At 41.0% G+C, this 144,179-nt stretch overlaps 2 long non-coding RNA genes across 8 annotated transcripts; one reads left to right on the top strand and one right to left on the bottom strand.

Annotated features, from left to right (window-relative positions):
* Positions 1–34,301: 34,301 nt before the first annotated feature.
* Positions 34,302–89,392, top strand: LOC147378197 (uncharacterized). 4 transcript variants are annotated; one of them, XR_015151469.1, is made up of 4 exons: positions 34,302–34,447; positions 80,772–80,818; positions 83,818–83,987; positions 89,187–89,392. It is a non-coding gene; the product is annotated as an uncharacterized LOC147378197 (long non-coding RNA). The 4 variants fall into 4 exon arrangements; XR_015151468.1 differs by lacking the exon at positions 34,302–34,447 and adding an exon at positions 80,473–80,606; XR_015151470.1 differs by lacking the exon at positions 80,772–80,818.
* On the bottom strand, positions 75,861–80,385 carry LOC147378198 (uncharacterized). Of its 4 annotated transcripts, XR_015151472.1 has the most exons (4): positions 80,020–80,158; positions 79,568–79,641; positions 76,318–76,581; positions 75,861–76,171 (listed from the first exon to the last, which is right to left on the bottom strand). It is a non-coding gene; the product is annotated as an uncharacterized LOC147378198 (long non-coding RNA). The 4 variants fall into 4 exon arrangements; XR_015151474.1 differs by lacking the exon at positions 80,020–80,158 and adding an exon at positions 80,291–80,385 and having other exon boundaries at positions 75,861–76,581; XR_015151473.1 differs by having other exon boundaries at positions 75,861–76,581; positions 80,096–80,208.
* Positions 89,393–144,179: the final 54,787 nt, after the last annotated feature.

Below are 144,179 nucleotides of genomic sequence, written 5' to 3'. Positions count from 1 at the left end.
AGCAATTTTTTTCACTTCTAAATAGTTGAGTATGCACTCACACACATATATGAACATAAAGTACAGTTGTTCTGTCTCTCAGTCCTGTCTAACTCTTTGCCACCCCATGGATTGCAGCATGCCAGGGTTCCCTGTCCTTCACTACCTCCCTGAGTTTGTACAAACTCATGTCCATTGAGTCTGTGACGCCATCCAGCCATCTCATTCTCTGTCCCCTGCTTCTCCTCTTGCCCTCAATCTTTCCCAGCATCAAGGTGTTTTCCAATGAGTCAGCTCTTTGCATCAGATGGCCAAAGATTTGGAGGCTTATCTATTAGTCTTCACCTCAACTAGCCAGCATTTGTCACAACAGTAAAAGAATAAATACTCTTAGAGATATCTATGAGGAAGGAATGGAATGGAAGGGAAAAAAGGAAGGAAGGAACGAAAGAAGGAAAGGTGGGTGTCATTCATTGTTCAATAAACAATGGTTTCATAGAAACTATTGAAACACGAGGGATGGGGGCAGGACACAACTTTTGAAAGAATGATGTAGCCCAGGGACACAACATAAACTGATTAGAATCAAATGGGTCCCAGATGGCTGACAAGTCAACTTGACTCCTGAGAAATATGTATGCAGGTCAAGAAGCAACAGTTAGAACTGAACATGGAACAATGGACTGGTTCAAAACTGGGAAAGGAGTAATTCAAGACTGTATATTGTCACCCTGCTTATTTAACTTATATGCAGAGTACATCATGCAAAATGCCAGGCTGGATGAAGCATGAGCTGCAATAAAGATTGCATGGAGAAATACTAATAACCTCAGATATACAGATGATCCACCCTTATGGCAGAAAGCAAAGAGGAACTAAAGAGCCTTTTGATGAAAGTGAAAGAAGAGAGTGAAAAAGCTGGCTTATAACTCAACATTCAAAAAACTAAGATCATGGCATTCAGTTTCATCACTTCATGGCAAATAGATGGGGAAACAATGGAAACAGTGACAGACTTTATTTTCTTGGACTCCAAAATTACTGCAGATGGTGACTGCAGCCATGAAATTAAAAGATGCTTGCTCCTTGGAAGAAAAGCTATGACAAACCTAGACAGCTTATTAAAAAGCAGAGACATTACTTTGTCGACAAATGTTTGTATAGTCAAAGCTAAGGTTTTTCCAACAGTCATGTATGGATGTGAGAGTTGGACCATAAAGAATCCTGAGCGCTGAAGAATTGATGCTTTTGAACTGTGGTGTTGGAGAAGACTCTTGAGAGTCCCTTGGACTGCAAGGAGATCCAACCAGTCAATCCTAAAGGAAATCAGACCTGAATATTCATTGGAAGGACTGATGCTAAAGCTGAAGGTCCAATACTTTGGCCACCTGATGTGAAACACTGACTCATTGGAAAAGACCCAGATGCTGGGAAAGATTGAAGGCAGGAGGAAAAAGGAATGACAGAGGATAAGACTGCTGGATGGCATCACCAACTCAATGGACATGAGTTTGAGCAGGCCCCGGGAGTTGGTGATGGACAGGGAAGCCTGGTGTGCTGCAGTCCATGGGGTCACAAAGAGTTGGACATGACTGAGCAACTGAACTGAACTGAACTGTACTTGCCCTCTGCAATGGCCCACACTCTGTGGAGTGTGTTTCTCTCTGAATAAATCCACTTCTTACCTATCACTTTGTCTCTTATTGAATTCTTTCTGTGATGAGACATCAAGAACCTGAACTTCATTATTGTGGGTTCTGGCTGGGTTTGAGTCCCAGCCACGTGGGTTCAGGCCCCAATCTGAAGAAGACGGTTTCACTACTGTCACTCAGCTTTTGAATGGTTTTGCCATATAAATTGTTAAGAAGTGAAATCTTGCTGCTAGCTTCCATGTCCACAGGACAGAGTCTCTACAGAAAAGGAATGACGGAGTTGGAAGATGGCTTGCAGTGGCTGGTAGGTATTCTCTTTCACGGTTTACCAGTTGGTTTGGGGAGCTGTTGCCATTCCCTCCTCAAGTGTAGACTGTCCCAAGTGGAAACATTTGATGAAGAAAGAATACATTTTACCCCTGGACGTCCTGGGCAGATTTTGCATCCCTGCTCAGGATGTAGCAAAGGACACCTTCCACTCAGAAAGACTTTCTGTAACTAGAGCAAAAAGATCTGGAAGCTTTGACCATCAAAAATGGGGGCATTAGAAATGTAGTCATAACAGTGGGAGTGAGAACTCTTAGGAGACAGCACATATGGAAGAGATCAATCTCCCTGCTGCTGACCCAGAAGAAGGCCACACCTCCCTTTCAAATTCTAATGTGGTTGAGGGTATATTTAAAACTTAGGGTTGGAAGACAATTGCAGTGAGAAATACAATTTTGATAGGTGGTCTGGACTTCCATGGTGGCTCAGACACTAAAGAATCGGCCTACAATGTTGGAGACCTGGGTTCGATCCCTGGGTTGGGAAGATCCCCTGGAGAAGGGAACGGCTACCCACTCCAGTATTCAGGCCTGGAGAATTCATAGACTGTATAGTCCATGGGGTCGCAAAGAGTTGGACATGACTGAGTGACTTTCACTCACTTTCACTAGGCTCATCAGAGCTGTGCTAGGCTGTGTGCATGTGTGTAGACATTGGGACAAGGATTTCTAGACCCCTTTGGCATGAAGCTGTGGTGGAGAAAACACATGCATGTGTCTTCAGTCATGTCCAACTCTATGCAACCCTATGGACTGTAGCCCACCAAGCTCCACTGTCCATGGGATTCTCTAGGCAAGAATACCGCAATGGGTTGCCATTTCCTCCTCCAGGGGATCTTCCTGACCCAGGGATCGAAACTGCATCTCTGGCGTCTACTCCATTGGCAGGCGGATTCTTTACCACTGGACCACCTGGGAAGCCCATGAATGAACTATTATCTTTAAGAGTCAGGGAGATTGGGCTGAGAGCAAACACAGAAGGGGGAGATAGAATGATGCCATTCAGAGCAAGATGAACAACTGCAGAGTTCATGTTTGCATTCCATGAATAATAACTGAGTGACACTGTGGGTAAGACAATGATCTTGGCACTTGGTATATATCAGTGAATAAAGGCACACAAATATCTACTTTCATGAAGCTTACACTTTTAGAAGAGTAAAGCAAACAATAAATAAGTTAAAAATGTAGTATGGTAGTAGGTGACAAATTTTGGGTAAAAATAGTAGATCAGAGTGAGAGAGATCAATCAAGAGTGTAGGGGAGTGGGATTCAGACTTAAAAAAAATAATACTCTGGTTGTCAAACTTGAAATAAAAGTTACTTTACATAAAGCATTTTTCCTGGCTAAGGCTTCTGTTGCCATGAGAATATATAATCACTTAGCATTTCCATATATTTATTCCAAATAAGTGTGAATTTTGATGCATAGATCTTTGAGGGGTTTTTGTCACTGGTAACAAGATATTACTTTGCCAACAAAGGTCCGTCTAGTCAAGGCTATGTTTTTCCAGTGGTCATGTATGGATGTGAGAGTTAGACTGTGAAGAAAGCTGAGCGCCAAAGAATTGATGCTTTTGAACTGTGGTGCTGGAGAAGACTCTTGAGAGTCCCTTGGACTGCAAGGAGATCCAACCAGTCCATCCTAAAGGAGACCGGTCCTGGGTGTTCATTGGAAGGACTGATGCTGAGGCTGAAACTCCGATACTTTGGCCACCTCATGTGAAGAGTTGACTCATTGGAAAAGACCCTGATGCTGGGAGGGATTAGGGGCAGGAGGAGAAAGGGAAAACAGAGGATGAGATGGCTGGATGGCATCACTGACTCGATGCACGTGAGTTTGGGTGAACTCCGGGAGTTGATGATGGACAGGAAGGCCTGATGTGCTGCAGTTCATGGGGTTGCAAAGAGTCGGACATGACTGAGAGACTGAACTGAACTGAACTTCCTGGAGTTTCCATTTGAAATTAAGATACAAGGAAAAAATCTTGATTCATTATTTTACTAGTTATTCTCTTCTGCTTTCGACAATAATCAGTAGTTTTAATTGGAATAAAATATTCATAATTGATTTTTGCCTGATTATGCTTTGCTGAGGCAGTTTAGCAAGGTTTCTTTAGAGGGAAAATGGCTTAGAGAGCCCAAAAGATAGCTTTAGAGACTATGCATATTCCCTAAGGTATATGGAGGGTTCAGTTTCTTGGTGGAATTTCCCATTTCAGCTGAAGATGTCAACCTCACCCTGTGCCCTTGAACCAGACCAGTTACCCAAATATGTATATCACTGACACTCTATCAAACTGAACACAGAGGATAACCCTGAAGCTTCAGTGAGCCACCCAGGTGCACCCAGATCCCCATTTAGAATGGGAGCAGTCACTTGTCCAAGCTGCTGGTCATGTTGCATGCATGCTCAGCTGCTAAGTTGTGTTCAACTCTTTGTGACCCCATGGACTGTAGCCCACAAGGCTCCTCTGTCCATGGGATTTCCCAAGCAAGAATACTGAAGCTGATTGCTATTTCCTTCTCCAGGTGATCTTCCCAACCCAGGGATTGAACCTGGGTCTCCTGCATTGACCAGTGGAGTCTTTACCACTGAGTCACCTGGGAAGCGCTGCTGAGCATGTTGGTGATGTCCAAAGTCACAGTCCCTTCTGGGGGCAGCCCTACTCAGCAATTGGTCAGCTAGTTGGGATTGTACATGCCTAGTCCCCTTGTCTCAAGGAAGGATAGCTCTGAAGGGCCCTCTCTGCTCCAGAGCCCACCAAAGGATCAGAGGCCCCTGTTGGGACTGTCCTGCATTTCAACCCCAGGCCCTCTGTCCAGCCCTGTTCCTCTTGCTGCTCAGTAAGCCTCCTGCACGCTAACTGCCTTCTCAGAGTCTGTTTCCCAGGGAATTTGTTCTAACAAACTCTATTTTATTTCTATATGCAGAGATCAACTACAGAATCAACAATTTATAGTGGTTATGCTCTTGTTCTTATATTCAATTCAATTAAATTGCTGTCAGTTTCTGATCTTTGGCTCTCCTGTCTGCGTTTTCACTTTCTTTTTAAACTAAGTGATAGCTTAAGCCCTCTGGGTTTTAACCTCTGCTTTCATCAGTTCTAGCTTTTTCTTTGACAATCCCATCAGTTCTAGCCTCAGTTACCAGAACTTAAACCTGAGGCTTGCTGCCTTTCCCTCCCTTCCCGACCATCCCCCCCACCCCCCCAGTCCCCAACCCTGATCCTGAGCATCTGACTTCAGGGATGCCCTCCCCTTACAGATCACATAGCTCTCACTTCATCCAGCGCTGAGGCTCTTGCAGGCCTTAGGAGGAAAATGCTGTGAGATTAGGACACAATGACCATGAAATTATGGGCTATTCACAACAGGATTGGGAATCCCAGGTGGCACAGCGGTAATGAATCCACCTGCCAAGCAGAAGACATGGGTTTGATCCCTGGGTCGAGAACTTCCCCTGAAAGAGGAAGTGGCAACCCACTGTAATATTCTTGCCTGGGAAATCCCACTAGGAGTTGGAAATGACCAAGCCATACGCACACAACAGAAATGGGGGCATTTCCTAACAGACGTTGGTCAAGTTTATGCTCACAGACAGGCCATGACAACACAGTGTATTCTAAAGGAAAGTGCAACAGTTGTGGCTTTCAGTGATAACATTTCCATGACGATGGGCTTGAATTGAACTTGGCTTAGAGGGACTTCTCTGGTGGTCCAGTGGTTAAGAATCTATCTTGCAATGCAGGGGATTCAAGTTTGATCCCTGTTCCAGGAATTGAGATTCCACATGCCACAGAGCAACTAGCTGCAACCAAGAACTGACACTGCCAAATAAATAAATATAATGAACTCCTGGCATAAAGGGTCATAACTGACTTAAAAACATACTTTGATTTTTCTGTAAACAATCCTCTTCTTGCTATAATATTACCATAGGGGTTTGTAGGCATGTCTTCTTTTGTTGTGTTAGTTATTCCAAGTGAAACACCACCTCTGTAAGTGACTTTTGGTGCCCCTTAATATCTCAGGAATTTTTTTCATTGCTGTCTGTCTAAAATTATCCATGGCTCCTGCACGGGTGGGTAGAGTTAGTGCCTCCAAAGAGTTATAAATCCAGTGTCCCCACTGAGCCCATTGTTTTCAGTCCAAAAGTGTATGAATTGCAGCCCCAAGATTTTTCTTTCGTCTTTGTTATGAAATAGGTAACCAGATCTCGCTGAATGGAAATCCTCCTTCGAAGACTTTCTGGCATCCAACTCCACTTTCAACTCTTGCAAACCTTATTTTGGAAAAATGGTCATTTATAATATCAACATTTCTAGCTCATGTTTTAAAGACGGTTACAGACATTTGGAGTAACCACATGCCAAAGCTGTCTACTTCTAATCTAACAACCCCCTAGGTTGAAACCAGAGCGAAACTTAGAGACAGGAGGCCAAGAGCCGAAAGACTCTTGGGGGATATTTATAATCCCCAAATTCAACCAAAATTGTTTCCACTCAAAATTGATACTTGGAAACAGATTTTGAAGCCCAAATTTAGACTCTGCCTTCAGTTTCTTGGTTCATCATGGAGCCAGCTGTTTGAAATAAATGTATTTGAAACTGATTGAACATTAAAATGATTGTCTGCTACATCTAACAGACAGATAGCACAAACTATTTGGAGAGATGACCCTCTTTATCCAGAGCTCTCCTAGCCAAGGACTCAGGGTTGGCCGAGATCCATATTGAGAAAGGGTGGTTACCAGTGTGTGGACGTACCTCTGTTTACACATATGATTCCTCTGTAGCTCAACTAATAGTCTGTTTGGTGGATGTAGTTGCAGTTCACATTTATGAAGGGAATGTGATATGCTGGGGAGCATTTTGGCCTTGGAGTTAGAAAAATCTACACTTAAAGTATTGCTTTATCAGTTCCAAATTGTGTAATCGTGCCAAATCATTGAGTTTCTTGAGTCTCAGTTTCTCCCATTGTAAAAAGAGGGTAACTAGCTCTGCTCTGCCTCTCTCTTAGAGTTGTTAGAGGCTCAAATGAAAAAATGAATGTGAAAGTTCTTTATCACTAATTCAAATGTGCAGTGTTACTGTGTGGTTCTGGTATTTTTTTGTCTGTTTTGTTTACTTTTTGAATACCAACAGTAATTGCAATCTCAAATCAGAGTATCAAATCTTATTTAATTAGTGAAAAAAGAAGCATAAATATAAAGGAAAAAGATTTGCCAAAGAGTATTCTTTATATGGACACTAATTAGGACATTGTCCTTGACCTAGCTATCCTAGAGAGATTTTTTTTTTTTTCAGTTTGAAAGGTGTTTTCTCGCCACTCATCACAACTTATTTTAAAAGTTTGAACTTTTAATTATTCATTTGTTTCTGCATTCATGCATTTCATTCTTGTTAAATTCTTTTTTGGAAGGTAAGGAGTAAAAATTCCCAAATGACATCTGTACAGCTGGTTGTGGATAATACTTTGAGCAGCAAGATATTAAGGTACTATTCGAATAATACTGGTGAGAGATGATGGTAGCTTGGACTTTCAAAGTGATGGTGGGCATGGGGAGAAACACAAAACTTTGAGATATGATATGGAGGTAGAAGAGACAGGAGAGTTGATGAAGTATGTATGTGTGAGGGTTAAGGGAGAAAGAATAAAAGATGACTCAGATTTATGGTTTGGATAACTGGATGGGGGTTAGTACATGCATGCAGGCTAATTCGATTCAGTTGCATCTCTTTGTGACCCCCTGGATGGTAGCCTGCCAGACTCCTCTGTCCATGGGATTCTCCAAATAACAGTTGTGGGGTGGCTTGCCACGCCCTTCTCCAGAGGATCTTCTCAACCCAGGGACTGAACTCTCGTCTCATGTTTCCTACATTGGCAGGTGGGTTCTTTACCACCAGCGCCACCTGGGAAGCCCATAGGGGTTAGTATCACTTATTAAAGTGTACAAAATGGATGGTATAGGTTTTTGAGGGACAGGAGGGATGAGGAGTTCTGCTTTGGACACAGTAGAGATGAGATGCCTATGACATAGTCAATGTCTATGACTTGGTGAAGTAGTTAAGTGCATTTATGAGTCTGGAGTTCAGAGTAAATCTCTAGGCTTGAGCATAAATTCATGTCAGAAACACATAGAAAGCACTGAGAACAATGGGACTAAATGGGCTAACATAGAGAATGTAGAAAGAGAAAAGAAAATGGTCTTGAATTTAGCTAATGCAATAGAAGCATGCATGTCATACCCAGAAACACTTTAGATAAACTATATAGATTGGAGGTCAGAATCTTAAAAGTCCACCAATGCCCGGGATAGCAGGTAAATGAGAGAAGAGGGCCGGCTATAAGGCAATAGAGAATGATGAGGATGGTGGATCTCAGAGGTGAGGATGACTCACCTCAACGGGTAGCTACCATCCCACTTCTCCAATTGATGTCACACAGTAGGTCTAGATCCTCCAAGTTCTCAGAAGTCAGAAATCCAGATAGATTATGAGAAACCCTTTATGTGCTGGCAACCAAGCCAATGTTTTCAAATACTATGTTGGCCAAATAAAATACATCAGTGGGATGGACCTAGCCCATGAACTCCTAGTTTGTAGCCTCTGACATAGATCCTTGAAGGTATCAGATTTAGCTGTTTTGATGATTAGTAGAGGAGGAGAGTGGAGAAGGCAATGGCAACCCACTCTAGTCCTCTTGCCTGGAAAATCCCATGGACAAAGGAGCCTGGTAGGCTTCAGTCCATGGGCTTGCTAAGAGTCGGACACAACTGAGCGACTTCGCTTTCACTTTTCACTTTCCTGCATTGCAGAAGGAAATGGCAACCCACGCCAGTGTTCTTGCCTTGAGAATCCCAGGGACGGTGGAGCCTGGTGGGCTGCTGTCTATGGGGTCGCATAGAGTCGGACACAACTGAAGCGACTTAGCAGCAGCAGAGGAGGAGAGTAGCCTCAAAGGCCAATGAAATGGAGGAATTTATAATTACCCTGAGATATAAATCTGAATCACAGTTGCTGGTATGCAGAGCTAGGGAGTGACTGAGACCAAGTATGGAGTACCCACGTTACAACAGGGCTTTGTAGTTCTCTACTTACCTCAATGTGTAATCCTTGTAATTCAGAAAAAGCAAACACACTTATTTTGTGAGGAATGGTTGCATGTAGTTTTAGTTTAAGTTGCAAAGGGGTGAACATTTGGTGGAGACTGTGTAGGCAACATGTGGTTCTAGTTGGGAAAGCAATTTAGGAAAAATCCAACAGCCAAGATAAAATTTCCACAGTCACAAATTTGAAAGTTTGAGGCTGTCTCTAGATGTTTCTTTGGAGAATACTCAGGAAGATTTCTGAATATGAAATGGAGATAAAGTGTGGTTTAGTTGAACATTAGGACACATGAAGGAACCAAGCAAGACTATTTGCTTCCTAATGGCAGCACAGATTTCTTCTAAACTGTGTGTTCAGGTGAAGGAATGATATTCTCAGAAAGAGGAGATTTATATTTGGTGTATGCTCAGTCACTCAGTCATGTCTGACTCTTTGCGACTCCATGGCCTGTAGCCCGTCAGGCTCCTCTGTCCACAGAATTTTCCAGGCAAGAATACTGGAGTGGGTTGCCATTTCCTACTCCATGGGATCTTCCTGACTCAGGGATCAAACTCATTGTGTCTCTTGCATTGGCAGGAGGATTCTTTACTAATCCATCACCTGGGAAGCCCCTTTGCATTTAGTAATGAGTTTACATATCTGTTTGGGGACTTCCCTGGTGGCTCAGACAGTAAAGCGTCTGCCTACAATGTGGGAGACCCGGGTTCAATTCCTGGGTTGGGAAGATCTCCTGGAGAAGGAAATGGCAACCCACTCCAGTCTTCTTGCCTGGAAAATCCCACAGATGTAGGAACCTGGTAGGCTACAGTCCATGGGGTCACAAAGAGTCAGACACAACTGAGCAACTTCACTTTACATATCTGTTCACATGCTTATAAATCTTTGAACTTCTAGGTCACAGCCATCTTGGGATATAGTTAAGGGTGTGGGTAATAAACCCAAGTGGTTTCAACTTAAGGTGCCTTGAGTTGACCATTTTAAAAACATTGACCAATGTCTTAAGAGGATATCTAAGTCCTTCTTTATCCCCTTCCCAGAGTTCTCCAAACATGTCACACACCAGTACACAAACGGTTCCTCTAGTTGGCATCAGTACTTCTGTTTTTTGCTCTTCATTATTGTGGTTTCAACTTGCAATTTACTGGCCAGCGTCTTTGGCAGGCTAAGAGTGAGCTTGCCACTGGCAAGAAGAGGTCAGAGCAGATCACCATTTCTGCCTACTCCACCAAAGTAAAGCTATTCTCTCAGCCTCACTTTCCTTATCTGTAAACAGAAATAATAATACAGATTTCATAGGGACAATAATGCCCAGAGTAGTGACAAATATTCAGTAGATGCTCAATCAATTTTCTTCTTTCCATTGGTCTCTCTTCATTTTCAAATTTTAAACCAAATCTCAAAGCTTTGGAATCCAAATTGTACATCTTCAAACCCTTTCTCATTTTGTCCAGGAAGCCAAGGGTAGGGGAGATGATGACCTATGGCCTGCTCCAATATCCCAGGATTCTCTAGATGGGAATGCACATCAAGTGTTTCTTCGCCCCACCCCCACCCCCGCCCCTAACCCCCAAAGAAACCCTGACCTTTCCTACACTTAATAAATCAATTAGTAAGCATGGCCCATTTATTCTACAAACTTTTACTTACTTACCATATGCTCAGTGTAAGACATGATGCTGGCCCATGAGGGGCTAGCCATCCAATGGGGAAGATCTGACTTAGAAACAAAAAGTGCCATAAAGCATTACAAATATGTATTGGGTGGCAGATGTTGGAGGCATATCACCCTCACATCTGGAAAAAATATGCATTGCAACATTTTCTGAACAATCTGTTCCCCCCAAAACTCTGCAAAACTACTCAGCAGTCCAGATCCACAGGGGATGATGGTGTCCCTGTGCTGCCCTCAGAGCTGTTGAGGCCATCTTTCTTGCAGCTTGGTGAGTCCCTTTTTTTGCTGTACCTACCTGGCAGGAGAGCCTGTAGATCATGAGGCCCCATCTCTCTGTGTGTCACCCCTGTGAATGGTGTTACCCTGTTTGAATCTGGTCTTGGAGAAGGACCAAATCAACCAGTCAGAGGGGTCAGGGCTGAGGACCTGGTACTATGTGGTGAACTGAATGCACGACTTTCCTCTTGATGGTTCCTGAGGGAGACGCCGCTCTCCAGGCTGACAGGGCTGGGAATGAATGGCCTGCAGACTCCTGTTTTCACACAGTACATCAGGTCTAAGTGAAAGGTTTGTGCTGCTGCCAAGAGCAGAAAATGATGGCTTGGCGTCGCTTTTGGAGGAGAGGATGCTTTAAAGCAGACCTTAGCTCCCAGAGAGCTTTAGAGACTGAGACACACTCCCGAGGCCTCCCAGGACATCTGGTCTGCAAAGCCCACCCAGTGTCACTCCTTCCAGGCAACTCTCAGGGCTGGGGGATGCACTGCATGCTTCAGACATCTGGGATGCTACTCAGATCCTTGCTTTCTACCTCTTAGTGAGGAGCAAAGGGGTCTATACATGAAGATTAAATAAAAATCAAACCTGGTCATTTATCAGATCAATGTAGCAAAGGCTGCTTTTTCTTTGTAGCTTCCAGGGTCTTAATACATTGATCATTGTCCAGCATGGCCACTAAGCAGGTTACCCTGGTTTGTGCCCTGGTACAGCAGCCTATGGGGCAAATGCTCGGCATCCCTTCTGGATCACGGCCTATATGCTTCACCACATTGCTTTGCCAAGCTTGAGCTCTCCTCCACACTTGTTCTGGAGCCTAGAACCTACCCTTGGCCCTTGCTTTTTTTTCTTTACTTTCCATCTGCTCCCTCTGGTGCAGATTTTGCTTTTTTCCTCAGATGCATTTCACCCCCCGCCCACCACCCCCCTGCCAGGTCTCTTTTACTCTTTAGCTGTCTTCCTTTCCAGCCTCCACCAGTGATATTTACCTCTCCTGACAGTGCCCAAGGATTTCCTTGTTATCTGCCTGGACTAACTTGCTGAGGCTGTCCAATTCTTCTACAACTTTTTCTTCTCTTCTCCTTCAGTAATAATATAGATATGTCTTCATACTCTAGGTTTAACAGGTCCTAAATTAGGATAGCAATTAAGCAGACATGTGGGAAAGATGATGGCCAGGGAAAAGGTAAGGGTACATCAACTCCAGAAATTGTTGTCTTCTGCAATGCAGCCTTTGTGATGCCAGCTTTTCATATTTTCAAAGAAAAATCAGAAATATGAATTTTTATATAAATGTTTCATTATAATATTTTATCAAGTTAATATGTATACATGTTAAAAAAAGTTCCCTGGTGGCTCAGATGGTAAGGAATCTGCCTCAATGCAGGAGTTCGATCCCTGGGTTGGGAAGATGCCCTGGAGAAAGGAATGGCTACCATTCCAGTATTCTTGCTTGGAGAATTCCATGGACAGAGGAGCCTGGCAGGAAGGCTCCATGGGGTCACAAAGAGTCAGACACAACTGAGCGACTAACACTCTCACTTTTCAGTAGTATTAAAGATTTATATTAACAACATAGTACTATTCTGCCCCACTCTTTCCCATCACTGTTTCTTAATTTACCAATTTTCAACATTAGATCTATCAACTTTTAACTTTTTAATGGTAGTTGTATGAGCTTACTTTCCTACTTCCTCTTTCTTAATCATCTCAGTACTGTTAGGTCCTAGTTGTTGGTTAAATCAATAGTCAAAATTTATATCATTATCACTGTATAAAAAGCAGTAGGCTAAGTAGTTTACTCTGATTACACTTCCTTCTTCAAATAATTTTTATTTTTTGTCTTTCTTGAAATTAAATGTTGCTTGATGATTTAATTTCTTTGGTTTTCTATGAGTTTTGGGAGGTGATTTTTTTTGGTCATTTTTTCCCTAAAGATTTTGGCAACCCTCAGATACCTACTTATATTTTTATTTATTATCAAATATGTTGATTCCACTTTTTCTTTGAAGAACTATCCGTGTTCCTGCTCCCCATTTGTATGAACTAGTTTTTAGCCTTTCCACATAACTTTCATCCTGAGATTTCTCTTTGTGAATTTAAAGTGTCATACATCAATATGTTTTCTTGATTTATTCCACATTTTGGTTTCTTGGAGTACAGACTCCAGTACCTTTTCCACAAAATATGAATGAGAAGTAATTTTTTATCCTTGTGTGTCTAAAAAGTTCTTAATTCTATCTATACACTTGAATATTTTGGCTAGGTATAGAATTCTAGGTTGAAAATTCAAGCTAAATGTCCTCAGAATATTGAAAGCATTTTTCCATTATGTTTGAATATCCAATGTTATAGTTTTTGACTCTCAGTCTTCATTATGTGATCTGGTAGTTTGTTTTCCTATAGACCTTTAGTATCTTATCTTTGCCCAGGATATTCTGAAAATTCAGTTATGAACCTTGACTCTCTTGCTCTCACTACACTTTGTACCAGAGGAGCCCTTTCAATTTGGAAACTAGCTCTCTTCATTACCATGGCATTTTCTTAATTTTTTAAATAATTTCATTTTCTCTGGTTTATTTGTTCTCTTTTTCAAGAATTTCTATAATTTGAATATTGGACCTCTTGGACTAAATCTCAAGCTTTCTTAACTTTCCTATTTTATCTTTATTTTTTTGTTCTGTTTTCTGCACAATTTCCTTGTCTCTATGCCATTTTGTACCATATCAGCTTGGTTAATCTGATCTATATTTTTTAGAATTCTTTACCATGAGTTGTTGCATAGTGTTGATTTTCTGCTATGTGAACTTGGCTAATACGGACCTACATTTTCCCCAAATCATGCTCTGTATGGTTTGGTGTTTTAGTGGACCCAAAGAGAAGTTTGTGTAAGACTTGGGAAGTAGACAGAAAGTAGTTATTACTACTGGAGCTCATTGTGATTAGAAGTGGCGAGTGGTGAGACATAGAGAAAGGTGCCAGCAGATTCCAATTTGTCCTGTCCATTTGCATAGTCTTCTCAGCTCTGGTCCACCTCTTTTCCTTCATGTTAGCTCTGCTGCCCAGTGGTGACTCCAGGCGCCCATTAGATGCTTGGCTATAAACTCTCTGCAGCAGGAGCTATGAAGAAGCAGTTTCCATGGACTTTTACCCATCAACCCTTCACAGTCCCACTCCTGAAGCTCAATGTGCTTGAAATCACCAATCTGTCCACCTGGACCTGTGCTTCAGGAGGGCTGGTTAGGGCTGTTCCTGAATTCTCTACTTTTCCAGCTCTTTCCACAATGGGTAAACTTTAAATTCCTATAAAAATTCCTTATTCATAGTAGTTCTGCTTCTCTGCGTGAACCCTAATAGAATATTTATTTGACATTTTACTTTAACTAGTCCAATTTAACTAATTCAATTTCCAGGTATGCTATTCTCTAGTTATTTCTGTGCTCTTGTTGCTGTTTCAGTATAGTGTCTGTATTGGGTTGAATAGTGTCGTGACCCAATTCAGGTCTACCAGGAATCTCAGAATGTAAACTCATTTGTAAATATCATCTTTGCAGATGTAATTAGCTGAGTTATTCAATAAGATGAGGTCATTTTGGATTAGGATGGAACTCAAATTTAATGTATTATGTCTTTATAAGAAGGCCATCTGAAGTTGCAGAGAGAGACACATGGAAGAAGGCCATATTCCAGGAGAGGCAGAGACTGGAGTGATGCAACCACAGGCGAAAAGATACCAAGGATTGTCGGCAATCACCAGAAGCTAGGGGATGGGCATGGGCCATATTCTTCCTCACAGTCAGTGGAAGAACCAACCCAGATGACATCTTGATTTTAGACCTCTAGCTGCTGAAAGATGAGGTAATAAATATCCATGTTTAAATCAAGCAATCTGTGGGTAATTTTTTTGTAGTAGCCTTACATAATCTCTTTTCTTATTTTGGATTGATTGTATTTTTAAAGTTTACTTCTGATTCCTTTCTTCTGTGTGTGAGTTGGTTTTTATTTTTTTGGTCTCTGACTTTTCTGTCAGCATTTCCTCAAATTACTGGTGATCCTTATCTGGCTTTCACATTTTGGAGCAGAGTAATGAAAGTTGGAAGATTCATGCATTGGATGAGACTTGTTAACTAGTGGGCTTCTCTATACTATTTGAGATGGAAATGGCAACCCACTCCACTATTCTTGCCTGGAGAATTCCATGGACAGAAGAGCCTAGTGGGCTACAGTCCATGGGATCACAAGGAGTTGGACATGACTGAGTGACTAACACATACTTCTCTGTACTATAGGGCAGTTAAGCAGTTAGTCATCACTTTCCCTGAGGGGGAATCTTAATCTCAGACTATTACCATGGCATTTCCATGAAACTATTCAGTTTAGTTCAAGAATTATCCTCAAGATTTATTTATTTCCATGAAACTATTTATTTCAAAATTACCTCCTACTTGGTAAGAGGAGTCTGCTGGGCTACAGTTCATGGGGTTGCAAAGAGTTGGATATGACTGAGCAGCAGGCATGGCATGGTAAGTATAAATGAAGCTACTGAGATTTTAAAAACAGGACAGGGTAATATATTGAAAGCACCTTCATCAGTCCTATGTCACAGTATCTCCCACACCAAATTTGGCTTGTGCACCAAAGTCTGGAGGTTCTCAGATTCAGTTTCCCCAAAGAGAAAGCCATAGTCTCCTGCCAAGGCCAAAGTACTTGGAAAGGTCGGGGTGCTGGTTGCCAGGCTGGTTAGATGCTTGCAAGGCATGAATTCCAGTTCATCAGCTGTAACCTGCCAGGCTCCTCTGTCCATGGGATTTCCCAGGCAAGAATACTGGAGTGGAGTGCCATTCCCTTCTCCATGGGATCTTCCCCACCCAGGGATTGAACCCAGGTCTCCTGCATTGCAGGCAGATTCTCTACCATCTGAGCTACCAGGGAAGCCCCTCCATATATAACTATGCAACCACTTATCCTGTTTTCAGCCTTATACCTCATGTCTTCTTATGATGTTTCACGTTCAGAAACTCTGAGCTTTCCAAGAGTGTTCAGGGCAAATTTGGGTGCACTTTTAATAACAATAATCCTCTATACATTCCCATGTTGAGGTTCCTTCTCTCAAAGTCCACTGTCACACTTCCAACTGCCTCTAAAGAGATTTCTGTTGAAATCTCTAGTCTGCTGTTGTCTAATCTCCACGTTTTTTGGTCTTCATAGCTTAAATATTTTACAATATTTCTTTTGCTGTTATTTTTAATTTGTGGGAGACAGACTAAATACATATGTTAACTGAACATACCCTTCCAATTGTCAAAGAATAGCTCATATCTTAAAGTAAAACAAAACACAAGTAAAACAAAACAAGATGCAAGTCAAACAAAGAAGAGTTAGGGACCTATTTGGCCTGTGGATGTTTGATCTCTGCCAAGGGCTTACTGTGGAGGCCAAAACAGAGACGGGGCCTAAAGCTGCCATGGCAATGACAACTGGACCTGCCAATATCGGGAAAATCCTGGAAGGAGGGGCAAACCTGCTGGTCTGAAGGATAAGAGGAATGGTGGGTGCTTCCCTGTCCAGGACCTGACACCAGCAGACCTAGGGCTTCCCTGCCAAGGAAGTGAGGGAGTCCTGAGTGCTGGACAGGCCTCTTGGTGAGAGGTTTTATGAGGTTGTAGCAGTCATCTATTTTTGCATTACAAACTATCCTAGAATTTAGTGACTTAAAACAACAAACACGAATCATCTCACAGTCTAAGGGTCAGGAATTCAAAAGCCATTTAGCTGAGTGGCTCTGACTCAGACCAGAGGTCAGCCAAGGACTGCAGTCATCAGAAGGCTTTCCCAGGGCTGGAGAATCCACTTCCACACTCCCATGGCTGTTTGCATGAGACACCAGTTCCTCTCTGACTGTTGGCTGGAGGCCTTACTTTCACCTCTATGAGCCTGAATCCATGACATAATAACTGGTTTCTGCTGAATGAGTGATCCAGTAGAGAAAGCAGGAAGCCATGGTAGCTTTTATGACCATGTCTCCAAAGTCAAACATCATTACTTCTGATTTATTTTTTGTTGTAATTGTTCAGTCACTAAGTCATAACTGACTCAGTGACCCCATGAACTGAAGCACACCAGGCTTCCCTGTCCTTCACTATCTCCCTAAGTTTGCTCAAACTCATGTCCATTGAGTCAATGATGCCATCCAACCATCTCATCCTCTGTTGCCCTTTCTCCTCCTGCCCTCAATCCTTCCCAGAATCAGGGTCTTTTCCAGTGAGCCAGCTCTTCGCATCAGGTGGCCAAAATATGAGAGCTTCAGCTTCAGCATCAGTCCTTCCAATGACTATTCAGGGTTGATTTCCTTTAGGATGGACTGGTTTGATCTCCTTGCTGTCCATGGGACTCTCAGGCATCTTCTTCAGCATCACAGCTCGAAAGCATCAATTCTTCAGTGCTCAGCCTTCTTTACGGTCCAACTCTTAGATCCATACATGACTAGTGGAAAATTTTATTTTATTTGTTAGAAATGATTTATTATATTTGTTAGAAATGAGTCATTAGGTTCAGGTTATTCATAGGAGGAGAATTTGGCTCCACTTTTGAAGTAAGGAATATAAAGGAATTTGTGGACATTTTAAAATAATCACATAGGCCTTTTTGAATACCTTTTTTTTTTAACCTCTTCTCTTTCTCCCACTCACCTTATATCTCTGGGATTTGTGGAATCTTTTTTTTTGTTTGTTTGTTTTGGTTTTTTTTTTTTTTGCTTATAAATCACCATTAATTTTAAGAGATGGAAACAAACTAACATAAAGCTGATTTTCTTAGCTAATCCTTAAGCAGCTATCCCTTCAAAACTCCCCAAGGTAGGCAGCATCCTCAGTAACAAAGTTTAGCTATTCACTCAGCAAGTAGTTTTTTGAGTGCACGCGATATTTCAAGCTCTCGGCTGGGTGCCAGGGTACAGAGCTAAACAAGATCTGGTTTTGAGCTCATCTAACTTATGTTTTAATGGGGCTTCCATTCTTCAGGAGAGCACCTGGGGGAGGTTAAGATGTGGTCCAAGGAGACACAGCTGATAAGAGACCACTACTGCCCTTTTCAAAGGAGGAGTAATGGGGACAGGGACTGAGAGAAAGGAGGGAAGGGGTTTCTTCTTGGTTGCCCAGCACTGCTCACAGCCAAGGACAGGAGGGAGGGATGAGAGGGGAATCTTCAGCCAGGAAGGAGGTGGGACATTTATCTGAGCATCCATAGGGGTGAGGCTCCGCAGAGAGGAGGGACAAGAACCCTGACACCACTGCCTTCAGTCCAAGGGCAGACATTTGTCCCCTCTGCCTCTCATTGGACTTGGTCTGGCCTTTTCCTGGCAGATTCATTTAAGGACTAAGTACTCTGTGACCTGGGGCCTTAGACACTGACCTAAGGTCAGTCCAGATGCTAACACTCACAGACATTCAGAGAGAAGCTCATGACATGTTTGGAAAAAGAACTTGCATCATATCAGGGGTTCGGAGCAGGGACTCAAGCAGAAGGGAGCAATTTTGAAAGCCAGGGGTGAAAGAGAGGAAGGAACACTTGGATTTCCAGATGGGGTGGGCTGATTCTGGGGCTGCTGGAGTCTGGGTGGCTGTTGGGAGCTTTTCTGCTCTGTTGCGGTTGTAATTACAGCATCTGAAAGCTTGCGTGACATTGCTAATTTTAGAGAAAATGGGACACTGATATCTGTACGAACACTCTGGCTCAGGTTGCTGATTAGTGCTACCACGTATCTCGGAATCAAACCCAGAAATAGTGTAGGCATTAGGAAATATTATTATTAGAAGAATGTTCCTAACGATGGAAATGAAAAATGTAAATGCCAACTCTTTAGAGAGGTTTAAAGAGATTAATTGGAATAATAAAACAACTGGAAGTCAAATTGGTTATGGAACTGTGCTCTGAAATGATGAATTCCATTTGAAGTCTGTTTTCCTTTGGTACATTCTTTTTTGGTTAAAATGTAAAAATAAATTAGTAAAACATAGTTGTGTAAGTGAGCTTCTCAAATCCATGAAGGACTATATAATATGGGATATGCTGACCAAGTAGTTCCCATTTGGCATAGGAAAACAGATTTTAAAAAGTGAAAGAAAGCTGCAAGTGGAGACTGTAGGCTAAATATATAGGCAAATTTGTGGGCAGAAAGTGAGACACAGGAATCCGCCATCAAAGATCAAGATACCTTCATCTGAAAACAGAAACAATGGGACGGTTTTAAGACCACATTTAAAAATACTATAAACAAGAATACGGTTAAGAGAGAAAAAAATGAAGTGAACAATATTTAGGCCTGGAATGAATAATGCAAAAGGTTATTTGCTTATTTTGACTAAGATAGAGAATAGTCCATATGCAAAGAGCTGAAATTAATCATTGTTCTTAAGCATGGTAGCCTGAAACTAATTTGACAAAAAATACGTTACATTACAAAGATGTAGGCTAAAATCTTATCAAGTTCTCTAACATTGTATTGTTAATAGTGCAGTTTTCTAGGTTATAAGTTTAGTTTCCAAGAGGGCTGGAAAGAACATGAACTTTGGAGCCAAGTGGAGCTGGGTTTGGTCTGTGTGATCCTACACACTTTATTTCCCTGTACCCCTGTCCCTCTGAGTAAAGGGAATAATAGTGTCAACCTTTCAGGGTTGCTGTGATTAATGAGGCCATGTGTGTACAGCATCTTGGCACATATTCCACCCTTGTGAGTGCCTCTTCTTTTCCTTTACTTGAAGGGAAACTACTTAAAGAAGGGAACCTATAATGGTGCCATGCTGCCATCACCTTAAATGCCTAGGCCATGAGTCTCAATTCTAACCTCTAAGGTTTATGCCTTGAACATGGCTCTGAAAGATCTGAACTTGTTTTCTTGAACTGTTCGTGGACTCAGGCAAACTGAACATGAATCCTGCAAAGTGTTTCAGACTTCATGCTGAAGATATTGGAGAGAAATTATTGGTGTATTAGGCTAAAACAGACGTATGTGTAATAGCTGTGATTCTTAGAAAGAAAGTGAAGTTGCTCAGTCATGTCCGACTCTTTGAGACCCTATGGACTGTAGCCTACCAGGGTCATCTGGCCATGGGATTTTCCAGGCAAGAATATTGGAGTGGGTTGCCTTCTCCAGGGGATTTTCCTGACCCAGGGATCAAACCCGGGTCTTCTACATTGTGGGCAGATGCTTTACCATCTGAGCTACCAGGGAAACATTATTCTTAGTGATTCTTGAACCATACATCAAAGTCACTGATTAAGTCATTAATCATATTTTGTAAGGTATTTGCAGACAGCCTGGCTCTAGCCCTTGCTAGCAGTGTGATCTTGGTAAAAATCACTTAATTTCTCTCACACTCTGTTTTCTCAGCTCTAAAATGGGAATAATAATAGTACCCACCATTATATGATGTATATAAGCGTGCTTAACGGAGTGTTTGGCACAGGTTGGGCACTCACCAGATCTAGTTAAACAATTCAGCAAGTAAAAAAATAAAATCCTCATCCCGGCTAAAAAGTAAAGGATAAGGAGGCTTTGTGCCTGAAATCAGTCCTAGCACTTTGGTGACTGCTGGCTCTCAGCCCTGCCGTATAATTAATCACAGTAGAGTGAGCTCTCGATTATCTGCACTAGTGAAGGGCAGAGGCGTGGATAATACAAAACAAGGGGTAATCTAAAAGTCATTTATATCTTTGGCTTTGGAATCAAATCAGAGAAAGACACATATGGTGTGGGCACATGCACACACATGCATGTGTGTGCATGCACGCACACACACACACACACACATCATTCTCTTTCCTGGCAAAGGCTTCCCAAGTGGAATCCTTTATAGCTCTTTTTCTTGGGGAAAGGAAGGAAGGTACACTTGGCACTTACTTAAGGAGATAAACGATATGTAAAGTATTTTTAAATTTCTAAAGATACGCATCATATACAAATGTAGTTGTCATTACTGTTATTGATAAGAGTTGACTTGCAGATTTTTGACAGTTGACTAAAGGCATAAATCAGAGTCCAGGAGGCAGGTTGTTCTCACTCACAGCTCCCTGTGACAAACCATGTGCTAGCTGCCACACATCACCCAAGTGAAGTAGAACTGTGAGCTACAGAATATGGTTCAATCTTAGACTCCTCTGAAGTATTTAACTATGAATAACAGGACTGTCATATACTAAGAGGTCAAAAAACATTCAGGTGGGAATTGGGGTCTTTTAGGGAGATTTCTGTCAAGGTGATGTGGCCTGTAGACTTGAGATGGATCCTCCAGAGAACTCTCAGAAAGCACAAACAGCCCCGTTCACCTGAGATGGTTTCAGCTTTTATCTTTCTAAGGCTCACAACACCTTCTGGAGAGATTATTTAGTTCTTTTGCTGAAATACTGGACAGGGACAGTGAAGATGGAGAGGACTAGAGACCAAAAAGCGGAGAAAGATGTGGTGAGATTAAAGACTTTGAAGAATCTCCCAGGCTAATTCCCCACATCTCATCGAGACGTCACTCTCGGAACCAACATTTGTTTAGCATCTCTTGGAGGTCACATCTTGAGCTCAACACCAAGAGAACAGACAGGCACACACTGTATTTGAACACTTTCAAGCCTGTTTCACCTCCTGCACTCAGCTTTTCTGGGGCTAGAACCATGACGTGTTCATCTCTGTGTCCCCAGCAGTCGGTACTGTATTTAGTACTGCCCTACACACAGATCTCCACACAGGAAACTTTATCTAGTGGTTAAGAGTGATGGAGTCTATTGGTCTACTCGAGATACTTTACCCAGAAACAACAGATGTCTATGACCAGAAAAACATACCAAGAACTTAATGGTACTTGATGGGTGTAAGAATGGAGAAATGAATGACTGAGGGAGATGGAGATACAGTGTCATTTTCTTAAGGACCCTGTCACTTTTTAGAGGCAGTGACATGTCAATAAATGTCTGTAGAGCAGTTCATACAGTGCCGTTATCAGGGGCTGCTCAGAAGAAGTCTTCCTTGGTTTGTGTGGGCTGGGCAAGGCTCAGTGAAGAGGAAATGCATGGCCAGGGTCTTGCAAAAGGCTAGGGTTTAGCTAGGCAAAGAAAGACTGAGGAAGGCTCCCCCAAAAGGAGGCATAGCCCATGCAGATGCAAGGTGTGCTGAAGTAGATCTGTGTGGAGGACGAATGGGAACAGAGGGTGAGAGGCTTAGCAGAAACCAGAGAGATATTTGGTCCCTCATTCTCATCTATGCATCACTGTGGGTTCCTTATTAATGACTGGCTACTTGAATATTTTCCTGCATCTCTCTGAGGACAGTCTTTTATGCTTTTCTTTTCTTTTTTTTTTTTCTGTAAAAAAATAGGTCAGGACACAGAGCACGCAAGTCAAATCCATTTGGCTGGAATCCTGGTTCTCCCCAGGGGTGGGTTATCTGTACGTCATACTGTGCTTTTTAGCTACCAGTTTTATAGGGTCTTGACAAAGACTGTGCCCTTTGTCTCTTTCTATCACTCACTCACCCATCCATCCGTCCATCCATCTATCCATGATTAAGAAGAGCAGTCACACAGACTACCTATTTTTTTTTAAAAAGTCTGCTTCTAAGTCAGTTCAGAAGACAGCAGAGTCAGGTCTCCTATGACACAGCTTGCACTGGTGGGTGCCTGAGGTTTAACTGCTTGATTTCCTTTCTTTTCCTTGATTCCACCCTCCCTCCTTCCCACCTTTGAATAAATAAAGATGCTGACGGCCTTCTATCAAGATCTCACTTGCCAATGCTCTCGATAGACAGCTCAACTTCTCATCCAGAGATGTCATCTTCACTGGCAACAACCCAGGATTGGGGAGAGGAAGAGGGTGTGAAAGAAGTTGAACCCTTCTGTTTATCTGAGACCTGCCTGAAATCAGATGCGTCTCCTCTCTCTCAGCTGGGTCATGAGGCTTTCTTAATATCCGTCCCCAACACTAAATATTTAGCACGGGCAACAAGAAGCTCAAGAGGGAGGGAGTGGAGAGGCCCCAGGTTCTGTGTTGGAGTGTTTGCCTCCCACAATGGGAGGGATTGGAATAGAAAAGATCCAGGCACTACATAAATATTTCCTATTATGGAGAAACTAAAGTCACAATGGAATCTGTCATGCTTGTGATATGAGAGATGGACAATATTTCGAAGCTGCTGCCATGCTGGCACCTGAATGGAGTTTATATTTTGTTTATGGAGCTGAATCCGAAGCCTTTTATTTTTTTGGCCCAGCCTGTGTAATTCTTCTTCATGGGAGCTCGAAATGGCTGCGGAGCAGCTCAATATTCCATTTATTTTATTTATAAAAGAAATTCAAAGGCTGAAAAGATGAAGTAATTGACTTACTGGGATGACAGTTAAACCCACTAAATTTAATCTTATCCTCTCAAGTACAACATATCGCGCTTACAAATTATCGCCAGACTCCAGGCAGCCCCGCGCTCCTCACCTAATGCAAATGGCAGGAGGCCTCTGTTATTGTATTATCTGACTTTACTATCAGCATTAATCCGGCTTAGCTCACTTAATGATGCCACTTGTGGCACTCTGAAGGCAGCGGAGAAGTCTATAAACTACTTCCATTAAAATGCAAATCGGGCCCGCCGAGAAAATAAGTGACACAAAAAAGTGGGAGAATTGGGCCCTGCGCAGCCTGGCTGCTGCCGCCCGCGTGATCCAGGGATAATGACTGATGCTGTGATTACCCAGGCCCGCAGCGGCCTGGAGAAAGGGAGCCGGCCTTGCACAGAGCGCCACAAAAGTGCTCCAACAAGCCGGGGCATTTAATTTCTGAAGAGATTTATATTTTTTTGTTGTCAGGAAATGAACAAATACTTATCAATGTAAAAACTGCTATCTCCCATCTCACTGCCAGGTTTTTTATACTGATATTATTTCACCCCATAACACAGGAAATGAAAATCTTCCCTGCCTTTCACGTTGCCACTGTATCTTCAAATCCTTTGCTAACAGACTTGCTTTCCCCTCTCCATCTCCCTCACCAGTAAACAGAAAACTTTTGTGGGCTCAGGGTTGAGAAATTCCAAGGCTTCGGATTTTCCAGCCCTGATTTGGATTTCAGGGTCCGGGAGGGCTCCCTCTGTCCCGTGCTGGGAGAGAGCTTGGGCTGGGGGAGGGCTATGAATCGCCCAGCTCAAGGGGTAACATCTGTTTTACTTAAGTGGCCTGATTCAGTTTTAGGATGACGAAGTATTCCCTTTCAGCATGAAGAGTCATGGGCCCTGGGTCTTGTATTGATTCAGAACAAGGCCTAATAAAACACGAGCAGGTGATTTAGTTTCATATTTTGATTCCTGTGTTTAAACAGTTTCTCTCAAGTTCTCCTGTGTCAGCTCAGGGATCAAGGCATCTCTGCTTTGATGTGGGAGCAAGGCAAGGGCCGGCCCCACTTGGCTTCCTCCACTCTCGGGGACAAAGGTGGAGTCCAAGGCCATTGTGTTTCTGGTGGCCTCCCAGCAGACAGCCCATCTTCTGTGGTCAGTCTCTCAGATCTGCTAGGATTTACGGTCCTCTCAAAAGGATCGATACTACATTTTAAATATTACAATGGTTTTTATCAAGACAATATTACAACAAAAGCATTTTATCCTGTCATGGGACCCAATTAAAATTGATTTCAGCCCTGTCATTGGTGGGCTTCCTGGCGTCTCTGTGTTTGCCATGTCTGAGAACATGGGCATGCTCACTCTGTCCAGCCCAGGAGGCCTGGGGACTGAAGAGTCGGGTGGAGAAAGGCTGAGATTTACCCTGAAGCCCTCGGACATGTCTGTGAGCATCCTTTTGCTTGCTCCTCCATCTTCTCTACACGTCTGGTACTCATTTAAATGTTGCCTTATAACTCCTTGAGCCTGTCTCCACTTTCCTTCCTCCAGGAACAAGGTTCTCCCTGAGGGCAGGAGCTGCTTCAGTTTGTGTTCCCAGGCTCCTCTACATGGAATGTGCCCAGAAAGGGTTTGTTGAATAATAAAAGGAATGAAGGAAAGATCAGCATTATAATCTTAACCCACATCGCTGCATACATTCAAGAAATGCCTATAAACAAATACAGCACATCCATGAATTGCCTTGACACAGAAAGAGAATCCCTCCGATCTTCTTGGTCCACTTGAACTTACTAGCCCCACGTGACACAAGTGTGGAGTCATATCTGAGTCTGTGCCCTGGCTTCTTCACTGCATAGCTGTGGATCTTGAGAGAGTTTCTGAATCCTTCTAAGCCTCTGCTTCCTCATTCCTTAATTGGGAATGGGAAAACCTGTCACACGGAGCTATTGAGGGTCTGTTGAGATGATGTTCAAGCTGGTTTTAGAAAAGGCAGAGGAACCAGAGATCAAACTGCCAACATCTGCTGGATCATTGAAAAAGCAAGAGAGTTCCAGAAAAACATCTATTTCTGCTTTATTGATTATGCCAAAGACTTTGACTGTGTGGATCACAATAAACTGTGGAAAATTCTTCAAGAGATGGAAATACCAGACCACCTGATCTGTCTCTTGAGAAATTTGTATGCAGGTCAGGAAGCAACAGTTAGAACTGGACATGGAACAACAGACTGGTTCCAAATAGGAAAAGGAGTTCGTCAAGGCTGTATATTGTCACCCTTGTTTATTTAACTTCTATGCAGAGTACATCATGAGAAACGCTGGACTGAAAGAAGCACAAGCTGGAATCAAGATTGCCGGGAGAAATATCAATAACCTCAGATATGCAGATGACACCACCCTTATGGCAGAAGGTGAAGAGGAACTCAAAAGCCTCTTGATGAAAGTGAAAGTGGAGAGTGAAAAAGTTGACTTAAAGCTCAACATTCAGAAAACGAAGATCATGGTATCCGGTCCCACCACTTCATGGGAAATAGATGGGGAAACAGTGGAAACAGTGTCAGACTTTATTTTTCTGGGCTCCAAAATCACTACAGATGGTGACTGCAGCCATGAAATTAAAAGACGCTTACTCCTTGGAAGGAAAGTTATGACCAACCTAGATAGCATATTCAAAAGCAGAGACATTACTTTGCCAACAAAGGTTCGTCTAGTCAAGGCTATGGTATTTCCTGTGGTCATGTATGGATGTGAGAGTTGGACTGTGAAGAAGGCTGAGCGCTGAAGAATTGATGCTTTTGAACTGTGGTGTTGGAGAAGACTCTTGAGAGTCCCTTGGACTGCAAGGAGATCCAACCAGTCCATTCTGAAGGAGATCAGCCCTGGGATTTCTTTGGAAGGAATGATGCTAAAGCTGAAACTCCAGTACTTTGGCCACCTCATGCGAAGAGTTGACTCATTGGAAAAGACTCTGATGCTGGGAGGGATTGGGGGCAGGAGGAGAAGGGGATGACAGAGGATGAGATGGCTGGATGGCATCACTGACTTGATGGACGTGAGTCTGAGTGAACTCCGGGAGTTGGTGAGGGACAGGGAGGCCTGGCGTGCTGCGGTTCATGGGGTCACAAAGAGTCGGACACGACTGAGCGACTGATCTGATCCGATCTGATCTGAGATGCTGTGTTGATGGTTCAGAAGAAGCATCTAAGATGACTCTTTTCCTGTGATTTTGATGAGGTATGTGTAGTAATGATGGGTCATGGCTGCCTGTTAACAATTTGTAAGAGATAAAAAAAAAAAATAATGCATAAATAAAAAGATAAAATATTTAGAATTACCTATTAAAATTCAAAATATAAATTATAAGAATGCATATAAATAAAAAAGTAAATAAATAAAAGATGATGTTGTTAAAAAAATAATAATGCAAATCATTTGAATTTAAAAATGCTAAACTACATAGATTTTTTTTCTTTTCTTTAACTTTGCACACATCTTTTGTAAGTGGGTCCAGTGTAGTGGAATTGAGTGTACCCAAATTTCATGATGCTGCTCTGCTCATGACTTTTCACAGGTATATTTAAAGTGCTCACCACACGCCAGGTGCTGGGCTAGGTGATGGTATACAGAAACAAGATCAGAATACTCAGGCAGCTTCTGTTCCAGTGGAAGAGGCAAAGAAATAAAGTGAATGAGCAAATAAAGACTGTAATTGCAAATTGTGATAAATGTTATGGGAAAAAAAATGGAGAGGGTGATGTGATAGGGAATGTCCTATGATTTCTGAATAATTGACCTTCTGCACAAATGGAAAGGGGAATACCTGGCTACAATTCTAGTTAGCTATTACTGAGAGACAAAACACCTGAAAACTTAATGGTTTAAAACATCAAAAACTTTCACTTTGCTCAGAGATCAGCACTTTGGGCAGGGTTCAGTGAGGGGATCAGAGGCTGGCGTTGGGCTATCTGGAGGTTCCCCCTCTTTGCCTGTGGGAGGTTAATGCTGGCTGATTCTTGGCTGGGACCTCCGCTGGGGCTGGGGCTGCTAGGCTTCCTCATGGCCTGGGGACTGTTTCCAAGGGCAAGCATCCTCAGAGAAAGAGAACAAGATAGAAGCTCTAGTGCCTTAACCCAGCCTTTGAAGTCCCACACCATCAGTTTGCTGCATTCTGCTGATTAGAGATAAGTCACAGAGACAGACCCACATTCAAGAGAGCAGAAATAAAGCCTGTCTTTCCATAGGAGGTGTGCCAAAGAATTGGTGGACACTTTTCTAAATCACACACCTCTGGAGTCGATAAGATATGAAGTGTCCATTTGGAAGATGCTCCCAAGAGCACTGCAGCTCCACACACCATCTCCCCTTCCAACTGGTTCTCCTCCCTCTGGTCTTTCTAGTCTTGCCCTCTTACCGTGGCCAGACAGGGCCTAAATCTTCCTTTGATTGCTTGTTTCTCATTTTGTCACTTTCTCCCTCAGTGACCTTCAGTTGTCTGTCAGAAAAAGCCAAGGCTCCTTATCAAGGCAATTAAAATCCTCATGTACTTGACCTCAGCCTCCTTCTTCATTGTAGTTCAGTTGCTAAGCTGTGTCCGACTCTTTGTGACCCCATGGGCTATAGCAAGCCACGCTTCCCTGTCCTTCACCATCTCCCAGGGTTTGTTCCAACTCATGTGCATTAAGTTGGTGATATCATCCAACCCTCTCATCCTCTGTTGTCCCCTTCTCCTCCTGCCTTCAATTTTTCCCAGCATCAGGGTCTTTTCCAATGAGTCACCTCTTCACATCAGGTGACCAAAGTATTGGAGCTTCAGCTTTAGCATCTGTCCTTCCAATGAGTATTCAGGGTTGATTTCCTTTAGTATTGACTTGTTTGATCTCCTTGCTGTCCAAGGGACTCTCAAGAGTCTTCTCCAGCACCACAGTTTGAAAGCATCAGTCTTTGGTGCTCAGCCTTCTTTAGGGTCCAACTCTCACATCCGTAAATGACTATTGGAAAAACCATAGCTTTGACTATATGGACCTATGTGGGCAAAGTGATGTCTCTGCTTTTTAATACGGTGTCTAGGTTTGTCATAGCTTTCCTTCCAAGGAGCAGGTGTCTTTTAATTTCATGGCTGCAATCACCATCTGGAGTGATTTTGCAGCCCAAGAAAGTCCTTTCCTACTTTATTTCCTAAACCAATGATGTGCTCAAGTGCTAAGTCGCTTCAGTTGTGTCCGACTTTTTGCAACCCTATGGACTGTAGCCTACCAGGCTCCTCTGTCCATGGGATTCTCCAGACAAGAACACTGGAGTGGGTTGCCATTGCCTTCTCTGGGGAATCTTCCACCCTAGGGATCTAATCAGTGTCTCTTAAGTCTCCTGCATTGGCAGGCAGGTTCTTTACCACTAGCGCCACCTGGGAAGCCTAATGAAAGGAAGCTGAATTTAAGGATAAGACCCTCACCTAGATTGGGATGCTTATTATCACCTAAATGAGTCATATGTGTTTTTTCTGATACTTTCTCTGTCAGGCTTCCCTGATAGCTCAGTTGGTAAAGAGTCTGCCTGCAACGCGGGAGATAGCGGTTTGATTCCTGGGTCGGGAAGATCTGCTGGAGAAGGGATAGGCTACCCTGGCCAGTATTCTTGGGTTTCCCTTTGGCTCAGCTGGTAAAGAATCTGCCTACAATGTGGGAGACCTGGGTTTGATCCCTGGGTTAGGAAGATCCACTAGAGAAGGGAAAGGCTACCCACTCCAGTATTCTGGCCTAGAGAATTCCGAGGAGCTAGTATGAGGTACATTTGGATGCAATTGTCTGTTTACCCTAAGTTCAAGATCTTTCTACTCTGATGTCTATAAAAATCAATGCCATCTCTACAAGGTAGAACCTGGTAAGTAGATAAGCCATAAAGAAAAAGTACAGGTGGCTCAAAGGTGAGTGATCTTGCTCCCTCTGTGGAAATTGAGTTAATCAGGAACTTCCTTGTCAATGTATGGTTTCACTATAGCAATAAACAGATCTATTCAAAATTGAACATTTTTATTTGTCTTTAGCTGCATGAGATTCATGGCCAGCCATGCTTTTCAGAGTTATTATCATGATTTCCTTCAACCTCCCAGTTACCTATAGGAAAGTAATGCCTTAAAACCCAAGAGTGTTGAAAGGGAGAGAGAAAAATGGGTTAGGATTTAGGCAGCTTGGTTGTTTGTTCCACCTCAGCAGTTTTGAAATAAAGTTTTGGTGGCCTGGATAAAAAAATATGGCCATGAATTCTCCCCTTTCCTGCATACAAGCCCCTTGAAAATGTGCCTTTGATGCTTGAATGTGGTCTGGCTTGTGACTTGCCTTGACCAATAGGAAGTATTGACATGATGCAAGTTTCTGAGACTCAGACATAAGGGGTCCTGCCACATCTGTTTCATCTTCTCATGACACTTCTTTAGTCTGCCATGCCAAGAAGAAGCTGGAGTGAAGAACCACTTGGAGAGTGAGGTTCTACCATCTCTGCTCTCTCAAATTCCCTAGCTGAATCCAGACTCCATCCAACCACGGCTGGGGGAGTGAGAACTGACCAACCAACCCAAAGAACCTCAGGTAAAGGTAAATTGTTAAAGTCACTAGGTTCCGATGTGACTGCACAGTGATAGATTCTGCTACACGTGGCTGAGAATTCACCATGGAAAGGGAATTTCCTTTAGAATGCAGGTATAGAAAGGGGCTTTGGGTGTAGGAATTTGAAGGGAATGAGATGAGAGAGAAAGTTTATTATCTCCTGAAAGTTTATAAAGTTGGAAGAAAACAGGAACATGAAGGATGTTCGTATCAAGAGTTAGTATTCAGTTAGTACAGAAGAAACTAACATATCACTGTAAATCAACTATACTCCAAAAAAATAATAAAAAGAAAAAAAAAAGTTAAATCACTTCTAAGTTCAGGCTTTACCCAGCAGATACTAAGCCAATATCGACCACATGTAAGATAACACCCTGGATGCAGAGGTTTTGCATGGACAGGAGACATGGTCCCCATCCTCCAGGAGTTTCCATTAATTTAAGGGGTGGATAATATGTGTTCAATGCAGTTTGCATGATAAGCTCATGCAGCTCAATACCAGAAAAACAAACAACCCAAGCAAAAAGTGGGAAAAAGACCTAAACAGACATTTCTCCAAAGAAGACATACAAATGACTAACAAACACATGAAAAGATGCTCAACATCACTCATTATTAGACAAATGCAAATCAAAACTACAACGATATATTGCCTCACACCAGTCAGAATGGCCATCAACAAAACTCTATAAACAGTTTGCATGATAAAACAATTTTAATGCTGTGCCAGATAGAAACAAAATTACTTAATTTGCTATGTAGTAAAATCCTTAGCTTTATTAAAAATGTGAAATTCATTGCTAAAAAAAAGTTAGTATTCAAATACTGACTAAAATAAGAATCAGAGTATCAGAAAATTCCAGGGCTTAGAGGACCTTCCAAAACCATGTGGTCCAGGGATGACAAATGGATTCCATCATTCACCAATTCCAGTTGATTGGTGGTGGCTGCCTGGAATGCTTTGTTGAGAATTCTGAGGCATTGTCTGTTTTCAACAGAAAGGAGTGTTGTGATAGATTAGTAATGTCTGCCATGAGCACAGATCTTACTTCAATTACTCTATTGTGCAAAGCTCTTTCCTGTCTCAGCACTTTTACCCTGGCAGCTGCACAGTCTATCTGGAATGCTCCCCTACCCAACCACAGTTTTTCTAGTTGGCTCATCCTTCATGTCCCTTCCTTGGAGAGTCCTTTCCTGCTAAAGTAGACTCATTCCTGTTAATGCCTCTTCATCGCTCTTGTCATAATTTGTCATTCTGTATTTGTCATTCTGTAATTGGTTATTAATTAACCTTCCTTGACTCCCTTCTCACAATACGAATGTAACAGCAAGCTTCCTGAGGGCAAGGGCATGTCTGTTTTCCCCAGCTGTTTATCCAGCACCTGGCACAGTGCTGGGGCACAGTAAGTTCTCAGTAGTATTTGTTGACATGGTGATAGAGAGATTGATACAGATACCAAGTTTGGGTATCCCAAACCAATCTCATTTCTTCCTCCACCATGGAGTTGTCAGGTCACATTACTTGCTCACATTACTCCTAGTCCAGTGCATCTTCCAACACACCAGATGCATAAGGCTGAGATCATAAGAGACAGTAAGCTCCAGGAGGAAAGGGGCCGAGACTGTGCAGAGAGACTGTGCAATCAGCCAATTCAGACACATAATTAAGCTACTGATGGGGAAAAATAGTGATCAGTTTACATAAAAATAATGATCTTGAAATTTTTCGCTTTAAGCTGACATTTGGTTAGGCTGTGATAGGAGCCTTTGGGTGGTGCCAAGTTGGGGATGTGCAAGGGCTGTTCTGTCTAGGGCTTTGTCTCTGCCCTCATCAACATGACACATCCCATATGTTCTGGAGTTAAATTAATGTGTGTTTATAGTACCCTGTATCCCAGGGCAGAGCATATTAAATGTAGTAAAAAATTTTCATTTTCCAAAAATCTTTCGAACATTAATAATTTGAAAAGAAGATGAATTGAAAATGAAAACTAAAGATACTTTGTCTCACTCCTAAAATTAGAAACAATAAAAATAAGTTAACTGACATATGCCCAAAGCAATCACTTTATTTGATGTAGGAAATCTTCTTTGTTCCCCAGGATCTTCCACATACAGCAGACAATTTCACTCTTTGCAAACCTTGTCTTATTAGGAGTGACCAGTGTTTCCCTGTGGTGAGTCACCTGCTCGTTGGGCTACAGAACTGACTAAAGAAAGCATTCACTCCCCACCCCACACCCCCACAATGTACAGTGAGCAAGAAACAGTTTTGGCAAAATTTATGACCGCTATATTGATAATGACCATTTGTGGGCTTTAAGTAGTGGTAGGAAACATTAACGGAGAAGGCAATGGCACCCCACTCCAGTACTTTTGCCTGGAAATTCCCATGGACAGAGGAGCCTGGTAGGCTGCAGTCCATGTCTCGAAGAGTCAGACACGACTGAGCGACTTCACTTTCACTTTTCACTTTCATGTATTGGAGAAGGAAGTGGCAACCCACTCCAGTGTTCTTGCCTGGAGAATCCCAGGGACGGGGAAGCCTGGTGGGCTGCCGTCGATGGGGTCGCACAGAGTCGGACACGACTGAAGCGACTTAGCAGCAGCAGCAGGAAACATTAAAATGATTTTAGTATGTTCTCAGTTAAAAATCTTTATTCTCTCTTTAGGATAAATCTCTCTCCAGCTCTATCCTCTAGGGCAGGGGTTAGCAAAATTTTCTGTAAATATTTTAAGCTTTGCTGGCTACAAGATGGCTCTTACAGCTCTGCCATGAAAGTGTGAGAGCCAGCAAAGACAACATGCTGAGGAATGGGTGAGGTTGTGTTCCAATGAATCTTTATTTACAAAAACGGGCGAACTGGATTTCATCTGCAGGCTGTAGTTTGCCAATACCTGCCTTATAAGAATGGAGTCAGGGCTCTGAAAAATGAAAACTTCAGCTGGTGATTTCCAAAAACTGCTCTTCACCTCCTAATATATAATTAATATAAGCAGTAAAGTATGGCCGACTTTTTATGATTTTAAAGTTATTAAAACAAAAGACTATGTTCATTGTGCCTCTAAAAAGAAGGAACAGTGTCTAATCTAAGAAACTGTTCAAAAATTAAAACGATGAATAATTTCCAAATTCTATGCAGCAGCCGTCCTGCATTTGAAATTTTCAAGTAGAATAGCTATTATTTCCCAGTGATGAACCACAAATGGGCTGAAGATATTTGCATACCTTTTTACACATGATATACACCAGTACTCTAACCTCTGATTCTTCTTACCAAATTCCATTTAATTTGTCATTAATTAGTAAATTGTTATGTGAAATGCTGCAAAGCATCTTGGGTGAAACAGCCAGCATGATGATTATTCTTCTGGAAGCTATCTGAAATTGTTACTACTGAGCAATTTCCATGAAAATAGAAGGGTCTTTGGAGCTGTTCTTTTAAAATAAGAATAAAATGGACCAAATGGGGGAGAACAAATAAAGGCAATAATAAATCAAGGACAAAAGACAGGAAACTAGCCCCCCTCCCTGCCAAAGTACCCAGGAATAAACTATATTAGTGTATTTTTGCAAAGAGTAGAAGCTTCTTAACTTTCCTTTGAAGTGCAATTAACAAAACAACAACAACTAAAAGCAAGGCCAATAGTAAGCCCTCAAAAGTCCTATTTGTTATCTGTCTTAAGAATCTTCTTATCTCTGAAAGACTTTATCTATGGTGGGGGTGGGTAGGGGAATCTTGGCAGAGTATAGGCAAGTTCAAGTTCTTTCCTTCTTTCTGTTACACCCACCATATTTGCATTTGTGCTTATTTTGCCAATTTCAGAATAATTTCTTGGAGTGATTATCATTGTTACCTTTCTTTCTCTTCTTCCTTCCTCCCTTTCTTTTGTTCTCTCTCTTGCCTTGCTTGCTTGCTTTCCTCTATTTCCTTCTTCTCTCCTTTCCTTTTCTCTCACTTAAAGCCCAGCTGAACACATCCTCCGGATAGACGGGATTTTGCCTTCAAGTTGTTGGCAGTGTTTAATTCCTCCTATGGCCACCTCCATAACCAAGTCCAAATGAAAAGGAGCCTCTTTGACCCTCTGCCCTCCCTTTCCTGCCTTCTCTTCTCCTGGGTTTCAATGCTTGATTGAACGGTGTGTTAGGTTCACTGAACTTGGTCTTGGTTTCAGTTCCACTCAGAGACAAAGTCCGCTTCCAGGTCAATTTCCATATGAAAGCAGCTGAGATCTCTTTCCCCATTTTGGAATTCCAGGCAGCACCCTGGGCTCTGATTTCTCAGACTCGAAGTTTTTGCCCAACTTTCCCCCACCCCCACCTCCCAACCCACCCCTAATCTGCTCCTATTCCCTTTTCTCTGGCCACCGGATTTCCAGTTCTTCCAGCGCACTACTCAAGCCCCGAGAAAGCATCTGTGAACTCAACTCCAGAACAACTGGCTTCATGTTTCTCTGAGTCTGATGGTGTAAGAGAGAGATTTGTTTCTTAGGGTTTGAGATGAGCAGCGGGAGGTGGGGGATGCCATGTAGGATGGGGAGGGGTGAAAGAGTCAACGCTTCTTCAGGCTGACTCTAGGAAAATAGTTAATTCTCACTGCCACCTATTTACAAGCAGACAGAGCCCCATTAAAGAATGTATCTGGTTGTAAATCTGGTTTGGGGTTTTAGGCTAACTGCCTCCAAAATTTCTGCTTTACTTCAAGATGTGGTTTTGCCAAGCTGAAATATGACAGTGAAAAAGATATTGCTCTTTTCCAGTGGATTTTTTGTGTAATCAAATGCCCTGTTTGGACCCTAGAAATGCCATTAGCAAGAATAATATCCCCAAGCCTGTCTCTATTTGAAAGCCACAGAGATGTGTATGGTCCTCACCCTCAGATCCTCATTCATCTCAAATTAGAATGTATTCAGAAGTTGCTGATGGCCGAGTCAGCTGGCTTGTGCTAATATCAGTATCTTAATGTTTCTACTTGAAGGTCTGTGCAATGTTAATACCTGGTCACATTTTGGTTATGTTCTGAATGATGCTTTGTTTCTTGCTTTTGCTGAATGTAAGGCACAGTGATTTATAGACTTCTTGTGGTGGAGCAAATACTGTAATTGTTTTCACTATGTCTCCTAATATATATCACTTTTATAATGGGGTGCAATTGTCTGGAAGGTTATATGGCTATAACTTGAACACCACAAGATTGTTACAGAATTCCTGCCATGACTATGAGGACCTGCATGTCCATATGCATAAAGAGAGTGTGAGTGTACATGTATGTGTGTATACGCATATGTATATCTGTGGGTTATGAGTGTGCTTGAATATATGATCAATGCATATGTGTGCATGTGTGTGTATTTTCAACTGAATGCACAAGGGTACTTGTGTATATATGCATAAGGGTGTGAGATGCATATGCACATGGGATATGCATGTTGATGGACATTTGAATGCATGGACCTAAATTTGCGTTAAGTGGGTACATGTGTCAGAGAGCCCTTAAATGTGCAAATCGGGATGTGGAGCACATCCAGGAAGAATCCTAGTATTGTCTCAGCAGCCAAAGGCTTTCAGAGCTCTTTGTTAATAGTCACATTCCCAGTGGGCTCCAGACCTCAGCCTCTGCCTTGAGGTGCAGTATACTTCCCTAAAGGGAGAAATTTTTGAAATGCAGAATGTCTGCTGTTGCAAACCCAAACTCACTAAGTTGTGTTGGCCAGGTCCCAGAGAAACAGCCTGGACATCACTGGACATGCAGGCCCTAAGCAAAAACATATGTGCTTGTCTCTGCCTTGGAATCCAATGGCCTTTAAGGAAATGGATCTACCTCTGTGGAAGAGGAAAGGGGGAAGAACTGCAAGGGCCCCATGGTTTGCAGGGAAGGTGCCTGGCATCATTTATTATTCTGACCAGGTAACTTCTCTATAGATTATAATAAAATAATGTGTCCCTGTTTTATCTGCAGACCCATTATTGTCCTCCACCTGGCCTTGGTAATGAATTCATATGTACACGAGTGACAACAAGGGAGAAGAGTTTAAGTATTATGATAGTGTTAGTATTGATCACAGAATAGATTAAGAGACAGCTAGGAGGAATTTCTTCGTGGAATCAAATTCTCCCCTTTCCCCACCCCCTGAGACAGCCAGCAGCAGTAAACACCAGCATTTGTCAATGCAACAATTTCAACTCTTGAGCAAAAAGTCTCCCATTCCAGAAATTTTGCATCCAACAAATCACTGTATTTTGTCCTTAAATTTACCCAGTGGCAATATTTTGGCAGGGTTGTTAGACTGTGGGCTAAGAAGATGAAGAATTTTCAAGAAAGGATTTCCCACCCCCAGCTGCTGAGCACTGAATAGCATTGTCCAGGGAGAGGTGGTGATGATTAATCATGTCCAGTTCCCTAGAACCCCCTCTCCCCTTCTCCCTCTCTCCTGTCCCTCCCCTCCTTCTATGTAGGTTTCTGTGACAAGGAGAATGATTTACTGACTAGTTGAGAATAACAGATATCAGGTCTTAGGTCTAATATAGTTTAATGTCTCTTAAATAAACAGGCCTTGCCGTGGGCCCTAACATCATTGCTTTCTCATGGTCTTTCTCCTGGACAGTGTGTCTCAGCTCCCAGTTCTCATTGCTTGGTCTCTGACCCCTTGACTTACTCTATAGCCAAACCCAGAGGCTCGGACTCTGCTGACACTCAGTTTGTGGGCTCACATTCCCAGTGCCGACTTCTGGCTTCCCTTTGGACTGCAATTCTTACCAGCTTTTCTGGTGATTCTGTTTTGGGGCTCTCTGTGGAAGCACTTTCTGAGATCCTTACCTAGAATCCCTTCTGGGGTCTTGTTAGTTCCAGAGTTGGCACCCCAACTTCCAGCCAACTCCAGCTGTGTTCTGAGATTTGTTGCAAGAATGAGATTTAATAGGAAACTAAAGAAGAAAAGGACTATGGCTTATGCAGCATGTCTACCATGCCAGGTACTATGCAAGGGAATTTTATATATGTTACCTAACATAAGATAGATAGTGGTATGGGTCCCATTTAAACTTTTCAGAACATGAATTGAAGACAGCAACCTTGCCCAAGGTTACTCAGCAGAGCTAGTGAGTGGAAGAACCAGGATTTACCCTCATCAGGAAGCAACAGTTAGAACTGGACATGGAACAACAGACTAGTTCCAAATAGGAAAAGGAGTACGTCAAGGCTGTATATTGTCACCCTGCTTATTTAACTTATATGCAGAGTCCATCATGAGAAACGCTGGGCTGGAAGAAGCACAAGCTAGAATCAAGATTGCCAGGAGAAATAACAATAATCTCAGATATGCAGATGACACCACCCTTATGGCAGAAAGTGAAGAGGAACTCAAAAGCCTCTTGATGAAAGTGAAAGAGGAGAGTGAAAAAGTTGGCTTAAAGCTCAACATTCAGAAAACGAAGATCATGGCATCCGGTCCCATCACTTCATGGCAAATAGATGGGAAAACAGTGGAAACAACTCAGACTTTATTTTTTTGGGCTCCAAAATCACTGCAGATGGTGACTGCAGCCATGAAATTAAAAGACACTTACTCCTTGGAAGGAAAGTTATGACCACCCTAGATAGCATATTCAAAAGCAGAGACATTACTTTGCCAACAAAGGTCCATCTAGTCAAGGCTATGGTTTTTCCAGTAGTCGTGTATGGATGCGAGAGTTGGACTGTGAAGAAGGCTGAGCGCTGAAGAATTGATGCTTTTGAACTGTGGTGTTGGAGAAGAGTCTTGAGAGTCCCTTGGACTGCAAGGAAATCCAACCAGTCCATTCTGAAGGAGATCAGCCCTGGGATTTCTTTGGAAGGAATGATGCTGAAGCTGAAACTCCAGTACTTTGGCCACCTCATGCGAAGAGTTGACTCATTGGAAAAGACTCTGATGCTGGGAGGGATTGGGGGCAGGAGGAGAAGGGGACGACAGAGGATGAGAGGGCTGGATGGCATTACCAACTCGACGGACGTGAGTTTGGGTGAACTCCGGGAGTTGGTGATGGACAGGGAGGCCTGGCGTGCTGCGATTCATGGGGTTGCAAAGAGTCAGACACGACTGAGTGACTGAACTGAACTGAACTGAACTGAATTGTTTTCCTGCTATCTTACACTTTTCAATAATCCATATCCCAGTCAGAGCACTACATATATACATATACTTTGCTAAGTAAATGTATCTGCCAGGCTGTCTGACAAATAGGTTGTCTATATGCTTTTTTACACTTAAAAAATTGAGATATGATTTACAGGCTGTAAAATTCATGCTTTTTCTTTTAAAGTATACAATTCGGTGTTTATAAGTGTATTTTCAAGGTTGTTTGGCTATCGCTACTTTCTAATTCCACAGTATTTTTTTCTTCTCTAAGAGAAGTCCTGTACCCCTTAGCAGTTACTGTTCATTCCTCCCTCTCTCTAACCTCTGACAACGACTAATCTCCTTTTTTGTCTCTGTGGAGTTGCTAATTTTGAACATTTCATATAAATGGAATCAGGCAATATGTGGCATGTTTTTTGCATCTTTGCATCTGGCTTCTTTCACTCAGCATAATGTTTGCAAGGTCCAGTTGTAGCATGTATCAGTACGTCATTCCTTAGGATGACCAAATAATACTCCACTGCTTGAATGTATCACTTTTTTTCTTGTTACTTTTCTTTCTTTCCTTTTTTTTTTTTTTTACCATGGCTCTCATTACTACCCTGTGAGGTATCTGCAGGTCCATCTTCATAAATAAACATAGGTAAAGCTGTTGTTGCTGTTCATTTACGAAGTCCTGCCGCACTCTGGGACCCCATGGACTGCAGTACACCAGGCTTCCCTGTCCTCCACTATCTCCTAGATTTTGCTCAAATTCATGTCCATTGATCAGTGGTGCTATTTAACCATCTCATCTTCTGCCACTCCCTTCTCCTTTTACTGACAATCGTTTCCAGGATCAGGGTGTTTTCCAATGAGATAAAACCATAGAGAGATTCAATAATTTGCTTTAGTTCATATTCTAGGAAAAGTCTGTGAAATATAGTTATTTTGCATCAGTATTTTCAGTTTAAATTGCTTACTGTCTGTCCCTAGCAGAAGATGGATGAGGCTTGGAGCATCCACGTAACATGGATATAGGATGAATGCTCATTACGCAAAGGCTTCGCATAGGTTATCCTCACTCAGAGGCTTCCCTCTTTTTCACCTCAGGATTCCACTTCACACTCTGCCTTTCAGGAGAAGTCCTGGACCCACCCCATTCCCTGAGCTCTGCAGTTCTGCAGTGCAACCTGGGACCATAGTCTAGATTGGAGGGTAAATTAAGAGAAGCAACATTCCTCTGATGGGACATTTGATTCCGTTCCTCAGAGGGCAGTGTGTCCATTTATAGCCTACGCCTCAGACAGAGCTGAGGGTGTTGGAGTTTTTCTTTTCCTGACAAGGATTCCAGGGACCACGTTGTTCAAAGAGAATAAAATGGTAAAAACCGAAAGAACAGATTGTATATTACAACAGTAAGTAAACAACTCTTTTGTCAATACAATCAGATTTCATGTCAACTTCTAACTGTTCCAGTCTGGCTTTAAGATATTAAAATACTAAATAATCTCCCATTGAAGATCCTATATAATGAAGGCACAGTTTATCCCCAGCAGGGACTTCCACTCAGAGTAGGGAGCTAGGATGTGTGTGAAAAAAGCTAATTGACATAGCAGACTCTGCATGCTGGACCACATACTGGCATTGGAAGTAGATGTGCTAGGGAAAGGAAGGTCACATGAGCTGGAGCGGGTCAGGAAGGCTCCCTGTATTAGAGGAGGAGAAGGTGGACTAGAGGCAAGAGAGGCCTTTCAAGGAGGACTGGAATTTAGTCAAACATCCAGAAGAGGATAGCAGTAGAGAAAACTTCCCAGGGAAAGACACAGAGTTGTATCAGTTGGATGTGGTTGGACAATGATGAATAACCTGTCTGGCTGGAGTTGAAAGGATGTTGGGATGGGGCTGCTGAGGGAAGTGGGTATTAGACTGTGGTGGGACAAAGAATGTGGATTTTATTTGCTAAGCAAACAAAAACCAGGGTGGAGGAACAGGCAGAGTCAACCTGAATGTGGTGCAGTCAGCTGGTAAGACAGGAAGACCCAGGTAGCAGGGGAAAGTTTTCCTAACTTTATTGTTCTTGAGAAATAATGGCAGAGATCTGGAGCTTGGACTCATCATGGAGGGTGTGCTTAGAGTGGTGTGTTTTCAGGGCCCTGGAGGCTGGTAAGAGTACAAAGCAGATAACAAGCTATGGGAGCTTGTGCGATGATGGAAGCCAAAGTGAGTGCTCTGAATGTGTTAGGGCATCAGATAGCACTTTTTTGAGTTGCCCGATTTGGTAGCCAAGTCAAGGAGGTGGGCTCAGGGGCAGAGAATGAAAAACTGAGCCAGCATCTGGGATGGGTTGTCCTTGCACCTGAATTTGAGAAATGCATTTCTAATTCAGCTCAAGATCTGGATGATTTTGAAGGTCCAGTTTTAAAAGATAAATGAGAAATTTTCATTCTCATGAGAGTTTGGGGTATGTTATAGAGTACAATGAAACATTTCAAGAGAGGTTGAATTACTTGGCAAGATAAAGTGAAAAGAAAGTGAAAGTGAGTGTCACTCAGTCGTATCCGACTCTTTGCAATTCTATGGACTATACAGTTCATGGAATTCTCCAAGCCAGAATACTGGAGTGGGTAGCCTATCCCTTCTCCAGGGGATCTTTCAACCCAGGGATCGAACCCAGGTCTTCTGCATTGCAGGTGGATTCTTTACCAGCTGAGCCACCAAGGAAGCAAATAGCAAGGTTAGGGTTCAGCCCTTGTGCAGTGGCACTTAAAGCCCATGTTTGTCCACTTACTTCGGTTATATCCATGTAGATTTTCATCTCAGTCATCCTGACTTTTGACTTAATCCGCACATGAGGAATATGACACAGCATAGTTATGTTTCTCTGCTTTTACCTAAAATGTAGATGCTGAACACAAAGCCAGCCAGGTCCAAAACCTTGGGAGGTGGGTGTCTCCAGGCTTTAAAAGGAAATTCAATAAATATTCTCTGTTCATATCCATGGATTTTTATGCCACAATCACATGGCTGAATTTTCATGCCATAATCACATGGCTGAATTTTCCTGCAATAGCTCAACTATTGCTAGTATTTCTCTCTATATTTGAGTTACTTTTTCTGCAGGAAGATTTCATCATTCAGAAATAGACATTGTTATTTCACAGCTTTGTGTACGTCTTGGCCTGTTCATGATGTTTGCTGGGGGAGCATAGGCTTGTGTTTGTAACGTGTATGTGTCCATGTAAACACCTTCTGCTTTCATTATTGGATGAGAACTAATTAGGGAATGGGCAGTAGTCTGTTGCAGGAATGTCTCTCAGGGGTCCGATAAGGTCCAGCTGCAGGGTCTATGCTATAGGGGAAGGGTACAAGGGTAAGGGAGGACCCCTCCCCTGACCTTTCCACCCAGGATTCTGGCACCAACATTGACATTCCAAGCATCCTCTCTGAGGGCACTGCCTGGGGTTTGAGACTGCTTGTGGCAAGCCAGGAAATTTCATCCATATGTTTCTGATTCATTTACACCCATAAAAATGCGATTTTTAAGAGCAATGTGACATGCAATAAGCTTTCTAGGCCCTCTCTCCTTCTCTGCATCTCTGCTTAGAGGAGAAGACAGATCCGTTTTGCCAACAGAAAACGGATTCAGACTGCAGGATCCTCAACCCTAGAGGCAGGAACGTAAGCGAGGCTAACACAGATGGTTTTCCACCAGTGTAAGGCAACTCATGACAATGTATACTGTCAGGCTGAAACTGTGCCCAAGATCTAGCTTTTGCCCTTCCCCAGGGAGCACTGGTTCAACAACCCCATGATAATGATGGCTTTTTCCTTGCTATTTTTATTTTCTCTATTTCTGATCCTTCTGTTTGCTCTCATTACCCAAGGAGCATTGATTCCCCGGCTCTGCTCATTGCTCAAAATATATGCAGCTTCTATTGCACCTTTGTTCTCTTCAGATGAGCTCATCGTGAGCCAATCCATTGACTCTTTTTGGTTTTTGTTTTTATTAACTGAGATGTTGCAAACTGTCTGAAAATAGTGGAACTCTGTTTCATTCTCAAACCCATACTGCCTTTTAGGCCCTTTGGCTCAAGAACGGTGTCTCTTGGCCTCTAATGAGTTGACTGAGTTTTGCCACCACGCTATTCCTAGCCTGTTCATGTCTTTTGTTTTGCTGGCCAGCCCTGTCTGGTTTTTCTCTTTGCTGCTCCTGGAGGTGTTGGGTGAGGTCTGCTTCTGTTCCCAGTGATGGGGAACAGCTAAATGCTGCTGCTCCCAATTAGGGGAAAGAGAGGAATTTGGAAACCCACAAACTGGTAAATTATTCCTGACCCTACCACTTCTTAGTTATCTGGCCTTGGATCTCTTTAGGTGTTTCCTCTTCAATATAGTGAAGATGGTAAAATTTATGTGACAAAGCAGCTCTAAGAATTTAAGAAGGCCATGCCATGTTTTCCCTGAATCCACATGGCCCAGTTCTGGACCTGGTACATAAGAGGGGCCCTTTCATGTTGGATAGAGTCAATGTCCTTCAACCAAAGGCCACCAGGGACAAGACTGTGGTTGAGAAAGTTGAGTTTATTACTCATTACAGTGAGGGAGTGCATAGATTCTGGGAACTGTGGAATGTCTCACTAAGAGGGTGGACCTACAATAGGATTTGGGCTTTAGTTGAGTGATTTGGGAGCAAGTCAAAGAAAGTGGAAGTTTGATTCAGTCAGAAAATGGGGGTAATTCTATAATTGAGTATCTCAATAAATCTGATCTCTAAGCAGGGGAGACAAGAGTAAGAATAAAGCTGTAACTGATGAAGAAGTAGCAGTCACTCCTCCTGTCCAGAGATGGAGGTGCTGGGTGTGTCGTGCATGGCACAGTGACCTTGCTGTTGTCTTTTCTTAAATGCAATTATGATGTGAGCTTGCTTGGTCTCATGTTATCGTGACCTTGGAATTACCTTGCTGTGGTTGGTGTTCTGTGAGTTTACATCTGAGAGGAGACTAACACAATGATTAGCTATGCCAGGTCAACGTCTCAATGTGAGGGCCTGCTCTTTTTTTCTTGCTTGCTAGCTTTCTCCATTTCTCTCTCTCAGAGGGACAGCAGATTGGGCAGTGTTCTTTGTACAAAAGTAGAATTAGGGATGAGTAGCCTATATGTCCTATTATTATATCAAATGGCTCTCATGGAACCCAGGTCTGTGAGAATGTGAATCTGGTTGGCGAGCAGTTCAGGGGAGAAAAAGGAAAGGACTGGGGAGGAGGTTGAATATTATTTGAATTCTATCTGGATAACTGGAGGACTAGAGGTTGCAGGAGCTGGGGCTGCACACACAGAGGATCTGAAATCCCCAGAGGCTGCAGAGCATGGATCAGTCAGGTGGCTGGGGGCAAAGTCATACACAGGGTGCACACAATGGATCCAAGCTAAACGAGGCCAACCACAAATGTGAAAGCGAGTACAGGAAACCAGAGAAACACTGAAAGTGGTGAGATGAAGAAAGAGGCTCAAGTATTAGTACTTAGAAAAACTTTATAAAACCCCAGAGTAGGGAGGCAAGGAGTTTATGAGGTGTCTTGGTCCTCACCTGCTCAGTAGACCTGGGTATGGCATAAGCCCTCTTGGAGGAGGTCACCATTAATCTATCATAGAGCCTCCAGAACTTACACAGGACAGGGGAAACAGACTCTGGGAGGGCACAAACAGAACCTTGTGAGCACTAGATCCAGGAGAAAGAAGCAGTGACCCCACAAGAGACCGACTCAGACTTGCCTGTGAGTGTCTAGGAGTCTCTGGCAGAGGCATGGGTTGGCGGTGGCCTGCTGCAGGGTTGGGGGCACTGAGTGTAGCAGTGTGTGCATGGGACCTTTTGAAGGAGGTTGCCATTATCTGCATTACCTCCACCATAGTTTGACCTCAGGTCAAATAACAGGGAGGGAATATAGCCCCACTCTTCAACAGAAAAAGACCCAGTTTCCCCCTCAGTCAGTCTCTCCCATCAGGAAGCTTCCATAAGTCTCTTATCCTTCTCCATCAGAGGGCAAATAGACTGAAAACCACAATCACAGAAAACTAACCAATCTGATCACATAGACCACAGCCTTGCCTAACTCAGTGAAACTATAGGCCATGCCGTGCAGGGCCACTGAAGACAGATGGGTCATGATGGAGAGTTCTGACAAAACGTGGTCCACTAGAGAAGGGAATGGCAAATCACTTCAGTATTCTTGCCTTGAGAACCCCATGAACAGTATGAAAAGGCAAAAAGATAGGACACTGAAAGATGAACTCCCCCAGTGGATAGGTGCCCAATATGCCTACTGGAGATCAGTGGAGAAATAACTCCAGGAAGAATGAAGAGACGGAGCCAAAGCAAAATCAACACCCAGTTGTAAATGTGACTGGTGATGGAAGTAAAGTTCAATGTTGAAAAGAGCAATATTGCATAGGAACCTGGAATGTCAGGTCCATGAATCAAGGCAAATTGAAAGTGGTCAAACAGGAGATGGCAAGAGTAAACATCAACATTTTAGGAATCAGTGAACTAAAGTGGACTGGAATGGGTGAATTTAACTCAGCTGACCATTATACCTACTACTATGGACAAGAATCCCTTAGAAAAAATGGAGCAGCCATCATAGTCAACAAAAGAGTCTGAAATGTAGTACTTGGATGCAACCTCAAAAATGACAGAATGATCTGTTCATTTCCAAGGCAAACCATTCAATATCCCAGTAATCCAAGTCTATGCCCTGACCAGAAATGCTGAAGAAGCTGAAGTTGAACGGTTCTATGAAGACCTACAAGACCTTCTAGAAATAACACCCAAAAAAGATGTCCTTTTCATTATAGAGGACTGGAATGCAAAAGTAGGATATCAAGAAATACTTGGAGTAACAGGAAAATTTGGCCTTGGATTATGGAATGAAGCAAGACAAAGGCTAACAGAGTTTTACCAAGAGAATGCACTGGTCATAGCAAACACTCTCTTCCAACAACACAAGGGAAAACTCTACACATGGACATCACCAGATGGTCAAAACCAAAATCAGATTAATTATATTCTTTGCAGCCAAAGGTGGAGAAGCTCTATACAGTCAACAAACACAAGAGCTGACTGTGGCTCAGATCATAAACTCTGTATTGCCAAATTCAGACTTAAATTGAATAAAGTAAGGAAAACCACTAGACCATTCAGGTATGATCTAAATCAAATCCCTCACAACTATACAGTGGAAGTAACAAATAGATTCAAGGGATTAGATCTGATAGAGTGCCTGCAGAACTATGGACTGAGGTTCATGACACTGTACAGGAGGCAGTGATCAGGATCATCCCCAAGAAAAAGAAATGCAAAAAAGCAAAATGATTGTCTGAGCAGGCCTTAAAAACAGCTATGGAAAGAAGAGAAGTGAAAGGCAAAGGAGAAAAGGAAAGATATACCGATCTGAATGCAGAGTTCCAAAGAATAGCAAGGAGAGATAAGAAAGCCTTCCTCGGTGATCAATGAAAAGTAATAGAGGAAAACAATAGAAGGGGGAAGACTAGAGATCTCTTCAAGAAAATTAGAGATACCAAGGGAACATTTCATGCAAAGATGGGCACAATAAAGGACAGAAATGGTATGAACCTGACAGAAGCAGAAGATATTAAGAAATGGTGCAAGAATACATAGAAGAACTATAAAAAAAAAAAGATCTTCATGACCCAGATAACCACAATGGTGTGATCACTCACCCAGAGCCAGACATTCTGGAATGTGAAGTCAAGTGGACCTTAGGAAGCATCACTACAAACAAAGCCAGTGCAAGTGATGGAATGCCAGTTGAGGTATTTCAAATCTAAAAGATGATGCTGTGAAAGTGCTGCGCTCAATATGTCAGCAAATTTGGAAACTCAGCAGTGGCCACAGGACTGGAAAAGGTCAGTTTTCATTCCAATCCCCCAAAAAGGCAATGCCAAAGAATGCTCAAGCTACCACACAACTGCACTCATTTCACAGGTTAGCAAAGTAATGCTCAAAATTCTCCAAGTGAAGCTTCAATAGTACATGAACCAAGAACTTGCAGATGTTTGAACTGGATTTAGAAAAGGCAGAGGAACCAGAGATCAAATTGCCAACATCCATTGGATCACTGAAAAAGCAAGAGAGTTCCAGAAAAACATCTACTTCTGTTTCATTGACTAAAGCCTCTGACTGTGGGAACCACAACAAACTGTGGAAAATTCTTAAAGACATGGGAATACCAAACCACCTCACCTGCCTCTTGAGAAATCTGTATGCATGTCAAGAAGTAACAGAACTGGATGTGAAACAACAGACTGCTTCCAAATTGGGAAAGGAGTACATCAAGGCTGTATACTGTCACCCTGCTTATTTAACTTATATGCAGAGTACATCATGAGAAACGCTGGGCTGGAAGAAGCACAAGCTGGAATCAAGATTGCTGGGAGAAATATCAACAACCTCAGGTATGCAGATAACACTACCCTTACGGCAGAAAGTGAAGAGGAACTAAAGAGCCTCTTGATGAAAGTGAAAGAGGAGAGTGAAAAAGTTGGCTTAAATCTCAACATTCAGAAAACTAAGATCATGGCATCCGGTCCCATCACTTCATGGCAAATAGATGGGGAAACAGTGGAAACAGTGACAGACTTTATATTTTTGGGCTCCAAAATCCCTCCAGATGGTGACTGCAGCCATGAAATTAAAAGACCCTTGCTCCTTGGAAGAAAAATTGTAACCAGCCTAGACAGCATATTAAAAAAGCAGACATGACTTTGCCAACAAAGGTCTGTCTAGTCAAAACTATGTTTTTTTCAGTAGTCATGTATGGATGAGAGAGTTGGACTATAAAGAAAGCTGAGCATGAAGAACTGATGCTTTTGAACTGTGGTGTTGGAGAAGACTCTTGAGAGTCTCTTGGACAGTAAAGAGATCAATCCAGTCCATCCTAAAGGAAATCAGTCCTGAATATTCATTGGAAGGACTAATGCTGAAGCTGAAATTCCAATACTTTGCCATTTGATGCAAAGAGCTGACTCATTTCAAACAACCCTGATGCTGAGAAACATTGAAGGTGAGAGGAAAAGGGGATGAGAGAGGATGAGATGGTTGGATGGCATCACCGACTCAATGGACATGAGTTTGAATAAGCTCTGGGAGTTGGTGATGGACAGGGAAGCCTAGTGTGCTCCAGTTCATGGGTCGCAAAGAGTTGAACACAACTGAGCGACTGAACTCTGTGCTAGAGTGTGCTAGCTATAGACTAAATGTTTCAGTTAAGTTCATTCGCTCAGTCATGTCCGACTCTTTGTGACCCCATGAATCGCAGCACTCCAGGCCTCCCTGTCCATCACCATCTCCCAGAGTTCACTCAGACTCATGTCCATCGAGTCAGTGATGCCATCCAGCCATCTCATCCTCTGTCGTCCCCTTCTCCTCCTGCCCCCAATCCCTCCCAGCATCAGAGTCTTTTCCAATGAGTCAACTCTTTGCATGAGGTGGCCAAAGTACTGGAGTTTCAGCTTTAGCATCATTCCTTCCAAAGAACTAAATGTTTATGTCCCCCAAATTCATATGTGAAAACCTAATCCCCAATGTGATGGTATATGTGGTGGAGCCTTTACAAGGTGATTAGGTCATGAGGGTAGAGACCTCATGAATAGGATTAGTGCCCTTATAGAAGAGACCCAGAGAGTTTCCTTGTCTCTTCTGTTGTGTAAGGACATAGGGACCATGCCATTTAAGAACAAGGAAGTGGGCTCTCATCAGACAGTTAATCTGCTAGCAACTTGATCTTGGACTTCCCAGCCCCCAGACTTGAGAGAAATAAATAATCTGTAATTTAATAAATACCCAGCCTATGGTATTTAGTTATAGTAATGTGAACACACTCAGAAACAACTCTGCAAAGAGACAACACTTTCTTCTCCACATGTCTTATAAGTGACTGCCTGGCAGGGAGGCCTGCATTTGGGATGCTTTCCTCAACAAAGTCAGTGTCAGAAATTGTCCTTTCCTTGGCTCAACTCTAGCCACTGCTCTAGGCAGAGGACAGTAAGTGGAAAACTTGGACTCTGATCGTCTGTGGCCCAGTCTGTGGTCCCTGTTATTGCTCTACCAGTTTTTTAGACTCTTTCCTAGATTCTTTGTCTAGTTTCAGACAAATTAGCCTCTTTGATTTTCTGAATTCTCACTACCAGACTACCTGGAATTCTATGTGCTTGATTCTTCAAGTCTTTTTTTTTTTTTTTGCATATTGGATTTCTTACTTACCATGAGAAATTGGCGTTTGGCCCTAAATTCTTGGGTCACATTGACTACCAGCTTCTAGGTCCAGCCTCAGGTCAGCTCAGTTCCAAGTCTTTCCTAGGTCAGGCCCTGGTTCCCTCCCTTGACTTCTTTTCTTTTCTTTCTTTCTTTTTTTTTTTTAAGATTTTTTGATGTGGATCATTTTTAAAGTCTTTATTGAATTTATTCAGTTCAGTTCAGGTCAGTTCAGTTCAGTCCAGTTCAGTTCAGTCGCTCAGTCATGTCCGACTCTTTGCGACCCCATGAATCGAAGCACGCCAGGCCTCCCTGTCCATCACCAACTCCCGGAGTTCACCCAGACTCACATCCATCGAGTCAGTGATGCCATCCAGCCATCTCATCCTCTGTCGTCCCCTTCTCCTCCTGCCCCCAATCCCTCCCAGTATCAGTCTTTTCCAATGAGTCAACTCTTTGCATGAGGTGGCCAAAGTACTGGAGTTTCAGCTTTAGCATCATTCCTTCCAAAGAAATCCCAGGGCTGATCTCCTTCAGAATGGACTGGTTGGATCTCCTTGCAGTCCAAGGGACTCTCAAGAGTCTTCTCCAACACCACAGTTCAAAAGCATCAATTCTTCGGCGCTCAGCTTTCTTCACAGTCCAGCTCTCACATCCGTACATGACCACAGGAAAAACCATAGCCTTGACGAGACAGGGATCAAGACCATCCCATGGAAAAGAAAAGCAAAATGGGGAGGCCTTACGAAATTGAATTTGTTACAATAAAATAAAAAATTGTTTCTGTTTTGTTTTTTTTGGCCAAGAGGCACATGGGATCTCAGCACCTTAACCAGGGATTGAACCCAGACCCCTGCACTGGAAGGTGAAGTCTTAACTATTGGCCACCAATGAAGTCCCTCCTCCCTTCATTTTTAACACCCATCAGCACCCTCTTTTTTCTTATGAGGCCTGCCATTCAAAATGATGAAAGTGAAAATAATATATTCAGTTCAGTTCAGTCACTCATTCATGTCTGACTCTTTGCAACTCCATGGACTACAGCACACCAGGCTTCCCTGTCCATCACCAACTCCTGGAGCACATTCATACTCATGTTCATCAAGTCGGTGATATCATCCAACCATCTCATCCTCTGTCATCCCCTTCTCCTCCTGTCTTCAATCTTTCCCAGCATCAGGATCTTTTCTAATTAGTCAGTTCTTCACATTAAGTGGCCAAAGTATTGGAGCTTCAGCTTTAGCATCAGTCCTTCTGATGAATAGTCAGGACTGATTTCCTTTAGGATGGACTGGTTGGATCTCCTTGCAGTCCAAGGGACTCTCAATAGTCTTCTCCAACACCACAGTTCAAAGCATCAATTCTTCATTGCTCAGCTTTCTTTACAGTCCAGCTCTAACATCCATACATGACTACTGGAAAAACCATAGTTTTGACTAGATGGACCTTTGTTGGTAAAGTAATGTCTCTGATTTTTAATATGTTGTCTAACTTTGTAATAGCTTTTCTTCTAAGGAGCAAGCGTTTTTAAATTTCATGGCTGCAGTCACCATCTGCAGTGATTTTGAAGCACAAGAAAATAAAGTCTGTCCCTGTTTCCATTGTTTCTCCATCTATTTCCCATGAAGGGATGGGACTGAATGCCATGATCTTTTAGTTTTTTGAATGTTGAGTTTTAAACCATCTTTTCCACTCTCCTCTTCACTTTCATCAAGAGGCTCTTTAGTTCCTCCTCCCTTTCTGCCATAAGGGTGGTGTTATCTGCATATCTGAGGTTATTGATATTTGTTCTGGCAGTTTTGATTCCAGCTTGTGCTTCATCCAGCCTAGCATTTCTCATGATGTACTCTGTACAGACGTTAAATAAGCAGGGTGATAATACACCCTTGATGCACTCCTTTCTCAATTTGAAACCAGTCTGTTGTTCCATGTCCTTTTCTAACTGTTGCTTCTTGACCTGCATACAGATTTCTCAGAAAGAAGGTAAGGCGGTCTGGTATTCTCATCTCTTTAAGAATTTTCCACAGTTTGTTGTCGTTCCCACAGTCAGAGGCTTTAGTCAATGAAACAGAAGTAGATGTTTTTCTGGAACTCTCTTGCTTTTTCAGTGATCTAATGGATGTTGGCAATTTGATCTCTGGTTCCTTTGCCTTTTCTAAATCCAGCTTGAACATCTGCAAGTTTTTGGTTCACGTACTATTGAAGCCTCGCTTGGAGAATTTTGAGCATTATTTTGCTAGCCTGTGAAATGAGTGCAATTGTGTGGTAGTCTGAGCATTCTTTGGCATTGCCTTTTCTGGGGACTGGAATGAAAACTGACTTTTTCCGGTCCTGTGGCCACTGTTGAGTTTTCCAAATTTGCTGGCATATTAAGTGCTGCACTTTCACAGCATCATCTTTTAGGATTTGAAATAGCTCAGCTGGAATTTCATCACCTCCCCTAGCTTTGTTTGTAGTGATGCTTCCTATCTGACTTTGAACTCCAGTGTGTCCAGCTTCAGGTGAGTGATCACACCATGGTGGCTATCTGGGTCATTAAGATCTTTTTTTTATAGTACTTCTGTGTATTCTTGCCACCTCTTCTTGATATCTTCTGCTTCTGTTAGGTCCATACCATTTCTATCTTTTATTGTGCCCATCTTTGCATGAAATATTCCTTGACATCTTTAATTTTCTTGAAGAGATCTCTATTGCTTTCCCTTATTTCTTTGCACTGACCACTTAAGAAGGCTTTCTTATCTCTCCTTGCTATTCTTTGGAACTCTGCATCCAAATGCATCTTTCTTTTTCTCCTTTGCCTTCACTTCTCTTCTTTTCTCAGCTATTTGTAAGGTCTTTTCAGACAAGAATTTTGCTTTTTTGCATTTCTTTTTCTTGGGAATGGATGAAACCCATACTGCCTGCATTGGAGGGCAAAGTCTTAACTATTGGATCACCAGTGAAGTCCCTCCTCCTTTGATTTCTAACACCCATCAGCACCTTCTTTTTGTCTATGAGCACGGCCATTCAAAATGAGGTAAGTGAAAATAATATATTCAGTAGAAGATAGTTTGGACTGTAGAATCCACTGAATAAATATTGAGGAAGATATATTGGTAGAGAGATCAACCTTATTGGAAGTTTGTCTGGTTTTATGAAGAAAAACCTGTTGTGATTCTTAAATAGATTGTATTGATGTTAGGGTGCCCAAGGAGGTCTGCACTGCTGTCCCAGGGCTCCAGGGAATATATTTCCTGCTTGGTTCCTAAACCTGAGTTACATAACTCTATTGCCTCATGATTTGCAGAGCTAGGGAGTAATTTTCACCTCTTTGAACTCTACGCATTACCTGTTCTGCAAACTTTTCATCTTGGCCCAATTCTACATTCTATTTCAATTATTCCAAATGAATAGTCCCCAGCTGTGCCATGAACTTCATTCATTATATTCTCTTTTCACTACTCCCCACTCCCATCTCCTCCAGGTTCCTAATTTTTCTAATCCTCTTTACTCTAAGCAAAAGATACCAGATTCTATCTCACAAGGAAAACAGAGGAGCCAATGGGTGGCATGTCTCTCTCCTTGTGCTTCCCCACCACAAAAATGTTCTTGCTTTGTGCTCACCCTTCTCTTTTTCTCCAATGAAAATGCAAGAGGTGGCCCTCTTCCTGTTTAAGGTTACTTTTCCTCTGCCTCCTAAATGACTATTTTTCATGTTGTTTCCCCCAAATTATCCAATTTTCTTTACACCATTTATTAAATTTGTCCATTTTTCCCCCCTGAGGACTTAAGATATCAACTTTTATCATATACTAAACTCCATATATTTACAAACTTTAGACTATTTTGTTTGATTATCAGAGACAAACAAAGCTGGAGGCGAGTGCTAAAGATAGATTTTAATCAGTAATATACTATTGCAATAGAGAAAACAGTCCAGGATGAACTGAACTCAGTTTTGATTTGTACAGAGGAGACTCGGTGTTTTTAAGGGAGAATGATCAATTAGGAATCCATGTAAGTAGGGACTCAGTAGAGTCAGGGAAGTGAAACACTATTGATACAAACTGCAGGACAATGGTCTTGTTCTTGTGAAACCCTCTGGGTTTGCTGCTGCTGCTGCTGCTGCTAAGTCGCTTCAGTCGTGTCTGACTCTGTGCGACCCCATAGACGGCAGCCCACCAGGCTTCCCCGTCCCTGGGATTCTCCAGGCAAGAACACTGGAGTGGGTTACCATTTCCTTTTCCAATGCATGAAAGTGAAAAGTGAAAGTGAAGTTGCTCAGTCGTGTCCGACTCTTCGAGACCTCATGGACTGCAGCCCACCAGGCTCTTCCATCCATGGGATTTTCCAGGCAAGAGTTCTGGGTTTGCTGCTACTGCTGCTAAGTCACTTCAGTCGTGTCCAACTCTGTGCGACCCCAGAGATGGCAGCCCATCAGGCTCCCCTGTCCCTGGGATTCTCCAGGCAGGAACACTGGAGTGGGTTGCCATTTCCTTCTCTAATGCATGAAAGTGAAAAGTGAAAGGAAGTCGCTCAGTCGTGTCCGACCCTCAGCGACCCCATGGACTGCAGCCTTCCAGGCTCCTCCATCCATGGGATTTTCCAGGCAAGAGTACTGGAGTGGGGTGCCATTGTGGCCCTTATTGAAGGGCCATAGAGGCCCTTATTGAAGGCCCATAGAGGCTGGGAGACTGGGACTCCATCTTCAGGTGTTGGTTGGAACAAACAGTAGATTCTTTTGGGCAGCCTTCAGTTTTCCCAAGCATGCACTTGAAGGAGGGCCAAGGTCATCCCAGGGATGTGGCCTTGAGCAGTTAGAAAGTATCTTATGTTTTGCTCAAGTCATTATTGGCTAAGGTTGAGGTCTAGTCAAGAAAAGGGCTCAGAGAAGCCTGGCTAGATTTTGGGCAAGAGGAGTCTTTCTCACTATGCATCTTTTGTCTATTCTTGTATCACTGCCATAGGGTTTCGAACATTATAGCTTTATGTTACAATTTATACTTAACAGAGGCTATTGTTGTCTGTGCTTATTTCTTGTCTCCTTCAGTTCATTTCAGTTCAGTTGCTCAGTCATGTCCGACTCCTTGCGACCCCATGAACCACAGCACGCCAGGCCTCCCTGTCCATCACCAACTCCCAGAGTCCACCCAAACCTTTGTCCATTGAGTTGGTGATGCCATCCAATGATCTCATCCTCTGCCATCTCCTTCTCCTCCTGCCCTCAATATTTCCCAGCATCAGGGTCTTTTCCAATGAGTCAGCTCTTCTCATCAGGTGGCCAAATATTGGAGTTTCAGCTTCAACATCAGTCCTTCCAATGAACACCTCCTTTGAGGTGTTCATGAACCGATGAACTGATCTCCTTTAGGATGGACTGGTTGGATCTCCTTGACTAGACAGACCTTTGTTGACAAAGTAATGTCTCTGCTTTTTAACATGCTGTCTAGGTTGGTCATAACTTTCCTTCCAAGGAGTAAGCGTCTTTTAATTTCATGGCTGCAATCATCATCTGCAGTGATTTTGGAGGCCAGAAAAATAAAGTCAGCCACTGTTTCCACTCTTTCCCCATCTACTTGCCATGAAGTGATGGGACTGGATGCCATAATCTTCGTTTTCTGAATGTTGAGCTTTAAGTCAACTTTTTTACTCTTTTCTTTCACTTTCATTAAGAGGCTCTTTAGTTCTTCTTCACTTTCTGCTATAAGGGTGGTGTCATCTGTATATCTGAGGTTATTGATATATCTCCCGGCAATCTTGATTCCAGCTTGTGCTCCATCCAGCCCAGTGTTTCTCATGATGCACTCGGCATATAAGTTAAATAAGCAGGGTGACAATATATAGCTTTGACTTACTGCTTTTCCTATTTGGAACCAGTCTGTTGTTCCATGTCCAGTTCTAACTGTTGCTTCCTGACCTGCATACAGGTTTCTCAAGAGGTAGGTCAGGTGGTCTGGTATTCCCATCTCTTGAAGAATTTTCCACAGTTTATTGTGATCCACACAGTCAAAGGCTTTGGCATAGTCAATAAAGCAGAAATAGATGTTTTTCTGGAACTCTCTTGCTTTTTTGATGATCCAGCGGATGTTGGCAGTTTGATCTCTGGTTCCTCTGCCTTTTCTACAACCACCTTGGACATCTGGAAGTTCACGGTTCACATGTTGCTGAAGCCTGGCTTGGAGAATTTTCAGCATCATTTTAATAGCGTGTGAGATGAGTGCAATTGTGCGGTAGTTTGAGCATTCTTTGGCATTACCTTTCTTTGGGATTGGAATGAAAACTGACCTTTTCCAGTCCTGTGGCCACTGCTGAGTTTCCCAAATTTGCTGGCATATTGAGTGCAGCACTTTCACAGCATCATCTCTCAGAATTTGAAATAGCTCTACTAGAGTTCCATCACCTCCACTAGCTTTGTTGGTAGTGATGCTTCCTAAGGCCCACTTGACTTCACATTCCAGGATGTCTGGCTCTAGGTGAGTGATCACACCATCATGATTATCTGGGTCATGAAGATCATTTTTGTACAGTTCTTCTGTGTATTCTTGCCACCTCTTCTTTATATCTTTGGCCTCTGTTAGGTCCCTACTATTTCTGTCCTTTATTAACCCCATCTTTGCATGAAATGTTCCCTTGGTATCTCTAATTTTCTTGAAGTGATCTCTATTCTTTCCCATTCTATTGCTTTCCTCTGTTTCTTTGCACCGATCGCTGAGGAATAGTTTCTTATCTCTCCTTGCTATTCTTTGGAACTCTGCATTCAAATGGGTATATCTTTCCTTTTCTCCTTTGCTTTTTGCTTCCCTTCTTTTCACAGCTATTTGTAAGGCTTCCTCAGACAGCCATTTTGCTTTTTTGCATTTCTTTTTCTTGGGGATGGTCTTGATTCCTGTATCCTGTACAATTTCACAAACCTACATCCATAGTTCATCAGGCACTCTGTCTATCAGATCTAGTCCCTTAAATCTATTTCTCACTTCCACTGTATAGTCATAAGGAATTTGATTTAGGTCATACCTGAATGGTCTAGTGGTTTTCTCCACTTTCTTCAATTTCAGTCTGAATTTGCCAATAAGGAGTTTATGATCTGAGCCACAGTCAGCTCCTGGTCTTGTTTTTGCTGACTGTATAGAGCTTCTCCATCTTTGGTTGCAAAGAATATAATCAGTCTGATATTGGTGTTGACCATCTGGTGATGTCCATGTGTAGAGTCTTCTCTTGTGTTGTTAGAAGGGAGTGTTTGCTATGACCAGTGCGTTCTCTTGGCAGAACTCTATTAGTCTTTGCCCTGCTTCATTCTGTACTCCAAGGCCAAATTTGCCTGTTACTCCAGGTGTTTCTTGACTTCCTACTTTTGCATTCCCGTCCCCTATAATCAAAAGGACATCTTTTTTGGGTGTTATTTCTAGAAGGTCTTGTAGGTCTTCATAGAACTGTTCAACTTCAGCTTCTTGAGCATTACTGGTCAGGGCATAGACTTGGATTACTGTGATATTGAATGGTTTGCCTTGGAAACGAACAGAGATCATATTTTCCACAAAGTGAGGATGTTGTCATTTTTGCTTGCTGTTGGGTTGCCAGCTCAGTGATGGAGGTTCAATAGCTTTTTGTTCACAGAGTGAATTTCCTGTGCTTTTAGTCTCTCCTTCTCATTTGCTTCCTTATCAACATTTAAACAAATTCTTTCATTAAAAAAATAAGACAACTCTCCCTGTACCTCATTCTCCCCTCAGCTACTGCTCTTTTTCTATTTCTTCAGTCATACTTTTTTTTTTCCAGAATGTTGTCTTCCCTTTATCCTCAGTCCATTCACTCCCCACTTCCTGTAGTCTGACTTCTGCCTCCATCACTCCATGGAAATTCTCCTGTTATAGGTACCTGGAATCTCCGTTTCTAGAATAATCCATGCCCCTAAGTCCCAACCTAAGCAAGATGCCTTCTGTTAGTTTAAAAGCTGTGTACAAACTATTTTCATCAAATGATCCACAATGGAGCTTACAATCCTCCCTTTCCTTTCCTAACCAGCTCTTTGCCCAGTATTCCTCATCTCAGATAATGACGTTGCTGTGGAACCAGTTGTTCAGATGATAAACCCAAGACATCTTCAGTAGTTTGTGCTTCTTCACCTTCCAATTTCCAACATCCAATAGTTACTGAGTACTCCCTAAATCTGCAGTTAGTTGATTCTCTTTTGATAGTTCAGGTCACCATCATGATTTGCCTGGATTATCATGGCAGCTTCCAGCCTTCATACTTTCCATCTTCCTTCCCCAAGACTCAGTCTGCATTCCACAGCCAGAGAAAGCTTTTGAAATGAATCTCCACTTCCGTACTTCCACTTTAATTCCATTACTGGCCCGAATTGACTATGGAACGAAGCTCAAACTCTGAAGCATGAGTTCATATTTCTGATCTTCTCTTTAATAGCTACGTAAATATACACAAGATATTCTGAGACTTAGTTTCTTCACCTTTAAAGTGAGAATGATAATACATGCCCTTTCTATTTTGTAATGAGGGGGGAAATATCATCAGATATATATAAAGTAAGGTGCTTTATGAAGTAAGGAATAATAATAATCCACTGCTCGATACCTATCTTTTGAGAGGATAAATGAATTGCTTCTGTCACTCTGTTCCCCCATTCAAACCCACTGGATGGGAGGGGAGGCAGAGCAGTAGGGGAGACCATTTCTAGCCCCTTAAATTTGAGGGGGCTGCTGCTTCACAATCTGGGACCAGCATGTTTAGTGTTGACTTTCCTTCTCCTCAAGTATCTTTATTGTATCCATTCGTAAATCCAGCTGTGGAGGAACCACTTCAAATAAACCTTTCTCAGCATGTATCACCACCCTCTAAGGAGGGTATGTTCTGTGAAGTTAAGTGCAGAAATACAGATTTTTCTAGAAGAGGAGAAAAAGGAAGAACTTTCACTTTTATTCAAAATTATCACTTCAGCAGCTGTCTACATAACTTGGAAAATTCCCCTCGTATCTCTCAATGGAGTCTCCATTGTCAAAGTCCCCGTTCTCACTGGCTGACAGAGACTAGTTTTTAGTGCCAAGAATATTTGATGTTGAAATGCAGAAGGAGGTGACATCAGTATCTCTTTCTCCACATTAATCTCTTCATTATTTCTGACATAGATATTATAACGTTGTCACAGATTTAATAGAGGATAATGGTATTACAATTCTAATGCATTAGGTGTGATCTGGGGTGACTATAGTCTAAACTTTTAATATAAAACAGATATTCTCTATGTGAAGGTAAATGAGCTTGAACACAGACTCACACAATGGCTATCACAAAGGCACTGCCTTCACAATAGGGAGTGAGAAATGAACTTTTCATTACTGGATATGATTGACATCTTTTTGTGTCCATTCATGGTTGCAAAAATCTCGAGTGTCAGAGCAGAGAAAATGAAGAATTTCTCCACAGCTGTGATGGAGGCTTTCAGGCACAAAGTTATGGAGGTTTGAAGTCAATTGTTTCCAAAAATGCTGAGCAAAATGAATCAATTTTGCACCTTGCTGTTAGTCACGATGTTTCCTTCTAAGGCATTTTTTTTTTCTTTTTTAATGCAGTGGTATCTAAATGATATATATCTTTTCAATAGCCACAGGTGGTAGATGTCTGTTCCAAGGATTTCCCTTTAAATGTTTCCAGCAGGCCCCCATGGAGCTAAAGAAACAGGAGAAAATCACTGCCTAGTTTTTCAGCTCCAGGCCATTCTAGTTTTTTAGAGCTAACTTATCTTTCCTCATTTTTCCTTTCTGTTTCTTGTTGTCTTTTATGTGGATTTTGCATCTGGACTTCCCCTCTTTTCCCCATGTCCCCAGTGATTAGGAACTCAGTTCTAACTGTTAATCTCTAACTTGATATTTACTCCCGTGAGTTGATTTGTTTTTCAAAATCAGCCTCTCTGATCACAGTTAAAAGAGACACAGCACCCTCTTTCCACTGCTGGGTCTCTAGGGGCTCTTCTCAGAAAGCCCTAGAACATTGCCCAGCTCTGCTTATCCTGCAAAAGAGATCAAGTAATAGGTCATGAGGATAGTGTCATGCGGCTCATTCTATGGGTGGGAAATTTTGCTTGGAAAGGTCATGGAGTGAATCACCTTAACTCCCCAAGTCAGTGCTCTGATTCATAGGAGATTAGGAAGAAGAATTGGAATGGAGATAGTTTCCTGTATGTATCATAAGCAAAATATTTTAGGACACATTAGAATAGATTCACACAGGTGGTGGGAGTTTCCTTTAAGTTTGGCTGCAAAAATTTCTTTCTTTGGACATGTGTTTCTCAAGAGTTTCTCAGACTCTAACAAAGGTAAGCTATTGAGACTTAACAGGAAAAGTTCTTGCCATAATAGAAAAAAGAAAGAAAGAAAAGATAAAACAAAATTTAGCAAAAATCTCTTAGAATGTCACATAATTATGAAATATAATACTATGTCTTGCAAATGAAATATAAAACTATGTCTTGCAAAACCATGATCTCTCTAGCAGATTTATAATGAGTAAATTTGTAAACCTAGATATACACACAAAAACGTAAAGAGCATTCTAGTTTATAAATCAGTATTTCCTAGTGTGTCATTGTACTTGGTTTGTCTTTTTCTAGAGGTATTAGATTCAAATAGGAAGTCATGAAAAGAATCAAAGTAATTTCATAGAGCTCAACTGGTAAATCCACCTTGTGAAGTTAGAAATTACCCTATCACACTGGTCACTTGAAGCATGTTGTTAATAAAATATTAAGAAGGAGAAGAAGTAAAAACATTTAGATTCTAAGGAGCAGAAGTACGAGGAGTAAAGACTGGGTAGAAAGGATAAAAAAGTAGCTGGTCAGACAACATAGTTAATATTGCAATGATTACCATATATTGAGCTCTTACTAGTGTCAGGTGATTTATATGCATTATCTTTGGTTTTTCACAATAACAGTACAATGTTGCTATTATTATTCCCATATTGCTGGCAAAGAAAGAGAGCTAGAGCACTTCAGCTGAATTTCAATGGTTCTACCGTGGACAGCCTCTGTCTTACTTGCTGGTGTTCAGCCCCTTGTGCAAGCCCATTCACCTGATTCCGGGCTGGACCACCGATGTTCTTCTAAGGAACATAGTGTGGTCAAAGTGATAGGCTATCACTTCCAGATTAGGTTACAAAAGTCTGTGATTTCTGCTTTTTCTCTCTCGGGTACTTCTCTTCCCTTTATGTTTGCTCACTCTGATGAAGTAACTTCCATGCTGCGAAATACTATGTAGAAAAGCCCATGCGACAAGGAACTGAGGGAAGCCTCCAGCTAACAGCTCAGGAGAAACTGAGACCTCAGTCCCACAACCACAAGAAACTGAACTCCTCCCAAAACCACAGGCATGAACTTGAAAGTAGCTTCCCCAGGTGAACATTCAGAAGAGAACACCACCTTGACTGTGGCCTGTGAGAGACCCAATGAGGCTGTGTCAGATTCTTGACCCACAAACACTGTGGAATAATAAACACATGTCATTTTAATGTGCTATGTTTGGGGTCAATTTGTTATACAGCAATAGATAACTAACACATTACAAAGTGGCTAAGTTAGAATTTAAACTGAGAACTAAGCTGACCCTCAAAACTGTTTCCTTTCCACATTACTGTAAAGTCATCCTCAACATTACTGAACATTGCCAATGTGCTGGCCATCATGTTAGACACTGGGGTGCACAGGCACAGTTCCTCAGAAGAAAGGAGTTAGGATTTGAACTTGGCCTTGCCTCAAATGAAGGAAGGTCACATGCCAAGCATGTGGAGAAGTGTGAGTATGGATACAGAGACTAGGACCAGCTTAAATAGACCCACTGAGTCAGAGTGGAAGATTTTCATCTGTGGCTTAAGAAAACATGGCTCCAATGAAAAACCTATGTGTTCTCAGGATACAACTATAAAGGACCTTAGACTATTTTGTTATATATATATATAGTAGCATTAAAAAAAAAATAACCTTGCTTTAGGAAAGACTCTAGGATGTAATCTCTCAAGATCTCTTCGAATTGATATCAACCGATTTCCATGGCATATTGTTAAGAGAATAAAGCAAAGTGACTGGTAGAAGTAGTCTAGCTATTTAATAAGAAACTCTGAAAGGATAAATCAGAAAGTAATAAAAAAAATGCTTATTTTGGGGACAGGGTAGAGGAGAAAAGTGGAGGGTAGTAGATGGGAACTATACTATTCTGCATGTGTCCTTCTGTACAGTTTTACTTTTGAAATTTGTGAATGTCTTAAATTAAGAAAAAGTAGACATTAAAGTCAAAAATAAATAAAATAATATAATTGCACCTAAAATTAAAGAATAATCCCAAGGGACATTTGAACACTGGCTTCTGACTGAGCCAGCATAGAGGATATATTCTTAGAACAAACAGAAATGAATTCATTTAGTATTTTCATGTTAGAAGTAATACTGATATAATTTTAAAGACTATTTAATGGAGATCACAGGGTAAAGCAAATAAGTTATACCACTGTTGTCAGGAGACAAGATTTTCCATATAAGAGAAAAGAAATGTAGCTCCCAGGTGGTGCTAATGGTAAAGAATCTGCCTGCTGATGCAGGAAACATAAGAGACACAGGTTTGATCCCTGAGTGGAAAAGATCCCCTGGAGGAAGATATGGCAACCCACTCCAGTATTCTTGCCTGGAGAATCCCATGGACAAAAGAGCCTGGCAGGATGCAGTCCTTGGGGTCACAAAGAGTCGGACACAGTTGAAGCCAACTTAGCACACTCAAGCACGACAAGACGGGCCTAGTTCACTTCTTACATCTACTGCCCTAAACCTAGAATCAGGCATTTCTCCAACAACTTCTGGTTGCTCAGAGTGCAAAAGTGAAAGTAGAAGTTGCTCAGTCCGGTCCTACTTATTTGTGACCCCATGGACTGTAGCCAGTCAGGCTCCTCTGTCCATGAAATTTTCCAGGCAAGAATACTGGAGTGGGTAGCCATTTCCTTTTCCAGGGGACCTTCTTGACCTAGGGATGGAACCCAGAGCTCCTGCATTGCAGGCAAATTCTTTACTGTCTGAGCCACCAAGGAAGTGGTATCTTAAAAAAATAATCTAGATACTAGAGAATATTTAAAAAAAAAAATCTCACTTGAGTCCTTTTATTGCCCCTGGATCTGGATGTTGTTTTGGTTTATTTTTACCTCCAGCTCAATGGGAGTAGCAGGAGAAGAGTTTGGAGGGGGTGAGTGCTGGCAGATGGTAAAGGGCACTAAATGCATCTTATATAAATCTAGACACGTTCAGTGGAGGGGAACAGTTGTTTGTTACTGGGACTGAGGTACCTGCTGCTGATGGCAACAAATAATAATGCTAGGTCTGGTACATGTTTTATACCTAAGTTATGTCTCCAGATCTAACATCAGGGTTCATAATTTCTTGTTTGCTAGCATTCCATAACCCAATTATAGAATGAATGCAAAGCCTCTTATACAACTTTGCAGATTCTGGTATTATTGCTTATTATACCATTAGACCTACTTCAGCTCCTGGGCTTATGCCAGTGGGATTTTAGTTTTATCTTCTTATAGAGTCATTATGACAATTTTAGTTAAACATAATAAACTTTAAACATGTAGATAAGAGCTATGCAAGGCAGTCCAACACTTGTACTAATCCAGAATGTCTCCACATTCACTTCTTAAGAAATGCATTTACTTTGTTGTTACACCCTAGTTTGTAAATTATAGAAATAATTTGCTATTGTTGTTCAGTTCCTGTTGTGTCCCACTCTTTGTGACCCCATGGACTGCAGCTTGCCAGGCTCCTCTGTCCTCCACTATCTCCCGGAGTTTGTTCAAATTCATATCTATTGAGTCAGTGATGTTATCTAACCATCTCATCCTCTGCTACCCACTTCTCTGTTTGCCTTCAATCTTTCTAAGCATCAGGGTCTTTTCCAATGAGTCAGCTCTTCACATCAGGTGACCAAAGTATTGGAGATTCAGCTTCAGCATCAGTCCTTCCAATGGATATTCAGGGTTTATTTCCTTTAGGATTGACTGGTTTGATCTCCTTGCAGTCCAAGGGACTCTCAAGAGTCTTCTCCAGCACCACAGTTTGAAAGCATCAATTCTTTGGCACTCAGCTTTCTATGTGGTCCAACTCTCACATCCACACATGTCTACTGGAAAAACACACCTTTGACTATATGGACCTTTATCAGCAAAGTGATGTCTCTACTTTTTAATACACTGTTTATGTTTGTCATAGCTTTCCTTCCAAGGAGCAAGTGTCCCTTAATTTCATGGCTGAAGTCACTAGCTGCAGTGATTTTGGAGCCCAAGAAAATAAGATCTGTCACTGCTTCCACTTTTCCCCCTTCCATTTGCCATGAAACAATGGGACCAGATTCCATGATCTTCGTTTTTTGAATGTTGAGTTTCAAGCCTACTTTTTCAATGTCTTTCACCCTCATCAAGTGGCTTTTTAATTCTTCTTTCACTTTCTGCCATTAGAGTGGTATCATCTGCATATCTGAGGTTGCTGATATTTCTCCTGACAATCTTGATTCCAGTTTGTGATTCATCCAGCCCAGCATTCTCAGGATGTACTTGGCATATAAGTTAAATAAGCATGTAGAAATAATAAACTTAGAAGAAAATAATTGATATAATACAGAATAGTAATAATTGAGAAAATAAAAGTCATCCTACCCCCACTTTCATTTCCTAGAAGATTTTTTTAAATTTTTGTCCATTGGGTCCATGATAATTCCAAATGATAAACCAGTTTTTGATTTATGGACTCCCTCATTTTGAAGATGAACAATTTAATAACTCACTTATACATACTATCTTTGTTTCTATGTGTCTTCTGAATTTGTTGGTTAAGTTGTTATTTTCAGTTGTACTGATGATCTTTAAAATGTTTCTTAATGTAATGGAACCTCTACTTTTGGTTTTATCTGTTTTAGACACACACTCTCTTGATTCAACATTATTCAGAAATAAACTACCTTTGTGTTACATTCCATTTTTTTTCCCCTGGCCCACTTCCCATTCTCCATCAGTTTTATTATTTTTTTTTTTTTAACACTATCAAGGTTTTGGCATGGATATTCTTTTCAGTAATTATTACATGCTAAGTGCTTCGTCCATGGGTTTACTACAAATATTAAAAATCCATAAATAAAATTTGTAATATCATTATCTGTAACTATTGTTTACTACAGAACTAAGTAGTGTGATTAGATCCCTGGAGAAGATAAAAGTAATTTCATATCAACAAAAATGTGCTGTTTATAAAATAATATTCCAAGTGTCAAGGCCAATGAAATTCTTTTTTTTAATATGCCATAAAGTACTTAAATTAATGCCATAATTTAGCATGCTTTCCTTATAATTCATTATTTTCCTAGGCATTTTCATTTTTACTAGGCTTATATTTCAGAGAAGGCAATGGCATCCCACTCCAGTACTCTTGCCTGGAAAATCCCATGGGCAGAGGAGCCTGGTAGGCTGCAGTCCATGGGGTAGCTAAGAGTCGGGCATGACTTCACTTTCACTTTTCACTTTCATGCATTGGAGAAGGCAATGGTGGCCCACTCCACTGTTCTTTTTTTTTTTTTTAATCATTTATTTATTTTAATTTGGCTGCACTGTGTCTTAGTTGCTGCATGTGGGATCTAGCTCCTTGTCCAGGGATCGAACCCAGGCCCCCTGCATTGGGAGCGCAGAGTCTTAGCCACTGGACCACTGGGGAAGTCCCTCCACTGTTCTTGCCTGGAGAATTCCAAGGACAGAGGAGCCTGGTGGGCTGCCGTCTCTGGGGCTGCACAGAGTCAGACATGATTGAAGTGACTTAGCAGCAGCAGGCTTATATTTATATATTTTTTCTTTTTTGAGAAAAAAAGCTGTACTGTTTTAGCATGGTACTTGGATCTTTCAGTTTCAAAATCAATTTTTGTTGAATAAAATGTATTACTTTTGAAGAAACTTTCCTTTAAATCTTCCAAAGACTAGTTCCAACTCACATGAAGCTGGTATTGCTTTTGTTGCTCTCTGTAGTAATCTCCTTGTAGTCTTTTCTCAGAACCCATCACTTCATATTTCATAGTCTCTTTTTCTTATGTACTGAAGTATCTCCTTAAGCAATTTTTTTTTTTTCATAGTGTGTGGTGGGTAAACTTCATGGCCTCGTTGAAAATATCTAGCAGTGGTTTAGTCATTAAGTTGTATCGAACTCTTGCAACCCCATAGACTGTGGCCCACCAGGTTCCTCTATCCAGGGGAATTACCAGGCAAGAATACTGGAGTGGCTTGCCCTTTTCTTCTTCAGGGGATCTTCCTGACCCCGGGATTGAACTTGTGTCTCCTGCATCGCAGGTGGATTCTTAACTGCTGAGTCACGAGGGAAGCCTTGAGAATACCTATCTTCACTTTCTTTTTGAAAGTTTTTCTGGGTATAGAATTTGAGTCTCAATATCATTTTTTCTTCAGAACATTGAAAAAATTGCTCTGTTATCCCCAGTATCCAGTCAATCTTGATTCAATATCTTTTCTTGCTGCTGCTACTGCTGCTAAGTTACTTCAGTCATTTCCGACTCTGTGCGACCCCATAGACGGCAGCCCACCAGGCTCCTCTGTCCCTGGGATTCTCCAGGCAAGAACACTGGAGTGGTTTGCCACTTCCTATCTTTTCTTAGGTCTGGAAAATTTATCCTTTATTCTTTCACTGGTTATTTTCTCCCCTTCATGTTCTCTCTTCTTTTTTACCTGTAACACCTAACTAGAGAGTGATGACTTCCTGCATTATCCCTCTACGATTCTTACCATTTTAAAAATCTCAAATTTCTATTTCCTTGATCTTTGGCAGTTCTTAAACTACTTAAAGTAGTTTCTGTTATAAATTCTTTTAATACTTGGGTGTGTTTTTATTTAGGCCATCTTATTTTTAATTTTGATACTTACTTGAAATAAAATTTTATTGCTCCTGTTTAGTTGTAACCTACTCTTGTTTTGTAAATTCCTTGAGCACATTATTCTTAAAACCTCCCTTTCCTCTGAAGTCTAGTATTCTCTAATCCTTTCCATCTCTATTGCTGGTTTTCTCAAACATCTGCTGATCCTTGGTGCTCTTTTTTAATTTTGAATTAAGCACAGAGATCTGTAGTAGAAGACTGAATGCTTATGGTGTGGATGAGAAAAAAAGGGACCTTTAGAGGAGGAAGAAAACTTGAGGAGTGTTGCAGAGTTGAACCAAGGAGAAAAGCCCTGGTGAATTCTTCCTCTTCAAACTGGAGGCCAGGTTGTGATGCTCTAATTATCCCAGATACAAAAAAGCTGTTCTGTTTTCCCACTAATGATATAGCCAAGGCAATAGACTTTGTAGAGTGTCAAGCCTTGGGGCAAAAAGAGAAATAAAAGAGACTAAGTAAAAAAGAAAAAAAAAAAAAAAAAGACAAAATGCACTGTTTAAAGTCAGGTAGAGTGTCCTGTCTGCTGATGCTTTGTGAAGTTCCGCTCTGCATCTCCAGCTGCCTCATGCGTTTATCCCTTAACTCTGAAAATGTGAAATTGTGTTCTCCCGTCAGGAGAAAACCTTCTTGACAGTTGCGAGTGCTCGGCGGGAGTGTTTGGAGCAGGGTTGGCTGACAGTCTGTCACTCCTGGGTTAATCCCTGCCCAGCAGCTCCACAGGAGGAAGCGCTGGACAGAGGCGAGAAGGCCCTCCACAGAAGGCCTTCTCCTCACCCTAGAGTCCACTTTAGGGAAGGGGTCCTGCCACCTGGTGAAGAAGCCACATTGTCCCCTGGGCCTGAAATGCTCAAGAAAATCCGCTCACATTTCAGTGGAAAAATTACTCCCCACCCCTACTTCTTTCATTTCAGCACTCAAGAATTCTAGCATGTGGCTGGGTGAGGCGGTTTCCAGATGTCCCTGACATTAGGGGCTGAAAATGAAATAACTGGAGATAGCATTTTGGTTGCACCCACTATTAAATACTCTGTCATACAATGCTTTCAGCACCTATTTCAATCCTCACAGCTTTTTCAGAGAAGGTAGTCTTGTCTCCACTAAATATGCAAGTAAGTAGAAGCACCAACATTTCAGTGCAGGTCTGGCTGGCTTCAGATTGCTACTTTTTCCATTAGCATCCTTGTATATCAAAGTACTGTCAAGCACTGCATTAAAAATCCCCTTTCGCTACTAAAATCCCCCTTTTCACCACAATTGGATGATTCCAGGTAAAGTAACCTTTTTGGACTTCAGATTTTTTTATCTGTAAAATGGGGGTAATAATAACATCCATGCTGTGATCTATCCTGTGCTTTAATGACATATGTATAAAACTCCATACATGCCTGGTACATTGTTGCTGTTGTTATTTAGTTGCTAAGTCATGTCTGACTTTTGCAACCTCATGGGCTGTAGCACTCCAGGCTCCTCTGTCCATGGGATTTTTCCAGGCAAGAATACTGGGTAGGTTGCCATTTCCTTCTGCAGGGGATCGTCCTGAACCTGAGATGGAACCTTCATCTGCCTTGCAGGTGGATTCTTTCCTGCTGAACCACCAAGGAAGGCCACCTGCTACATAGTACACATTCAGTAAATATTTGTTGAATAAATGAATAAAAAAACAAAAATAGTCTTATAGAACACTCTTTTGGTTAGCGCAGGGTTTCTCAACTTTGGCACTATGGACATTTTGGACTGGATAATTCTTGTTGTGGGGTGGGGTAGGATTGTTGGCTGTGCACTGTAGGCATGTGGAGAGTCAAACATGACCTTGACCAGTATCCTTTTCATAAGAGCACATTCCTACAAGATGACTAGACAATAAAACTGTCTTCAAAGAGTTCCACCTACATGTGAGTGAATTTCTCCATTCAGAGGGATCCTTGATCCTCTGTAGCCACTGAATCTGGAAGGATAATAGGGTGAGACAAGAGAACAGCACTGGAAAGATGGAACAAGTATATACAATTGTGCTTCAGGGGCCCTGAACACAAATTTGGCTGACTCTTCAAATCTATCAATAAAGGATATGTCCATTTTAGACCGAAGAGGAAATGGCACAAAAGTCAACTCTATTATTTGGCAAGGATGTAATTAGGCTTACAAATGGGCCTTTATTAATAAGGAGTACTGAAATCCTTCTGTAAATAGTACCCTACAGCCATCATGTCAACTGCCTGCAAGTTAATGCATATCCCTTGTTGTCATAATGATACTCTACACATCTGTCTCAGAAGAACACAAACATCAACCTGAACAAATACACTGTCACAGTGCCACAGGTAGGATCCTTGCCAAGTGCAAGCAAGAGAGTGGTCCACGGAAAGCAAGAAGCCTGAGTTAGATTTGTTTAGGTTCCACTTCCTTACTTCATTTAACTTGCATATGTAATTGCGACTTTATTAGCAAACAGCTCATTTTCTTATCATATCTTCATAATTGTCACTAATAATGGGACTAGATTTTTAATCTGTCTTCTTCTTCTTCATTTTCCCTGGCCCTTTCTCCATATATGTGAGTTTTCTGATTGTGTTCCCATTATTAGGAATGCCCAATTCCAGCTCAGTGCCTGGCAGAGATTGATACCTCTTAGACACCTCTCCTGACCTCCTCAGGGCATTGTATCTACCTGCTCTAAAATTTTATAGCTCTGCAGTATGTTCACTTATATGGCTCTTAGTCCACTGGCTTTTTATTGAGCTATGTGGGAGCTCTTTCTGGTTGGAGGCCTCAGTTTCTATTTCTATGGGCTCCCCAGTGGCTTACGTGGTGAGTAAATGTTGTTTCATTAGTTGATGGCTAATCATCTAAAGATTTGTGAGGCTAGGTTTTGGCAAGATCAAAGGGTTAACAACGGGAAAGTGTGTTGAATGTTTTTACAAGAATGTGATGTTACTGCTGCAGCACTTCTATAAAAATAATAAATACTATTACTATCACTACTATAGAGGCTTCCCAGGTGGTCAGGGGTAAAGAATCTGCCCGCCAATGCAGGAGAGACAGAGAGGCAGGTTTGATCCCTGGGTCCGGAAGATCACGTGGAGGAGTAAACGGTAATTCAGTTCAGTATTCTTGCCTGAAAAAACCCCATGGACAGAGGAACCTGGTGGGCTTCAGTCCATAGGGTTGTAAAGAGTTGGACACTACTGAGCAATTGAGTGTGCACACACACACACACACACACACAAGATCCCTGGTGGCTTAGATAGTAAAGAATCTGCCTGCAATGCAGGAGACCCAGGTTTGGTTCCTGGGTGAGGAAAATCCCCAAGGAAATGGCTACCCACTCCAGTATTCTTGCCTGGAGAGTTCCATGGACAGAGGAGCCTGGTGGGCTACAGTCCATGGGGTCACAAACAGTCGGACTGAGCAACTCACACACACCCACTCCAACCACCACCATTTTTACTACTGCCACTTCAGTACTACTTTTACTGCTAGTGTCTAAAAAAGGCCTCTAAAAAAGGTCTAAAAAAGGCTAGTGTCTAAAAAAGGGAAACACAGAACATGTGAGCAGGACAAGAGAACTACTGAGTAGTCGTATTGAAAGCAGGTAGAGGGAGGATTCTGAAAGTGAAAGAATAAGGCTGGAGGAGAAAAAAAATACTGTGGGAGGGAAAGAGAAAGAAAGGAGGACTGAGATTCATTCCCTGATGCAGTAGAATGCTGGGAATAAAAAAAATTAAAATGAGATAAAGAAAAAATGTGTTACATAAAAAATGGTGTAATACAATTTATTCCCATGGGTGGGAAGACATTTAACCCCTCAGTCTTATAAAAGATGCAGAAGCTGTTTGCCCATGAACAAGTGTGACAAATGGCTCAAAGAAGCAGGATTGTCAAGTCTATAAAACCACTTCTTCAGAGATGCAGCTTTATTCTTTCACTGATTCAGTTTCATTGGAATAATTTGAAACTGTTTCAGGGATCATGGAGGTCAAGGGCTTCTCAAGGTATAGCTTCACTTCACATCAATCCAGCTTGGATGGGAATTAGAGCTTTGTGGGTTTGGCAGTTTGGGCTCAGCTAAGAACTGAGTAGTTTGATTCTTCCCCCAGAATGATAAAGGTAGAGAAATACCTAGATCAATATCACCAAAACCACCAGTAGATTTGTCATAACCTTCAATCCTCATTTACTGCCCAACTGGGTTCATTTCCACAGGTTTTAATTTTAAAACAATTTACAATTTTAAAACACCTTTAATTTCAAATTTCTCTAATATCCTAGATGGAGTTCCTATCATTCTATCCCTTCAAAGTGAGATCGTTCTTTTCTTGGTTAATTTATTAACTGAGCTTCCTACATTGTATGTGATGGCTCTTGATTCAAAATGTCCTGCTGAACACATCAATCTGTCTAGCTGCTGACTTTCAACTTCCCAACTCAATCAATCACAAAGTACCCTAATCCTTCTTGGTTTGTCTTGAATTAAATTCAATACCAGTCCAACCTTATCTTTAATAAGCTCACCTAGGTAATTTGCATATAACAAACAAATTAGGTCTTCCAATGATTATTTATATGGTGCCAAAGCCATAAATCAATCTAGAAATAACCTGCTACTAAAGTCCTTCCCATTGAATGGGGCAACAGACCCAATGAACAATTTAAAGTTAAATCCTTCTCTCAAATTCAATTCTTTTTATAACCATACAGTTTCATCTGTCATATACAATTAACTGTTAAATTTAGATCAGAAATGAAATTCATGTTACTGTTTTGGTATAGATTCTTTGATTATTTTGAGCATGTGATCACAATTTGTGATGTTTCCGTGTTCTACTTTCATGGCTCAACTGAAAGTATGCATGTGGAATGGTACAAAGCAGAGACATGGGAAATATGGATTCTTTTTCTGGCTATGACATATAGTACCTGTGACCTCTTCATTAATATATTAACATTCCCCCAATTTCTCCACTCTAAACTGAGGGGAAGGGGCCAGTGCACAAATTTCAAGTATATTTTTAATGTGCTTGTGCATTTATTTTTTCATTTTAGACAGAGGTCCATAGGTTTAATCAGAACCTATTTCTGGCATTAAAAGATTAAACATTATCAGATTAGAGTATTTTAGAGTAAATTCCATCCATATTTAAGTACTTACATAATAATTTGATTATGAGTTTATGTTTTCAAAGGAAAATTCTATTTTTCAAGCCAGGGTTTTATTCCCTCAACTGTGTGCCCTAAATTGACTGCACTCCAAATCAGGAGGGTGAAGAAGGATTGACTTTTGACAGACTATCTTGGGATAATTGGTCATTCATGTGGAGAAAATGAAAACCTTACCTCACACCATACACAAAAGCCAAATTCTGGCTGTTAAAAACCTGTGTGAAAAGCCAAAATTAAAAATTTTTAGGCAATATTGGAAAATATCCAGAATTATTTATAAAATAAGATAAAAATTATATGCCGTGGAGAAAAACATGGATACATTTTACTGTGCTATAGTTGCAGACTTCTGTATGATCAAGACTTCTAGACAAATTTAAAAATAAGTCACAGGCTAGAACAAAGTATTTCAAAAATTCATCTCACAAATATTAATATTTTAAATATAGTACAATTTCTTTCTTTCTCTTCATTAATAATAAAATGATCAAAATACAAAAAATAGGGAAATATATGAAGAGGTGATAAAATGCAGAGAGACATGATGAATGGCCTCCACTATTTACATCCCTTCAAACTCCAACATGTCCTGCTATTACTTTAAAATTTATTCTATGCCATTTGTCATGGTTATCTACTTCATCTGAGCAACTCTCTTTGTTAAATTTCTTGAGACAAGCAGTATTTTAAAAATTTTTAAATATATCTATCTGACAGTCCTTAACACATCACTGGATACACAGGAGAAACTCAATAAATATCGTATTTTTTAACACTTAAATATCTTTGAAATTGAGATGCACATTACAATTTTTAGCATTTGACACCATCAGTCAAGTAACATTCAAGACACAGTTGCCTTTAACTGCACAAGCATGAACTTGGTTATCACTGCATCACTATCATCACTTCAGTTGAGTTATATGCTTTACTAGCACTACATTTATTGAGTTTAATTGTAATTTAAATACATTTTATACTGTGATTTGATACTGATACAAAATGTTATAGTGAAGACAGAAGACATGGAAATAAAGCAGTGGAATTAAAAGCAAATATGATTGGACAATCGCCACAAGTCTGCATCTTCCTGAAATGTGGAGACCAAGTACTTTATGGAGGCTCAAAAAGGAAGAGACCCACAGATATATGAAGCTGTGAAAAAGTCTGCATTTGCGTTATGTGCAAAAGGATTACTTATCATAGTCCAAGCAATACAACCCAAAGCAAAATGAACTGCCAAGTCTCTGGAAGAAATTCAAAGCAACACAGGGCTAATGTAACTGATTCAAGCTACCTCTTAGTCAATCAAGAAAATATCAGCATCAAAACTTGAATAATGCATGTTAGCAGCTTGGAAGAAAATTCTAGATGTAACAGTGGAGTAATCTTTAAGACATGCTGCCTTGATACATGGAGAAGGCAATGGCAACCCACTCCAGTACTTTTGCCTTGAAAATCCCAGGGATGGAGGAGCCTGGTAGGCTGCAGTCCATGGGGTCTCGAAGAGTCAGACACAACTGAGAGACTTCACTTTCACTTTTCACTTTCATGCATTGGAGAAGGAAATGGCAACCCACTCCAGTGTTTTTGCCTGGAGAATCCCAGGGATGGGGGAGCCTGGTGGGCTGCCGTCTATGGGGTGGCACAGAGTCGGACACGACTGAAGAGACAGCAGCAACAGCAGCACTACATATTAGCCTTCCTCATGTCCTAACCAAACTGCAGAATCATAAGTAAACAAAAATGGTTGTTGTTTTAAGCCACCAAGATTTTTTTTTGTAGGAGAGCTGGGAGGAAGAATGGTTATATGAAAATGCCACATTATTTATGAGACAATGTAATATATTTTCATTAATCTAACAGATTAAAAGCAGTTTTCATTTTTGTAGCTAACTTTAGAAACTAGCTCTTGTTTAAAATGAGACTCATATAATATGTCTTTTTCTTGTTAAATCTGCATGCTAGAGAGGAAAGGGCATATATTTTGGGGTTACAAATTCTGGGTATTAAATTCTATTTCTGCCATTTATCTGCTCTGAGGCCATATTAAATGAGTTCATCTTTCTGAGTCAAGGTTTACTATTCTGTAAAATAAAGATAATAATTCTGACATAGGTTTTTAAAAGGATGAGATATGCTAATATGAGATGGGACCATATATACCTGCATAACCTGTTGCTTAGTCACTTCAGTCGTGTCCAACTCTGTGCGACCCCATAGACTGCAGCCCACCAGGCTCCCCCGCCCCTGGGATTCTCCAGGCAAGAACACTGGAGTGGGTTGCCATTTCCTTCTCCAATGCATGAAAGTGAAAAGTGAAAGTGAAGTCGCTTAGTCGTGTCTGACCCTCATCGACCCCATGGACTGCAGCCTTCCAGGCTCCTCCGTCCATGAGATTTTCCAGGCAAGAGTACTGAAGTAACCTACATGATTGTATATGGTGATGCTGTTGTAAAACATAAAGTACAATTCCTGGCACACAGTAGGCATGTGAATAGTGGTAATTAATGGAACCCTTTACTAAAAGGGATATTTTTAGACATAGAAATGCATCAGACTTCAAAGGAAGGAAGCTATAACAGCAGACTGACAGATGTTTGGGTTATTAAGTTAAATAAATGAATAATGAGTTTATACTCATAAAGGAATTGGAACAGTGCTTGTGCACATAGTAAACATTAAGTAAATGCTACCTAGTATTATTACTGTTGTTGCGGCTGCTATTACTTGAACAGGTGGCTTCACCTAACATCCCTTTTGGTCAAATCTGGGAGAAAGTGTTTATGTCAAGTTTGGCTTTATATCTAGGTATCTCATGCTGGCAAGCCATCTTTGGGACATGCTATGCCCCACAGGGGAAATGAATGACACCACAATTTGTATCCCTTGCCCAACAGATGTATCTATTTCATTCTAACATCTTCAGTTAACCTTGCATCTTCTCTACCTTAGAAATTTTTGGTCTTTGAATGAATTTAATAGTTTTATTACTATTACTATTATCTAAAAAACACAGACTTGGAGAAATGCTTAGTTGATAAAACTAAAATATTCCTAAGAATGTTCTATTTCTTTCCTTTCTTTTTCTCTCTTTTCACTAATTTGATAACTGATCATGTTTCAAGGAGTATTTGAAAAAAAATTCATTTGCTTTACATTAATTTAGTCACTTACTTTTTAGTTCAGGCATTTTTTAGTTTTAATTTGGTGCTGACATGTGGTTTTGACCCAAGTGGTTTCATCTGCAGCCTCAGTTCCTTTGTATTTCTGGCCAAATATCCAGACTTTCTGACAGAATCAGTTACCTGATGCTGCATAATAAATCACCCTAGTACTTAAGTAACATAAATAATCCATTGTTATTATTTCTTAGTTTCTGTGGGTTAGATATGCAGGAGAAGCATGACTGGGCTATACTAGGGATCTCTATGAAGTCACAGTCAGGTGTTAGCTGGGGCTGCAGTTATCTGAAGGACTGCCTGTGGCTGGAGGATCCTCTTCCAAGGTGACTCACTCACGTGGCTAATAAGTTGGTACTGGCTATTGGTAGGAGTTCTCAGTTCCTTTCCAGGCAGGTCATTTCACAGGACATCTCGAGTCTCGTAACAGCATGATGCCTGACTTCTCTCAGAGCAAAAAATCTAAGAGAGCAAGTCAGAAGCTTCAATGTCTATTGTGACCGAGCCTAAGGAATCAAACCATCACTTCCCTCATATTCTGAAGGTCTCACTAGCAGACCTCTATGGAGACTACAGAAAGGAGAGAATACTAGAAGGTACTAGATTGTTGAATGCTATATCAAAGACTGACAACCACATAATCATCATGCTTCATTGAGGTTTCAAGAGTGGATCTAACTCCAAAATTCTGGCCAGTCCAGCTGAAAAAAGGTTCTTTTGTATTTTATGAAACTACTTTCCTCCTTAACTTTCTTTAGAGCTGTTATTCTCAACCAGTGGTTCTCAATGAACTCCTCAATATCCTTTTTTATTTCAGAAAGAAGGGAGGAAGAGAGGGAGAGAAGTAAGAAAGAAGGGAGCGTTAACTACAAATTGGCACCTACCAAGAGCATTGCCAGTGATTGTACAAGGGAACTTGCCATCTGCCTCTGCAGATGAACCCTCTGGAGACTGAACCCTGTGCTGTTGCAGCTGTTGACTTTCAACAGCCCCTGAGAAATTCAGGGTCGAGTGAGGCATTCTGTGCTCCAGGGAATCTGGTGGGACAGGTCTTTAGATAGTTGGATGTTTTTAGGATCAGATTTTATGATCTCAATCCTTGCATCTCCTCTTATTTCTAGAAAAGTACTAAATCCCTGCATGGTGACATCAGATCCTCATGACTAGCAAAAAACCTTTTGTAAAATGAGGATTTAATGGTATTGGACTCCCCCTTTGCCAAAGTCTTATGTGTTGACCTTCCTCCCAGTGCCTCTTTGGAGCAGTCTTTCAGAGTTATCTGGGGTATTGCCTCCCTGGCTTCAGTCCTCATTTTGCCCCAAATAAAACTTAACTCACAGCTCTCAAATTGTGCATCATTTTAGTCAACAGGAGGAAAATCCTACCTAACATTTTTGATCGTTGTTCTTAAAGTGTTCTGGAGTCCAACTGTCATACTGAAGATAGTGTTTTCCAGCATCTCATTTTGAAGGATTAGGCCTATTAATAATTTCCAAACTTAGAGTTCTTCTTCTACTGGCTGTATCAACTTGTTCCTTGGTATTTTTTTTTTTTTTGACAGGTTCTCATACTGCCTTTATGATGTGAAGAGTGATATTTTTACAAATGTGATCTCTTTGGTTTAGATTTTCTCTATATATACAGAAGATATTTAGTATTTCCCATCAAACACACAAGATGTGTAGTGATTAAAATTTTTGCCAGTGTCTGCCCTGAATATATATTGCTTTGGAAAAAAGCATGTATTTGCACTTGAAAACAAAGATCTACACTGATGGTGTAGTCCACAGTTTGGTTTTCCTTTTGCCAAACTGGTCAAGTTTTTCCTCTAAATTATGTGGACTACAAGCCTCCTCATAAAGCACATAAATGTTTTTAGGCAAAATAATCTAATGAGTAAGAGCTTGGACTCTGGCATTTACACCTGAGTGTGAATCATGGTTCTGCCAATTACAAATTGGGAGCTTTTGGCGGGTTATTTAAATTTTCTATGCTTCAGTTGCCTCATCTATAAAATGAGATTAACAATAGAACTCATTCTATAAGGATTATCAGTTCACCCTGGTCCTTTAAAAATCAGTTTTGAAAAGGAAACTATCAATATAACAGCAGTAGTCATTCTGTTAATATGTGAAGTGAAACTGTTTCAGGAAGAGGGAACCCTTCCTGGGCCCGAAACTGGGCTCTTGTGTAACATTCGGAAATAAATTGTCCGAGGAGACACATGTGCTGACAAAACAAGAGATTTTATTGGGAAAGGGCACCCGGGTGGAGAGCAGTAGGGTAAGGGAACCCAGGAGAACAGCTCTGCCACACAGCTTGCAGGTTTTATGGTGATGGGATTAGTTTCCGGGTTGTCTTTAGCCAATCATTCCCACTCAGAGTCCTTCCTGGTGGTGCACGCCTTGTTCAGCCAAGATGGATGCCAGAGAGGAGGATTCTGGGAGGTGGTCGGACATGTGGTGTCTCCTTTTGACCTTTCCCGAACTCTTCTGGTTGGTAGTGGCTTATTAGTTCTGTGTTCCTTACCAGGACCTCCTATTGTAAAATAACTCATGCAAATAGTTACTATGGTGCCTGGCCAGGGTGGGCAGTTTCAGTCAATATGCTTCCCCTAACAAAATGGTATAGGAGAAACTGCTTTGAAAAGCTAAGACCACTCTGACAATATTCTGAAAACATACCTGTTTGTATCCTTCATGCAGATGAATTCAGACAACTGCTACTCTGGGAAAACACCTAATTTGTCACACTAGTAGATGTATCCAGTACAAAATAGCATAGATAAACTTCAGCTCTGACATACTTCAGAATTTTTAAACATCAAATTCAATATTGAATGGAAATCAAGTTTCACTTTTTGAGAGAAAAATTAGGTCTTTGTCTTTGATGTCTTCATAGATCCAGGGTTTTCTATGGCAGTGGGGTCCTCTTTTAATAGAACACTTCTGTCAATTGAAAAAAAAAAAGAGAGAACATGAACCTTAACAATATAAGAATTTTTAATTTATAAAGCATTAATATACAGAATTTCTATGCTAATAAAATATTATATACATTAAGAATATATGCAAAGAATATAAAATTTCACATAATGAATGAAAAAAAAGTGGTTGCCATTTTTCTCTGTGTGTTTCAATGCATTATCTTGTGCAAATGATAGGATATACACATCCTACTTGGGAGACAGCTGCTTACTCTTAATTGAATAAGAACAAATGGCTGATCAAAACAACAATGAGATACTACTACACACCCATTAAAATGCTAAAATCTGAAACAAAGACAACAGGAAATGCTGGTGAAAGATGCAGAGCAAAGGAACTCTCATTTATTGCTGGCAAGAATGCAAAATGGTGAAGTCACTTTGGAAGACAGTTTGACAATTTTTAACAAAACTGAACACGGACAGGGAGGCCTGGCATGCTGCGATTCATGGGGTAGCAAAGAGTCAGATACGACTGAGCGACTGAACTGACTGAAACACAGTATTATTACAGGATCTAGCAATCAGGCTCCCAGGTATTTACTCAAATGAAGTGAAAACTTATGTCCACACAAAAACATGTGTATAAATGTTTATAGCAACTTTATTCGTAATTACCAAAGCTTGGAAGCAACCAAGATGTCCTTTCATAGGTGAATAGATAAATAATCTGTGATAATCCATACAATGGAATATTATTGAGCAATAAAAAGAAATGAGCTATCAAGCTATAGAAAAACATGGAGGAAACAAATGCATTTTGCTAAGTGAAAAAAGACACTTGGAGAAGACTGTGTGTGTATGATTCCGCCTGACATTCTGGAAAAGGCAAAATTACAGAGACAGTAAAAAGATCAGTGGTTGCCAGGGTTTCAGATGGGGGGATGGTGGGAGAGTGGGTGGAGGAATGAATAGGTGGAGCAAAAGCAGTATAACTATTCCATATGACACCATAATGGTGGATATAGGACATGCATTTGTCAAAACCCAAGGCAAAAGTGAACTGTATGGACTTTTCCTAATAATAGTATATCAATAGTGGCTCACAAATTAGATATACCACAGGAATGCAACATGTTAATAGGAAAACCTGGATGTGGAAAGAGGGGGACATAAGATATCTGTTTGCACCTTCTGTGTAATTTTTAAAATAAACCTAAAATGGTTTTAAAATAAAAACTATTTTAAAAGTCTATATTCAAAAAATAATTAGTCACTTTGACTGATTTGACTTTAGTGGCTCTTTGAGAACAATATCAGACATTAGAGTGAAGTCTTCAGGGATCATGTTTACAATATGGTAAGGAAAGGCCTGTGTTTTCCAAACCTTCTGTTCGAGGTGAAAGTCTGTGTTCCCTTTCTGGAAGGACTTTGAAGCAGGCCAAATTTGAATCTGTACTCTAATACTTATCATCACATAGCCATGAGCAGTTCACTTAACTGTTATCTCAGTTTCCATATCTGTAAAATGGAGACAACTGTACAATGTCTAACCTTATAGGATTAATATAAGGAATAATTCAGGAGACATATGTAAAAAACTAGCTAGCACGAGGCACCAATGAACAAACAGCTTTTGTTAGGAAAACCCAAGTAACTATGTCCTAAGAACTATCATTACATATTCTACCTTAGCTTATACACTTATTGAAATTAAGACTCATGATGTCTATTAGAAATTCTCTCAATGACACTCAACTTTACTGAAGCATAGGAAATAACTGGGAACTGTAATAGTTCTAAGAAATGAAATAAAATGAGGTTAATGTAAATAAAAAAGAGTTACCTACTGGCTTTTCCCAATTAATTAGCATACATTCAATTATTCATACCTTAGGGAACTCATTTAGGCAATCAGGTATCCCATAAATATTCATCTTATTTACCTTCAGTGTCTCTGTCATTAGGATTGGAAATTGGCAGTGTTTTCTCAAGATATTTCACAACTGGTTGCTTTGAAAAAAATTACCTGGGACTCAACTCGTTAGTCATTAACAGTGAAAATGATCCGCCACAAGAATGCTGAATTAACAAAGGGATGCTCAGTCCTCATTGTCGCCCATTGGCTCAGGCATCCATCCTCTGAGACAGGAGCGCTCTCAGTGGGTCGGCAATGGGACTGCAAAGGTGCCATTCTGACCTTCGGCCACTAGCATGTGCTCTTGAATAGTTTTTCATGGCAGTCAGGCCCTGGGCCCAAAGGAATGGAGAGGCTACACCTCTGGTTCTAATTTGTGGAAGAGGCAGAAAGAATGTGATTTATAAGTGTGAAAGCAGTGCGCCACCAACGCAGACATGACCTCATATAAGGAGACTCTTCAAGAGACCAAGATTGGCAGAGACAGCATTAGCCAAGGGGAATATGCCATCAGGATGGGCCACATAATTTGCAGGACCCAGTGCAAAATGAAAATGCAGGGTCCTCTGTTCAAAAATTAAGCATTTCAAGACAGCAACGGTGGGGTCCTTCTGAGTGTTAGGCCCTTTGCCTCTGTGCAGGTTGTACTCTCGAGGCTGGCCCTGTGTGCAATACAATGATACTTTCTTCTGAACTGCCTGGCCTCAGACAACAAAACAAGGCTGAGTGACCCTCCCTGGTTTTTAGGAAGCCAGTTTTGCATTATAGCTACTATCTATGAGTGCTTATTAAAGCCAGGTCCTATGCTAGGCTCTGACATTATCTCTAACCCTTAGGATATGCCTCCAAAATAGACTTCAGTGTCTCCATTTTAAAGGTAAAGAGATTATTAGAGAGAACAAGTGACTTACACAGAGCACAGAAGTGACTGAATCAGGGTAGAAACCCAGGTTTGTCGCTCTGCCTTCAAAGCCCATGTGCTTCTTATGTGGATCATGTTGCTAGTGTAAAGTAGGAACTTAGAAACATCTGAAATATAGCATGGTGCTGTTTGGGGGGTAACTTTTCTATTTCCAATCATTTTATTTACCTTTAAAGATATTGCGGCACTCCTCAGTTCCCCTCACCAAGTTGAGCACTCCCTTCTTCCTGTGATAGGAAACACTGCAAAATAAAATTTACAGAACAAATTACAAGTGTGGCTTCCACCTCTTGCCCTCCAGGCTGCAGACAAAAGCTCTTTTCATTGTGTCAGCTGAATAGTATAAACTAACAGGACGATTTAGTTTCCAAGAGGAGCCTAGTCTAAACGTTTTTGATTCACATTTGAAATAAATCAATATGGTACAGGACGGGTCATGAAAGACCCTTTGAGAAGGGAAAGGTCTTCAGAATATAGAGTAGGTCCAAGTTTTCCTCTAACTTTCCCACTCACAAATTGTGTAAAAAACAGGAGTTTGGGTGTGGGAGTGTATCATGGAATGGCATTTTGAGGGTCTTTTCTTGCTTAATGGTAAGGAAACAATTCCAGAATGTCCCCACCTTCCGAAAGGAAGGCTCCTTTTGTTTGAAGCTTAGCTACTTTGGTTGCCATGAAGACAGAATCAGTCCAAAGGACCTCTTTACGCTGTGCTCCTGTTGGAAGCCATGGCCCCTCGCAGCCAACAAACAGCATGAGTGGTCCAGCTTTCCCAAAGCTCCGCAGCTCATTAGAGCCATCAGTTAACCCCCTGCCCCTGCCCGTTGCCTACTTATTGTAATTAATTTTATGGCCCCTTTAAAAAAAGAGAGAAAAGAAAAGGGAGACCTCTACATTTTATGCTACATTGCACAAGCAATTGAAAGTTGCAGGGAAGGAAAAAAAAAAAAAAAAAATCCCAGCACCAAATGTTTAGCAGTCTTTTCTTCTACTTTAAATGAGCAACCTATTTAAATCAATTATCGGCTCAAAATGAGCAGGCTGATCTAATTAGTCTTGGCCCCTGGTGGGTTAATGAGTGAAAGGGAGGTGTTGGGTAGATGTGGGCTTTCTCTGGAGTCTTTGGAACTGACCACACTAACATAGATCCCTTCTGGGTTTCTAACTCTTACCAGGAAGAATTATAGAAATAAATAAAGAGAGGCAAAGGGTGAGAGAGTAGAATGAGAGGCACAGTGGAGAAATATTAGTTCCATTAGCAGAATGACTAAGCATTGCATGGCATATTTTCAGCCTGTGTTTTACTAGGCACTGATCATTAGTGTTTGATAAGTAGTTCAGAATTGTAAATAAATCAATTTGTGTTTTCTTTAAGCGTGTTTGAAATGGAACAACGTATTGACTTCAGAGGAAAACATGCTGGTGAGTGATAGCAGCACAAGCCCTGAATCTTTGCACAAAAACCTCCTCCCTCTTCCCAACCTCATATCCAGCCCTCTATTCAATCACAATGGCACAGGGAATTAACATATGGTTAATTAGGGAACTAATATAAGGAAGCAGGAGTGGGAAATTGATCAACAATAAGTTTGTGACTGTTGGACTGGAAGGTCTTAAGTTTCCCATTTTTTTAAATACATCTTTGCGAGTATTCCTCTGAGCAAGGAAATAGATATTTGCTTTTTGGGTTATGACATTTCTTACCCCAAATGTTAACTCTCTGGTAAATGTTACAAGTGTTTACAGTTTGGGAATCTGATGTCTGTAACTTTTTGGGTTACTCCTTTCTAATGGAAATTACATGGGTCTTGAAGTCAAGCAAACCAGCTCTGTTTCTGAAATGTGTGACCTTAAGGAGCATTTTCCCCCCCTATCTCTGACCCTCAACTGTCTCATCTTTAATATGGGGACAATATCACTTGGTTGCTCTGAGAACTGAGATGATATCTGTAAGGTGGCCACTATGTATGCCCTATGTCTCTCCTTTGAAGAGTGTACCTAAGGATGTTTTGGCAAAAGGTAGAAGAGTTCTTATATTTTTCAAAATGATGCAACAGGATGTGAATCTTTCTGTGTTAATTTTCACTTGAATGTGATCACTTTTTTAAAGACACTACTTGAAGAAATGTAATAGTGAGTCTCGGGTAACCAAACTCTTGCCTCCAATTGAGGTTGAAGAGCAAACAGAGAGACTCCATAAATGCCCTGGTATTTAATGAAGATAGCCAACAAGTATTTCTGCATTATAAAAATGTCAATGACAAGCTGAAAATAACCAACATTGCCATTAGATTTTTAGGAGGTCAGTCATCATGGGATAGAATAGGAGGAGGGGTGAGTTGGGTGAAGATATTCAGGCTGCCTGAGCTGAGTCCATGATGGAAGGAGGTAACAGCCTGAGGAACTGGTCTAATACATACCACTAGATATGGAAGAACCACTCTCCATAACTCCTCTGCCTAGTTCTCCTTCCTGACCAGTTTTTATTTCATCAGGGTCAGACTGTTTTAGGGAAAATCGAATCATCTTTGAACTACAAACTGATTATGTGGGCTTATATGGCAAGATACTTCTTAGCTGCAAAGCAGCTATACTCTTTCAGATATTCCTAAGAACTCAGTCTTTAATCAGTGAAACGTCCAGATACATTGCCCTTTACAGAAATCAAAACCCTACTGTTTAATGACCACTTGGAGATATCATGATTCTTTTCACCCATTCTTGGCATCTTATCATCCATTGCTTAAGACTAAGAAGTCTCACACTGAAACTACAAAATCACATTGGAAATGAAAGTTTTGCAGACTCTTATGTGAACTGGATTTTGGCTTTGTGGGGCAAAGAGTGGGTGTGGGAGCATTCAGGAGCACATATAAAGGAATGGAAATAATTTGCTATTTTTAGAGACACAGAAAGACACAGAGAAAAAAAGGGAAGAAAAAAAATCTTTTGCAGCCAGGGAATGCAAACTTTGTAGTTCATCATAGTTTCAACATGGGTTCTTACAATGATTTATTCAATTAACCTCTTGCCTGTAACCCCCATCTTTAAATAAGCAGAATCTGAGAACAACAATTATAACTTTGCTAACGAGAAACTGGGTAAGTATTAAGTGTTTAAAAATCCCACTATTGGAGCCTGGTAATTTTTAAACATATAATTACCTCTTTTATAATACTTTGATTAGATTAAAATTAATGCATTATTAAGTCATGAGATGTTCAACCATCTAGACCTCTGTATAGACACAGATAGCAATTCCTTTATTTCCCCTTCCCCAGGTCTAAGTTAATTAAATTCCCTTTAATTATAATTTACTAAAAAGCTTCACTTTTGCCACTATTATGTCTTTTGAACTTTGAAATTTGAAAAAAAAAAGGGGGGACCTTAAAATGGTCTTTTACAGGAGAAATGAACTGTCAGCGAATTCAGGCAAAATTAATTATTTCAGCTTGATAAACCTTTTCATCTATTTGACTCCTTATACAGAAAAGCCAATTAATAATGTCAAACATGCTTTGCCTCCAGGGACCTGCAAGTTCTAATGAGTCTGTTTACTGTGGAGTGGCTAGCAGAATGAGCTTCATGTAGAAATTTTCTAATCGCGCCACACCTGTCAAGCTCAGTCATTATCTGTGTACCAAGGGCAAACCTCATTTTGTCAGTAGTGGTTTTCGAAGAACTAACAGATGCCTGGGGGAACATGCAGGACTGTCCGCCAGTAGACGAGTCACTTAATTACCAATCAGAGCAGCGGGGTGAATGCCTAATGTTCCTTAGTCCTGACCTTCCTCATCCCAACTCCACGCGCCCATCTTGTCAGCGACCGGGGACCTCGGTCTTTCTCAGTGCTGAGTGCTCGTCTACCAGGACCTCTTTCTCCTGTGTGCTTTGAGGCGATGATTGATGAAATGGGTCAATCAGGGGCCTTGGACTCCACCTGCCCTGGAGCTGATAATTGTTTGCTTGGTGGGGAGGAGCCTGTAGGGGAGGGTGTTGACATAACCACCCCTAAATGAAACCACATATTCCTTCTCACTTTCCATTTGCCTCCTTGACTTGCAGGAAGCCCAGATATACAAACTTGACTGCAGGCAGAGGCCCAGCATTCGGGGAAGTATTCATACTTCAGAGCAGTGCTTCTCAAGCTCTGATGCACCTATGAGTCACCTGGGGATCTTGTTCAAACTATTTTCTGATTCAGTGAGCCTGGGACCTGAGATTATGCATTTCTGACCAGTTGAAACTGGATGCAACAAGGAACATGAATCATATACTGAGGCCAGGGTTGAAACTAGCGGTCTTAGACAAAATGCTAGGCCTTTTTGCACCTTCGAATTCTCACTACTGTAAAATATTCAGAAGATTCAGTGTTTCCCTGTTGCCTTTAGAATAACAGACAAAATCCTTCATGCTTACAGAAACCACAATCTTCCCGGAACACCTGGAAAGCTTAAACTGCTTATTCTCCCCATCCCTGAGAAAGGATGATACCGTCCGTCTACTCTGAGTTCTGAAGATCAACACACTTCTCCATGCTCTTGTTTGAAGAGAATTTGTCTTGGCTGGGCCCCCATCTGTAGCTCTTGAGGTAATTTTGTAGTACTGCATCATGCCTGAGAAGGACTGACATTGAAAGAGAGCCTGGAGAGGCAATCAGATTCGGGGATCAGATGTCCAAGGTCCTGAATTCAAAATGGAAGTCTGCCATTTGTGGGCAAGTCACTTATTCTTGCTCTGGCTCAGTTTCCACTTCTGTAAAATTGAGGGATAATATCTAACTCACCTATCATGATAGGGATTAGAGACAGACTGGAATAAGTGGTAGATATTTATTACTATGCGTTGAAGTAATCTGCGGAAGGGCTTTGACGTTAGGTAAGTGCCATCCATGTGCAAGACATCAGTACTTTAAATTTTCAATTTATTCACAGGTGTTTTTCTCTGTTTTCTCTGAGAAATGCAGTGTCACTGGGCCATGGACTTAAGGTCTAAAAGAAACCAGACAATTCATGTAAAATTAGGCAGTGGGCTTTGAGGAAATCAAACATAGTTAGCCTGTCCTTTCATTAGCTTTATTTCCCCAGGAAAACTGTGCTTCTGGAGAAATGTCATTGTGTAGCTGATTCAGCCAGAGCCTTCTAATTTCTTAGCCCAGGAAGTAAAAGAAAGCTGGAAAATGGAGGGTGATTAATTCTGTCAACACTTTACTAGATTGCTTTCTATGCTGCCCTCCTGTTGAATATTGGGCACAGAGATGGCTAGATGCCAAGGGACTCTTCTCTCCTCCGTGTATGCTTCAGTTAAGCTGGCATTGTTGTGTTTCCCTTAGACCTTTAGACTGTTGGTCACCAGAAAAATATCCCTAGGCACTTTGCAATGATTAAAAAATTTTTTTGAGCAGTATTTCACATTGTCCTTTTTCAATATGTGGAAAAGGCTTAGTCCATTCTTAAGTATGATGTTTTTCCATATTGATGTCAATTTGTTTACCAAAACAATAAATTGCCACCTCTTATTTTATGATGTTAAGAGAGAATTAGGCATTGATATGGAAACAAGTCACTTGAGAGACGTGTCTTTTGGGTCAGAAATTTTCATACAGTTCTGTGAAGCCCTAGGTTTCCCAGGAAATATCTTGCCATCTCAAACAGGAGGGAGCAAATGAGGAGGTGGAGCCACAGGATTCCCGTCCTAGTTTCAATCAAGTCTGCTTGTATCTTTTTTATATATTGGGATTTCATTAAGACTTTATGTGAGAAAGGGCAATATGACTTTTAAAATGTTGAAAATCACTGCTGTAGTTCAAATTTCAGTGCTAACAGGGATGTCAGATCTTAAAACTTCAGGGTCCTCATCCCTCAACACCATGTCTTTGCTTACCACAGCCAGAATTGCGTATCATGTCCTAATGCAGAGATTCACAGCCTCCCCATTATCCTGATGAGCTTCATGCTTATGGAAAAGTCTACAGAGAATCCACAGGTCATTATGATGACATCTTTGCTGATAAATAGCTATGGCGGAGGTTGTCCATCTAGTTTCCCTCTTTGTATCATAAGGGACACTAGAGAAAGTGTAGAACATACGTAAAGGACATGGCTAGCCCACTTTATTCACATTGATGGCAGGCAAGAAAGTTATTTGGGATTCCAAAATTCTGTTTCCCATCATAATTTTAGTACTGCCAAATGCCCTTCTATATTTTAATGGAGAACTCATTTTTAGGGACATTCAAGTTCTCAACGCAAGAATACTGAAGTGGTTTGCCATTCCCTTCTCCAGTGGACCACATTCTGTCAGACCTCTCCACCATGACCCGACCGTCTTGGGTAGCCCCACATGGCATGGCTTAGTTTCATTGAGTTAGATAAGGCTGTGGTCCATGTGATCAGATTGGCTAGTTGTCTGTGATTGTGGTTTCAATCTGTCTGCCCTCTGATGCCCTCTCTCAGTGCCTACCATCTTACTTGGGTTTCGATTACCTTGAAGGTGGAGTATCTCTTCACAGCTGCTCCAGCAAACTGCAGCTGCCGCACCTTACCTTGGACATGGGTTTGCTCCTCTCTGCCACTGCCCCTGACTTTGGACATGGGGTAGCTCCTCTCGGCCAGCCACGCTTCCATGCCATCGCAGCCACCGTGCCGCGTACCATGTGAGTTACGGACGGATGTTGGCGGCACTGTACAGGAAACAGGAATCAAGACCATCCCCAAGAAAAAGAAATGCAAAAAAGCAAAATGGCTGTCTGAGGAGGCCTTACAAATAGCTGTGAAAAGAAGAGAAGCAAAAAGCAAAGGAGAAAAGGAAAGATATACCTTTTTGAATGCAGAGTTCCAAAGAATAGCAAGGAGAGATAAGAAAGCCTTCCTCAGTGATCAATGCAAAGAAATAGAGGAAGACAATAGAATGGGAAAGACTAGAGATCTCTTCAAGAAAATTAGAGATACCAAGGAAACATCTCATGCCAAGATAGGCTCAATAAAGGACAGAAATGGTAGGGACCTAACAGAAGCAGAAGATATTAAGAAAAGGTGGCAAGAATACAGGAAATAACTGTACAAAAAAGATCTTCACAACCCAGATAATCACGATGGTGTGATCACTCACCTAGAGCCAGACATCCTGGAATGTGAAGTCATGTGGGCCTTGGGAAGCATCACTACAAACAAAGCTAGTGGAGGTGATGGAACTCTAGTAGAGCTATTTCAAATCTTGAAAGATGATGCTGTGAAGGTGCTGCACTCAATATGCCAGCAGATTTGGAAACTCAGCAGTGGCCACAGGACTGGAAAAGGTCGGTTTTCATTCCAATCCCAAAGAAAGGCAATACCAAAGAATGCTCAAACTACGACACAATTGCACTCATCTCACAAGCTAGTAAAGTAATGCTCAAAATTCTCCAAGCCAGACTTAAACAATACATGGACTGTGAACTTCGAGATGTTCAAGCTGGCTTTAAAAAAGGCAGAGGAATCAGAGATAAATTGCCAACATCTGCTGGATCATGGAAAAAGCAAGAGAGTTCCAGAAATACATCTATTTCTGCTTTATTGACTATGCCAAAGCCTCTGTGTGGATCACAATAAACCGTGGAAAATTCTGAAAGGGATGGGAATACCAGACCACCTGACCTACCTCTTGAGAAACCTGTATGCAGGTCAGGAGGCAACAGTTAGAACTGGACATGGAACAATAGACAGGTTCCAAATAGGAAAAGGAGTATGTCAAGGCTGTATATTGTCACCCTGCTTATTTAACTTATATGCAGAGTACATCATGAGAAATGCTGGGCTGGAGGAAGCACAAGCTGGAATCAAGATTGCTGGGAGAAATATCAATAACCTCAAATATGCAGATGACCACCCTATGGCAGAAAGGGAAGAAGAACTAAAGGGCCTCTTGATGAAAGTGAAAGAGGAGAGTGAAAAAGTTGGCTTAAAGCTCAACATTCAGAAAACGAAGATCATGGCATCCAGTCCCATCACTTCATGGCAAGTAGATGGGGAAACAGTGGAAACAGTTGCTGACTTTATTTTTTGGGGCTCCAATATCACTGCAGGTGGTGACTGCAGCCATGAAATTAAAAGACGCTTACTCCTTGGAAGGAAATTTATGACCAACCTAGATAGCATATTGAAAAGCAGAGACATTACTTTGTCACCAAAGGTCCATCTAGTCAAGTTTGGTTTTTCCAGTAGTCATGTATTGATGTGAGAGTTGGACTGTGAAGAAACCTGAGCATTGAAGAATTGATGCTTTTGAACTGTGGTGTTGGAGAAGACTCTTCTGAGATCAGATGAAATCAAGCACATTCAGGGTGGTATGGCCATAGACTGGAGAAGACTCTTGAGAGTCCCTTGGACTGCAAGGAGATCCAACCAGTCCATCCTAAAGGAGATCAGTCCTGGGTGTTCATTGAAAGGACTGATGTTGAAGCTGAAACTCCAATACTTTGGCCACCTGATGTGAAGAGCTGACTCATTGGAAAAGACCCTGATGCTGGGAAAGATTGAGGGCAGGAGGAGAAGAGGCCGACAGAGGATGAGATGGTTGGATGGCATCACCGACTCAATGGACATCAGTTTGCGTGAACTCCAGGAGTTGGTGATGGACAGGGAAGCCTGGTGTACTCTTTGGGTCGCAAAGAGTCGGACACAACTGAGTGACTGAACTGAAGTATTAAGGATTTTCAAATTGTGCCTATAGACTTTATACATAGAACATTGAACTTTCTGTGACTATGGAAGACTTCCCCCTTGTGTAGTTGAAAACTACAGATTTCAAAACTTGACAGAACTGTATTTTGTTCTACCATTTACTAGAGAGATACCTTAAGTAAGCTAGGTAATCTTAATACTCCATTTCTCCCTATATTTCTGGAAAAACAGGTCGTGTCTATCTTTTCCCATCATGATTGAGAGCCAGCCTATGTTTGTAAAGATATTTTGATCCAATCTGAAATACAGTGGGGTTTCTGATAGGAAAGAGTGTTTCAAAGTTGATTTCAATTCAATCTAATGAAATTCATTATTCATTTACTAAGCACCTATCTTAGGGCAAGCACTATTCAAGGTACAGTGAGCATGACATACAGAGGTGAGTCATATATACACCCTGGAGCAGAGAGATGCAGACCATAGCCAAGCTGGGGTAAGGGCTGCACTAGGAATTACACTCTGACACAATGAATGACTGACTTCACGTGCTATAGACCTTCACTAAGACCGGGATGTTTCCTCAACTGCTCCATTCCCTCCATTTTATGGGGAATAAGCCAAGGTTCTGAAATGAGGATAGCCTTAGAGAAGGTCACATTTCTTTGTCCCCCAGATTATAACATTTTTTCTTTTCATATAGGTGGCACCGTATCACACCATCTGATGCCCCATCCTGGGCAGTTGGCACTAACTCCCTATTCATTTATGCTTTAAGTCCACCTTCTTTTAGTAAGTCTGGAAGCTTTTCCCACTTTTTAAAAGAATGTACCTCTCACTCTTCACAGCTTTCCCATTCCATTACCATATCTGTCCAGGTCTCCTGGAAAGCCCATGAGTACTTCAGAACTCGACAGAGCCCTGTTGTTAGAAAGAGCTGGTGGAAGTTAATGTTAATTTCTTGCTGTGTTGTCAGTTCTGTGACCTCCCAAGGAGAGAAATTCTACACCTCCTTTTATCAAAGCAACTAGGAAGCTGGAGGCAGAGGATTTACAAGCTCAGTAGAGGAGAAACTCTGCCTGGGGATGCCATGGTGAGTGGTATTTAAGTTCAGTGTCTCATTATCTTCCTAGGACAGAACTGAAAAGCTCACACTCATGCTCTGGGCTATGACTCTCCATGAAGTTTGCTTCTAGAGAAGATTTCAGTGCTGCATTTCCTGGGAAGCCATCGCTTGCTGAACTTCTTCATTTTGATGTAAAGACCGTAATACCCAGGCTATAAAAGTGTATAACATAGCTTATCTTAAAAAAAAAGAAAATGACTGAAGTATAGTTGATTTACAGTGTGTGTTCATTTCTTCCTAACAGCAAAGTGACTCAGTTATACATGCATATAAAACTTAAGCCTAACTTTGAGAAATGGAAAGTATATCATGGAAGTAGGGATGATATTTATTTATTTATTGGCTTTATTATAGGCTAGATACTTTGTAAAATTGTGAGGATTAAGAAATGAGAAATTTATGCAGTTATGATGCAGTAAAGAAGACCTACAAGAAAATGTGGGCTGGTATTCCAGGCTGGTAAGTGAAATAATAATACGAAGTTCAAGCAGTGCTGGCATAAATATATCAATGAAAACTTCATAGAGGTGGTTAGAAGTAAATTGGATCTCTAAGGGTGAGTGAAGGTTCTCTGGGGGCAATTTCAGACAGAGACAATTTCCTGGGGACTCTCAGGCCTGACAACTAGACATTTAATCCTAAAATCCCATGGAGCCAGTTGGTTATTGAAGACCTTAAGGCAATATCATGATGTTTTAAGAGCAGACTCCAGATCTGATGGCCTGAATTCATACCAACTCTTAGGTAAGTTATTCTGTATAAATTTTTACCTCTCTGAGCCCCAGTTTCCTCATTTGTAAAATGGGTATAATAGCAGCTTTCTTGTAGATGGTCATGAAGATTAAATGTTACAGGTAATCCACATTAATTGCTTAATACAATTGCTTGGTGGTTAGTATACATTATCTATATAGTGTCATTTGTCCTTCTCATATTCAAATATCTTTATGATTTCATTGTTACAGTGCCTGCTAGTAGAACTGATGGTGTGTTAAGCAACGGGGATCAATTATCTTCCTGACAAAGTGTCATTATCTCATGGGCCCAGATATAGTCAGAGATAGCCTGATCTCTTAGCAATATTTGCCATGGATATGGGAGGAGGAGTGCCAGCATATATGCTTCTTAGTTGTCATTCTTTTCTGTAGGCCTCTAGGAGGTAAGAACTGGAATAAGGAAGCCTCAACTGTGTGAATGTCAGGGGGAAGCAGCCAGTAAAGGGGGATGTCTGGATAGAGGAAGCAGAGCACCAAGAGGATCAGGACAGCTAGGAAATGCTCGGGAGGTGGATTGGGAAGGATGTAAAGCAGAAGATGGCATTCAGAAAGCTAAATTTACCAGTTTTAGGAGATTTAAAGCTAGGGTGGTGGCACCAAAGAGGGAATTACTGATTTTTTGTGGGTGAAGGAAGTATCAGAAGTGTCAGGTGATGTCATGCCTCATTCATTTGTTTACTGAGCTCCTCCTAGGTACCAGGAAAGATCATGGCAAGCCTTTCATGATGCTTATATTTTACATACATGAAATTTACATACAATCATTACAAATTACCTATAAAGGAGTATGTAACATGTAAGATGTTCTAAATGCAATAATGAAAAATAAAACAGCATAAGAGGAGAGAGAGAATGGTGAGAGGGATTCCATTCTGAGAGAAAGTTTAGGGAGAGCCTCTCCAGTAAAGTAACTTTTGAGTAGAGATCTGGAAGAAATGAGAGTATGAGCTGTGCTGATATCTGGGGGAAGAACACTCCTAGCAGAAGGACTATAAGTGTAATTGTGGTAACTGGCCCCCAAGAAGGTCCCAGAGACTGTTGCCTCCTAACGCACATGCCCCAGTGTAGTCCCTTCTGCCTTGAGTAGAGCTGATCAGTATAACCAATAGAACATCGTAGAACTAGGGTTGACTTCCAAGGTTTGGTCATAAAAGGTATTGCAGCTTCTTTCTTGCTCTTTCTTTGAGTACTCACTCTGGGGGAAGCTCACTGCCATGTCATGAGGACAGTCAAGTCACTCTGTGAAGGGGTCCAAATAGGGAGGAACTGGGACTTCCTACCAATGGCCAGTATCAACTTGTCAACCATATGCATGAGCCATCTTGGAATCAGATCCTCAAGCCTTCAGAGACTGTAGCTCTGGCTTATTTCTTGGCTGCAACCTCATGAGAGATTCCCATGCCAGGACCATCCAGCTAAGCTTCTCTCTCACTTCTGACCCACAGAAACTGTATGACATAATAAATGCTGATTGCCATTTTAAGCCATTAAATCTTGGAATAATTTGTTACACTGATAAGTATAATAGTGAAAATTTATTTTCAGCAGAATTGCTAAATATGAGGAGTCAGCATTGAGATATCTCCTGGGACCTGCTCAACGGGGAAGCAGAGCAGAGAAACAGTACCCAGGTTACTTGTTTTGTGGGATTCCCTGGTGGCTCAGACAGTAAAGCGTCTGCCCACAGTGCAGGAGACCCAGGTTTGATCCCTGGGTTGGGAAGATCCCCTGGAGAAGGAAATGGCAACCCACTCCAGTACTCTTGCCTAGAAAATTCCATGGATGGAGGAGCCTGGTAGGCTATAGTCCATAGGGTGGCAAAGAGTCGGACACGACTGAGCGACTTCACTTTCACTATGCCTTTTCTATGCTCTCCCATCACAAATATTCCTCTTTCTTGTCATCACACCTGGTTTAACTTCAGGCCTAAACTAAGATGCTACGCTCTAATCTTGCCTCCTGCGTTAAGCATTAAACATCTTGTTAGTGAACTCTGGAGGAAGAAGTGAGAGGAACGTGAATTTATTGGGTTCATGTTATATGTACAGCCCATTACATGTATTATCTAATATAATCTCCTACAATCTTATGAGGTAGTTATGATTACCTGCTTTCTATGGATGGAAAGAAAATGAAGTTCAGAATGGTTAAGTAGTTTATCCTAGGACACATAGCAAAGTGATCATTTGAATTTAAACCTAAATTTAAAGCTTTGGGCTTTAATTTTTTTGTTTTTCTTTTTTCATTGTATAAGCCATTGGCTATGGAAAATTTGAAAAGTGTAGGAATGCACACACACAAATTGTTAGTAATCCCACAATTTGGAAAAAACTGCTAACATTTGGGATTGATCTGTCTAGTTTCTTTTAAACATTTTTTTCAATTTACATAATTAGATTAGACTACACAGTTTTTAAAACTCTTTTATCCTCTAATATATCATAAACACTTTTTGTATTGTTACACACTTCGCTATAGGTAATTTTTAATGGTTGCATGTAAATTTCATGTTTTAGGAAATCAATATATTTAATGAGAATTTACTATTGTACATTTATGTTGTTTCCCAATTTTCTTGTTCTAAAGGATCAGGCAACAAGCATACTTGAAGACAAATTTTTATGTACACTTATGGTTATTAGGATAAATTTTTACAAGTAGTATCACTGGTAAAATTTAAATTAATGCTTACTTTTTTTAAGTTTAAAGTAAAAACACAGGTAATTCCTTTGACACACGTCATCAGGTTGCGCTCCAGAAAGGTTATATAAAACCTACTCCTTCCAGTAGTCCGTGAGGGTGCTCATGTCTCCACACATTCATATGCATTAGAATTTTTAAAATCCTGTTAGCTCTTTTATTTATAATTAAACTCAGATTTTAATTTTGAATTTTTGGAACTCTGTTGATGGGTCACTGAAAGCTACCCAGAGAAAGCCTGGTGAAAATTAGGCACACACCCATTAAAAATGTTCACAAAGTTCTTGAGTCTAAGGACACATAGATAGTGTAACATTTGTCCAGGTGCTGTATTGGCTAAGTAGAGAGACATAGGAGACACTTGCCTCCAAATATTAGTTTGTAACAGTTGAGGCTGAGGAGCATTTTTCACTACTATTCTACTATTGTTACTACCATTCCTGGCAGTGCCAGTGCTAGAGATGAAGTCATCTACACCCAATATAATCTAATGTGGGTTTGCATTATTGCAAGGTTTGTGAAAGAACTGGGGCAAGCCTTTGAGGCTTGTTAAACACAATCACGTGACTTTGAATCTGTGTTCGCACACTGTGTGCCACCTGGGTCTCACTATCTGGATAGATGCTAACTGGTGTTGCTGTGCTGTACAAGGCACCATTTAGGCCCCTTACAACAGCATCATGACATGGGCGTAACCATGTTACTATCATCTTTGAGGCTCCAGGTCACATAGCAAGTCAGTGAGTGGGTAGACCCAAGGCTTGAGTCCGATGAGTCTGACCCAATGCTTATGTTTTGCCTACCCCTGCTTTTGCACAGACTCCACACAATTGTTGAAGTCTGCTCCCCTGCTCCACAACTGGGCTGGCTGGCACAGTGCCTCCTTATCTTCTGATCATATTGTACTCAGCACCTGCCTCTGTGGCAACAATGGAGTCACTAAATGGTACTGTATGTTTGCATGCCCGTCTCTAGTGTGAGAATTCCTTGACAGAATGATGCTTAACTAATCTGTTCTGAGCTTCTGGCATTATAACCATTATGATGTTTTCATTAAATGTTGCCAACTTACAAAAGAAAAGTAGAAAAGGATAGAGGTAATGAGGAGAGGGAGGGGGAAGAAATGAGTGAAGGAAGGAAGGAAAAATGAACTTGAATCTTGTCCTGTAATTTGCCCCAGGGCCCTGAAAACCACTGTGACCCAGTGTGTTAACTCTCCCAAGTAATGGCCTGTGAAAAACAGATGATTTACCTGTAGTTCTGAATTAATAGTGGTGGTAGAGTTGAGCAGAGTGAATCTCCTGGAAAGACTGACCTGCACTTGGTGAGGAGTGACTCCATCTCTGGGTAGACTACCCTTCCTTGGGTTTGGAGCTTTTCAGTGGATCTCAGGGACTCCTGGTGACTCTAGGACCGTTGGCAGTGACTCTGTGCTCTCTTGGTAGTGGTCATCTCTCTTCTAGGGTGTTCCCTGGGTATCTTTTAGTTTAGTCTCTAAGGTGTGCCTGCATTTCATTTCTCATTAGAATTGCCACAGGGCTCATGGCTGAGCTTGATTCCAGGTCCTGATGAGAAAGTGTTTTTGGTCTTTAATCCATTTTGAGTTTATTTTTGTGTATGGTGTTAGAAAGTGTTCTGATTTCATTCTTTTACACGTAGTTGACTTGTTTTCCCAGAATCATTTGTTGAAGAGATCGTCTTTTCTCCATCATATATTTTGCCTCCTTTGTCAAAGATAAGGTGTCCATAGGTATTAATCTCCAGGCTTTCTATTTCCATTGATCTCTATTTCTATTTTTGTGCCAATACACTATGGTTTTGATGACTGTAGTTTTGTAGTATTGTCTGAAGTCAGGAAGGTTGATTCCTCCAGCTCCATTTTCAAAATTTCTTTGGCTATTCGGGGTCTTTGTGTTTCCATACAAATTGTGAAATTATTTTTCTAGTTCTGTGAAAAATATTGTTGGTAGTTTGATAGGGATTATGTTGAATCTATAAACTGCTTTGGGTAATACAGTCATTTTTCACTATACTGATTCTTCTAATCCAGGAACATGATGTATCTTTCCATCTGTTATAATAGCAAATGAAACAACTGACAAAGAATCTCCAAAATGTATAAGCAGCTCATACAGCTTAATACCAGAAAAACAAACAACCCAATCAAAAAGTGAGCAGAAAACCTCAAAAGACATTTCTCCAAAGACATACAAATGGCTAATAAACACAAGAAAATATGTTCGATATCACTCATTATTAGAGAAATGAAAATCACGATGAGGTATTATCTCACACCGGTCAGAATGGCCATCATCAAAAAGTCGACAAGCTATAAATGCTGGAAAGCATGTGGAGAAAAGGGAATCCTCTTACATTGTTGGTGGGAATGCAAAGTGATACAACCATTATGGAGAACAGTATGGAGATTTCTTAAAAACTAGGAATAAAACTACCACTACACGGCATATACCCTGAGGAAACCAGGATTGAAAAAGACACATGTACCTCAGTGTTCATTGCAGCACTATTTACAAAAGCTAGGACATGGAAGCAACCTAGATGTCCATTGGCAGATGAATAAATAAGATGAATGGATAAGGAAGCTGTGGTCCATATACACAGTGGAATATTACTCAACTATAAAAAGGAATGCATCTGAGTCAGTTCTAATGAGGTGGATAAACCTAGAGTCTATTACACAGAGTGAAATAAGTAAGAAAGAGAAAAACAAACATATTAATGCATACATTTGGAATCTAGAAAGATGGTACCAATGATGCTACATGCAGGGCAGCAAAGGAGACACAGAAGTAAAGAACAGACTTTTGGACTCAGTGGGAGGACAGGGTGGGATGATTTGAGATACTAGCACTAAAACATATATATTACCACATGTAAAATAGATAGCCAATGGGAATTTGATGTATGACACAGGGAACCCAAAGTTGGTGCTCTGTGACAACTTGGAGGGATAGGTGGAGAGGGATATGGGAGGGGTGTGCAGGAGGGAGGGGACACATGTATGCCAATGGCTGATTCATGTTGATTTATGGCAAAAACCACCACAATATTGTAATTATCCTCCAATTAAATAAATAATTTTTAAGTGCTTTTGGAAAGGACATTTTCACCAAAAATTTTTTTTACAAAGAAAGTGAAAGTGAAGTTGCTCAGTCATGTCCGACTCTTTGAGACCCCACAGACTGTAGCCTACCAAGCTTCTCCGTCCATGGGATTTTCCAGGCAAGGTACCAGAGTAGGTTGCTATTTCCTTCTACAGGGGATCTTCCCGACCCAGGGATCAAACCCTGGTCTCCTGCATTGCAAGCAGACACTTTACCCTCTGAGCCACCAGGGAAGCCTAAAGAAGCAGATCTTAACCTAATATTCAAGGTGTCATCCTTTCAAACTTTCTCTTTTAAAAATGAGAAAAACAAAGCACACTCTGCACAACAACATGCCAGAACATTACAGTTTCGTAGTTTTTTAAAAACTTTTTTTTTTTTTTGAAAAATGCTTACTCCACAGATCCTACTGAAGAAACCAGTGAGAGAACATTCTCTTCTCTGGTGTGGTTTAGTACAATGATTATTACTAATGACAGCAATAATGAGCCACATTCACCTCAAGTTATAAAAATTAAATGATAGCCCTTATAAGACTGTAAGGGTGTGATGCTTCTGTAATTCGCAGAGCGTGCCCACAAACATGATCTCATAGGATTGCCACAGCAGCCAGGTGTGATGGGGAAGCATTGGTGTAATTGGTCCCATTTTCAGAAGAGATGGAAAGAGGTCTAGAATCTTGCTCAAGGTCTTATAGCCTATCAGTGGATGGTGGAGTCTGGGCCCCAGCCTTAATAGCCCCACTTCTCTTCTAGACCACTTGGGACTAACTAACATGACTGCTGCTGTACCTGGCTGTAGAATTCTAAGGTTGGGTCTCTGAACTTTTCTCTCCTGCTGATACCATCAGCCATGACAAGAGCATAACTCCAAGCACTCTCCCAGGCTGTCAAACCCTCCCATCTTTTACCAGGAAGCTCCCTGGCCAGCAGGATGCATCTTTTCAAATATGGGTAACTTTAATAGATGGTTCAACCTGAGATTTTGTGAGAACACACTCCTTCCTCCTTTGGCCCCAGGACAGAACTAGGCTGTTTAATGATACAGTTAGGGGCTTGGGCTCTGGGGACAGCAAACCTGGCTTTAAATCCAGGCTCTAATCCTTACTGATGTGTGACTTTGAACTGAAAATTTCACCTAGCCCATTTCCCCATGTAAAATTGGTTTGATAGTAGATGCAGAGATGGTTTTGATAATTAAATGAGATATAAAGAACTCAGCACAGAGGAAGCACTCAATACATCGTAGCCATTATGATTACTAGTATTATTATTACCTGGTAGGATGGAAATAATCTAGAGAACCCATTCATGACTTTGGCCTCAGTCATTTGGACCACAAAGATGGTAAAAAACACTGATGCCACCACAAATTCAGAAAGCCCCCTAAGCATGGAACTGAGTGAGGTTTCCAGAACCTGGCAGCCCAATTTTTGGTATAATGTTAGTTTCCTGTGTCTGCTGCCACAAACTGAGTAGCTCAAGACAACATAGATTTATTATCTCACACTTCTATAGGTCAGAAACCTGATGTGGGTTTCACTGGACTAAAATCCAGATGTTGGCAAGGCTATATTCTTTCCTGGAGGCTCCAGGGAGAATGGTTCCCTTGCCTTTTCCAGTTTCTAGCTGCTGCTGCTGCTAAGTCACTTCAGTCGTGTCCAACTCTGTGTGACCCCATAGATGGCAGCCTACCAGTCTCCCCCGTCCCTGGGATTCTCCAGGCAAGAACACTGGAGTGGGTTGCCATTTCCTTCTCCAATGCAGGAAAGTGAAAAGTAAAAGTGAAGTCGCTCAGTCGTGTCCAACTCTTCATGGCCCCATGGACTGCGGCCTACCAGGCTCCTCCATCAATGGGATTTTCCAGGCAAGAGTACTGGAGTGGGGTGCCATTGACTTCTCCATTTCTAGAGGCGCCTGCAATTCCTGGCTACCTTCCTCTGTTGTCAAAGCTAGCAACAGTGGGCTGAATTCTTCTCACATTGTATCACTCTGACCTCTTGTCCCCTTCTTCCAGTTTTAATGACCCTGTAATTACGTTGGGCCAACAGGATAATTTCGTATCTTAACATTGGCTGATTAGCGACTTTGATTCCATCTGAACCCTTAATTCCCTCAGTTTTATGGAATAGGACATGGACATTTAGGGAAGAGGCATTATTCTGCCTACTGCAGGTATTAATGTATGAACTCTTCTCACTGAATTAAAATGTGGAAGCAGAGTTAAGCACTTGGGGCCCACTGCAAGGCCTAGAGAATGAAGAAAGCCATTTGGCTAGGCAAACTGCTCCACAGCTCAGGATTGTTGTAGTTGCTTTTTATTGTCAGTTATCTGTTGGACAATTTATATACATATTCTGTTTAATCCACACAATCATTTAATCTTGTTAGCCTCATTTTATACCAGGAACCTGAGACTTGGAGCAATCATTTTTTCCATGGTTACCTGATGGGGCTAAGGTTTAATTTAGGCTTGACTCCCAAAGCCTGTAAAGGTGTTCCTCAAAGAATGTTCTATGCGTCTGCATCAAATTTTCTAGAGGGGCTTGTTAAAATGCAGATTCCTGGAATCAGTTTCCCATGCAAACATCCTGATTTAGTGAGTCTAGAATGGATCAAAGAAGCTGCATTTAACAACTCCCTGGAAGTGTAGGTGATTCCAACATTGACTTACTCATAATTCCTATTCTCCTAAATTTGTTGAGGTTTATTTTGTGAGCCTCCCTGGTCGTGCAGATGGTAAAGAATCTGCCTGTAATGTAGGAAACCTGGGTTTGATCCCTGGCTTGGGAAAATCCCTGGGAGAAGGGAATGGTTATCCACTCCAGTATTCTTGTTCTATGGACAAAAGAGTCTGGCGAGCCCCAGTCCACGGGGGCACAAAGAGTCAGACATGACTGAGTGACTAACACTTTCACTTCACTTCAATTTTGTGGTCTAGTACATGATCTATCCTGGAGAATGTCCCTTATGCACTTGAAAAAAAAAAAGTGTATTCTGTTTTTGGATATAGTTTCCTGTGGATATGTATTAAGTCCAACTATTCTATTATTATCATTTAAAACTATTGTTGCCTTATTGATTTTCTGTCTGGATGATATGTTCATTGATGTCAGTGGATGTATTAAAGCCCCCAACTATTATTGTATTATTGTCAATTGCTCCCTTTACATCTGTTAAAATTTGCTTTATATATTTAAATGCTCCTATAGTGAATGCATATATGTTAACAAGTATAACATCTTCTTGCATTGATATCTTTATCATTTTATAATGTCCTTCACAAAGCCTATAGCCTCTCTAAGGCACACAGCCCTGAGGTGAATATGGCACCAGAAGCAAACAAAATCCAGAATTTCAGCACAAAGAGGACAAGGATCCATAAATAGAGGGAAGACAATAGATCCCATTAAGTGTCTTCTGATGGATGGCCTGAGTCAGGACAGGAGTAAAAGATGAGATCGAGTCTGGGACCTAACCTGGACCTGGTTTCTCAGTTTTCTGGCTTCTCTACCATCAGGGAGTTAGAAGACTGGCCTGGAATTCACATAGCACATAGCCTTTGTGCTGCTCAGAGAGAGGACAGAAAGGAGCCCAGTTTTATGTCACTGGAAACAGAACCATAATGAGTGTAGATTACCTGCTCCCTTCTTTGGTGGGGAATTGCAGGGCAGGGGTGCCTCCAAGGACACTGATTACTGCTGAGGAATGTGCAGGGCCTCAGGACACTGAGCCCTCCCTGCCCACCACACTTCTTTCCCTTCAGGCCCAGGGTCTGTTCTCCAGATATCAGGCAGAGGCCACAGAGGAGGGTACCAGGCTGAACCATCTTTCCCTTGGAGGAGCATTGGAATGACCTCATGTAAGGTTAGGACCTCCTTTACAGACTTGTTCTCACAGAAGGAGGTGGCATCCTTACCTTGGACAGTTTCTCTAACAAAGATGTTTGTGAGATTCTTGTTTTGTAGCAAGTTCAGCTTCTTATTACCTGAGGTGGGCACTGGTACCATTTGTCTCCTTGTCATGTAGTTCCTGTTTTCTCCATTAACCTTCAAAAGTCCCATCCCTTCATTGGTCCCCAGGTCGGTTTCAGATGTGTACAAACAAGGGGGTGCAGCAGTGCTGGGATCTGGGATGCCCTGAACAGGCTTTGGCCCTTCTGTGATCTCTTTCTGTGCTTTCATAGTACCCCTTCTCTTGGCAGTCCTGGATTTCTCACCAAATTAACTTCCCAAGAGGACAGACATAGGTAAGGGCATTATCTCCCAATCAGTTCAGTTCAGTTCAGTCGCTCAGTTGTGTCTGACTCTTCGCAACCCTATGGACTGCAGCACGCCAGGCACCCCAGGCCATTATCTCCCAATGGCCCTATCTAAAGTCCACGAGACACCTACACCAGCTGTTTCTCTTATTCCCATGTCTTTCCTGAGACCACGTATTTTTACCAGACCATCTTTTTCTGAGGGTTCAGTTGACATAGGAAGGAAGAACAATGATGCCCAAAAAGGAGGAGAATTTTTACCAGACAACTTTGGTGCAAGTCCCAACAGAACTTTTTGCTTGCTGTCATCTTGGGCAAGTCCCTTAACTTCCCTGGGACTCATTTCACTTGGCTGACTCACAGGGTCATTTTGAGAATTAAATGAGATAACGCATATAAAAACATATTATGAAGAGTAAGATATTGTACACATTCATTACAAAATTTATTGAGTCCATTTATTGAGTGTTTATTCTACTTTAGACCCTGAGCGAGGCACTGTGGGTAGTGGACATTTAAGATATGGTGCATACTGAAAGCCTCATAGGGCATGGCTTTTGCTGTTATGATTAATAATAAGCTAAGAAGGCCAGCATGCTAAAGCTGAAACTCCAGTACTTTGGCTACCTCATGTGAAGAGTTGACTCATTAGAAAAGACTCTGATGCTGGGAGGGATTGGGAGCAGGAGGAGAAGGGGACGACAGAAGATGAGATGGCTGGATGGCATCACTGACTTGATGGATGTGAGTGTGAGTGAACTCTGGGAGTTGGAGATGGACAGTGCTGCAATTCATGGGGTCGCAAATAGTTGGACATGACTGAGCGACTGAACTGAACTGAACTGAACTGAAGAAGGCCAGCAAGTCTAGCAATGGTGACAAAAGTGTGGGGCCATATGGGGAACCAGCCATGGTGGCCACCTGGAAGCCAAGATATGGGGACAGCTATTTCTTGTTAGCCATCTAGGGAAAGCCAGAGACATGCACCCATGTCCCCTGGGATGGAATCTAGTCTACAGGAGGGAAGGGTTCTTGTTTGGGGCTTCTATGTCCTGCTTCCTCTCCTGACATCTACCTCTTGAGATAGTCTGAGATTTATCAATTCTACTTGGAACCTCTTTGGGCAGCCACTGGACTTTGGTTCCTTGACTCCTGAACGTAGAGAGACTCACAAACAGTCCCTTGTCTGGACTTCTTTGAGTCTGATATGTTTCAGAAATCAGCTTAAGGTTTTAGAAAAGCAATACCATCCATATATTTCATATTGTCTTTTCAGAATTATACCCCCAACTTCATTTTTAAAGATGTTAGTGTATTTGTGCTAAGTGACTTCAGTCCTCAGGAGGATCTGGGCAGCACCCCCAGTCAAACATGGAAGCATTTCTGTAGAAAATACACAACTTCCCATACATGAAATATACAAATTCCCACTCATGAAACTCTTTGACTCCCAGCATCTGTCTCTGTTCACATTTCCAGGCTTTGGGGTGTCAACAAGAACAGTGTCTCAAACTAACAACCACTATCTTACAGTTCCTTTTCCAGTGCTCTGTGGTGCTGTCAGCTTCCAAGCACCCATGGAGAGTCACAATAATTGCTGTGATTATCTAGGAACATATAACATGCTAAGTAATAACCATATTTTATTTGACATTTGTATGGTGTTTTTACTCCTTGGAAGAAAAGTAATGACCAACCTAGATAGCATATTGAAAAGCAGAGACATTACTTTGCCAACAAAGGTCCATCTAGTCAAGGCTATGGTTTTTCCATTGGTCATGTATGGATGTGAGAGTTGGACTGTGAAGAAAGCTGAGTGCTGAAGAATTGATGCTTTTGAACTGTGGTGTTGGAGAAGACTCTTGAGAGTCCCTTGGACTGCAAGGAGATCCAACCAGTCCATTCTGAAGGAAAATCAGCCCTGGGATTTCTTTGGAAGAAATTATGCTAGAGCTGAAACTCCAGTACTTTGGCCACCTCATGTGAAGAGTTGACTCATTGGAAAAGACTCTGATGCTGGGAGGGATTGGGGGCAGGAGGAGAAGGGGACGACAGAGGATGAGATGGCTGGATGGCATCACTGACTTAATGGATGTGAATCTGAGTGAACTCCAGGGGTTGGTGATGGACAGGGAGGACTGGCGTGCTGCGATTCATGGGGTTGCAAAGAGTCGGACATGACTGAGTGACTGAACTTAACTGAACTGAACTGATGGTGTGTTTTTATATACCAGTCACTGACATCTAGGGCTTCCAAGGTAGCTCTAGTGGTAAAGAACCTGCCTGCTAATTCAGGAGATGTAAGAGACATGGGTTTGATCCCTGAGTCAGGGAGATTCCCAGGTGGAGGGCATGGTAGCCCACTACAGTACTCTTGCCTGGAGAATCCCTTGGACAGAGGAGCCTGGTGGGCTACAGTCCACAGGGTTGCAAAGAGTCAGACATGGTTGAATTGACTTAGCAAAATCACACTGACATCTATTAAAAATGAAGTTGGGGATGTAATTCTGAAAAGACATTTCTGAAATTGCATTTTGTTTCCCATACGCATAAAAGAACTATTTCAATGTTAATATCTTTTTATGGATTAGTGTCCTCATGCCAAGATGGAACGGAAGCTGGCCCTGATCTGGCTGCCAATACTCGCAGGCTTGGTGGGGGCCACGGCTGTTACAATTCAAAGAAAGGATGAAAAGAAGAAAGAAAAATGTCCTAAGGGAAAAAGGGAGAAGTTAGAGGAAAGGGCTTGGAGACCACCTCCCTTAAAGAAAATCTGGCTTGACTCATTTAGAAATAGGCTCTGCTTTGAAGATTATTTGTAAAATCCATGTAAAAATCCTTTCTCCCCTCTCCATAAGACAAGAGCTCATACAACTGCTACCTGACTCCTGCCTGTAGATCTAGCTCCATCCCAGGCCCTGAAAAAAAACCTGTTCATTATCAGTGGGATTTTAGGAAAGAGTAAATCAACATAGGGCTTGTCGTATCGAGGGAACTGGAAGGTTCCTCTGAACAGCTTTATTTGCCCCATCAATTGATGAGTGGGGATTAGCCAGGTGAAGGGTGAGGGGGAAGATGCACCAGGAAGAGAAAATGGCACGTATGGGAACACCCTGAGAAGGGAAGTAAAATGAGCGTGGGTCAGAATAGTGTAAAATTAGGCTGGATTGTATGACCCAGCCATTCTCCTCCTAGGTATACACTTCACAGGAAAACATACACTGTGCACCAAAAATAATGTGTGCAAATGTTCATAACAGCAGTCGGTGTTGGTAATATCCCCACACTGGAAATTACCCAGATGCATATCAACAGAAGGATGAATAAATGAAATGTGGCACATTCACACTGGAAAACGACTCAGAACGCAAATGAACCACAACTATGCACAACAATATGGTGCAGTTTTACAAACAAAGTTTGGGTGGGAGAAAAAGTGGGTACACTGTACGATTGTGCTTATAGAAGGTGCAAAAGTTGAGTAGTGGTTCTTCTTTGCAGGGTTAATGACCAGAAAGTGGTTATGAGGAAGATTCTAGGATGCTGGCAATATTCTGTTTCATGATCTGGGTGCTGGTTACTTGGATGTGTTTAGTTTGGGAACATTTATTAAACTCAGTTCAGTTCAGTTCACTTCAGTTGCTCAGTTGTGTCTGACTCTTTGCGACCCCGTGGACTGCATCACGCCAGGGCTCCCAGTCCATCATCAACTCCTGGAGTTTACCCAAACTCAAGTCCATTGAGTCGGTGATGCCATCCAACCATCTCATCCTCTGTTGTCCCCTTCTCTTCCCATCTTCAGTCTTTCCCAGCATCAGGGTCTTTTCAAATGAGTCACCTCATCTCATCAGGTGGCCAAAGTATTGGAGTTTCAGCTTCAACATCAGTCCTTCCAATGAACACCCAGGACTGATCTCCTTTAGGATGGACTGGTTTGATCTCCTTGCAGCCAAGGGACTCTCAAGAGTCTTCTCCAACACCACAGTTTAAAAGCATCAATTCTTTGGTGCTCAGCTTTCTTTTCCAACTCTCACATCCATACATGACTACTGTAAAACCCATAGCTTTGACTAGATGGACCTCTGTTGGCAAAGTAATGTCTCTGCTTTTTAATATCTCTCTAGGTTGATCATAACTTTCCTTCCAAGGAGTAAGCGTCTTTTAATTTCATGGCTGCAGTCAACATCTGCAGTGATTTTGGAGACCCCCAAAATAAAGTCAGCCACTGTTTCCACTGTTTCCCCATCTATTTGCCATGAAGTGATGGGACCGGATGCCACGATCTTAGTTTTCTGAATGTTGAGCTTTAAGCCAGCTTTTTCACTATCCTCTTTCACTTTCATTAAGAGGCTCTTTAGTTCTTCATTTCCTGCCATAAGTGTGGTATTATCTGTAAATCTGAGATTATTGATATTTCTCCTGGCAATCTTGATTCCAGCTTGTGCTTTATCCAGCCCAGTGCTTCTCATGATGTACTCTGCCTATAAGTTAATTAAGCAGGGTAACAATGTACAGCTTTGATGTACTCCTTTTCCTCTTTGGAACCAATCTGTTGTTCCATGTCCAGTTCTGACTGTTGCTTCTTGACCTGCATACAGATTTCTCAGGAGGCAGGTCAGGTGGTCTTGGTATTCCCATCTCTTTAAAAATTTTCCACAGTTTATTGTGATCCACACAGTCAAAGGCTTTGGAATAGTCAATAAAGCAGAATAGGTGTTTTTCTGGAACTCTCTTGCTTTTTTGATGATCCAGCAGATGTTGACAATTTGATATCTGTTCCTCTGCCTTGTCTAAAACCAACTTGAACATCTGGAAGTTCATGGTTCACGTATTGTTGAAGCCTGGCTTGGAGAATTTTGAGCATTACTTTACTAGCGTGTGAGATGAGTGCAATTGTGTGGTAGTTTTGAACATTCTTTGGCATTGCCTTTCTTTGGGATTGGAATGAAAACTGACCTTTTCCAGTCCTGTGGCCACTGCTGAGTTTTCCAAATTTGCTGGCATATTGAGTGCAGTATTTTCACAGCATCATCTTTTAGGATTTGAAATAGCTCAGCTGGAATTCCATCACCTCCTCTAGCTTTGTTCATAGCGGTGCTTCCTAAGGCCCACTTGACTTCACATTCCAGGATGTCTGACTCTAGGTGAGTGATCATACCATCGTGATCATCTGGATCTTATTAAGGTACACATTTAAAATATATAACCTTTAATTTATGAATGCTATACTTCAGTAAAAAGTTCAAAATATAAGACTAGGCAGAGAGGTAGCGACATTATAGGTCTGTAGGTTTTGAGCTCCACTCTGCTTATGCCCCTGACCCAGGAACTTGGGGCTGACTGCTCTGTGTTTCTATCTTTGATTAGCTGACTCCATACCTCAAGTCTCACATGGCAATCTGGCCCCATCCTTGCTGCTTTGTTCTGTATTCTCTCCTGCCCAGCTGCCTCTGTGTAGATCACAAGCTCTGACCACCACCTGAGATTCTTACAGTATCTGTCCCTCATTCCAACTTCTTGTCTCACCTCATTTCCTGTCTGCACCAAATATAATACCCGTCCCTTGAGTCTAGTGCGCAATGTCACTGGAACATAAAGGGGAAATATTTGTTTGTTTCTAATTTATTTGGCTTAATGCCTAAGACACCACAGATGATCTCTCACTTAAGATCTTACTCAGAATGTTTTTAAAGCTTATTATCTGATTTGGGTCAATATTTACCTTCTTGTTAAGTGACAGAATAATGACCCTATATTAAGTTAATTTTAGTTGTCTCTTTTGTTAACCTGCAGCTATAGGCATTCCAACATGCATGCTGCAGTTTATAGAAATAGCAGCAGCCACTGCCTGTTCTTGATCTGCTTCTACAAGGGGTGGTAATCAAGGAGTTTAAACTCTTGGAGCTTCAATTTCTCTATTATTAACCTTGAGGGTCACACCAGTTTAGTACTTCTAACATTTCGGTATTTACTTCCTATCTTTTTTATTTTTACCATATTTTCATGCCACCTGAACTTCACTAAGTACTTTGTATTTAAATGGATCCCCCTTTGACAACTTAAATTTACTTCATAAGCTACAGCTATATCATTACTCCAAATAAAAACCAGAATCACTTACAACATAAAGAAGAAAATGGTGACGTAAATACAATGTCAACAAAAATATACCAACCCTGTGGTATATTCTGGCTAGGTTCTGCTGAGTGTGGAAAGCAAAAGGGAGTAGCCAATGCTGGAGACCTCTTTGATATAATCAGAAGCCTTACAGAATATTTGAAAGGGACTCATTTTGTCATGGTGCAAACCACTGCAGTTTCATGCCTTGCCTGCACACCACCTAGAATCACCCTTATAACCCTTGGGGGAGGTACTGTATCACTGTGGAAACTAGCCCAATGATTCTTTAGAACTCGGCTAGCAAATGGTAGGGAAGTGGAATAAAATAGTTTGTAGAAGTCATTCCCTTTGGTAAAGGGAAAAATGTGAGACAAACACTTTGCTTTGCAAGTGTCAACTGGTCACTTGTCCCTGCGTCTCTTCTTTCTTCTCCCTCATTGTTTCAATGGAAGCAGCAACACGATGCTGCCCACATCACCAGGATAAAGACAGAAAGGGGCCAATGCTGCTGATATCTGCCCTGCAGTGGTCCTGGCTCTTTCCTCACCTTCCACGCCTGTCCCCACCAAGATGCAATAAGAGCCCAGAGGTCCTCTCAGTGTCGGGGCAGCTTCCTGCAGCCCCATCCTGTTCCCAAATTAAAACCAGACCCGTCATATCTTTGTATTTTGCATTTTGGCTACATGGTGGGATCTCTTCAGGGTACTGTTCCCAGTCTATATGGAAGTGAGTTGTGAATGATGAATACCATAGATCATCTTGTTTGTGAATGGCACCTTAATATGCTGAAAGTAATATGAAGCCATATATCTTTCCAGAAGAATATATCCAGGTCCCGAAACAGCTTAATAGACTCCCCCACCCCCTTCAGTTATTATTGAGGTTCATCAAATGGAGCTCACCAAAAGACATTATGGCTTTTGACCAAAACTAAAATTTCCTGTCTCTGATTTCCTGTAATTTTGAAGTTATTTCCCTTCTGTCCTGTAACTTGCAAACCCAAATCCCCAAAGTAAAAGAGGCCCTATACCTTGGCTTCTTCCATGGCCCTATAATAAATAATTAATATCTTACTGTTTTATGGGATTGCTTTGCCTTCAGTGAGTACTGCAAGACTTTGCACATTCCACGGACTTCTATGGATGCTCCTTCAGTTCTCAAGGAAGCTAACATTGTCAGTCATTTTAAATTTTAATTAAAATGTTCAGAAAGAATAAAAAGCCTGTAAAAGGTTCTGGGTAGTTTATGACTAATATTTCTTTAAGCAGGTACTAATTTTTTAATCTCCATAGTAACTGGGACCATCTATGAGCTTGCTTCTTTAACCCATGATAACCATTTTGTTGGCCATTCATCTTTAGATGTCTTCTAGTTACTTAAGTCATCTTAGAAAACCACGTCCATTTTATTTTTGCTTTTGTCCTCTTCAAACTTATAAAATGTTCTTACATTTCTTACGTGTCTGTACTTACATGTCTGTTTCTTCTCTCATTGTTTCAGTCATTGTCTTAGGTCAGCATTTTTGAGACGTCTTATGCAGAAGGGTAATTCTAGGACATTTCAAAGTCAAAATACTTTGCAAGATGACACTTTCTTCTACTCTTGGAGATTCCCAATGCATTTAAAAGGTTCTGAGAATCCTATGTAGTTAAGAAAACTGTTTAACATTGTATAACTACATTTTGCCAAACTCATGCTCCCTCCGAGTGATGTTTGGCACAGACTTTCAACAGTTAATTCTAGAGCTGCACTTAGATAGTGGATTTGTATCCAAAGGAAGTACGGTAGTTTTAAAACACGGCTTCATAGTTTATGTCTACTCCCCTTGAATCTGGTTGGCTTTAATCAATAGAATACAATAGAAGCATGCTCTGAGTAAATCATGCATGCCTAAATAGCTTTAGCCACATCACATTTGGAGTTCTAAGTAACCAAGTATGACATCTAGTTAGATGTCATATCCTGCAACATCCATGATGACAAGGCTGCATGTAGGCATATTGATCAACAACTAAGCCATCTAGTTAGCCACTCTGTAGAAGGGTCCAGTCATCTTGGATCCAACAGACCCAGCTTATGCACCAAGTTGACATTCCAGCCAATGTCAATTGATGTCATGTAGAATGGAATGATCTCCCAGTTGAGTTCTGATTAAATCCCTAACCTACAAAATGGTGAGAAATAGTAAATTAGTTGTTGCTTAAACCTGTAAGTTTTGGGTTAGTTTGTTATATAGAGATGGATAACTGAAACAGGGATGGTTAAATTCATAGATGTGGTAGAGAAGCCTGAATGGCTTCTCTGAGACACTTCAAAACTAGAAAGGCCCAAGCTCATTAGGGAAAGCTTGGAGTCAGGGAATACCCAAGGATCAGCACTTTGATCAGGTTTGATAAATACAGTCATAGGTTTAATATCAAGGAAAAGTATGATCACAACAAGACCAAGCTGGAAACTGAAACATTTCTGTAATATCATACCTTACCTTGTATATGGGTGTGCTGACTGGTGTATGGATGTGCTAGGCTGAGACAGAGAGAGCAATCGCCTTTGCTGCCTGGACCTAAATCTTCTGATGTAGACATGAAAGAGTCAACCACACTCTCCTATCATAAAGGCTTTGATGTCTCTGTCAGAGATGCATTCATGGGTTGGGTGAAACATGGAGAAGATTCTGATGTTCTTATGCCTATTAGGAGAAAAGGAGCAACAGCAGGAGGATACTCATGTCTAGAAGGGTCAGAGTAGTTATGATTGATCACTGGTCAGTGCTCAACTCTTGTGTTTAGAAAGCTTATCACTCTGTCTTCCTATTAAAGTTCAATTATCAGTGCTAATGGAAAAGAGAACAGGATTATCACAATTTGAGAGATCATAAGATCCAAATGTCTTGACTCATTTTCTAAGATTCTGTATTCAGTGTACTCTGGGCCATTCAGTGGTATTCTAATAATCCATCATTATCTCTTTTTTTGGCCTCTGACTAGTTTCCTAGTTTTTTCATCTAGGTTCTTCTCTCTGTACACATATTCATGTACATGTATGTGCCTTTGTGGTAGGAGAGTGTGGTTGACTCTTTCATGTCTACATCAGAAGATTTAGGTCCAGACAGCAAAGGTGATTGCTCTGTCTCAGCGTAGAACATCCATATACCAGGCAGCATACCCATATACAAGGTAAGGTATGATATTCCAGAGATGTTGCTGTTTCTAAGAATATATTGGTCAGGAATGAGTTCCTCTCTTGATAAGCTCTCAGTTCAGTTCCATCACTCAGTCATGTCTGACTCTTTGCAGTCCAATGGACTGCAGCATGCCAGGCTTCCCTGTCCATCACCAACTCCTGGAGCTTGCTCAAACTCATGTCCATCGAGTCAGTGATGCCATCCAACCAGCTCATCCTCTGTTGTCCCCTTCTCCTCCTGCCTTCAATCTTTCCCAGCATCAGGGTCTTTTCCAGTGAGTCAGTTCTTCGCATCAGGTGGCCAAAGTACTGGAGTTTCAACTTCAGCATCAGTTCTTCCAATGAATATTCAGGACTGATTTCCTGAATATTTTTGGATCTCCTTGCAATCCAAGGAACCCTCAAGAGTCTTCTTCAACACCATAGTTCAAAAGCATCAATTCTTCGGTGCTCAGTTTTCTTTATAGTCCAACTCTCACATCCATATATGACTACTGGAAAAACCATAGCTTTGACTAGATGGACCTTTGTTGGCAAATAATGTCTCTGCTTTTTAATATACTGTCTAGGTTGATTATAGCTTTTCTTCCAATGAGCAAGCGTCTTTTAATTTCATGGCTGCAGTTACCATCTGCAGTGATTTTGGAGCCCCCCAAAATAAAATCTCTCACTGTTTCCATTGCTTCCTCATCTATTTGCCATGAAGTGATAGGACCGGATGCCATGATCTTTGTTTTCTGAATGTTGAGTTTTAAGACAACTTTTTCACTCTCTTCTTTCACTTTCATCAGCTCTAGGACCTTCCTATTGACTGCACTGCACTTCCTATTGACTGCTACTCACCAAGTGAGCCAGACACAAAGCATTTGATACTAGACTCCAATGTGAACTGAAAGATGGGGATAAGGGAGAAAATGTGCTATTCCCTTACAGTCCTCACAGGCTTATATTCAAATGGCCAATGCTTATGTGTAAATACTCTTAACTAATTAGTTATGAGAACTTGACAATGCCACCTCCTAAATATATTATTAATCTAATTCATTCTCTCAGTCACTGCTCCAGCTCAGACACTCATCATCTCTGTCTTGTATAACATCTTCCTTCTTCCAGTCTCTTCCCACCTGTTGCCTCAAGGGTTTTTCTAAAGCATAAATTAGACATCATTTCCGTGGATAAGACCCTTCATATTGGGCATAGGGTAAAGTACAAATTCTGTAGTATTACTATATTAGTCATAATCCAGTGAGGAAAAAAGCAATTATTCTAGGTTTTCAAATAGATGGAGCTTAATAGAGAGAATTGTTTTCATAGCTAATAGAAGAGCTAAAAAACCAAATGGAGGATGATAAGGAAATGCAGACATTAGCAAGGAGTAGATAGGAGTAGAGGTGGGGCTGATTTCTTTGAGAGGGGGTTCCAGCAGAAGCTTCAGCCACAGAGATAAGGGGCTGACACTGGGAAGGCCACTTAATGAGGAGCAAGAAACAAAAGCACACTGGAGGTCCAGTGGCTAAGACTTCACCTTCCAACACAGGGGGTGCAGGTTGGATCCTTGGTCAGGGAACTAAGATCCCACATGCCTCATGGTCAAAAAACCAGAAGATAAACAATAGAAACAGCGTTGTAACATATTCAATAAAGACTTTAAAATGGTCCACATACAAACATGCTTTTAAAAACATGTTTCACCATTCCCCCAACTTCTCCTCTCCCCTTATTTGTACTGAACTCTTCAGAATTCCCCAAATGGAACATTTTCTTTCATTGTTGATGAATGGTCCTTCCACTTATAATGTCCTCCCTTGATAGGATTAGAGAATTAACACTTATTTTTCAAAACTCACCTCACTATCTTCTATGTTAAAATGTTCCTTACATTGCTCCAAAATGAGTTAATCAGGCCTTTATGTGTTCTACCCCTACATCCCATTTCTCTATAATAACATTCTTCACTTTGCATTCAAGGTGAGGCAGATAAATTTTAGTTCTGTGGAGAAGGGAACGACAGAGGATGAGATAGTTGGATGGCATCACCAACTCGATGGTCATGAGTTTTAGTTCCCTGTTGGTGATGGACAGGGAAGCCTGTCATGCTGCAGTCCGTGGGGTCACAAAGAGTTGGACACGACTGAGCAACTGAACTAAACTACCCAACATTTTTCTCTCTTATGATAAGAAGACCCCAAGTTTTCTTTTGGGAGCCTTCTCTCCTCCTGTCCTCCTGATGATAGAGAGGCAGAAAGTGAAGAGGAACTAAAGAGCCTCTTGATGAAAGTAGAAGAGGAGAGTGAAAAAGCTGGCTTAAAACTCAACATTCAGAAAACTAAGATCATGACATCTAGTCCCATCACTTCATAGCAAATAGATGGGGAAACAATGGAAACAGTGACAGACTTTATTTTGGGGGCTCCAAAATCACTGCAGATTGTGACTGCAACCATGAAATTTAAAGACACTTGCTCCTTGGAAGAAAAGCTATGACATAGCTATGCTATGCTACCTAAATAGCATATTAAAAAGCAGAGACATTACTTTGCTGACAAAGGTCTGTCTAGTCAAAGCTTTGGTTTTTCCAATAGTCATATATCGATGTGAGAGTTGGACTATAAAGAAAGCTGAGCACTGAAGAATTGATGCTTTTGAACTGTGGTGTTGGAGAAGACTCTTGAGAGTTCCTTGGACAGTAAGAAGATCCAACCAGTCTATCCTAAAGGAAATTAGTCCTGAATATTCTTTGGAAGGACTAATGCTGAAGCTGAAAATCTAATCATTTGGCCACCTGATGCGAAGATCTGACTCATTGGAAAAGACCCTGATGCTGGGAAAGATTGAAGGTGGGAGGAGAAGGGGATGACAGAGGATGAGATGGTTGGGTGGAATCACCAACTTGATGGACGTGAGTTTGAGCAGGCTCCCAGAGTTGGTGATGGGCAAGGATGCTTGACATTCTGCAGTCCATGGGGTCACAGAGAGTTGGATGTGACTGAGTGACTGAACTGAACTGAGAGAGGCTTCCAGTCACAGGGATTTATCTCCTTGTTCTTGAAATTGACTTATGACTCATGTTGAACAATGGAGTACTTTGTAGTGACTGGACTGTGATGGATACATGAATAAATAACCTATAGGAGTTTTTTTTTAAGAGAGACTGATATGGATATTAGAGGATGGAGTCACAATCTTTAACTGTTGGAGTAACACAAGCTAGAGATTCTGGTGGTCATCTTTGTCACCTCTTGGAAAAAAATCTGCCGGAGAATCAAAAGAAAGCAAAACAGGACCAAGTGATAAAGAAGGAAGGGTTCAGGATGGAGGGGACACATGTATACCTATGGCTGATTCCTATTGATGTATGACAGAAACCATCACAATATTGTAAAGTAATTATCCTCCAATTAAAATAAATAAATGCATTTAAATTAAAGAAAGATTGTTGACATTGTTTGGGCACCTGAATGAAGTTAACCCCTAAACTTCTCAGGAACATGAGTCAGCAGATAACTTCCCTTTTTTTCTTTTAAATTAAAACACTTCTTATGTACATGCAAAAGAAGATTTATTCTCTCCTATTGGAATTAAGAATTTGATATTTAGCCATAAGATCTACATTACAGATTGTGTTACCTAAGTCTTTGGTGCTTACAATTTTTTTATTTGTCTTTTTACTATAAGAAATGTGTTAAAATCATCTTGTATTAATGCATTTTTCCATGTTTTTCCTGTAGTTTCTGTTTTGAGTTGTTATTATATTGGATACATAGATATAATCATATGTTTATGGTGAATTACAGACTTTAGCATTTATAAAATGTGTGCATGTGTGCTCATTTGCTTCAGTAGTGTCCAACTCTTTGCAACCCCATGGAATGTAGCCCACTATGCTCCTCTGTCCATAGGATTTTAAAATATACACCCCCACCCCCCACCAATAACTGCATTTTAGCTTGCATTGTGTGCACATGTGTTATACTATGTGGTCTGTTCATTTGCTTTCTTCCTTTCTTTTTGATATTTCTCTTGCTGAGAAGGCTCATTTTTTCCTTATTACCTTTCAGTGAATATCTTTATACAATACTTTTTAAAAAAAATATACAATACTTTTAATTCCCTCTTTTTTAGATACTGCCCATTGGTTTCTTACTATACACAATATTAAAATAAATCAATAAATAATATTTAGCACCTCTCTTTTCCCTCACAGCAGAATTCTACTCCCAGTTAATACCTATAAAACAATTAGCAAGCTTATTTACTTTCCATATAATTCCTCACTCTTTTTTTTGTTTCTAAAATAATTTTCATAGTTTTTCTTATGAATTGTTTCCAAATCTAATAGAGGTCAATCATCATTTTTTAAAAACTTTGCCACCTGTAGTCAAATTTATGGATTATATATAAGTGCCAACAGTTTCCTGTGTCAATCACTTTCAACTGGAAAGCGTCTCTCCTTAAAAACAGCATGAACACTCACTTTCTAGGTAAGCGATCACTGTATATGTTTCATGGGGAAAAAAAAGACAAAGTATTTATAAACATGAATTTGCCTTTGAATGGGAATTACTCTAAGTGAGAATCACTGCTGGTCATGTTTGCCTTCTCTGTGCTTCCCTCCTCTCATTAGGTCTCTATAGACCAAGGTCACCCTGTTTGTCATGGAAGCAATCTGCCTAGGGAGCACCTGTGGGTGGCCCTCGTGGTCTGAAGGGATGTGTGTGCTCAAATCATGCAATTCTGGGAAGAACTTTTGAGAGAGGCTTCAAAGTATGTTGTCATTCCTCATCTTTTGTGTTCTCTGAGTTTCATCTTGGCTGGTATAGGTTTGATTTGTTTGTTGGATACTCTGACCTCCTCTTTTTTTCCAGCAAGCCATTAAGATGATTCTTTTCCTTTTCCTCCTCCCCATTTGGGTTCCCTCCAGTGTGAGACAGAATGAGGCAGGCAAATCTCATTATTGACTCCTCCTTTCTGAACAACTCTGGCTTAATAAATTCCTCAGTGACAGAGGAGGACCCCTTGCCTCCTCCACAGCATCACTTGGCCTCATGCTCCACTACATACAAATCCTGCTCTACCGTGGAGAACACAAATGTTCAGGGTTTAACGCCCTCCTGGGTCCCTTCACCCTGACTGTTCACTCACTTAGGATTACTCCTCTCCTCCTGCTTTCTCCTTCTGTTCTCTCCTCAGCTTTATGCCTTCCCCCTAGCTTGCTAATTTCTGTTTCCTTTCCCTCTCCTATCAATGGCCTACACAAATAATGAATGACATTTTAGCTACTCTCCTACCAGCAATTTTTCATGCTCTATGTCAAATGCTTCCAGTTGCACAGAATATTAAATGCAGAGCATTGGAAAAGGTGCAAAGCCTGAATTTAAGTCCTGGCTTGGTCACAAAACAGCTGGGAAGTCTATATTTAGTAAATCCGTTTTGCGAAGAATTGCACTACAACCATGCCTTAATGCTGTATCTGTAAATTGAAAACTCTCACAAGATTTGAATTAAATATACATCAGATAGAGTCATTTTTGGACAGAACATCCACTCTTCAAGGAAGAAGGGCAGAAGATATAGCCAGTCATGTTAGCTGCTTTTCTAAAGTTCCTGAAAGCCTGTCAGCATAAACAGCTTACGAGCTTCCACCCCTCTCCCACTGGGCTCCATCAAGCACCCGCCCACCACTTCTCCCACAGTGGGAATATTTGGGAAGGCTCTTTTCCTCTTGGACTCATTTTAAATTACATTCTGGCAGCAGTTAGATAAATTCTATCTGTCTTCTGAGCCCAGGTCCCCACCAAGAGAAATACTTATAATTAAAGAAAGAACAGAAACCAAAACTTGACCCAGGCAGTTTGGGTTTATGTGCTTTGTCAGTTTACCTGGGTAATTCCCTAGAGGACCAGGAGGCTAAAGTTACCTAGGAGTGAAAAGTAAGAAGGAGAGGTCTTTACAGTGGGGGCTCTGCTTTACATGAAATAAAAATGAACAGGCAATCTTTGACTGAAGTGCTTTTATACACAAGAGGTCAAGTTAAACAGCTTGGAATCCATGGTTAGTCTTCATATAAACATCCAGCCTGGAGTAAGTGGAGCATAATTGCTTTGCATGGTGCTTTGTACCAGGCAAAAGTGCAGTTAGTTAGAAGTGTGTTAATGACTCAAGGGCTCTGGATGTGATTTCTACCCAGGCAGAGCTCTGCCATGGCTGCAGACTTCATGAAAGACTGAGTATTCCCCAAAGCCCTAGGATCAGCTCTCAATGTTCTCATTCTATACCCTCTCCATTTGAAAACACATCTGGCCTGGTGCCTTTAATTACTACCCCAATATAAGCAACCTTTCAGAGCTGTATTTTCCATCTTTTGCTGTATTTGGATCACTGATTCAAAGACTCAGGTGAGGTGCCTACCATGTTCCGACTGTCTCAACTACCCAAGCACACAACTCTCTCCAACACCTAAAACTGCTTTTCCCTTTCCACCTTCTTATCTTTGGAAATGGTGCCTTTAAAGGAGGAGGGTACCCTCACATTAAGAAAACTCATTCAATAAAAAGTAGCCCTGGGGACTTGCCTGCTGGTACAGTGGTTAAGATTGTGTGCTTCTAGTTCAGGGAACACAGGTTCGATCCCTGGTCAGGGAACTAAGTTCCCACATGTTGTGGGGCAACTAAGTCCACACGCTGCAAATAGAGAGGCCCGTGTGCTGCAATGAAGAGCCCATATCCCACAACTAAGACCTGACACACCCAAATAAATATTAAAAAGAAGAAGTAGCCTTGAATTTTCTAAAGCTGCATGTAGCAAAATAACTAAGCCCTCTTACTTAAGTAGTGATCCAAAACTAAGTACCTTTCTTTCTCTGTAGCTTTTTGGCAGCATAGAATTGACTGCTCTATTATAGCTATAACTATTTTTGCCTGATTCATTCCCTGTTTTAGATTGTGTGAGCTCCTTCAGTATAGGAGCTGTTTTGCCTGTTTTTTGTGGCCCCACAGAAAGTCAAATGGTGATTTTGTAGTATATGCTCAATAAACATTTACTAAAAGAATAAATAAGAGAATGAACAGAATAAAAAGTAAGATATTCTCCTAGAGGAACCCCAGCACTGAATTTTCTGGCCTTCAGAGACTACAGTGGGCACTACGGTATTTCAAAAGCATGCCTTCTCTGAAAATCTGTGACTCATATTTTCTAAGAGTTTAGTGTATAGCTAGTAAGTGGCTTCTAATGCTGTTAGCTACATTTAAAAGGTGAGATGGTTGGCATTTGAGTCTCAGAGGCTTTGAAAATCAAATTTATAAATACTTATGTCTTTCTTCCTCACTTGAAGGATGGAAAAGTGGGACAGTCCCCTGGAAAATGCACATTTAAGGAAAGACTATAGGTTGGATTAGGGTAAAAATGCATTACCATTTTAAATTTGATACATATCATTGAACTTTGAGCACTAATCTTGTGGGAACCATATTGTGAAGTTAATCTGGAAAGTGCTGCAATTCCGCTAGAGGCATTTCTTCTTGGGATATGAGATTCATCCAGATGTCTAAGAATTTTGAATGCAAGGTTGCAGACTGAAGTTTTATATTTTTTCCTTTTCAAAAGAAATGCATAAAACTGCATAGTAGAATGAAGAAACCAGGAGGGGGCAAGATAAGAAATCTAACTAATGAGGTGAGACTGGGTGATGTCTACTATCCTTTCCACCTCAACAAGTCTGAGTAGTATATGAAATAATGGTCAAATACACTAGGGATTTTAGTCTTAGTAAGAAATCAATTCTGTGTAGTCCCTAATGACCAAGATTACTATAACCAAGCAAGTGACTGATCATCATGATATAATTGTCTTAAATCAGTCCACTGAATGAAAGTCATATTCATGCCCAATGCAATGTACATGAACTTGGGCAATCTCCAGGAGATGGTAGTGCACAGGGAAGCTTGGTGTGCTGTAGTTCATGGGGTTATGAAGAGTCAGACATGACTTGGTAACTGAAGGACAACAAGAACACTCCAGTGAATAAAAGTCAAACTCCTTACTATGGGTCATAAAGTCCTACATCACACCCCCACCAATTTTTCCTATCTCATCTCTTGCTATTCTCCCCATCACTCTCTATGTTCTACCCAGATCAGTTCTCTGTTTTTCCTTTGAAAATATTAAGTCTATGCCTCATGCACTTTTTTCACTTTCTAGTATACTATGCCCTATGCTAAGAATATTCTCCCACATCTGTGCATAATTGGTCAATTCTCAAGTTTCTTAATATTTACTGGAAAGTAACATTTCAAAGTTATCTTCAGTCATTTTATTGTGCTTTGTTTTTTCTTATAATTCTTTTCATGGATTGAATTTATCTATAGCTTATAAATAAGCAAATATTCCCTATTGCTTATTTACCTATCTCTGTGCTTATTGTTTTTCTCTCTACTAGAATATAAATTCCTAAAAAAGATGGGCCTTGCCAGTATTTTCCAAAAGAGAGCTTGCACAAAGTGTGTGCTCATTCTAAAAAAGTAGGAAATCACACACACAAAAACATACCTCCCAACCTATCTATAAGGAAAAAAAACTCGATAATAGACAAAATCAAATTTTCCTTGAGCCTGTCAGAGACTGAGGTTATAAGACAACAGATGAACTAAATTCCAAGAAGTGTAAAACCTCTTTAAAGGGGGATGAGTCACAGAAACTGCATTCAACAGACAGGAGAGAAAGAGAAAGAGATAGCCTCCATTAACTTAATACATTCTTAAGGCCAAGTGTGAACTAGAGTGACAATTTAGAATAACTGAGAACCCCATCCACAAGAGAAATCTGTACTCACTTGCAAGCTATGTATTATGAGCTTCCAATCTGTTCTTCAAAGGAAGAACAGGGACAGGTCAAGAGACCAGACGACTTCTCCCCATGGTATAAGCAGTCAGGAAGCTTTCAATAGCTGGGGGGTGAGAGAAAAGGCATGAAACACCATGCATATCTCTGAACCTTTTTCTCACATGTAACAAAGACAAGTCACTGAAGGTGAGGTAAGAAATCTTTCTGCCCTGGACTCAGGAAAACTCCATCGGTTCTAAAAGAAAGAGGAGAGGTCAAAAGCTGTTTTTCTCTGAAATGAGAGAAAAAAACATTTTTAGTCTTAGGGATTCTGCATAGATACAAAGCAGTAGTTTGTTATCATTAGGAAGGGGCAAGCAATTATCTCTGTCCAAGAGCTTCCACAAGTAAAAGGAACTTGCATGGGTGGGCTTCCTTGCTGGCTCAGATGATAAAGAATCCATCTGCAATGTGGGAGACCTGGGTTTGATCCCTGGGTTGGGAAGATCCCCTGGAGGAGGGCATGGCAACCCACTCTAGTATTCTTGCTTGGAGAATCCCATGGACGGAGGAGCCTGATGGGCTACAGTCCATGGGGGTCACAAAGAGTCAGACATGACTGAGTGACTAAGCATAGAATATAACACATGGGCAGGGAAGGGCAGAAATACAGAAAATGCTCCATTCCTGAAGCATGCGCATAGGGTAAGTGTAAAACTCAAGCTAATCTATAAGAATGAAGAATCTTCTTGTCCCAGCTACTAGCTTTGCAGTGAATAACAAGCAACATGTGTCTAATTCTAGAGGAGAGGTCAGACGTGGCATATGTGTGTAGAGACTCCTGAAAGTTGACAATGGAGTCACAGCACTGAGAAAAGTCTTCCCACATCTATACCTCATTCGAAGCACAAGTTAATAGCACGCTATTGAGAGAGAAACTTAAAGTTCTCGGTCAATCTGCAACAACCAAGCAAAAATCCAAATTAATTATTACCTATATTAACTCAAACCACCCCCCACCACACCCCAACAGATACACACACTCTTGTTTGCTACAAGAAGACACATGGATACTTTCAGGCAGTATTATTTGTTTCTATCTCTATTGTCTTTTTACATATAATAATCAGGTATGTAATAAAAACTATGAGATAGAAGCAAGAAAAAAAAAAAACAAAAAACTACCCCACTGTCAAGGGAAAAGATCACTGACAGAAATACACTCAGAAACTCAGAGATAACACAAATGTTGGAGCTATCAGATAGATAGTTTAAAATAACTATAATTTATATTAAAGATCTCATGAAAAACACAAATAGCATACATAAATGAATGGAGAATTTCAGCAAATGGATAATTATGAAAAATAATCAAATAGAAATACTAGGGAAAACTGCAACAGGATATCAGAGATGAGTAAGTCCCAGGATGGGTTTATAATAAGACAGGATACACATGAAGAAAGAGGCAATTATTTAAAAAATATATCAACAGTAATGATCCAAACTGAAACAGGGAGAGGGAAAAAAAAGTGACAAAAACTAGCATCCAAGAACTGTGGGACAATATCAGATGGTCAAATGTAAGCATGACTTAAGATCCACAAAGAAAGGAGAGAGAAAATAGGGTCAAACAAATATGTGTACTTGAAGAGATGATTACTAAGAATTTCCCCTAGTAAAAGACTGCAAACTATAGATACAAGTAGAATGAAAACACACACACACACACACACACACACACACACACACAGTAATAGAGACAGAGAGGACATACACATCAAGATAAATGATAATGAAACTGCTGCAAATCAAAATTAAAGAGCAAATATTGAAGGTAGGTGGAAATAAAAGAAACACTACAAACAGAGCAGTGAAGAATGACAGCAGACATGTAGCCAAAACTATGTAAGCCAGGAGACAATAATGAGGCATCTTTAAAGCCCTGAAAGAAAAAAGCTGTCAATTCAGAATTTTATACTCAGGTCAAATATCTTTATAAAAATGAAGAGAAAATAAGTTTTTTTCAGACACACAAAAGCTGAAAAAATGTATTGCCAAATGACCTGCATGAAGCATTAAGAAATGTTAAATGAACTCCTTTAAGGGAAACAGTGGAAACAGTGTAAGACTTTATTTTTTGGGGCTCCAAAATCACTGCAGATGGTGACTGTAGCCATGAAATTAAAAGACACTTACTCTTTGGAAGGAAAGTTATGACCAACCTAGATAGCATATTAAAAAGCAGAGACATTACTTTGGCAACAAAGGTCTGTCTAGTCAAGGCTATGGTTTTTCCTGTGGTCATGTATGGATGTGAGAGTTGGACTGTGAAGAAGGCTGAGCACCAAAGAATTGATGCTTTTGAACTGTGGTGATGGAGAAGACTCTTGAGAGTCCCTTGGACTGCAAGGAGATCCAACCAGTCCATTCTGAAGGAGATCAGCCCTGGGATTTCTTTGGAAGGAATGATGCTAAAGCTGAAACTCCAGTACTTTGGCCACCTCATGCGAAGAGTTGACTCATTGGAAAAGACTCTGATGCTGGGAGGGATTGGGGGCAGGAGGAGAAGGGGACAACAGAGGATGAGATGGCTGGATGGCATCACTGACTCGATGGACGTGAGTCTGAGTGAACTCCGGGAGTTGGTGATGGACAGGGAGGCCTGGCGTGCTGCAATTCATGGGGTTGCAAAGAGTCGGACACGACTCAGCGACTGAACTGAACTGAACTGAAGCAGAATAAATATGATAATAGATGGACATTTAGTTCTACACAAAGAAATTACAATATTTTATCATTGTAAATGATAAAATTAAACAAAGCACAGTATATTAACACATAAATAGAATAATGGGAGAAAACTATGTCATCTCAATAATTACATAAAAAATCACATAATTGCAAATTGTATCAAATTTAACCTTGGTTCACAAAAATATTCTTACCAAACCAGGAATAGACAAAACTTACCCAAGTCTAATTAATGAATTTCTTACAAAAACTTTTCAGTCAACATGATTTATAAACAAGACAAAAATATCTGCTATCAACAACAGCAAAAGGAATGACTGGTGGTCCCTGTATTTAGAAAATAATTTTTCTACTGAAATAAAGGTATTATATGTATCTGCTGTCACACTTCTATTAACATTGTCCTGGAAGTCCTAGGCAGAGCAAGAAAACAGTACATACATACATCCATACCATTTGGATGGTGGGGTGTGTTAATTTCCTGTGACCAATGTAACAAATTTCCACAAACTTGGTGGCTTAAACTACAGAAATTTATTCTTTTTATAGGTTTGGAGACTAGAAGTCCAAAAACTGAGAGGACTGTGCTTCCTCTGGGGGCCCTAGGGGAGAATCCATTCTTTGTCTCTTCTGGCTTCTGGTGGCTGACCTAGTGTTCCTTAGTTTGTAGCTTTATGACCTCAGTTTTTGCCTCCATATTTGTATCAGTTTCCTCTCTGTGTGCCTATTATCTCTCCTTCCTTCTCTCTAATAGGGATAACTCATAATGGCATTTAGGGCCATCCAGATAACTCACAACAATCTCCTTAGCTCAAGATTTTTAATTTAATTATATCTGCCAAAAGCCTTTTTCCAAACAAGATAATATTTATGAGTTTCAGAAATTAAGATTTGATATCCTTGGACAGTCATCATTCATGCTTCTACAGGTGGAAAGTGAATAAATAAAATTGTCATTATTTACAGACAACATGATTTTATAAACCATAAACTGAAAAAATCTATGGGTAAACTATAAATGACTTTACTAAGGTTGCTAGATATAAAGCACTATTTTAAAATTAATTACTTTTGACACACAACCAATAAACAACTAGAATATACACTTTTATAAAGATACCATAAGCAGTAACTTAGAAATCCACCTGATACCTAGAAATAAACAAATAATGCAAAACACCTCTGCTGTAAAAATTGCCATAATTGAGGGAAATTGGAGAAGACCTAAATAACTAGAAAGATATATCATGTTTCTTAGTCTGAAATATTCAATTTTGTAAAGGTGTCATATCTCCCTAAATTGATCAATAGATTCAAGACAATCTAATTCAAAGTTATCATTGCTTTTTAAAATGGAAATTGACAAGCTGATACTAAAATATGTATGGGAATACAAAAATCCAATAATCATCAAGATAATCTTGAAGAAGAGCAACAAAGATGTAGTTTTTCTACTGCCTGATATTAAGGCAATAGAAAATTACAGTAATTAAGACTGTGGCATATAAGACATGTCTGTATACTCATGGAAAAAACAGAATCACTCTTTCCTTAATACTTTATTCTCCCAGAATCTACCTCTAATTTCCCTAGTCTCTCATATTCTCTTTCTCTTTCCTGACTTATTTCTCCTTATCATAGACATTTTTATTAGATAGTTGTCTGTACATTGACCTTAACTCTCTGCTACCGTAAGTTTTTGGAGGGACAGAAAAATATTGGTACCTCTTTATATATAACAAATGCTAGCTTTCTCTGTAATTTCGGAAAGGAGGCCCAGCAGGGTAACTTCTAGAGGGACTGATAGAACTCCCACATCTTATTGAGCCCGCTTCAATTCTGAGAGATGAAGAGATTTGCTAGAGTAACATATGAAGTTAATGCGGGAGCCAAATCTACAGTCTTGGGAAGAAAAATTCTAAACTGACAGGGAATTCTAACATCTCTGACTCACATGAAAAATACAAATACACTCTCCCCATACATATATGTATTTATATATATAAAGACTCTTGCTCTTTGTGTATTTCTTGTAATATTGTCATCTGTTTTATATGAAGTCTTGGCAGGTCTCCTCAGAATGGATTTTCACATAAAGAGTCAATCCTCTAGGGAAGGAGTGGTCTGGAGAGGGAGGCAGGAGAGAACAACTTCAGGATCTCAACCCTCCCTGCTCTATTCAGTCTAACCCTTGAGCAGGGCGGACATCCTGACAAGCACTCCTGCTGGTGCTTTCAGGGTGTGAGGAGCAGGAAGGGTAAGGCAGTGCCCACTTCAGGAGAAGGGTGAGGGAGAAGGAGACCTGCAGTTGGCTGCAGGCTGAGGGAAGCTGAAGTTCCATCTTGAGAACCATGCTCTGAGTTCTCAATTGACTTCCTCTTTAAAGTCCTACTGCTTACAAAGTTCATTTCAACTCTGCACAGTGTTTCTTGGGAACAGCCCTAATCCTGCCTCAGGAACAGAGTGTCAGCAAACAGTGGTCACTCCTCTCCCTGGAGCTCAGTGCTGTGGGCCAGGGGTAATCTCAGAAAGCTCCCAGGAGAAGGAGAATCCTGGGGAGCAAAAGCAACAAACTTTGTGACCTGCTGACCCACCCTAGCCAGAAATGCTCTCTAATGTACACTTAGATGATTTAAGATTTCTTTCATTAAGGAAGTTACTTGTATCTTTACATCCTTTATCATCTGTTTCCTTTGGCATGTGAACCATTGCACTCTAGGGAATCTGACCTCATTTCACATCTCTGGCCATCCCTTTCTCTCAACAAACAATTGGTCTTTTTGACATATGGGAGATTAGTTCACAAACAGGCATTCCACCTTGCAACAAGCCAACTTCAATATTAAGTCAAGAAATTCACCCTCTGCTTCCCAACATATCCCTCCATAATGCTCTGCTATGTCTAGGACAAAGAATTAGGGGAGGGGAGGTGTAGAAAAAATGGTGAGAAAATTTCACCACATCAAACTGCCTCAATCCCTCTTTTTACAGATATCATAGAAAATGGAGGAAGTATTTAAGTCTTTGGTCCATGTGTTTAAAAAAACAATTGTAAGAGAACTATGCATTTCATGCATCAAGCATTTTAAGACACTGGAGTATGAAGTTCACAAAAGCCCATGCTTAGGTCAGAACACTGGTTGACATTCATCACTTAACATAAACCTTGACTTTAGTGCCTGGATTCCTGGGGAGCTGGCATCTGTGTTGGCAGTTCCCACCAGCTTTCACAGTTTATAGCCCTCTAGGATCATGTGTGTGCATGCTAAGTCACTTTAGTCATGTACGACTCTGTGTGATCCTATGAACCTTAGTCTGCCAGGCTCCTCCATCCATGGGATTCTCCAAGTAAGAATACTGGAATGGGTTGCCATGTCCTCCTCCAGGGGATCTTCCCAACTCTGGGATTGAACCCACGTCTCTTAGGTCTCCTGCACTGGCAAGGAGGTTCTTTATCACTAGCGCCACCTGGGAAGCTCCTCTAGAATCACAGTTTCACATTTCAGGAGAACGCATCATATTCTAGGTATAACTTATGAAAATGGCCAAGGAATATGTTGAAGCTGAATCTTTTTCTTCTGTGGATTCCTTTCTTTTTCCCTTTTGAAGTAATTTCTGCAAAGTTCAGAAGATTTTCTAGGAGCCATAGGGTTTGGAACCCTGGTAGCTCTGCTGTAAAGACTCTGCCTGCAATGCAGGAGACCCTGGTTCAATTCCTGAGTTGGGAAGATCCCCTCGAGAAGGGATAGGCTACCTACTCCAGTATTCTTGCCTGGAGAACCCCTATGGACAGGGGAGCCTCGTGGGCTACAGACCATGGGTCACAAAGGACACGACTAAGCACAGCACACACAGGTTTGGGAGAAATAAAATGCATGATCACTGTATGTGAAAAAATACACAGTAGGACAGAATGGTCAAGGGAGCAATTCTAGAGCTTGATTACCTAGCTTCAATTCTTACGTCTACTACTTACCAGCTGTGTGTACTTGGGCAAAAATGTAATCTATCTACACCTTGAAATCTTCATACATGATAAAATGGAGATCATAACAGAACTTAGCCTCATACAAGCATGTAAAGGAACACATTGTTAGTGAGTACCTATTAGTGGGATGCATTAAAAATTTAGACTTTCCATTATAAGTTTAAAAACCTATAACTTTCAATTCAGTTTATTTCAGTTGCTCAGTTGTGTCCAACTCTCTATGACCCCATGGATTGCAGCACACCAGGCTTTGCTGTCTGTCACCAACTCCTGGAGCATGCTCAAACTCATGCGCATGAAGTCGGTGATGCCATACAACCATCTCATCCTCTGTCATTCCCTTCTCTTTCTGCCTTCAATCTTTCCCAGCATCAGGGTCTTTTCCAATGAGTCAGTTCTTCACATCAGGTGGCCAAAGTATTGGAGCTTCAGCTTCAGCATCAGTCCTTCCAATGAATATTCAGGACTGATTTCTTTTAGGATTGACTGGTTTGATCTCCTTGCAGTCCAAGGGACTGTCAAGAGTCTTCTCCAACAACACAGTTCAAAAGTATCAATTCTCCGCTGTTCAGCTTTCTTTATGGTCCAACTCTCACATCCATACATGCCTACTGGATAAACCATAACTTTGACTATACAGACCTTTGTTGGTAATGTAATGTCTCTGCTTTTTAATATGCTGTCTAGGTTTGTCATAGCTTTTCTTCCAAGGAGCAAGCATCTTTTAATTTCATGGCTGCAGTCACCATCTGTAGTGATTTTAGAGCCCAAGAAAATAAAGTCTTTTACTGTTTCCATTGTTTCCCTATCTATTTGCCACGAACAGATGGGACTGGATGCCATGATCTTTGTTTTTTGAATGTTGAGTTATAAGCCAGTTTTTTCACTCTCTCCTTTCACTTTCATCAAGAGGCTCTTTAGTTCCTCTTCACTTTCTGTCACAAGAGTGGTGTCATCTGCATATCTGAGGTTATTGATATTTCTCCCGGCAATCTTGATTCCAGCTTGTGCTTCATCCAGCCTGGCATTTCACATGATGTACTCTACATATAAGTTAAATACATAGGGTGACAATATACAGCCTTGATGTACTCCTTTCCCAACTTGGAACCAGTCCATTGTTCCATGTCTGGTTCTAACTGTTGCTTCTTGACTGGCATACAGATTTCTCAGGAGGCAGATAAGGTGGTCTGGTATTCTCATCTCTTTAAGAATTTTCCACAGTTTATTGTGATCCACACAGTCAAAGGCTTTAGCGTAGTCAGTGAAGCAGAAGTAGATGTTCTTCTGAAATTCTCTTGCTTTTCTATGATCCAGCAGATATTGACAATTTGATCTCTGGTTTCTCTGCCTTTTATAAATTCAGCCAGAACATCTGGAAGTTCTCAATTCACATGCTGTTGAAGCCTAGATTGGAGAATTTTGAGCTTTACTTTGCCAGCATGTGAGATGAATGCAATTGTGTGGTAGTTTGAACATTCTTTGGCATTGCCTTTCTTTGGGACTGGAATGAAAACTGACATTTTCCAGTTCTCTGGCCACTGCTGAGTTTTCCAAATTTGCTGGCATACTGAGTGCAGCACTTTCACAGCATCATCTTTTAGGATTTGAAGTAGCTCAGCTGGAATTCCATCACCTCCACCAGCTTTGTTCATAGTGCTGCTTCCTAAGGCCCCCTTGACTTTGCATTCCAGGATGTCTGGCCCTAGGTGAATGATCACACCACTGTGGTTTTCTGGATCTTTAAGATCTTTTTTGTGTAGTTCTTCTGTGTATTCTTACCACCTCTTTTTTACTATCTTCTGCTTCTGTTAGGTCCATATTTTTTCTGTCTTTATTGTGCCCCTCATTGCATGAAATATTCCCTTGGTATATCTAATTTTCTTAAGAGATTGATAGTCTTTGCCATTCTATTGTTTTCCTCTATTTCTTTGCATTGATCACTGAGGAAGGCATTCTTATCTCTCCTTGCTATTCTTTAGAACTCTGCATTCAAAGGGCTGTATTTTTCCTTTTCTCCTTTGCCTTTAGCTTCTCTTCTTTTCTCAGCTATTTGTGAGGCCTCCTCAGACAAGCATTTTGCTTTTTGCATTTCTTCTTTGGGGATGGTTTTGATCACTGCTTCCTGTATAATGTTATGAACCTCTGTCCATAGATCTTCAGGTACTTTATCTTTCAGATCTAATCCCTTGAATCTATTTGTTATTTCCACTGTTTCATCCTAAAGGACTTAATTTAGGTCATACCTGAATGGCTTAGTGGTTTTCCCTACTTACTTCAGCTTGTCTAAATTTTGCAATAAGGAATTCATGATCTGAGCCACAGTCAGCTCCTGGTCTTGTTTTTGCTGACTGTATAGAACTTTTCCATCTTCAGCTGCAAAGTATATAATCAATCTGATTTCGGTATTGACCATCTGGTGATATCCAAGTTGTTTCTTGTGTTGTTGGAAGAGGGTGTTTGCTATGACCAGAGTGTTCTCTTGGCAAAACTCTGTTAACCTTTGCACTGCTTCATTTTGTACTCAAAGTCCAAACTTGCCTGTTACTCCAGGTATCTCTGGACTTCCTACTTTTGCATTCAAGTCTTCAATGATGAAAAGGACATCTTTTTTTGGTGTTAGTTCTAGAAGGTTTTGTAGCTCTTCATAGAACCATTCAGTTTCAGCTTCTTCAGCATTAGTGGTTGGGGCATAGACTCAGATTACTGTGATACTGAATGGTTTTCCTTGGAAATAAACAGAAATCATTCTGTCATTTTTGAGATTGCATCCAAGTACTGCAATCTGGACTCTTTTGTTGACTATGAGGGTAACTCCATTTCTTCTAAGGGAAGGAATTCTTGCCCACAGTAGTAGATACAATGGTCATCTGAATTAAATTCGTGCATTCCAGTCCATTTAAGTTCACCGATTCCTAAAATGTCAATGTTTTGCCATTTCCTGTTTGACCACTTTCAATTTACTTTGATTCATGGACCTAATATTCCAAGTTCCTATGCAATATTGTTCTTTGCAGCATCTGACATTACTTCCACCACCAGTCACATCCACAACTGGGTATTTTTTTTTTTTTTTGCTTTGACTTGACTCTTCATTCTTTCTGGAGTTATTTCTCCTCTCTTCTCCAGTAGCATATTGGGCACCTACTGACCTGTGGAGTTCATCTTTCAGTGTCATATCTTTTTGCCTTTTCATACTGTTTATGGGGTTCTCAAGGCAAGAATACTGAAGTGGTTTACCATTCCCTTCTCTAGTGAACTACATTTGGTCAGAACTCTCCACCATGACCCATCCATCTTGGGTGGCCCTACACCACATGACTTATAGTTTCACTGAGTTAGACAAGGCTGTGATCCAAGTGATTAGTTTGGTTAGTTTTCTGTGATTGTGGTTTTCATTCTGTCTGCCCTCTGATGAATAAGGCTAAGAGCCTTATGGAAGCTTCCTGATGGGAGGGACTGGCTGTGAGGCAATCTGGTTCTTGCTCTAATGGGCGGGGCCATGCTCAGTAAATCTTTAATTCAATTTTCTGTTGATGGGTGGGACTATGTTCCCTCCCTGTATTTTGGCATGAGGTCAAACTACAGTAGGGGTATTGGCAGTAATGGTGACCTCCTTCAAAAGGACTTATGCCAGGACTGTTGTATTCAGTGCCCCTAACCTCATGTCAGGTCACTGTTGACCCATGCCTCCACTGGAAACTCCTGAACACTCACAGGCAAGTCTGGCTCAGTATCTTGTGGGGTCACTGTTCCTTTCTCCTGGGTCTTGGTATGCACAAGGTATTGTTTGTGCCCTCCAAGAGTCTGTTTCCGGAGTCCTGTGAAGTTCTATAATCAAATCACACTGGCCTTCAAAGTGAAATTCCCTGAGGGTTCTCAGTCCCTTTGCTGAAACCCCAGGTTGGGAAATCTGTTGTGGGCCCTAAAAGCTTCACAACAGCATGAGAAGTTCTTTGGTATAATTTTCTCCAGTTTTTGGGTTGTCTGCTCATTGGTTCTATGGTGGGGCTTACATGCTGCGTCTCCCAGGTCTGCTGCAGCCAGAGCCCCTGTCCCCATGGCAGGCCACTGCTGACCTGTGACTCCACAGGAGACATTCAAACACTCAAAGGCAGGTCTGACTGAGCCTCTTGTGGGGTCCCTGGGTCCTGGAGCACACGAGCTTCACACAAGGTTGTTTGAGCCCTTCTAGCATCTCTGACTGGTATGGGGTTAGATTCTAAATGTGATTTTTTCCCCTCCTACCACCTCTCCTACCAACTTTCCATTACACACTAAAAACAATTTGGAAAGTACTCAAAAGTAGAAAAGAGAAGAAAAAACATACTTGTCCTACTCAAGAGGAGACATTAATTAAATTTGGGTATGTTTCCTTTTAGTCTTCCTCTGACATAGATAAAAGGAAAAAACATACATATAGATGTGAATTTTCTACTAATATCAATCCAAAAGAAGGTACCTTGTAAATGTATCCATCCTGGGTAGCTCAAAGCTGGACATGACCTCATTTTACCTGGTGCATTGTCCAAAGTGGTCTCTGTGGTTATTCCGTGGAGAACTTAATGCTTCTGCAGATGAGGGTAAGAGCTCCAAGGGAAAGAAATACAGTTTTGTTTTGTTTTTTTTCATTTTATAATCCTCATTTTCACAAACACAGGTCTAAGCATATAATAGATTCTCAATAAATAGTCATAGAAGAGGCTTGAAAAGCCATGGGATTGTTTATTATTATGGTGCATGCTTGCATGCTCAGTCGTGTCTGACTCTTTGAAACCCTATAGACATCCACAACTATGGATTGTACCCTGTCAGGCTCCTCTGTCCATGGGATTCTCCAGGCAAGAATACTGGAGTGAGCTGCCATGACCTCCTCCAGGGATCTTCTTGATCAAAGAATCGAACCTGCAACTCCTTCATCTCCTTCATTGGAGGCAAATTTTTTTTACCACTGAGCCACTTGGGAAGCCCTATTATTATGGCAGTAATGTTGAAAGCCTGGAAAACTAGCTAGAATGGACCAAGAAACTTTGTTTGCTAAAATAACATGTGTTTCTAAGAAGTTCTAAAGGCTTCCCTGGTGGCTCCTGCCTGCAATACAGGAGACCTAAGTTCGATCCCTAGGTTGGGAAGATCCCCTGGAGAAGGAAATGACAACCCACTCCAGTATTCTTGCCTGGAGAATTCCATAGAGAGGAGCCTGGTGGGCTACAATCCATGGCATCACACAGAGTCAGACATGACTGAGAGACTTTCACTTTCACTTTCTAATAAGTTATTGTTAATGAACAAGAATTCTAAGTACTCTGGCTTACTTTTCCAGGGCAACCTTTGCTCCTATTAGGGATAACAGAATATTCAGAGCTGGTTTGGAGATTTTCTTAGAGAAGCAAAAAACTTTGAATATCTTGGGTCAAAGTTGAATGCTCTAAACTTTTTTAAGTACCCAGATAGGGGGGATGACAGATGGGATGATAGAGGAAGGACATATCTATTTAGTTGGCCCCATCAAGAGTTGGTGGTGGGCATAATCTAATTGTTCTTGCCCTAGATATTCTCACAGGATTGACTCTCATGCAGAAGTGAGAAGTGTTTGTCTTTTAGGTCCTCCTGATCTTGAGTGGCTACTCCTATACCTACGTACATAGACCTTTTGAGATACTTCTGGGCTATGCAGAGTTGATTTTAGGAAATCAGTACCTGTCTACCATTTACATCTTAGAAGGAATGAATCACTGTGCTCTTTCCCTCTGGTTATTAATTTTTAAGTCTCATATGTCTTTGTCAAAAAAAGTATTCTGTCTTCCACAACAGCCAACAGAGAAGGGAAGAACTTGGGGAGCATTAGATCCACTCCAGATCTTAGATTTGGACTATGGAGATAGTCTCGTCATTATATCTGTCTTTATTCTTACTTTGCCCAATGTTCCTGGAACCCTCCTTCTCTTAACACTTACTTCAGTATCCTTCTTATCTTTCTTCAAACCAAAGAACTGCAAACATTGGTTTTCTCACTGGATCTTCACAATAACTAGTACAGCTGATAGGGAAGAAACTATTATTTTCACTTCACAGATGAGGAAATTAAGATTTCTTAACTTAAGAGTAAGAAGGATTGTCATGTGTAAAAAACTTTTAAATTTAATTTGGTCCCATTTGTTTTATTTTTTATTTTTATTTCCATTACTCTAAGAGACAGATAAAGAGTGTTTAGCCTATGTTTGCCTCTAGGAGTTTTATAGTATCTGGTCTTACATTTAATCCTTAATAACTTTTGAGTTTATTTTTGTATATAGTGTTAGAGAATGTTTTAATTTTATTCTTCTATATGTAATTGTCCAGTTTTCCCTGCACCACTTATTGAAGAGATTGTTTTTTTTGTCCATTGTTTATTCTGACCTCCTTTGTCATAGGTTTACTAACCATAAGTGAAATGAGTTTATTTCTGGGCTTTTTATACTGTTCCATTGATCTATATTTCTGTTTTTATGCAGCACTGTACTGTTTTGATGACTGTCTTTGTAGTACAGTCTAAAGTCAGGGAGCCTGAATCCTCTGGCTCTATTCTTTCTCAAGATTGCTTTTGCTCTTCAGGATCTTTTCTGTTTCCACAGAAATTAAAAAAAGTTGTGCTAGTTCTGTGAAAAATCCCATAGGTAATTTGATAAGGGTTACATTGAATCTATAGATTGCCTTGGATAGTATGGCTATTTTAACAATATTGATTCCTCCAATCCAAGAACATGGCATATCTTTCTGCTGCTTGTATTTTCTTCAATTGGAGAAAAAGGAACTCTACTACACTGTTGGTGGCAATGTATATTGGTGCAGCTACTATGGAGAATGGTATAGAGGTTCCTTAAAAAACCAAAAATATTGTTGTCATATAATCCAGAAATCCCACTCCTAGGCATATATCTGGAGAAAACTCTAATTTGAAAAGATACATGCTCCCCAATCTTCATAGCAGCACTATTTACAATAATCAATACATGGATGGAAGCAACCTAAGTGCCCATCGACTAATGGATGGATCAAAAAGATGTGGTATATATATGCAGTAGAATATTGCTCAGCCATAAAAAGAATGAAATAATGCTGTTTGCAGCAACATGGGTGGAACTAGAGATTATCTTACTAAGTGAAGTAAGTCAAAGAAAGACAAATATCATATAATATTGTTTATATTGTAATCTAAAAAATTTTACAAAATTACAAAAAAAAATAGACTCACAGACATAGAAAACAAACTTATGGTTACCAAAGGGGGAAGAGAAGGGAGGGATAAATTAGAAGTTTGGGATTAAAATATGCACACTACTGTATACAAAATAGATAACCAACAAGGACCTACTGTATAGCATAAGGAACTATACTCAATATCTCATAATAATGGAAAATCATCTAAAATTTTATATATATACATAAATTATGCATATATCTCATACGTATAACTGAATCACTTTGCTATATGCCTAAAACTAACACAGCATTGTAAATCAACTATATTTCAATAAACGTTTTAAAAACAGTTCTCTCAATCACTTTCTTTTTAAAACAAGAAGAAAAAAAAATTAAAAGATGGACTATGAAAACAAAGATACACAGGGCTTAGTGGCAGAGCCAGGAGTAGAATCCAATACCTTGACTTAAGTCAGAATGTTTTCCTCACCAGGACACTTACTGTGATGAGCTGGTATCTAAAGTTCTTCCTCAGGGTTGGATCTTCCTTCCATTCATTCAAGTAAGGCTTTTGTGGAAAAGGTTATATGACTCCAGTGAGATGCCACCTACCTCCACAGTCCTGCCCATAGGTAATAAGAGAGGTGTTGACTAGGCCAGGTAGCCTGAACTGATTATCTTTGGCCTCTGCCATCACCATTCCTGAACAAGTCTAGAATTTCTTTCTAGTGTGGATGGATATTTTCTCCCAAACACTTAAGAGAAAAAAGGCCTAGCATATGTAATCTAACTCTCTCCCTAGTAATTTAAGATCCAAAAGGACTTTTTCTACAGTCTCTATTTACTGTTTATTCACTTTCATTTATCTGTGATCTCCAGGGTATCATTCCTATAGATACTTGCTGCAAGATGGAGACTATAGAGAGGGTGTAATATAGATTGAGCCATGTTGTTATGAGAATGGGGTGGCTATTCGTCCCAATCTGTCAGGTCTGTTGATGAGGCTGAAAAAGCAGCTATACTTTCTTTCCACTCAAAATTAGAGTTTGGCTAGTGTAGGAGACTTTTAGTGCCTACAGCCACTTCAATCCTGAAAAATCTGAAAATGTTGCTATGCAGTGAAACCCAATGTGCTTTTCCTATGAGAGTCTGTTGACATGAAAGAGTTATGCTGTATAACAAAAATAACTGTTATAGATAAGGTTTATTGAGTATTTATTATGTCCTTCAATGCAATGATTTGCATGTTTGTGTAAGTCAGTACAGGCTGGGATATGTCACAGTAACAAAATTACCTTGCATATCAGTTTCCTATTCTGTCATAATAAATTATCATCAATTTAATGGGCTAAAACACAGATTTATTATTCTTCAGGTCAGAAGTCTGATCCAGGTTTCAATAGATTGAAATTTAGGTGCCAGCAGGGCTCTTTTTCTTTTGGAAAGCTCTAATGAAGAAACCATTTTTTAAATTCATGTTGTTGGTAGAACATGTTCCTTGTGGTTGTAGACTCAGGCTCTCTCTTTCTAGCTGACTGTAAATGAAGACCCAATTCCTGTCATTCTTTGGCTCATGGTCCCCTTTGTTTACCTTCAAAGAGCCAATGGCATGTTGAGCCCTTCTCACTTTGCATCTCACTGACCTACCTGGGAAAAGTTCTTTGGTTTTAGTGATTCAGGTGATTAGACTGGGTTCCTCCAGATAACTCAAAATAAATCTTTCCCATTTAACAAAGTCCATATCTTTAACAATATCTGCAAAATTCTTTTTGTCATATAAGGAAATATATACACAGAGTGTGAGCATTTTTGGAGGGTTATTTTCTTGCCTACCGTAACCTGAAATCTCAGTGATTTAACACAGTAAAAGTTTGTTTCTAATTTCCATAAAGTCTAGTGGGAATAATGCAACTTTCCTCTGTCTTGTATCCCTACCATTTAGGACATGTGACATTGAGGGCAAATGCTATTGCTAAGTTAAAAAGCAGAGACTCAACAAAGGACTGTTTAGTCAAAGCCATGGTTTTTCCAGTAGATGTGAGAATTAGATCATAAAGAAGGCTGAGTGCTGAAGAATTGATGCTTTTGAACCATGGTGTTGGAGAAAATTCTTTAGAGTCCCTTGAACAGCAAGGAGATCAAACCAGTCAATCCTAAGGGAAATCAACCCTGAATATTCACTGGAAAGACTGATGCTGAAGCTTAAGCTCCAATACTCTGGCCAAGTGATGCAAAAAGCTGATTCATTGGAAAAGACCCTGATGCTGGGAAAGATTGAGGGCAGGAGGAAGAGGGCACAACAGAGGAAGAGATGATTGGATGGCATCATTGACTCAAGGCACATGAGTCTGAGCAAACTCCAGGAGATAGTGAAGGACAGGGAGGCCTGGTATGCTGCAGTCCAGGGAGTTGCAAACAGTCAGACACACCTGAGAGACTGAACAACAACAACAAAAAGTTAAGTAAAAATGGAAACTACTGGATTAATAAGATGGCCTTAACTAATGTAGAATTGGTAGAGACGCAGGATGGAAGCCTGCTTGGGATGGATTCAAGAGATATGGAAGAAAAGTATAGACAAATATTATTTGCATGTTGTAAAGAAGAGGCTTGAGGGACAGGAGTTGTCTTTGTAAAGTCTAGAGTTTTCTTCAGAAAAACTGAAAAGTTGGTGAATTTTATCTTGGAGCCACTCCATTAGGGTAAAAATTCTAGACTGACACTAAAAAACTCCAGGTCTAGACTCCAGCCTTTACTTCTCTGAGTATTTTGACTATGGGCCCTTGGTCTCAAACATAGGCAATATATTTAATGTGCAATACATATGAATGTATAAATATATTGACATATACTTATTTACCATGCATCAAATATTTGTGGAATTGATTTGAACTGAATTAAACAAATAAAGTACTATGCAGGTATTGGACAAAGACTACTTATATCTGATAATAAATTAGTCTATGTTAAATTAGACCTCCATTATACATTATAGGTTCAATTAATTCCCTGTTATAAGAGGATCTGCCCAGGATGAAAACAAAGGAGACAGTAGCATATGATCATTATGAGTATTGGTCTGGAACCTAACACTCTTAGGCTTAAATTTTGCCACTTACAGCTATGTGACCATGATCAAGTTAATTAATTTTCTATGGTTTCATCTTTTCACCTGTAAAATGGATAGGATAACATCCCCATCTTGTTCAGTTCGGTTCAGTCAATCAGTTGTGTCTGACTCTTTGCAGCCCCATGAACCACAGCAAGCCAGGCCTCCCTGTCCATCATCAACTCCCAGAGTTCACCCAAACCCATGTCCATTGAGTCAGTGATACCATCCAAACATTTCATCCTCTGTCATCCCCTTCTCCTCCTGCCCTCAATCTTTCCCAGCATCAGGGGTTTTTTTTCCAATGAGTCAGCTCTTCACATCAGGTGGCCAAAGTATTGGAGTTTCAGTTTCAGCATCAGTCCTTCCAATAAATACTCAGGACTGATCTCCTTTAGGATGGACTGGTTGGATCTCCTTGCAGTCCAAGGGACTCTCAAGAGTCTTCTCCAACACCATAATTCAAAAGCATCAATTCTTTAGTGCTCAGTTTTCTTTATAGTCCAATTCTCACATCCATACATGACCACTGGAAAAACCATAGCCTTGTCAAGACGGACCTTTGTTGGCAAAGTAATGTCTCTGCTTTTTAATATGCTATCTAGGTTGGTCATAACTTTCCTTCCAAGAAGTAAGCATCTTTTAATTTCATGGCTGCAATCACCATCTGCAGTGATTTTGGAGCCCCCCAAAATAAAGTCAACCACTATTTCCACTGTTTCCCCATATATTTTCCATGAAGTGATGGGACCGGATACCATGATCTTAGTTTTCTGAATGTTGAGCTTTAAGCCAACTTTTTCACTCTCTTCATCAAGAGGCTCTTTAGTTCTTCACTTTCTGCCATAAGGGTGGTGTCATCTGCATATGTGAGGTTATTGATATTTCTCCCGGCAATCTTGATTCCAGTTGTGCTTCTTCCAGCCCAGCATTGTAGGTGAGATAAATACAGAATTCATGTAGAGCACAAATAACAATCCTCAATAAAAACTATTACAATTAATTGGATGTGGTGATAAAAGGATGAAGGACTCAGAGAAAGCAGAATAGGAAAGCCTTTTAGGCAGGTGTTTAAAGGGTAGGTTCAGGGGTGTGAATTTTCAGATAAAAGTTCAGTTCTAAGTCTGTTTTTAGTGCATGTGATAATGAAGAGGACCTGAACTAAGGCAGTGGCTATAGAGATGGTGAGTATAGGACATATTTGAGAGTTGTCTGGAAGGTAAAGTCAGAAGGCCTTGGTTGTGGGGAAGGAAAGAGTTGAGGCTAATCCCCAGGGTTCAAGTCTAGGAGACTAGATGCTGTCATCAAGCGAATGACGTTTTGTAAGTGAAGAAATGAACTAGGTTTTGGCCCTTTACACTTCCATGTGCTGGGAGGCACTCGAGTACGCATAACTACAATCCATTGGCTCTGTGGCTTTGAACTTCTTTGTTCTCTCCATCTCATTCAAAAACAAAGATTTGGGTAGTATCTTCATAGCAGTAGAAGTGGAAGCCATACGTGCGATTGTTGTCACCCATGGATAGTATAGAACACAGAGAGTATAAAACAGCCACAGATAGTATAAAATCTCAACCTAATTACTACAATTTTGGATGGGATTGCTTTTTGTTGTTGTTATTGTTTCTGTTCCTGATTGGGGAAGTGGAGACTTGCCTGCGCATTGGAGGATGTTTCCCTTCACTGGCCTCTACCATCCCTGGCCTCTACGCACTAGATGCCATAACATCTCCCCAATACAGTTATAACTACTAAAAATATCTCCAGAAGTTGTAAAATGTTCCTGAGGACACAACTGGCCTTGGTTGAGAACCACTGTTTAAAATAAAGTCAAGAGGTCAAAGGACAGAACCCTGAAGTTCACCAATATTTAAAAGTAAGGTAGAAAAAGAGGAGTTAGTGTGAACAATCAAGATTGCAGAGTTCCAAGAAAGTTATTTTGAAAAGTCAACCTCTCTAGAGAGGTTGGGCTTCCCTGGATACTCAGTTAGTAAAGAACCCACCTGTGGGAGACCTGAATTTGATTCCTGGGTTGGGAAGATTCCCTGGGAGGATGGCATGGCAACCCACTCCAGTATTCTTGCCTGGAAAAACCCCATGGACAGAGGAACCTGGTGGGCTGCAGTCCATGGGATCGCAAAGAGTCAGACACAACTGAGCGACTAAGCCCAGCATAGCTAGAGAAGTTATAAAAGAAATGGACAGAACAAAATGATCTTTGGCTTTGGTGATGGGAAGGTCTTTTGTGACCTTATTCACAGGCTTGGGGAGGGCAGGAACCTGGAGGTGAGGAATAAATGAAATGCATGGGAGTAGAGGTATTTAAAGTAAACTTTACTTTAAATAAGCTTGAGTAAGAAATGAGTAAGTGAGAACAATCCAAAAGGGGTAGGGTATCAAGATCAGTCATTAAAAGGATCTTCTCAGAAATAGAACTTCTTGTGTAGCACTCCTTGCAGGCTATGACTACATCTTGTTACTTTTTGAAATGTCTCACTTGATTTGTAGAAAAGGCTCAATAAATATAGATTGGTTGAAGCAGAGACTTATTTTGCTACCCTTTCTTGGACTGTGGATATTTTAAAACAACTCCAGAAAGAAAGCAATGTTTAACACAAAAGGATGAATCATAAATGGCAGAATTTCAGACATGAGTCAGAGATATTTTGGGTGTAGTCTTGCCCTGTGTCCTCTAACCATAGCACCTACTCACCTCACATTTCCCATATGAACCGACTGTTCCCTTTTTTTGCTGCCAACCAGACTTTGTTCCCTAACTCAAGGCATGGGCAATTACTTCACCCTTGACTAATTGACTGTGACAAATAGCTACTAAATTGGGTAGATAAGGAGAACAAATTTGGTGTCCTTGTCTTTCCCGGACTCTTCAGACTGGGAGAGATGGGAATGTTCCCCTGGATTGAGTTGCACAAAATTGTACCGTCAATCTTAAGAATGTCTGCTTAGCTAATGAAATGCAAATAGTGACATGTCAAAGAAAACAGTCCAACTGAAAAACCTCATAACTTATAATGCTGTCCTAAGGGCGGCAGTAGAGTACATAAAAGAAGGGGGAAAAACACAACTAACAGTAAGATTTTGAATGATGAGTTGTTGATTTATCTACAGCTTATGGGCATAATCTCAGGCTCAAAAGACAAATGAGAAGATGTTTCAAGAAAGAAAATCTCTTATTTGAAGATGTAGAATTGCAGTTTTGTAAAGGCAAAGTTTATTTTCATTTGCTTTTGATCATAGCTCATCTCTTCTCCCACAAAAGAATTCATAACTAGACATAGATTTTTTTTTTTTTAATTTGGTAGTCAATAATTGACAGCGAGAAGCCAGGACTTACTTGGGCCTTATTCAAGGCTGTTCTTTACCTCACTTAGCCTGGTGCCTGACATTTACTTGGTTCATGCTTACTGAACTAAAAAGGAGTGATGTTTTGAATTGATGTAGGTTAAAGTAGGATTTTGAATGTCTAATTTGATTTTAAATAAAAACTCAGAAATGTTGCCTAGCATCAGGTGACACCATTGGCCTTGAAGAGAACAGCACTTAAGTAAGCCCTAACTTTTGATGTATTGCTAAATAGCCAGCTTAATCAGAATGCTTTTCTTGAAGCCTCCATGATGAGCACTGACACGCTAATTGAAATGTACTTTCCCCAGTGAACCACTTAACAATTTATATAAATATCAAAGCCCTGGGTTTACTGTCAGTCTTTGTTTTGGAATGAGAAATTTATAAAAAACATATGTTTCCAACTGTCATTGACAGAGTGTTCTGAAAATATGGCCACTGAATCACATCCGACTTTGCTTTCTGCAGACACTGAACTCGTCAGGGTACATTTCTCTGTTAATAACATCTCCTTTCAGAAGGAATCTACTCCACACCAGGGTTTCATTACTAAATTCTGGAGAGCTGTTGATAGTGGAGGTGGTGTTGAGGGAAAGAATGTCCAGGGAGAAAGAGCAAATATATTTGAAATTCTAATTTGGGCAGATGGGAAAGAGAAGCAGTTATTAGAGAAACTGCTGGTCTTGTTGATGGTTTGGTAATTCTAATGAATATTGTCTTCTCTGATAACTTTTAGACATGAGTCAGTGTCCCTTTCACAGGAAAAGTTCTGTGGCTGTAAGTGAAATCCTTCCTGAATCTGGAGACCTTCCTGTTTGAGTCAGAGGAGGGACAGTCGGACTGTAATCATAAGTCTGGCTTATAGAGGACTTGGGAGTTGAGCTGAAAGTGTGAAATCCTACAATAACTGTATCATTGTGCCAGACAGAGCTTCTTTTGTCTTTTTAAGCTATCTGACTTTCCCATAGGGTTTCTTTTCCCAAATACGCCTCAAATGGTGTTGCTTAATGAAAAATGCCACTCAGGACAAGGTAGCTTTCACCAACGACTGTACGTGGTGGACATTTGAGTAATTCTAGTCATATGGGAAGGCAGGACAGGCTTAGAGAGCTTGGGAAAATGAGTTCTGAGAGTGGCACCCAGCACAGCCCGGCTGGTGGGGCAGAGGAAATGGGTCATATGTCAGCCTGTGTCCTCCACACGTCTCTCCAATCCATCTCGAATATGCCCCAGACCCTGAAAACCATGCAATTGTTTTGCTTCCAGTCTACATATAAATCTTTTAATTGCATGTCCTAAGCCTTGAGACATTTATGTGGAATAGTTTAGGAGAAAAAAAGAAGGGAAGGAAGGAAGGAAGGAAGAAAATTCTGCTGGCAGCCAAGCAATCTGCATTTCATTTCAATTTAGATTTGCTCTACATTTTTTTCCCAAGGTTTCCTGGATTTCAATAATATATCTTTCATCACCAGATCACCAAAAACTGGTTGTGTTGAGCTGTCCCTGGGGCTTTGGAGTGGATATCAGGGATTACATTATAACTGGGAACTTATGAATTGTATGGGGTTTACAAATGACTTGTTTTTCTCAGTTTAATGGTCAAACTATGAAACTGATAACTTATTCCTGGAAGGGTATATGTCTGATACATTAACAGGTCTTTGAGAACAGGATTAAAAAAAAGAATCCAAACACAGACATACACACTCAACTAGTTTTAAATAAGATATTTGCTGAGTAGATGAGCTCTGACTGCCACAAATTGCAGGCTTTAAGATGTCCATTTTAATGTGTTCTTATGTCTCTCTACCTTTGACCCACTTAGCCCAACTACTCTAAGAGCTTTGGGGGTGAATATTTTTTAACCTCTTGGCAGCTGTCATTTGACCTTGCAGATGACATCCAGTGGACTTCTGGCAGGACCCACAATGGAAAAGCCCTGAGTGCTGGCATTTGCTGGCCTGCATCGTAGAAGTAACTGAGTTGGCAGTGGGTTCCAGGGAGCTGGGTAGGGTGGGGGAGGACCAGTGCCTTTCTGAGCACATCTGTTTTATTTCATATCAGCCTGATGGCTGCAGCAGGGCAGGGGGTAGCAGGAGTGGGGGTCAATAGGTATGGGGTTTCTATAAAAGTTATGTTTGGATTTCCAGTTTACAGGGATGAAAGAACCCATGTTTGCCAAATTACAAGTCCATAGACATATCCTGAGCTGGGAGCAGGGAATTCAACTGCAACATTTGGAGTGCAGGTAATTTACGACTGGCCAAAGGAAGAGTCCAGGTCCACACAGTGAGGGAAATGGGGACTGAGGAAGCAGAACAAGAAAATGAAAGAAGGAATGGAATTTTTCTGACTCTCCAATAGCTCTCTCAATATACCATTGTGATGCTGCTGCTATGTCACTTCAGTCGTGTCCGACTCTGTACAACCCCATAGACAGCAGCCCACTAGGCTCCCCTGTCCCTGGGATTCTCCAGGCAAGAACACTGGAGTGGGTTGCCATTTCCTTCTCCAATACCATTGTGATGAGTTGGGTGTAAATGAATCAGAAACATGTGAATTAAGCTTCCCTTCCAGTGGGGAAATAGTGGGAAATAATAGTTGTCGAGCTGGGGGATTGGATGATTCCAATGTGAACTCAGTTGAAAAGCTTCAGTTGACTGACAAGTGAAAAAGTCTTCCATGATGACCTCTCTCCAGCTTTGGAGGACACATTGAAAGCTGGTAGTTGAAACTGCCTTTATTGTTTACAAGATGATGGATGCTCTGGGATTCACTTCCCACCCCTTTCTGCAACCCTCAACCTCCACAGCCGCCTCCAAACCATAAAGTGGGTGTAACCATAAGGTCTTTCCATGGATTTTCAACACAGTGATTTTAGTGGTAATTTTTCCCAAAGATGTGGATTAAAATGTGTGATGTTTAAAGTTGGAGAGTCTTTTCTTCAGTTTACCCTTGCAGGCCCTGCCATATGCAATTTTTGTTAATGTTAAAAACATCAACACTTTCATCTAAAGAGGTTTTAGTTCTGTGACGTGTTTCTAGGTGGCTGGAGTCACTCTTGGGATAAGGCATACTTGAGGGGAGGTTGGAGGAGGAAGAAAGAGCAAAGACTGCAAAAGTTCTTCTGAAGATATTTGAAGATAATCTGAATATAAGGCTGAACTTAGCTATGCTGGTTCCACTTCTGCATGTAATAATAACTGTAGCATTTCTGGAGCACTGGCAATGCTCTGGGAGCTGTGCTAAGTCCCCAGATACATTTCTCCATTTAGACCTGACTCTCAGAGCTCATTGGAAGAGACTGTATGATACCTGTTTACAGGTGGGAAAACTGAAGCAGAATGATTTTAATCACTTTGTATGTTTCCAAAGTTAGTAGTACATGGGGGATAGGGTGAGGCAAATGGGACATTTACTAAAGACTTCTATAAAGCTCAAAAAATCAAAATTAAAGAATTTAAATTAAAGATTAAAATTAATTAATATAGACACCAAAAAATTTGTGATGATTCCATTATTGTGATGGTCATGACCCTGCACTTACCCAGTCCTTCTTCCTCCTTCACCCCTCCTCATGAGATAAGGATGTAAGAAATTGTGGCCTCAACCTGCTCCAGTCAGGTGCCTCCTCCACCCACAAGCTCTGTGTCCCTGGGGCTTGTAACTTGAAAAGACAAAGTTAGAAACGAGAGAGGGTTGAGAGGACATGGGATGAGGCTCATGCCATCTCTGAGGAGGAGAAAACCATTGAACCCAGAACAGAGGAAAACAATGAGATCAGAAGGACTAGGGGACATGCCTGAAACCAAAAGTCTCCAGGATCGTGGGAAGAAACTAAAGCAGAGAAGGAGTGCATCCAGGAGGCTGGGGGAACTGTTGTTTGCTTGCTGTGGTGCTTGTTTCAGATTTTCCACCTCACTGAGGGCAGAGAGCCATGGTGGGACCAGGACAGGGCACCGCAGAGGCCAAAAGTACATGAGGTTGAAGACACTGAGGGGTTTCAAAAAGATGCTGCCAGCAGCTGGGCGGGAGGGATGCAGGGCTCCTGCAGGCCCCAGGGACGGCTGAGGTTGGCAGATGGTGAAGAAATGGGAAGTGGCAGTCAGGAAAAGAATACAGGGGAAAGGAGCACAGCTGGAGAAAAGAAGAGCCACGTGCTCCACCTCTATCCCATCTCCACCTTAGAGAAAGTAGCCCAGGAGAGTGGCTACACCTGAACAACTAAGCCACCTCCCAGCAACCACTAATGGGAGCTTTCATCATCATCACCATCACTGTTATTCCTTTTGGAGATAAGGAAACCGAGGCAATGAGACATTCAGTCATTTGCCCAAACTCACACAGTTGCTAAAAGGCAGAGTCAGGATATGAGCTCGGAGTTGGCTCCACTGCTCCTGACCACCAGGTGAGAGAGATGAAGAGAAAGCAGGAAAAATGCAGAAGACCAAGATGGAGAGTTTAAAGCTAAATCCTGCTTGGGCTATCCCAGGTAAAATCTGAGTGGTGTGGAGAAATTCTTGCCACCTACTAATCACAGCTGGGGATGCATAAAATTAATCATGCCCTGATTTTCCATCATCAATTCATAGAACAGGCTAGGCAGCAGAGAGACCCAGACTGGAGTCCACTTCAACTACTTGAGTTTCACTTTTCTTATCTGTAGAATGGTGATAATAATACCTACCAGCAGAGAGCAGGGGTGAGGAAGAAAGAAAATGCAGTTGAAGACAGAAGACATTTAGTAATCTGAGATGTACCAATACTTTTAATATCATGGAAGCAACCTAGATGCCCATCAGCAGATGAATGGATAAGAAAGCTGTGGTACATATACACAATGGAGTATTACTCAGCCATTAAAAAGAATACATTTGAATCAGTTCTAATGAGGTGGATGAAACTGGAGCCTATTATACAGAGTGAAGTAAGCCAGAAGGAAAAACACCAATACAGTATACTAACGCATATATATGGAATTTAGAAAGATGGTAACAATAACCCTGTATACGAGACAGCGAAAGAGACACAGATGTATAGAACAGTCTTATGGACTCTGTGGGAGAGGGAGAGGGTGGGAAGATTTGGGAGAATGACATTGAAACATGTAAAATATCATGTATGAAACGAGTTGCCAGTCCAGGTTCGATGCACGATACTGGATGCTTGGGGCTAGTGCACTGGGACGACCCAGAGGGAGGGTATGGGGAGGGAGGAGGGAGGAGGGTTCAGGATGGGGAATACATGTATACCTGTGGCAGATTCATTTTGGTATTTGGCAAAACTAATACAATTATGTAAAGTTTAAAAATAAAATTAAAAAAAAAAAAGGAGTTAGATAGTTGTCATTGTGAATCTCATGTTATACCAGAAACAATAATAGTAATAATAAGCTAATATTATCGAGTGCTTGGGGGCTTCCCTGGTGGCTCAAACAGCAAACAACCTGCCTGCAATGTGGGAGAATGGGGTTTGATCCCTGGGTGAGGAAGATCCTTTGGAGAAGAGAACAACAACCCACTCCAGTATTCTTGCCTGGAGAATCTCCATGAGCAGAGGAGCCTGGTGGGTTTCCATGGGGTTGCAGAGTTGGACACGACTGAGTGACTAACACACACAT

Source organism: Bos grunniens, chromosome 2, assembly GCF_055505025.1.
Source record: "Bos grunniens cultivar Pamir isolate PY7600 chromosome 2, Bosgru_T2T1.0, whole genome shotgun sequence".
NCBI lineage: Eukaryota > Metazoa > Chordata > Mammalia > Artiodactyla > Bovidae > Bos > Bos grunniens.
This window is presented reverse-complemented; position numbering and strand designations above follow the sequence as displayed.